The 144,179-nt window shown below is 38.3% G+C and overlaps 1 protein-coding gene and 1 non-coding gene across 2 annotated transcripts; one reads left to right on the top strand and one right to left on the bottom strand.

The window, feature by feature from the left end:
• The first annotated feature begins 127,480 nt into the window (after window positions 1–127,480).
• LOC133799485 (uncharacterized) lies at window positions 127,481–128,650 on the top strand. Its single transcript, XM_062237499.1, has one exon. The coding sequence runs from the start codon at window positions 127,481–127,483 to the stop codon at window positions 128,648–128,650; it is 1,170 nt and encodes a 389-aa protein (XP_062093483.1).
• LOC133802899 (small nucleolar RNA R71) lies at window positions 128,024–128,130 on the bottom strand. Its single transcript, XR_009877644.1, has one exon. It is a non-coding gene; the product is annotated as a small nucleolar RNA R71 (small nucleolar RNA).
• Window positions 128,651–144,179: the final 15,529 nt, after the last annotated feature.

Below are 144,179 nucleotides of genomic sequence, written 5' to 3'. Positions count from 1 at the left end.
ATAAAGAACTAATTCTCAGGCCTATTATCTTGATCTCATGTGTTGAGTACATCAAGTAGAATCACAAATAAACTATCCTTCATTCTCTAAGTGCCCACACACTTCTTGAGGTGTAGAGAACGCTTTGGAAGATCTTGGTGTGAGTACATGGGAGCGGCTTGGATAGAAAGATCGTTCTAAATACGAAAAGATAGCAAGGACACTTGATAGGCTTCAAGAGGTATGAATTCTATCCTTAACTTGCTTATGATTAATGTATGTATATTAATGGATCTGCATATTTAAAGGTAGTTTAAATATGTTACAAAATTTTTGTTGTACACTGGGCCAACCCCACCACCATTCCGCTGTGTATTAGGAAACTCGTTCCTAACAATTGGTACCAGAGCGGTCATTAATCTCTGCATACATTAATTAATGTGTGGGCATAATATGCATTCTTATGTTATTGTAATACATGTGAATGAGTGGATGTATGTATGATTATAGTTAATTCTTAAGGGTCGTTAATTATATGGTGTTTTGGGTTTAGGAAATGTTCTTAAATTTCTAGATGAAAAATGTAAGCCATTTTGGGGCATAGGAATTTTGTAATTTTAATTTTCTGCGTTAAAATTATTTGAAAAATTCTGTAAGGCCTGAGCCCCGAAGCCCGAGCCTCACCCAGCCGAACTGCTGCGTGCCCAGCCCCTGCGTGCTGCCTGCCTAGGCGCGTCGCGCACCTCGCCCAACCGAGTGCCCGTGCCCATGCGCCTGCATCTGCCGCGCGCGCTAGCCTGCCTCTGCGCCTGCATCTGCCGCACGCCCAGCGCGCGCCCCTGCGCCTCGCCCAGCTGCACACCTGCACGTCCCTGCGCCCCTGTGTGCCGCACCCAGCAGTAGCCTGTGCACCCCAGCCGTATGCCCCATGCTGAGCCACCATATGCAATTGCCCGTTTTAAACCCTAGGGCTTGCATCCAAAAATTGTCCATTTAAATTATGGGCTTAATTAAGTTAACCCATAACTAAAATTGTTTTATTTTGAATTAATTGTATGAGCCCAAATTCAAATCTGGGCCTAATAAATTATCGGGCATCAAACCCAAGTTAATTATTCTTAAAATTTGTTTAAGATAATTAAAAGCTATTTTAATTCAAAATTAAATGGATAAGTGGCTTAATGGATCAAGACTACTTGTGAAGGCCCAAAGTTATAGATATAGATCTATTTAGGTCTTATTTAGTTTCTTACATTTTTGTGTATATTTTTGCAAGTGTGGTAATTTTTCTAGAAATACCCAAGACACCCGGCCCGCATTTATTTATTTATTTAAATGTTTGAATGTGATTAAATTGTTTAATACTTTATCATGCATTTTTTGACATGCCATACATATAACCCACACAGTATTTAAAATTGTGCATGCATCTCATATGAGTAGAACCATGCCTTATGATTGTTCTATGTGATTATATGCTGGTCCATATAATAATAAATCTAGTTTTTAACTAGTTCAAGATCGGAAATAGATTTTAAAAGTTGTTTAATTTCTAGTATTTAATAAAATTGTTTTATTAAATTATAAATGATATTCTTAGTAATTATAGCAAAATAAAATTGAACTAATTAGGGCATAGTTCTATGATTTTAATTTTGCTTAATTTGATTAGTAATTATTAAAATATCATTTGGTAAAAATAGATCACTTTATTTTTACAACCAATTAAAAAGCATAGGATGTTTTGAGAAAACACATGTTCTAAAATAGTGAGTGGGAGAGGGAGTTATGACAATAAGTCCAATGGTCTCCATTATTAGTTAGCATCGAGGTAGCATGGAGAGGGCCTCACGGCACCATTGCTTGTGTCCCTTCCTAAGGAAGGCTTTTGACTGTGTTATTCTCAAGGCAAACTTCTTTTTCAAGAATAAGATTTAATGATGTATTTCAAGTTTGACTGACCCTAAGGCACACTCTTGAGTTAAGTCATTGATCTAAAATAATGGGTTGTACTCACAAGGTACATTAGGCTTTCGAGCGGACTAGTGTATTCTTGACCAAACAAGCGATTGTTTATAAGTCAAAAGAGAAATATTGATTTAAGTTTTAACTTATAAATTTGAGAACTTGTCTCAAAATTAATTTGGAATTAGTCTGACCTACCCTAAGGCTGGTCCATTAATGTTCAAATTAATTAATCGTGGAATTAGTAATTATTTTTATGTGTTTTTTGTTGCATTCATGCATCACGTTTACTATTCCGAAAATAACTGATATTTATTATATGCATAAATTCATTTTGTTTATTTATTTATTTTCAGCAATTATGTCTAGCTCAAATCCTGTATCTTCTTTACTTGCTAATGAAAAGTTGACTGGTGAAAACTACATGAAATGGAAATCAAACTTGAACATTGTATTAATATGTGAGAAGCCTAAAAAGTCATCCAAAAGGAAAGAGAACAAGAACACTATAACCTCCAAAAGGAAGACCCCAAAAGGGACTTGCTTTCATTGTGGAGAAAATGGTCACTGGATGAGAAACTGTCCAAAGTATCTCGCTGACCTCAAAGAGAAAAAGACAGGTAAATTTGATTTACTTGTGTTAGAAGCTTGTTTAGTGGAAGATAATTCCTCATCCTGGATAGTAGATTCAGGAGCCACTAACCATGTCTGCTTTTCTCTTCCGATTCTTAGTTCAACGAGGAAGCTTGCTGATGGAGAGGTGACTATGAGGGTAGGCAGTGGTCAGATTGTCTCTGCAGCAGTAGCAGCAATTGGAACAGCCCGTTTGGAATTTGAGAATAATAAATTTCTTGTTTTAGAAAATGTTTATTATATTCCTGGATTTTCTAGAAACTTAATTTCTGTTTCTATGTTGCATGAACAAAATTTTAAAATCTCTTTTAATAATAATTCGATTGTTATTTCAAGATATGGTTTTAAGATATGTTCTGCAAAATCTATCGATGGGCTTTATAAACTGCAAGCTAAAGAGAAATCTGTTAATAATTCTGAATTATTTAAAACAACTAATCCAAGATCTATTAAACGACAAAAGACTGATTCCGATAGTGATACATATCTGTGGCACTTGAGATTGGGCCATATTGGTCTAGACAGAATAAATAGGCTTGTAAAGGATGGTCCTTTAAGAGAACTATCTATTGGATCTCTCCCTATTTGTGAATCCTATCTAGAAGGTAAAATGACTAAGAGACCTTTCTTTACCAAAGGTTCAAGAGCCACAGAACCACTTTAGCTAGTACATACGGATGTTTGTGGTCCACTTAATGTATAAGCAGGAGGAGGTTATGAATACTTCGTCACTTTTATTGACGATTATTCAAGATATGGTTACCTATACTTAATGCAAAGAAATCTGAAACTTTTGGAAAGTTCAAAGAATTTCAAGCAGAAGCTGAAAAGCAATTAGGTAAGTCACTAAAAGCTCTTCGATCTGATCGAGGAGGAGAGTACTTGGATTTTGAATTCAAGGACCATCTGTGTGAGCATGGCATTCAATCCCAACTCACAGCACCTGGAACGCCACAACAAAATGGTGTTTCGGAAAGATGGAACAGAACGTTATTAGATATGGTTAGATCAATGATGAGTTTCTCATCATTACCACTGTCATTCTGGGGCTATGCGATTCAATGTGCTCTATACATATTAAATGTTGTTCCATCTAAGTCTATCCAAAAGACACCCATAGAATTATGGAATGGTTGTAAACCTAGTTTACACCATTTTTGAATTTGGGGTTGTCCTGCACACGTGCCTAAAGGAAAGACTGGGAAGTTAGAATCACGCTCTGAGCATGATATAAGCGCCGCCTTGGTCAAAGGAAAAAAGAAGCATTAGCAGTCCGTATACTATGTCAGCAAGCGGTTGGTAGACGCAAAAACTCAGTACCCAGAAATAGAGAAGTTAGCATATACCTTGATAGTGGCTTCGCGAAAGCTGATGCCCTATTTCCATGCTCATGCTATTGAAGTGCTCACCAACACCCCTTTGCGTCAAGTCTTGCACAAACCGGAGACTTCGGGAAGGTTGTTAAAATGGTCAGTTGAGTTAAGTCAGTTTGACATTATTTATACCCCAAGGACCTTGGTCAACGGGCAGGTACTTGCAGATTTTATAGTTGAGTTTGCATATCGACCCCATGAGGAGGGAGAAATAGAAGAGAATGAACCAATGGGCGGAGGGGAAAAACAACCTGAAGAATGGAGCCTCCATGTGGACGGGGCGTCTAATGAAGGAGGAGCCGGCGCTGGCATAGTTATGACACGACCTAAGGGACATAAGATGTATTGTGCATTAAGATTCAGATTTGAAGCTTCCAACAATGAAGTAGAATACGAAGCACTACTGGCTGGCCCGTGACTAGCCAAAGAGCTGAAGGTAACACATTTGCATGTCTTTACTGACTCACATTTAGTAGTATTTCAGGTGAATGGCGAATATCAGGCTAGAGGCCCAAAAATGGCCGCATATCTTGCCAAAGTGAAGGGTATTCTGATCAGTTCAAAAAATACACCATAGAACAGATCCCAAGGGAGCAAAACATGAATGCCGATGCTCTCGCAAAACTCGCCTCTACTCGAGACAAAGACACGCTCGAGTCCATCCCTGTCGAATACCTCACCAGAACAAGCATAGCAGAAGAAGGGGTTCACATGGTCAATAATCCTGAGGATTCATGGTCTACACCCTTCTCACAGTTCTTAAGTGATGGAACGTTGCCTTTGGACATAAAAGACGCTCGTAAGCTGATTTATAAAGCCACCCAATACACCATAGTAGATGGAGTTTTGTATAAAAGAGGCTTCTCCACCCCACCCTTACGGTGTATAGACAAGGGGGAGGCTTTAAAGGTCCTACAAGAGATACACGAAGGAGAGTGTGTAAATCATGCTGGGGGGAATCCACGGAAAAAAGGCCATACGACAAGGGTATTATTGGCCTACCATGGAAAGGGACGTGGGCGATTTTGCGAGAAGATGTGACAAGTGCCAACGACATGCAAATTACCCCAGACAGTCACCAAATGAGCTAGTGAGCATGACCAGTCCGTGGCCCTTTGCTGTGTAGGGGATTGACTTGGTCGGAGCATTACCAATAGGAAGGGGATGAGCAAAGTATGCGGTTGTAGTAGTCGATTACTTTACTAAATGGGTGGAAGCAGAGCCTATAGTCAACATAATGGCTAAGCAAATCACCACCTTTGTCAACACATTTATCGTTTGCAGGTTTAAAGTACCCTACAAGATAATCTCTGACAATGGGACACAGTTTGAAGGAGGGTTATTTGAAGAATATTGTAGAGAAAAGGGAATCAAGAGGAGTTTCTCCGCTGTAGTGCACCCACAAGCCAATGGACAAGTGGAGGCCATCAACAAGATCCTAAAAAGGAAGCAGAAAACAAAGTTGGAAAAGTTGAAAGGAGCCTTGGTCGAGGAACTGCCCAATGTGCTTTGGGCCTACAGGAGCATGCCCCATTCCACTACTGGAGAAACACCTTTCGCCTTAGCCTATGGGTGTGAGGCTGTTCTTCCAATAGAAATGAAAGTCAACTCCTTCCGCATAAAAGCATACGGTGACCAGGCTAACCACGCAACATTGGCTGAAAATTTGGACCTGTTGGAAGCGAGAAGAGAAAGGGCACAACTGAAGTTGGCAACGTACTAGCAACGACCCGCAAGATACTATAATCAAGGGTGCGAGAGAGGATGTTCAGGGTCGGAGACCTTGTGTTAAGGAAATTTCTGCCAAACACTCGAGACCCGAGTACGGGTGCATTAGGGGAAAATTGGGAAGGGCCCTACCAAGTTGCTCAGGTGGTGCCCCCTAACACCTACAAGCTGGCATGTTTGGATGATACCATGGTACCCAGAGCATGGAGCACAGAGCATCTAAAAAAAATATTATCAGTAAGACCTCCATGTCTGAGGCAAGAATATTATTGCTTTGTCTAAACATGCAAGTTTAAGTGTAATAGCTATGAAGTAGAGGGATAACTTAGACCCCTTGATATGTAGTAAGAACAAAGTCACCATAGGTAGCTATGTACTCCACTCATTTCAATGCATATGTTTCTATTTAACATCCAATGAATATGTAGTACGAACTCTCATGTATAAGAAAAATGATCACACTGTCTAACTCTCATTTCCAATAATTATCAAAGTGCATGAGAAAAATGATCAAAGTGCCCGATGAGATAAATCTCGGAAACCACTTGGGGGGCAGAGTATATAGCCAAAAATGGATCCTAAAAGAGACCCTTATATAAAAAGGAGTCCTAAAAAAGACCCTTATAAATAAGGAAGAAGACCTTGCAAGGCACCTCTTGAGTTCACGAGGATTAGCTACCCTTATGAACATCAAGAAGGTCAAAAGGTCTTGCAGGAAAAGCCTCCTAATAAAGGCTGATACCTCAATGAGAGGAAAGGCCTCAGGAAGAGCATCCACCAATAAGTCTAGAGCGACCACCAAGCCATCTAGCCAAAAAGGGTCCTAAGAGAGACCCTTGCAAAAATAGTACTATGCATAATGACGAGAAGGACGCTTCTCGCAAGAAATAATAAGCGCGCGCAAAAGTATATAAAAGGATGACTAGAACCATAAGGGTCAACATATCCTTATAGATAAAATCAAGGTGCACCAAAGAGAGACCTATCGAACCCCTTCGCGTGGGCTCAAAATGACCTCAAGCATCGAGAAGCAAAAAAAAAAAAAAATGATCACATATATATATAAATGAGAAAGAAAGTTACGATAATGTGGCAGGACTTAGAAAAGTTAAAAAAAAAAAGAGGTTCAAAGGACCTTACAACCAAATCGAATTAAAAGGTAAAAACTATAGAAGCAAAATCTCAAGGCCTCCTGCCGTGAGCATTCCACTCGGCCACCTTGGCGACGACATGCTCACCAAAGGAGGAGCAATCAAAGTTAGGATTCTGCCGCCACATTCCATAGAGGGTGCACTCTATGGACTTGTACTCGACCTCAACCAAATTAACCTCCAGGAAGTGACCCTCTCCGGCAACGTCGCAACCCTGGCTTCTGCTCCCCCCAGATCAGCCTCTAGACGAGTGACCCTCTCCTGCAACATCACAGCCTTGGCTTCCGCAGTTGTAATGCCCCAAAATCCCTAATGAGATTTAATGGTTGGATTAGTAGAACGGAAGGGCCATAATTGATTTATTATGCCATTAAATGATTATGTGCATGTTTATGTGCATTATATTATAATATGATGTTAAATGCATGCATGTGGGTCCACATTTCATCATAGGGGAATTTTTGTAATTTGGCCCGTTGAGGGCGTAATTGTATATTTTCATGCATGTTGGTGAACTATTGTTAAGGCCACATTATAATGTGGATTTGTTCAAGTCATTCGGCATGACACGATCTTTGAGTGCAAGTTAGCAGTTTGGTCATAACGGGGTTGATTTCGAGGCTCGGGGTGAGTCTCAGGGTAATTTGGTGATTAGAACGTTACTGGGAAATAAAGGGCAATGGGATATGGTTTATTGGTATTTGAGAATATTAGGAATAACAAGATTTGGAGAGCGTTAATTAAGATTAACGAGATAGGCGGGAAAGGACGGTTTTACCCTTGGAAGCTTTTAAAGGACTTTAAATGACCTAGGGGCAATATAGTCTTTTCACCCTAAGGATAGATATAGCCATTTGAAGGTTGTAGAAGCTTAAGAAAACATATCATATTTCTTCTTCTCCCGTACACCATTTTCCTTCATTTTCTCTTTGGATTTTTGAGCTTAATTTGAGGAACCAAGCTAAGGAAGTGAGTCTTGAGGGCTTAGGGTTGAGTTCCACCATTGAAGAGGGTTCTATACTGAGCTTAAGGTAAGTTTCTAGCCATTAAAACTCTGGTTCTAGCCTTGTTTTTCATTTGGTTTTCAACTTGGATTTTGAGTTGGATAATTGAGGATTGATGAGAGTTTTTGGCTATGATTGCTTGGGTTATGATGCCTAGGATTTGTATGTAGGGTATTTGGGATCATTTGGGAGTTTGAATGAGGTTTGGAAGCTTTTTTTGAAGGTTAGAAATGGAGGAGTCGAAGGAGGGAAAAACCAGGGTTGAAATCCCTGGTTGTAGCGCTACAGTGCCCAGGTATGGGCGCTACAGTGCTAGCCAGGGGCCTTCAATTCTGCTTGTAGCACTGGGGCACTAGGGGGTAGCGCTACCCTGCTTTTCCAGATTCCTATTTTGGGCACTTTTGAAGGTTTTTGGCATGGGGTTTCAATTCCTAAGACTCGGGATTGAATCTACTCACCGTTTGGGTACAATTCGGGGTCCCGGGAGTGAGGTTTAGGTCAAGAACCTTCTATTGTTGATTTTCATTGATGGAGGTTATATTTGGTTATGACTAGGTGACCGCTAAAGAATCAAAGGGCCGATCATTCTCAAGGGTCGTTCTCTTACTATTTCTCGCTCAAACCAGAGGTAAGAAAACTGCATCCCATATGTGACATGCATGGTTATTATTGAGGCATGTTGAGTGTTTAAATGTGGACATTGATTGCATATCAAATGCTTAGAAAATATTTCTTACTTGTGAATGTCACTGAGTCATTAGTCAGAATCGGCAATGGTATCGGTATTAACTGTGAAGCTGTGACTCATTAGGCAAGTTCGGTAGTAGTACTGAGCACTGGTCGTATGGTATTGACTTAAGAGTCAAGAACAGTTTTAGTGTGTTTAATGCAAGCCGAAAAGATTAGATCTAATCGACATAAGCATTATCATCCCGAGCATGAAATGCTTGACCGACCTTAAGTTCGATGAAAAATAAAAGCGTTTGTCTAGTCTAATAGCTATTTACTTAGAGCCAGGGCCAGAAGGCCCAGATGACTGCATCATCACATGGCTAAGGGTGCAGAGCCCATGTTAGTGACTCACTCATTAGTCACTCATCTGATTCAAGTTAGTGAATTGCTCATCAGTCACTCATCTGATTTAAGTTAGTGACTTACTCATCAGTCACTCATCTGATTAGGGCTACACGCCCCAACATGATTATCAAAATCTCGATATTATCTAATTAGGGCTACAAGCCGTAGCATGGCTACCAAAACCTTGAACTGATATTCACTCATCTTGTTAGGGCTATAAGCTCTGTATGATTATTATGATCATCATTTGATATTATATACATGCAGTAATGAGTTTTCTTGTAGAGCCTTGACTCACAAGTGCTATGTGGTGCAGGTAAAGGGAAATAAAAGCTCACCCATCCTTGAGTGGATAGCTTAGGTGGTGATGTGTACATATGCGGCCGCTTGACCACCACGACCAAGGAGTTTTTCAGAGGAACTAGCGGTTAACCCTATTTTTGCCGCTTAGGTCAGTGGGTTGTAATTTGTACACTGTAATGACCATTTTGGATTGTAAATATATTGTAAATGCTTTTATGGGCCCATGAACAATTTTATGTTTTAAATAAAATATATCCTTTCCTTTTGATCAAGTTTTTCACCTTAGCTTGTTAATAACACCTAGATGCACGTTTATAACCAAATGACTCGATTAACGAGTTTAGCACGGTTCAAAGTTCACAGTAATGGTCTTGGAGTAACCAGGGCATTACAACTTGGTATCAGAGCGTGCTAAGGTTTAGGGTTCCTGTAGACTGGCTGGGCATGTACACTCACCACTGAAGACAAGCTCAACTCATGGTTTGGTAACTATTTATGTGGTTATATATTTAACTGCTTAAATAAAGTATAAATGCTTTACCTGTATACATGAAATACATTGATAAGGCTGTGCCTTGACTACTGCATCATTAGCAAGAACGTGCTTATTAGTACTGATATTCCTAGAACATGCTTATTAGTATTGTTCATTGTGAATGATTAATTGATACGTGTTATATGCTAAATGCTATGATCATGTATCCATCTCTATATTTGTATAATTGTGGAATATAGGTGATTATCTGTTGATCTTGGACCGTGAGGCGGCAATAGGTTTTGTTATTACTGCTTGTTGACGGTGAAAGCTCGTCAACGAAATTATATCGAAAAACTCAAAGGTAAGTATGGAGATCTTTGGATTAGAACTTAGAATAGACTTATGTAAGGACAAACACAGATCATCAATGAAGTAAGCCTCTGTATATTGCTTAACAGTCTGAGTGTACAAAGAATTTTTCAACCCCCCTTGCTGGAGGGGTGAAGGTCTATTTATATTGGGGCTCTAATGGCTCCTGATACATTGTGGTCCCAAGGGATGAGATTGTACATAGATACATTGTCAGGTCAGGGTTGTGGCATAGGTCATAGTGGAGCTAAAGGTTGTGGTGTCGGACTGGTACATAGCCAGAGGTATACAGGTATTGTCTCCACTCTTTGTACAAATCTGTACCACCACTACTTGTATGATGCAAATGTCAGGGTCACGCCTCTATCATTCTCATGGTTGTACATTCTGCATCTGTATACGTACAAGTACCTTGTACCTGCTCACGTCCTTCGTTCTTGAAGGTCCTTCTCCCACCTCCAAAAAACATCTTCTCTCATCACCTTCTAATATTTTTCTAAGTGTCGAACCAAGCTTCTTTTATCCCGGCCCTATTCCTAGGTACGAGGCCTGGAAATAGGCATGTACGAGGCTTGGGGATGGGTCTCACGAGGCGAGACCCTTGGTGCCTAGACGAGTACCTAAACGTGACTTGGGCATTCACGAGGCTCAGGGATGGGTCTCACAAGGCGAGACCCTTAGTGCCTAGACGAGTACCCATAGGTGACTTGGGAATTCATGAGGCTTGGGGATGGGTCTCACAAGGTGAGACCTTTGGTGCCTAGGCAAGTACCCATGTGGTGTATGGGGGTGCACGAACCTTCTCGGCAGCCCTCACCTAGCCAGCCTTCAAGATGGTGCATAGCGCAAGGCAGACGCTAGTGACGCGAGGCTGATGGCGCAAGGCTGGTGGCCCGAGGCGCCTGGGCGTGCGGGGTCGTGATGTCTCGCGAGGTGCCAGGTGCGTGGCAGGTGAGCAAGGCGTGGTGCGCCTCGCTGCGTGAGGCTGGGCGAGGCATGGTGCACCTCACTGCGCGAGGCTGATGGGCGTGGCGCGAGACACATGGCCTCGCTATGCGAAGTTGGGTATGCTTGGGGAGAGGCATGGTGCGAGACACATGGCCTCGCTATGCGAGGCTGGATATGCTTGGGGGTAGAAAGATGGACGTGCCACCCTCGGCACTTGGCTGGCATGAGGCACATGGACGAGGCGAGGTGCGCCTCTCTTGGCGCTAGATAGATGGCCTCGCTATGCAAGGCTCTCCGTGTGCTGTGACACTGAGAGACCTAAACTCTTGCGCGACCCTCATGGGCATGCCACCCTCGGTACTTGACCAGCCGAGCCGTGTGGTGCCTCGCTATGCGAGGCACTAAGCATTGCGAGAGGTGTGCGAGTGCACTTGTCTGGCTACCTACATGAAGCCTCATGGTGCTAGCCTTCCTCCATGCAAGGGACAGAACTCGTAGAGGAATTTACACGTGTTGGCGTAACCCATGCCTCCTTCTTGGGTGCCTTGCACCTTCAGCGATTTTTTTTCTTGGTGGATTTTTGGCATCCACACTGCTTAACTGGCTGCATTGATTGTTTCAGCAAGGTATAAGTGATAGAATGATTCCAAGACAGACAGATTCATCAGCTAGCTAGGAAGATCAAGGCCAAAATAACAAGCAAGGTTAAGAGAATGACCAAAATCAAATTCCACAGCTAGCTCCTAATAACTGGCAACAATTGTTTAATGACTTGCAAGCAAGAGTTTTGAGGCAGGAAGAAGAAATCTACCTCCTGAGACAACAGCAGGTCCCTCTAGGAACCAGTGTACCAGAGGCACCACCTGTATCGATGCCAACAACTGAGCCTTTGCCTGAGGCTGGAAGTAAATGGGAACCTCTTTATGAAAGGTTCAGGAAACAGCAACCTCCAGTATTTGAGGGTAGTGCAGATCCAGCAAAGGTAGAACAATAGATGAGCATGATTACCACCATCCTTGATTTTATGAGGGTGACTGGTAATGAGAGGGTAGCCTGTGCCACGTATATATTTCACGAGGATGCCCGAATTTGGTGGGAAGTTATATCCCAGATCAGAAACATCAATGCACTGAGTTGGGAAGAGTTTCAGACTCTGTTCAACGAAAAGTACTACAATGATGCCATCAGGACTGCTAAAGCTAAAGAGTTTATCAGATTACTTCAGGGAAGTTTATCAATGACTGAGTATGCCCTGAAGTTTGACTGATTGGAAAAGTTTTCCGTGGAGCAGGTGCCCACTGATGGGACCAGAAGGGAGAGGTTTCTCCAGAGGCTACAACCTATATTAGCCCGGGATGTTCGTATATCACCACTATGGCAGGAGTTACTACTTATGCACCGGTGGTTGAGAAGACGCTCACAACTGAGAGCGCAGAGAACAAGATCTGGCAGGACAATGCAGCCAGAAGAAAGTTTAGGAGGACAGGTCCTCCATTTGTGGGTTCTGGTAGGGGTGAAGGCCCCAGAGATCAGAAGAGGAAGGTTCTTGAAACCTTCCCAGCTCCAGGTCCTGACCGGTGACCACGTGGTATTTCAATTGGCCGCCAGGGTGGTAGTGAGGCCTGAAAGACTTATCTTGAGTGCCCTAGGTGCAAGAGGCATCATTTGGGAGAGTGTAGGGAAAAGGCCTGCTTCTTGTGTGGGGCAGTGGGTCATTTCAAGAAAGATTGCCCTAAAACAAGAAAGGAAGAGCCCAGAAAAGAGAACAGCTCGGCCCCAGCTCGAGTGTTCACATTGACACAAGCAAAAGCTGAGGTTTCATCCTCAATAGCTACATGTCATCTTCTTAGTACTGGAACCCCTTATACTGTTTTGATTGATTCTGGTGCTACACAGTCTTTTGTTGCTAGTAGAATTATTGATAGACTGTGTAGACCAAGTGATTATTTTGCTGTGGGGTTTGGAACCTTATTACCTACTGAGGAGTTAGTAGTATCCAGGAGATGGGTCAGATCTTTGCCAGTGACAGTGGAGGGCAGAGAGTTGTCTGTGGATTTGATAGAGTTAGTTATGACTGACTTTGACATGATTCTTGGTATGGAGTGGTTAGTGAAGTATGGGGCAGCCATAGATTGCAAAAGGAAGATGGTCACCTTTGAGTCTGAAGGTGAGGATCCTTTTGTGTTTGTTGGTACTGTGCATGGACCCTGTATACCTATGATATTTGTTTTGAGGGCTAGAGATCTATTGCAAGGAGGTTGCATTGGATTCTTAGCCAGTGTGGTTGATACCACTAAGGTCATGCCAGTGAGACCAGAAGAGACTAGATTAGTCTATGAATTCCTGGATGTGTTTCCAGAAGATTTACCAGGGTTGCCACCGCACAGAGAGATTGAATTTGTGATAGAATTGGCACCAGGGACAGAGCCAGTGTCTAGAGCACCTTACAGAATGGCCCCAGCTGAGTTAAAAGAATTGAAAGTACATTTGCAAGAGCTGTTGGATTTAGGTTTTATCCTACCTAGTTTCTCACCTTGGGGTGCGCTAGTTCAGTTTGTGAAGAAGAAGGATGGTTCTTTGAGGATGTGTATTGATTTCAAAGAACTGAATAAGTTAACAATCAAGAATAAGTATCCTCTGCCAAGGATAGATGATCTGTTTGATCAGTTGCAAGGTAAAAGGGTATTCTCAAAGATAGACATTCGTTCTGGTTACCATCAGTTGAGGGTCAAGGAGGGAGACATACCGAAGACTGCTTTTCGCACTAGATATGGGCATTATGAGTTCTTAGTCATGTCCTTTGGATTAAGTAATGCCCCAGCTGCTTTTATGGATTTAATGAATAGAGTGATCAAGGATTATCTGGACCAGTTTGTGATCGTCTTCATCGATGATATTCTGGTTTATTCTCAGTCAGAGTCAGAACATGAGCAACATTTGAGATTGGTTCTATAGAGACTGAGGGAACACATGCTGTTTGCAAAGTTCAAGAAATGTGAGTTCTGGTTATCTCAGGTATCTTTTCTTGGGCACATTATCAGTAAGGATGGGATTAAGGTAGACCCAGCCAAGATTGAGGTAGTCAGAGATTGGCCAAGGCCAAAGAATGCTTTTGAGGTTAGAAGTTTCCTTGGATTGACAGGTTATTATAGACATTTTGTGGAAGGGTTCTCTAAGATTGCTACTTCATTGACTGAGCTGACACGCAAGAACCAGAAGTTTGTGTGGTCAGAAAAGTGTGAGAACAGCTTCCAGGAACTGAAACTTAGGTTGATTACAACTTTGGTTCTGAGTCTTCCAACAGATCAGGAGAAGTTTGTGATTTACTGTGATGCCTCACATCAAGGTTTGGGTTGTAATCTGAAGCAGGTAGGAAAGGTTATTGCTTATGCCTCACGTCAGCTGAAGGAGTATGAGCAGAGATATCCCACTCATGATTTAGAGTTGGCGGCTGTGGTCTTTGCATTAAAGGTATGGATGCATTACCTTCATTGGGAGAAGTGTGAGACTTACACTGACCACAAGAGCCTAAAGTACTTCTTCACGCAGAAAGACCTGAATATGAGACAAAGGCATTGGCTGGAATTAGTAAAAGATTATGACTGTGAGATTTTGTACCATCCAGAAAAAGCCAACGTGGTAGCTGATGCTTTAAGCCGGAAGGGTCCGGGGCAGGTTTATAGTGTTAGGCTGATAACACGAGAGTTAGCAGATGATATGACCAGAGCTGGTATAGAGTTGCTGGTGGGCCAGTTGGCTAGTATTATGCTACAGTCTACATTGTTGAAAAGAATCAAGGAGGGTCAGTTGGGTGATCCACAACTGATCAAGATCAGAGGGATGTTTTGGCTGGAGCATCCAGAGATTACATAGTGTCTGATTTGGGCTTGTTGAGATACAATGGCCGGATATGTGTTTTGTTAGACATTGCTATGCGACAGGAGATTATGGATGAATGTCATACTACACCTTACTCTTTGCATCCAGGCATCACGAAGATGTATCAGGATGTGAGGTCATTGTAGTGGAGTATGTGGCTAAGTGCTTGACATGTCAATAGGTTAAGGCTGAGCATCAGAGGCCAGCAGGGTTATTGCAGCCTCTGGATATCCTAGAGTGGAAATGGGAGGACATCACGATGGATTTCGTGGTGGGGTTACCCAGAACTGTTGGTCAACATTATTCAATTTGGGTTACAGTGGATCGCTATACCAAGTCAGCTCACTTCTTACCACTGAGGACTACATATACAGTTGATCAGTATGTAGATCTCTATGTGAGAGAGATCATGTGCCTCCATGGAGCACTGAGGTCAATCGTGTCAAATCAGGGCCCCACTTTCACTTCCAAGTTTTGGGGGAGTTTACAGAAGGCCATGGGAACACAATTGAAGTTCAGTACTAATTATCATCCTCAGATAGATGGAAAATCTGTGAGGACGATTAAGATATTAGAAGACATGTTGTGGGCATGTGTGCTGGACTTTGGTGGGTCCTGGAGTAAGTATCTACCTTTGATAGAGTTTTCCTACAACAACAATTATTAGTGACCATTGGGGTAACACCTTATGAGATGTTGTATGGTAGGAAATGCAGACTTCCCATTCATTGGGATGAGACAGGAGAAAGGAGATACTTGGGTCCTGAGGCAGTTCAGAGGACCAGTGAGGCCATTGAGAAGATTTGAGCTTGGATGCTCGCTTCTCAAAGCAGACAGAAAAGTTATGCAGATCCTAAGCGCAGAAACGTGGAGTTCCAAGTGTGAGACTACGTCTTCCTTAGAGTCTTGCCATGGAAAGGGGTGAAGAGATTTGGGAAGAAGGGCAAGCTGAGCCCTAGATTTGTAGGTCCATTTGAGATCCTGGAGAGGATTATTCAGGTGGCTTACAGGTTGGCCTTACAACTGGCATTGTCAGCCGTGCATAACATGTTTCACGTTTCAGCTCTTCGGAGGTATGTATCTGATGTGACTCATGTCTTGAGTTATGAAGATCTGGAGCTTAAGGCAGATCTCTCCTATGAGGAATAGCCAGTCCAGATACTTGACAGAAATGACAAGGTCCTCGGGAACAAGACGATACCTTTGGTTAAGGTATTATGGAGGAACAACAAGGTCGAGGAAGTGACCTGGGAGCTAGAGTTAGTCATGCGGAATCAGTATCCCGAGTTGTTTAGGTAAATTTCGAGGACGAAATTTCTGTAAGGAGGGGATAGTTGTAATGCCCCAAAATCCCTAATGAGGTTTAATGGTTGGATTAGTAGGCCAAGAGGGCCATAATTTATTTATTATGCCATTAAATGATTATGTGCATGTTTATGTGAATTATATTATAATATGATGTTAAATGCATGCATGTGGGTCCACATTTCATCATAGGGGCATTTTTGTAATTTGACCCGTTGAGAGCGTAATTGTATATTTTCATGCATGTTGGTGAACTATTGTTAAGGCCACATTATAATGTCGATTTGTTCGAGCCATTCGGCATGAGACAATCTTTGAGTGCAAGTTAGCAGTTTGGTCATAATGGGGTTGGTTTCGGGGCTCGGGGTGAGTCTCGGGGTAATTTGGTGATTAGAAAGTTATCGGGAATTAAAGGGTAATGGGATATGGTTTATTGGTATTTGAGAATATTGGGAATAACCGAAATTGGAGAACGTTAATTAAGATTAATGAGATAGGCGGGAAAGGACGGTTTTACCCTTGGAAGTTTTTAAAGGACTTTAAATGACCTAGGGGAAATATAGTGTTTTCACCCTAAGGATAGATATAGCCATTTGAAGGCTGTAGAAGCTTAAGAAAACAGAGTATAGTTCTTCTTCTCCCGTACACCATTTTCCTTCCTTTTCTCTTTCGATTTTTGAGCTTAATTTGAGGAACCAAGCTAAGGAAGTGAGACTTGAGGGCTTAGGGTTGTGTTCCACCATTGAAGAGGGTTCTATACTGATCTTGAGGGAAGAGGGTTCTATACTGAGCTTGAGGGAAGTTTCTAGCGATTAAAACTCTGGTTCTTGCCCTGTTTTTCATTTGGTTTTCAGCTTGGTTTCTGAGTTGGATAATTGAGGATTGATGAGAGTTTTTGGCTATGATTGCTTGGGTTATGATGCCTCAGACTTGTATGTAGGGTTTTTGGTTCATTTGGGAGTTTGAATGAGGTTTGAAAGCTCGTTTTGAAGGTTGGAAATGGAGGAGTCGAAGGAGGGAAAAACCAGGGTTGAAAACCCTGGTTGTAGCGCTACAGCACTAGCCAGGGGCCTTCAGTTTTGCTTGTAGCGCTAGGGCGCTAGGGGGGGGGGGGGGGCAGCGCTACAACGCTACCTTGATGTTCTAGATTCCTATTTTGGGCACTTTTGAGGGTTTTTGGCTCGGGGTTTCAATTTCTAAAGCTCAGGATCGAATCTACTCACCGTTTGGGTACAATTCGGGGTCCCGGGAGTGAGGTTTAGGTCAAGAACCTTTCATTGTTGATTTTCATTAATGGAGGTTATATTTGGTTATGACTAGGTGACCGCTAAGGAATCAAAGGGCTGATCATTATCAAGGGTCGTTCTTTTACTATTTCTCGCTCGAACCTGAGGTAAGAAAACTACATCCCATATGTGACATGCATGGTTATTATTGAGGCATGTTGAGTGTTTTAATGTGGACATTGATTGAATATCAAATGCTTAGCAAATCTTGCTTACTTGTGAATGGCACTGACTCATTAGTCAGAATCGGCAATGGTGTCGGTATTAACTGTGAAGCTGTGACTCATTAGTCAAGTTCGGCAATAGTACTGAGCACTGGTCGTATGGTATTGGCTTAAGAGTCAAGAACGGTTTTAGCGTGTATAACACAAGCCGTAAAGATTAGATCTAATGGACATAAGCATTATGGTCCCGAGCATGAAATGCTTGACCGACCTTAAGTTCGATGAAAAACAAAAGCGTTTGTCTAGTCTAATGGCTAGTTACTTAGAGCCAGGGCCAGAAGGCCCAGGTGACTGCATCGTCACATGGCTAAGGGTGCAGAGCCCATGTTAGTGACTCACTCATTAGTCACTCATATGATTCAAGTTAGTGACTTGCTCATCAGTCACTCATCTGATTCAAGTTAGTGACTTGCTCATCAATCACTCATCTGATTTAAGTTAGTGACTTACTCATAAGTCACTCATCTGATTAGGGCTACACGCCCCAGCATGATTATCAAAATCTCGATATTATCTGATTAGGGCTACAAGCCGTAGCATGGTTACCAAAACCTTGAACTGATATTCACTCATCTAGTTAGGGCTATAAGCTCTGTATGATTATTATGATCATCATTTGATATTATTCACATGCAATAATGAGTTTTCTTGCAGAGCCTTGGCTCACAGGTGCTATGTGGTGCAGGTAAAGGGAAAGAAAAGCTCACCCAGCCTTGGGTGGTGAGCTTAGGTGGTGATGTGTACATATGCGGCTGCTTGACCACCACGGCCAAGGAGTTTCTCAGAGGAACTAGGGGTTAACCCTATTTTTGCTGCTTTGGTCGGTGGGTTGTAATTTTTACACTGTAATGAACATTTTGGATTGTAAATATCTTGTAAACGCTTTTCTGGTCCCATGAACAGTTTTATGTTTTAAATAAAATATATCCTTTCCTTTTGATCGAGTTTTTCACCTTAGCCTATTAATTACACCTAGATGCACGTTTATAACCAAATGACTCGATTAGCGAGTTAAGCACGGTTCAAAGTTCACAGTAACGGTCTTGGAGTAACCAGGGCGTTAGAACCCTCCTCCTCTTTTTTGACGACGAAGAGGCCTTCGCCAGGGCCTTCTCCAGCTTAAGCTTGGTGTCAGTAAGCTCCCTCTCAAGCTCCTGAACTTTGATCACTAGACGGTCCCTTTCAACATTCGATGAAGAAAGGTCATGTGCCAAGTCGGCGAAGTGTTGAGCCACCAGAGAAGCCTGCAAGGAAAAAAAATTATGAGCAAATAAAGAACCCAAAACCAAAAAAAAGAAAAATAAAGAGAAATACCAATGTAAGACGCATGAACTCACCCAGGTTGTGGAGTGCATAAGGGTCTCCCCAAGCTCCGCCATGGTAAAATTCCTGAGACCTCTACACTCGGCCTCAGGAATACCCTCGGTGACTCAAATATACCTTTGCCTGTAAGGGACCGCCATGCGACTCACCCAGGATGTCCTCTCCAAATCAGGGGCGCTCGGGCGAGCAGGGACAGATGACCCATTCACCGAAGGAGGAGGAGGCGTAGGAATATCAGAAAAATGGAGCCTCGAAGGACCATGATTATTGGGAGCATGAGGAAGATTATCATAGTCCTCAGAGAAGGGCACAATGAAGCACCCTGGCATGGCCTGCGGATCGTGGGAATGAGACGCCATGTCGCGGTCCACAGGGACAAAAGGAGGGCACCCCCTGGGGGATGGAGATGACCGGGGTGGGCGTCTAGATTCTGGGGAAACCTCCTCAGGCACCCACTCCACATCACCCCCATTCGAGTGAGGCCCGACTAGAGTCGCCTTCTTCTTTCGTTCAGAAATATGCCACAACAAATCGTGCTCCAAAACTGTGGATAAACCACAACAGTTAAGGTTGGCCACAGTGAAGAGACGGGCGACCATTTTTATAGTGGGGTCGGCATCGAGAAAGGTGTCCACTATTGCTGCCTCTGACTCAGGAACGTCGGGGATACTGAAGCTCTCTAAACAATAAACATAGTTATCAATATGAGCATAAGTTCCAAAATAGCAAATTCAATGTAAAAGGAAAAAAAGCTGAAGTATTTACTTGGGGATGAGCGAAAATGTTCATGTAAGGAAAGGGGACCTTCCACGAAGAAAAAGTCCTGCTTCCAAGAACTTGGATTGGACACGGAACCCTCTATCAGAGAGACCTGGGAATTGGATTTTTGCAGGAAATAAAAGCCTTTGGATTTATGGGTGGGCATGGGGTTGTACATAAAGTGCACCTCTTGGGCAATAGGAGCACGATGGTTAAGCTCCATAAACGCCATATATAGGCAGCTTAAAGTAAACCAGCTATTAGGCGCCAGCTGAAGCGGAGCAAGGTCGAAGTGGTTGAGGACCATGACGAAGAACAGGTGTAAGGGAATGGTCCCACCCACCTTTAGGATGTGCTCGCTCATGGCCACATACCCCTAGAGGGGATTATCGGCCTGAAACTTGTTGGAAGGAACGTACAGCTTATACTCCTTGCCAATATATATGTTTGTGATTGAACGACAAGGGCCGGGAACAACAAAGGTCGAGAACAACAAAGGATGAGAACGACATGAAGCCAGGAATGACAAGGGTCTTGGATCGGCATTAAGCATGCTGAGTGCAGGCCGCTAGGGAGAGAACCTACTAGGGTGTTATATCTACCCACTTGGTGAGGACCACTGTAACGCCCTAAACTCCGGGTACTGTTACGGTGTGCCTTGCAAATAGTGCCAAACTCGCTAATCGAGTCATTTGGCCAAAATCGTGTAACTAAGTATGATTAGCGGTTAAGGGATTACAATTTTTGGTTAAGATATAACGTTTCACTAGAACGTTTACTATATACATTGGGATCCCAAAAATATAATTTAAAGGTCTATTACAAGAAAATATTTACAATAGGCCGATCTAAGCGACAAAATAGGGTTTAACCCTAGTTCCTCTTCAAACCCTTGGCCGTGGCGGTCGAGCAGCCGCATATGTACACGTCGTCACCTAAGCTCTCCAACTCAAGGATGGTCCAACTTTCTTTTGCCTTTACCTGCACCACATAGCACCTGTGAGCCGAGGCCCAGCAAGAAAACTCAACATGCTCATGAATAGTAATAACATGTCATCGAAACATAATGTGCATGCTTAGCATTAATAACTTCCATCACGCATGCAAATAAGTTCAAAAAAATGATTATGGGGTCCTGCATCAGAATAGAAGACTAATGAATCATTCTCTGAGGACCTGCTTCTTGAATAGATGACTAGTAAGTCAATCTCGGAGTGGGTGACTAATGAGTCACACCCAGCATTGGTGACTCATGAGTCACACTCTGTATAGATGACTAATAAGTCATACCCTATGTAGATGACTAATGAGTCCATCTCTGTCTAGGTGACTAATGAGTCACACTCTGTATAGGTGACTTATAAGCCACACTCTGTATAGATGACAAATAAGTCTATCTCTATGTGGATGACTAATGAGTCATACCCTGTATAGGTGACTAATGAGTCACACTCTGTATTAGTGACTAATAAGTCACACTCGGTATAGATGACTAATAAGTCAATCTCTGTGTGGATGACTAATGAGTCATACCATGTATAGGTGACTAATGAGTCACACTCTCGAGGTTCCATACCCTCTTAGCCACGTGACATGTAGGTCACCTTAGCCTTTCTGGCTCTGGTTCTAATTAACTAGCCCTTAGACTAGACAAGCGCTTATGAGTTTCTTCGACCTTAGGGTTGGTCTGGCATTAATGCTCATTCGAGTCATTCAATGCAGATGTCAATTAAATCTAATCTTTGTTGCCTTGCGTTGAGCACGCAAAGACGATCCTGACATATAAGTCAGCACTGTGTGACCAGTGCCAAGTACCACTGCCGAACTTGACTAATGAGTCACAACTTCACAGTTGATACTGACACCATTGCCAATCCCTGACTAATAAGTCAGTGCTTCCTCATTTAGGTAATACAAATAGACATATATCATATGTCAAATATTAAGACATAAGGCATTTAGCATGCTCATTCAGTAATCAAAAGCATAATTATAATCATGCATAATTACAGAGACTCAAGCTCTGATCAATCTCATAGTCAACATTCATGACATACCCTAATCTCATTTATTTTATGCATTTTAGATGCAATCAATGTCCACATATTGAGCACTCAACATGCCTCATGAATAACCATGCATGTTGCATATGGGGTGGAGTTTTCTTACCTCTGGTTCGAGTGAGAATTAGGACAAGAATGACTCTTGAGAACGATCGATCCTTTAATCCTTTAGCGATCACCTAGTCATAACCAAATACCAGCTCCGATTAATGAAAATCAACAATAATAGGGTCTTAATCTAAACCCCACTCTCGGGACCCCGAAATGTACCCACACAGTGAGTAGATTCGATCCCGGGCCTTAAGGATTGAAACCCCAAGCCAAAAACCCTTAAAAACACTCAAAACGGGATTATGGAGGAATAGAGTAGCGCTACAGCGCTACTTAATAGCTCCCCAGCGCTATACTTAGAACCCCAAACTGCCTAACCAAATCCTGTGTAGCGCTATAGCGCCCTCTAATGGGCGCTGTAGCGCTACCCCTAGACTGATGCTCCCTTGAAACCTCCTTCTTCGACTCCTTCAATTCTAACTCAATTCCAATGCTTCCAAACCCCAATTTTGATGCCAAATGAACCCAAAAACCATCCTCACATGCCCCAAGCATCACAACCAATAGAACCCTAGACAAAACTCCAATCAATTCCCAACTTTCTTACTCAAAAACCAGCTGAAACTTAACTAAGAAAACATAGGAAAAGCAAGAGTTCTAATGGCTAAAAACTCACCTCAATCTCAGAAACACACCCTCTTCAATGGTGGAGCATAGCCCTAGCTTATCCCAGCTTGGTTCCTCAAGAAGAGCTTGAAAATTCAAAGAGAAAGAGAAGGAAAAAGAGGTATGGGAGAAGAGGAAGTGATGCTCTATTTTTAACAAGCTTCTACGACCTTAATGGCTGATATCTATCCTAGGGGTGAAAAGACCAAAATACCCTAGGTCAATTAAGGGTTTCTAAAGGTTCCAATTGGCAAAATTGGTATTTTCCACCTATCTCGTTAATCATAATTAACGCTCTCCAATTCCCGCTACTCTCGATATTCTCAAACACCAATAGTTCATATCCCGTTACCCTTTTATTCTCAGCAACGCTCTAATCATTAAAAACGCCCCGAGACTCATCCCGAGCCCCGAACTTAAACCTGTTATGACTAAACCGCTAATTAATATTCCATGATCGTCTCATGTCGAATAGCTCGAACAAATCCACATTATAATGTGGTCTCAATAATATGTCACTGACATGCATACAAATATACTATTACGCCCTCAACGGGCCAAATTACCAAAACACCCCTGTAACGAAATGTGGACCCACATGCATGCATTTAACATCATATTATAATATAATTCACATAAACATGCATATGATCACTTAATAACGTAATAAATCAATTATGGCCCTCCCGACCTCCTAATAAATGTCCTAAACCTTATTAGGGATTTTGGGGAATTACAACTATCCCCTCCTTACAGAAATTTCATCCTCGAAATTTATCTGAACAACCCAGAATATAAATTCAACACAACTGATTTCAATTCAATTTTTTTCCCAGGTCATTCTCTTGACCTTACTGTTTCTATAACATTACCTTAACTCAAAGTACACTCTGTTCCTCAGAACCTTATTACTTCTGTTACAATCTGAACTGGCTATTCCTTACTGGAATACTTAACCTTAACCTTCAGATTCTTATGACTCAACTCATGAGTTCCTTTAACCCATGTCCCCTGCATGGAATTACATAACACACTGTATTCAACTGACATTGCTAAAGATAAGGCTGATCCAAAATCAACCTAACCAGTCCTATCCAGGACTCAAACTGCCAAGACAGTCTAGGGCTTAGCTTGCCCTTAACTCCTCACCCCTTCCATGGTAATACTTTAAGGAAGATACATTCTTCTACATTGGAACCCCACGTTCCTGCTTTTCAATTCAGTAAAACTTTTCCATTTGTTCTGAGAAGTGAGCATCCAAGCTCTAACCTCTAACAATTTTCAATGGTCCTCTGAGCCATCTCATGATCCAGAATCAACTCCACATCCATCTCATCCCAATAATCTGGTTACAAGAACTTTCAAACGTACCTCATCTTGTAAGGTACCTTCTCAATACTGAATAACTTTCTTTCTCTCTCTGATTTACCACCAGTCTGAGAAGAATAAACTGTACTAAATCCCATCTATATATATTCATTGCCTTCTTTAACCCTTACATAACTTGGAAGTAACACTAGAGTCTTCATCTGACAAGATAGACCTTGAATTCTCAAGAAGGCACTTTATCTCTTTCACACATAGAGATCTGAATACTAATCAGCTGCATTACTTATCCTTACTGATAGAAATGAGCTCACTTGGAAAAATGATCCATAATGATCCAATCCAAATCACACTGACCCACAACCTGGGCAACCCCACCGCGAAAGCCATCGCGATGCTTCCTTATTTCCATTACAAAACACTCAAAGCCCGCACTCCATGGTGCCCCTCTTCATCTCAGGTCACCACATAGAAACTTTCAACCTTTGACACATTATCACAATGCCTGAATGAAAAGAAAAGGAGAATAACACGAGATTCATCCAGAATCTCCCAATTAATCCCAGTGTCCATCGGATTCCAAATTCGATCTCTATACCATAATAAACCCATGTTTGACACGGTACAATCTTTAGCTAACCCAACAAAGACATTTTCCTCAGTCTTCCTATCTATGGTTCACTTAATCATCTTTCCTCTTTGATCATTCCTGAGATGGTAATCTCGTACATAAATCTGGCCACCTGGCCCACCAGAAACTCTACTCTAGTTCTGGTCAGATACTTTAACCAACATGTTGCATAGGCAATCACTTCTCTCTGCTACTGAGGTGTCATAACCACCTACTAGCTGATTATGATCTACAAGAAGACTTAGAACTAATTCCCAAGGCACCTAAAATATCTTTACCACCCAAGGAACTCATGCCCCTAAGGCGTTCCTTGACCTTGGCAAATCTCCGCAGAGAAAACACCACAATACCATCATCCAAGACGATCAAAATTCCCATTCAAACAAACCTTTGAATGCTCTGTTAATCTGATTCACAGACATCTGGCATTAAACAAATTCCCAAATCATAACTCAGCACTCCCAGTGCCCTTATCTGTTATAACAACTGACTTCTGCATATTCAATTTCCTGATCTCTAGTTGGTATTAACCAGATCCAAGATCCACCACACTAGCTAAGAGTTCCATGCATCTCTTTGCCATAAAACTCTAGCTCTCACTACTGATGTCATAAACATATTAAATCCATGCACGGTGCCAACTGTCACAAGGATTTCCACTCTTAAATCCAAGAGGTACTATTTTTTCTTTGTCATTTAAAATTGCCCCACACTTGGCTAACCAATCCATACCCTGGATCAAACAAAAGCCAGTCATAACTAGCTCATTAAAACCACTGATGAGTCCTTTCCACAATAATTCACCTGATCTCTTAAATTACCAATACAGTGTCACATTTTCATCATAACATAACCACATAGCCTGTACAACAACTTTATGCCTCTCTAAATGCAACAAATAAAGGAGCAACATAGCACCAAAACCAAACAACATAACTCAACAATCAGAACTAAAAACTAACCTGCCACCCACGAGGAACTAGTCTCAGTCTCAGACTCTAACTGCCTCAGAATAAACACTTGAGTTGGAATCGAGCTATCTATCCCCTTTTTCTCATCCTCTGTCTCTCGACTTAGGCAATCCTTTTTTATATGTCCAACCATTCCACATGAGAAACATGTCCTTGGTCGGCACCCTTTAAAATGGCGCCTTTTGCACTGAACACATATTGGATAAGTCCTCCAGTGCTTCTTCTTGCTCGCTTGGAGATACCACTATCTGAGCTCTGTGCTCCCTAGCACTCCTCTTCCCATCTCTTATGCTCTCAGCAGCAAGAGCCTTTTCTACCACCTGAGCATAGGTAGAGACTTCATGCACTGGGGCAACTCTAATGCCTTGAGCTATTCCAGGATTCAATCATTGAACAAACCTTTCCTTCTGAGCCATATCTGTGGGTACCATGTCTAAAGCAAACTTAGCCAACCCATCAAATCTGCTAACATACTCGGCAACTGATGCCTTTCCTTGAACGAGATTCACAAACTCATTCATCTTAGCTATCTTAGCTGCATCACAATAATATCTTTCATTGAACAGCTGCCCAAACTCTTTCCAGTCCATCACAACTGTGTTTCGTGTCTGAGATACTACCTCCCACCATGTCCGGGCATCATTCCGCAGTACACATGTAGCACAGATCACCCTATCATGACCCACCAGCCCTATACTGTCAAGAATGGAACTAATCATGCCCATCCATTGCTCAGCTCCGAATGGATCTAAGCCTCCCTCGATGACTGAAGGGTAATACTCCTGGAACCTTCCACAGAAAAATTCCCATATACTCTCAACCCTAGGTTGAGCCAAAACTGGTGCCACTCTTGGCATAACAAAGGAAGAGGTGCTCCCCAACATATTCTGTTGTTGCTTCAAACACCTAGCCTCTTCCTCCTGCCTCTGCAATCTTAATTGCAAATCTGTAAACATTTGCTGAAGATTCATAGGAGCAGACGAAAAACTAATGCCCTGGCTGTAACCCCCAGCCTCTGTATAACCACCACCAGGCCTCATATCTGCCTTGAATATAAACCGGCTGATTGGATCTGCAGTAAATAACTTGACCCATTAATCATAATGAGCATATCAAGAGCTTTTCTCCACGGGATAAATCTTACCACACCACATTCATTAACCATTTGCAGTTCTAAAATATGCCCACAACATTCATACATTAATCATGATCCCTACTCTTCCAACTCCAGCATGAAAATATTACAATTATATATTCATGGAGCAGGTAATCATATGATCATATTCATATAAATATTCATGGAGCATATAATCATATAATCAAGAGCCAGGATATATCAGAATCTCATGCTCCCTAATACAATGTGCAGGTAAAGCATTTACATTCTATTTAAGCAGTTAAGCACATAACTACAGAAATAGTAACCATTCCCTGAGTGAAGCTATCTTCACTGAAGAGTGTACATGCCCGACTTGTCTTCAGGAAACATAAACCTTGGCTCGCTCTGATACCAAGTTGTAAAGCCCTAAACTCCAGGGACCGTTACGGTGTGCCTTGTAAACAGTGCTAAACTCGCTAATCGAGTCATTTGGCCAAAATCGTGTAACTACGTATGATTAGCGGTTTAGGGATTAAAATTTTTGGTTAAGATACAACGTTTCATTAGAACATTAATTGTATACATTGGGATCCCAAAAATATAATTTAAAGGTCTATTACAAGAAAATATTTACAACAGGCCGATTTAAGCAGCAAAATAGGGTTTAACCCTAGTTCCTCTTCAAACCCTTGGCCGTGGCGGTCGAGCAGCCGCATATGTACACGTCGTCACCTAACCTCTCCAACTCAAGGATGGTCCAGCTTTCTTTTGCCTTTACCTGCACCACATAGCACCCGTGAGCCGAGGCCCAGCATGAAAACTCAACATGCTCATGAACAGTAATAACATGTCATCGAAACATAATGTGCATGCCTAGCATTAATAGCTTCCCTCATGCATGCAAATAAATTTAAATAAATGATTATGGGGTCCTGCATCAGAATAGAAGACTAATGAGTCATTCTTTGAGGACCTGCTTCTTGAATAGATGACTAGTAAGTCAATCTCGGAGTGGGTGACTAATGAGTCACACCCTGCATAGGTGACTCATGAGTCACACTCTATATAGATGACTAATAAGTCATACCCTATGTAGATGACTAATGAGTCCATCTCTGTCTAGGTGACTAATGAGTCACACTCTGTATAGGTGACTTATAAGCCACACTCTGTATAGATGAAAAATAAGTCTACCTCTACGTGGATGACTAATGAGTCATACCCTGTATAGGTGACTAATGAGTCACACTCTGTATTAGTGACTAATAAGTCACACTCGGTATAGATGACTAATAAGTCAATCTCTGTGTGGATGACTAATGAGTCATACCCTGTATAGTTGACTAATGAGCCACACTCTAGAGGTTCCATACCCTCCTAGCCATGTGAAATGTAGGTCACCTTAGCCTTTCTGGCTCTAGCTCTAACTAACTAGCCCTTAGACTAAACAAGCGCTTATGAGTTTCTTCGACCTTAGGGTCGGTCCAGCATTAATGCTCATTCGAGTCATTCAATGCAGATGTCGATTAGATCTAATCTTTGTTGGCTTACGTTGATCACGCAAAGCCGTTCCTGACTTATAAGTCAGCACTGTGTGACCAGTGCCCAGTACCACTGCCGAACTTGACTAATGAGTCACAACTTCACAGTTGATACTGACACCATTGCCAACCCCTGACTAATAAGTCAGTGCTTCCTAATTTAGGTAATACAAACAAACATATATCATATGTCAAATATTCAGACATAAGGCATTTAGCATGCTCATTTAGTAATCAAAAGCATAATTATAATCATGCACAATTACAAAGACTCAAGCTCTGATCAATCTCATAGTCAACATTCATGCCATGCCCTAATCTCATGTATTTTATGCATTTTTAATGCAATCAATGTCCACATATCGAGCACTCAACATGCCTCATGAATAACCATGCATGTCACATATGGGGTGTAGTTTTCTTACCTCTGGTTCGGGCGAGAATTAGGACAAGAACGACTCTTGAGAACGATCGATTCTTAATCTAAACCCCACTCTTGGGACCCCGAAATGTACCCACACAGTGAGTAGATTCGATCGCGGGCCTTAAGGATTGAAACCCTGAGCCAAAAACCCTTAAAAACACTATAAACAGGATTCTGGAGGAACAGAGAAGCGCTACAACGCTGCTCAATAGTGCCCCAGCGCTGCTTAATAGCACCCCAGCGCTATACTTAGAACCCCAAACTGCCCAAACAATTCCTGTGTAGTGGTATAGCGCCCTTTGATGGGCGTTGTAGCACTACCCCCAGACTGATGCTCCCTTGAAACCTCCTTCTTCGACTCCTTCAATTCTAACTCAATTCCAATGCTTCCAAACCCCAATTTTGATGCCAAATGAACCCAAAAAACTTCCTCACATGCCCCAAGCATCACAACCACAAGAACCCTAGCCAAAACTCCAATCAATTCCCAACTTTCTAACTCAAAAACCAGCTGAAACTAAACTAAGAAAATAGAGCAAAAGCAAGAGTTATAAATGCTAAAAACTCACCTCAATCTCAGCAACACACCCTCTTCAACGGTGGAGCATAACCCTCGCTTATCCCAGCTTGGTTCCTTGGCTTGGTTCCTCAAGAAAAGCTTGAAAATTCAAAGAGAAAGAGAAGGAAAAAGAGGTACGGGAGAAGAGGAAGTGATGCTCTATTTTTAACAAGCTTCTACAGCCTTAATGGCTGATATCTATCCTAGGGGTGAAAAGACCAAAATACCCCTAGGTCAATTAAGGGTTTCTAAAGGCTCCCAAGGGAAAAATTGGTATTTTCCACCTATCTCGTTAATCATAATTAACGCTCTCCAATTCCCGCTACTCTCGATATTCTCAAACACCAAAAATTCATATCCCATTACCCTTTTATTCTCGGCAACGCTCTAATCATTAGAAACACCTCGAGACTCATCCCGAGCCTCGAATTTAAACATGTTATGACTAACCACTAATTAATATTCCATGATCGTCTCATGCTGAATAGCTCGAACAAATCCACATTATAATGTGGTCTCAACAATATGTCACTGACATGCACACAAATATACAATTACGCCCTCAACAGGCCAAATTACCAAAACACCCTGTAACGAAATGTGGACCCACATGCATGCATTTAACATCATATTGTAATATAATTCACATAAACATGCATATGATCACTTAATAATGTAATAAATCAATTATGGTCCTCCCGACCTCCTAATTAAGATCCTAAACCTTATTAGGGATTTTGGGGCATTACAACTATCCCCTCCTTATAGAAATTTCATCCTCGAAATTTATCTGAACAGCCCAGAATATAAATTCCACACAATTGATTTCAATTCAATTTTTTTCCCAGGTCATTCTCTTGACCTCACTGTTTCTGTAACATTACCTTAACTCAAAGTACACTCTGTTCCTCAAAACCTTATTATTTCTGTTACAATCTGAACTGGCTATTCCTTACCAGAATATTTAACCTTAACCTTCAGATTCTTATAACTCAACTCATGAGTTCCTTTAACCCATGTCCCCTGCATGGAATTACATAACACACTGTATTCAGCTGACAGTGCTAAAGATAAGGCTTCTCCAAAATCAACCTAACTAGTCCTATCCAGGATTCAAACTGCCAAGACAGTCTAGGGCTTAGCTTGCCCTTAACTCCTCACCCATTCCATGGTGATACTTTAAGATACATTCTTCTACATTGGAACCCCACGTTCCTGCTTTTCAATTCAGTAAAACTTTTCCATTTATTTTGAGAAGTGGGCATCCAAGCTCTAACCTCTAACAATTTTCAATGGTCCCCTGAGCCATCTCATGATCCAGAATCAACTCCACATCCATCTCATCTCAATAATCTGGTTACAAGAACTTTCAAACGTACCTCATCTTGTAAGGTACCTTCTCAATACTGAATAACTTTCTTTCTCTCTCTGATTTACCACCAGTCTGAGAAGAATAAACTGTACTAAATCCCATCTATATATATTCATTGCCTTCTTTAACCCTTACATAACTTGGAAGTAACACTAGAGTCTTCATCTGATAAGATAGACCTTGAATTCTTAAGAAGGCACATTATATCTTTCACACATAGAGATATGAATACTAATCAGCTGCATTACTTATCCTTACTGATATAAATGAGCTAACTTGGAAAACTGATCCATAATGATCCAATCCAAGTCACACTGACCCACAACCTGGGTAACCCAACATCGAAAGCCATCGCGATGCTTCCTTATTTCCATCACAAAACACTCAAAGCCCGCACTCCATGGTGGCACTCTTCATCTTAGGTCACCACATAGAAACTTTCAACCTTTGATACATTATCACAATGCCTGAATGAAAAGAAAAGGAGAATAACATGAGATTCATCCAGAATCTCCCAATTAATCCCAGTGTCCATCGGATTCCAAATCCGATCTCTATACCATAATAAACCCATGTTTGACACGGTACAATCTTTAGCTAACCCAACAAAGACATTTTCCTCAGTCTTCCTATCTATGGTTCACTTAATCATCTTTCCTCTTTGATCATTCCTGAGATGGTAATCTCGTACATAAATCTGGCCACCTGGCCTACCAGAAACTCTACTCTAGTTCTGGTCAGATACTTTAACCAACATGTTGCATAGGCAATCACTTCTCTCTGCTACTGAGGTGTCATAACCACCTACTAACTAATTCTGATCTGCAAGAAGACTCAGAACTAATTCCCAAGGCACCTAAAATATCTTTACCACCCAAGGAACTCATGCCCCTAAGGCGTTCCTTGACCTTGGCAAATCTCCGCAGAGAAAACACCACAATACCATCGTCCAAGACGATCACAATTCCCATTCAAACAAACCTTTGAATGCTCTGTTCATCTGACAAGCTCGACTCAGGGTTGGTTGGTAATTAACGAGTTATATGCTTATTGTTTGTTTAAGTTTCCCTGTTTGCCTGAATGTATATATAGAGCATGATGAAAATGTGGATATACGCATGATGTTAGGGCATGGCCCCCTTGATTGATGTATGCTACGTGTGGCATGTGGACTTGTTGGTTGTGGTTGATTGATGAGATTGGGAGGTGGTTGTAACGCCCTGGGAAACCAAGACCATTGCATTGTGTCTTTAAAATAGTGCAAGACCTGCTAATCATGTCGTTTGAACATAAATGTGTTTCTAAAGTCATTTGATAGGTTAGGGTTAAAAGATTTTTATCATAAAATAATTGACTCAAAAATAAGGTTTACATGGCGAAAGTAATGCTCAAAAGTTAATAAAGTTGTAGCTAGTCTAAATGGAAAAATACATGTTTGAGCTCTAGTTCCTGTAATTCCCTCGACCGTGGCGGTTGAGCAGCTGTCAATGTACACTCCACCCCCAAAGCTCTCCAACTCATGTTTGATCTAGCTTCCCTTTGCCTTTACCTACACCACGTAGCACCTGTGAGCCAATGCTTAGCAAGAAAACTATAATCAACAAGCATAGATAGCAATAAGAGCATATAACATTTTCAATCCAGTTAGTTCGATTAATCAGCAGAATGCAAGTATTAAGCGAGGAAATGATAAAAATATATTTTCAAAATTATAATAACTCAATCAGTAATACAAATATTTAGGTGTCAGCACCCTTAGGCCGAGCTGTCTGGTTATTTGTCTGATCCTAGCTCGCTTAGGCCGAGCTGCGTCCAGTGCGCTTATCATCAACCCCATCACCCTTAGATCGTGCATTCACATCACACATAACAGATATGTAACTCACAAAACACATATGTTCAATTACAGGGAATCTCAGTCCAGTTCACAACCACTTGAGTGCAATTTTCTTACAATGAGTCCCGAGCGATAGATAAAGAACGGTTCCGAGCACGATCCTCAATCCTGAGCCTTAGCAGTAACCCTAGTCACAAGCAACAATGGATAACTATCAAATTCTAATCCAATTAAATGTTTTGGAAATGAACACTAGCCTCAGAGACCTCGAATTCTACTAAACTAGGTTGTAGAATTCGTTCCAAGCGCGTAGGTTTAAATCCTCGAGCCTAAAACACAAAACCAAGCTATGGCTTCTTAGGCGGGCTACGACCTGGCTCTAAGGGTTGGGACGTGCCTCAAGTTAGAGGAAAAACCTCTTGCTTCTGGGGGGAGGTGGGCTGCAACTTGCCCCCTAGGGTTGCAATGCGCCTATAAGTCAGTAGCTCTCCCAATAATACACCCAAACCCATTCCAAGTCCAGAAATGAGTCTAGCACTCTTAATTACATAGTTTATGCACAATAAATCATCCCAAAACCTACTGAAATTACCATCCCAAATCAGCTATAAATCATCACTCAAAAACCCAGTAAAATTCATCCTAACAATCTAAATTCCCACTAGAAACAAAACAGGATCCTTACCTCAATTTGAAAATGTATTCCTCAGAGATTCTTTGAATGATCCTAGCTTTAATCCCCCAGCTTCTCCTAGATCAAATCCAAGCTCAATTCCCTGGCTTTTTCCTTCAAATTTCCCTCAACTTCAAGGCACAAGAGAGGAAGAGAGAGAGTACGTGAGTGGGAGGGAGAGAGAGTGCGCTGAGAGTTTGAGAGTGTTCTGATGGGTTCTGGGTACAACCTAGAATTAATTTTGGCTATATCCCTCAACCAAAAGACCTATTTACCCCTTAAACTAACTCAACATCTCATTTCCCTTAAGGGTAAAATGCTCATTAATCCCGCTTCCTGCTAATTCCTCGAGTCATCCTACCAATTCCCAATTAATCCCATCATGTCCAACTAATCACCAAATACTTGCACGTTGCTTAAAAAATCCCAAATATATGTTAAGTTCCCAAAATACCCCTAGGCTCACCCCGAGCTGGGTATTAAACCCCGCCGTAACTATTCTGCCAATCCACTCACTGGGATCGTCTTGAGCTGTATACCACAAATATATATCCACATAATAATGTGGTCCCAACCATTTAACACATATAATCACATTTATGCCCTTAACGACCAAAATTACCGATATGCCCTTATAAATAATAACGGGCCCACATGAATATTTAATACCTATAAACATGCATATAAATATATTCATATCATCATATAAATCATGCATGCCACATTGTCACACTTGTAATCAATTAATCACACACATATCCAATTATGCCTTCTTGGCACGTTAACTAGGGCACTAAACCCTATTAGCATTTTTGGGTCGTTACAACTATCCCCTCCTACTGAGAATTTCATCCTCGAAATTTACCTGAATTACTCGGGATACTGATCCCGCATACCTGACTTTAGCTCCCAGGTCCCTTCCTGGACCTTCCTGGACCTCCATAAGACTTTGACTAGAGGAATCATCTTCTTCCTCAAAACTTTATCCTTCCTGTCTAAGATCTGCACTAGTCGCTCCTTATATGATAAATTTGTCTCTATCTCCAAATCCTCATACCCTAATACATGGGTCGTATCTGAGATGTACTTCCGAAGCATAGAGATGTAGAATACGTCATGAATTCCTGATAATGATGGTCGCAGAGCTAGTCTATAGGCTACCTGCTTGATCCTCTCCAGGATCTCAAAAGGTCCTATGAATCTAGGGCTCAACTTGCCCTTTTCCCCAAACCTCCTTACTCCTTGCAATGGTGAAACTCATAGAAACACGTGGTCCTCTACCTAGAACTACACATCCCTATGCTTAGGAACAACATAGTTTTTCTGTCTGCTCTACGAAGCAAGCATTCGAGCTCGAATTTTCTCAATAGCTTCATTTGTCTTCAGAACCATCTTCGGTCCTAAATACTTCTTCTCCCCTATCTCATCTCAATGAATGGGCGATCTACATCTCCTTCCATATAACATCTCGTATGGAGCTACTCCAATCGTTGATTGATAACTGCTATTGTATGGAAACTCAATCAATAGGAGGTACTTACTCTAAGACCCCTCAAAGTTTAGCACACACGCCCTAAGCATGTCCTCCAATATCTGAATTGTCCTCTCATACTGTCCATTTGTGTGAGGATGAAAGACTGTAATGAACTTCACCCAAAAACTTGGAGATAAATATGGGATCTTGGTCCGATACTATAGATTTAGGAACCCCATGGAGACGTACGATCTCCCTCACATATAACTTCACATACTGATTTACTGTATAGGTCGTCCTCACTGGCAGAAAGTGAGCTGACTTGGTGTATCTATCTACTATCACCCATACCAAGTCATGCTGCCCCATCGTCTTGGGTAAACCTCCCATGAAATCCTTAGTAATGTCTTCCCACTTCCACTCGGGAATACCCAAAGGCTGTAACAACCCTGCTGGTCGCTAATGTTCAGCCTTTACCTGCAAACAGGTCAAACACTTGGCCACGTATTCAACCATGTCCTTCTTCATCCCAGGCCACCAATATAAAGTTCGTAGATCCTGATACATCTTTGTGGTGCCTGGACGGAGTGAGTATTGTGTAGTATGGGATTCATAAAGTATCTCTCATCTCATACCCATATCCATCGGAACACAGATCCGATCCTTGTACCGTAGTAAACCAGTCCATGAAATAGAATAGTCCTTAGCCACCCCAGCTAGGACATTTCCTCTAACCTCTTACAACTGTGCATCATCCAACTGACCCTTTCTTATCCTCTCTAGGAGGGTAGACCGTAAAGTAATACTGGCCAACTGGCCCACAACCAATTCTATCCTCGTTCTAGTCATCTCCTCTGCCAATTCCTTCGATATCTGCTTCGAACTAAACAACTGTCCAAGGCCCCTTCGACTCAACCCATCTGCCACTACATTGGCTTTTCCTTGGTGGTAAAGGATGTCATAGTCGTAGTCCTTCACCAATTCCAGCCAACGTCTCTGTCTCATGTTTAAGTCCTTCTGGGTGAAGAAATACTTCAAACTCTTATGATCAATGTATATCTCACACTTCTCCCTATACAAGTAATGTCGCCAAACCTTCAGTGTGAATACCACCACTGCCAATTTCAAATCATGGGTAGGAGACAACTGTTCGTAATCCTTCACTACCGCAACGCATAGGCGATAACCTTCTCATTCTACATCAATATGCATCCCAATCCTTGTCTTGATGCGTCATAATACACCACAAACTTCCCTCCCTCCGATGGGTGGCTCAACACCGAAGCAGTAATCAATCGTCGCTTCAACTCCTGAAAGCTACCCTTGCACTTGTCTGACCAAGTGAACCTCATATTCTTCCGTGTCAACTCAGTCAACGATGTGGCAATCTTTGAAAACCCTTCCATGAACCGTCTGTAATATCCTGCTAGTCCAAGGAAGCTCCTAACCTCCGAGGCGTTCCTTGGCCTCGGCCAATCCCTAACTTCTTCTACCTTGGCCGGATCTACCTTAATGTAACGACCCAGATTTTCAAGACTTGATAATGCGGAAATATATGTTTTCATTTAACAAAATGTCTCAAAAACCCATAGAAAAAAAAACTTTTTAAAAAGTCGTATGGCCATACTTAACATTTAGTTACAAACATGTTTTATAAAGATTAGAGTGAGCCTAGTTTAGGAAAATTACACAACATTTCCAAAAATAAAAAGGCTTCCCAAAAGGTCGGTCCACATGTACATTTGCAAGGAAGACTCCAGCGCTCACTGCTCTGCCTTGCCCTTACTCTTACCTACAACATGAAACAACTAGGTAAGCGAAAACGCTTAGTAAGATCAACTTCCAAACAAAGCAGATAGAGAAATAGGGATCCGGACCCATCCGGACCCTACACAATCAATTTCAAGAACGCTAAAGCGTCTTGGCAAACTTATGGTCATGCCTGATAACCAAGGATAAATTAATTCATATCTAGATAAAAAATCATGCACACAGAAAATCTCAGAACAAGCAGATATATTATATCGCAACTAATTCTTATCAACAATTATATCCCTGCACTCAGAAAATCCCAGAGCAAGCAGATATATTATATCACAACTATATCTTTTGAACAATTATATCCCTGCACTCAGAAAATCCCAGAGCAAGCAGATATATTATATCACCATATAATTCGAGACCAACGCTCGATAATTTCCAACAATTCAGGCGTAACGCGCCCTCCAACATAATTGCTAATTTGTAAAAGAGAACCGAGTCTCCACACTAAGATCTAGCCAATAAATATTCTCATCAAGGGTAACTATCGTGTTACCTAGGGCATCGCTACTTATTCAAGAGTGTAATCCAATTTACACGGTTTTACGGAGACTTCTATGTTAATCAGTGGTGCTGGTGAGCAGTTGCCCCTAGGGTGTTCAGCCTCACTCAATCTTGGCAACCCCTAGTATCTCTAGGCACTCTCACTGAATGGCCAATATTCACGGCTGCTATCCGGGAATAACTTATCAGAGCACTTGCTCGGATTCTAACCGTCCAATGATTAAGTAAGCATGAGGGCCCCTAGGTCCCATTTATCTTGGCGCCCCTAGGTTTAACTAGCTTATCCTCATCTCATGGCCACTCGTCGCGGTAATGAACCAGACATAAATAAAATCAAGCAGTGTGACGGGGATCAACCGTCTAGGATATGACGGACTTCTCCCGTTCATATTTTCTAAATCAGCACTCACTAGACTAACGTCTCTAAGCAACTTTCTATGACAGGCTATATATGTGCATGCATCCCTATACTAACATACAAGACAATAATCATTTCATGTTGCAGCCATACAATATAAGTTGACTTACTTGGAGTCCTTAGCGCTCAGCAAGTTTTCACCCTCCAACGTTCAGTCCAATTACGCTTAGCCAATACTGTAGTTATCCATACAGTATACTCGGATTAATTATGGCACTCATAATTCATTATTATTATTTTGGGCAGTTTGGTCATTTTAATAAAAGTCATTTGTAAGGGTTTAAAATCCTTATTTGGTTTTAAACCTATTAAGGAAAGTCATACAAAATATTCGAGACTAAACCCTAAGTCTCGGGGAGACCTATCCTAAGGTCTCGATACCTAGGCTCGGGTATCACAATGGTATTTCCCCACAACCCGCTAAAAATCTTATTCTTTCAAGGTATTGCTATTAACCCGCACCTTCGACTAGTCGGTTAAAATATGTAAGATTTTAGCCGGTATTATATCCTGAAAATACAAATAAATTCCTTAATTATTTTTAAAGAAAATAAACTCTTTAAATTTTCCTTTTAGTTTTCTTAAGGTTTTAATATCTAAAAACCGATTTAAGAAAATTGCCTAATTTGTCTTAATTAGGAAAATCGTTATAAATTTCTCATCTTGACTAATTAATTTTCCAAAAGCAATTAATCAATTTTTACTTACTAGAAAAATAATTCATTTAATTATTTTCTCAAAATATAGGGTTTTAAACCCTCTTTTAATTTATTAACTATTAATAAATTAAATCTCTTTTTTTTAGAAAGAATAAAAACTCTTTAATAAAAATAATTCATTTAAACTCAAAGGAGTAATTTTAGTGAAAATATGATTTCAAGACTTACCAATTTATATCTTGAAATAAGCAAAATTTTACTTTTTACCTTATGTTCCAAAATCTCATTTTTACACTAAGTGTGAAAAGCCTATTTTTCACATTTTTAACTGCATACTTCGTTAGTTCATAACTTGAAATTTACTTACCCACTTGTTACCAAAATTTCCCAATTCCATTTTTGTTATGCCATTTAGGTCTTTGTAAAATCTTAGGTCAAAATGAGCATTTTTTATTGGTGAAATCATTTTCCAACAATGAGGTAAAAATGACCTTATTTTCAAGTCCTTATTTTTTCCAAACTTTGACAGTTAATAAATTTCAAACCGTTCAATATTTTCTTACCAAATTTTCAAGTGGAATAATAGGTTATGCCAGAAATATGTCCACAAAATTTTAGAAAAAAATGGGTTCATTTGCCCTATACAGTGGCTGTCCAAACATGGTTCCGAAAATAAGAATACGAAAAAAAACTGTTTTTTTTTACCTAAACTTTGAAATAGCATAACTTACTCATTTCTAAACATTTTTTAGTGTTTCAAAAGCTCAATTTTATGTACTCAATCTCAAAACAATCACAGTACAATTTAATTTTACAAAACCAATATACAGTGGCTGCTTGACCCCTTGGAAGTCACAGCTCAAAACATGTTTTGTTTTAGGGTATCCTACAAAACCCTTGGGGGTTTTGGTTCCCATTTTCAAAAATCAATACACATGCATCATAAAAATTATTAAACAACTACCATAACCTTATTACATCACCAACAAGAAACTTTAAGCATTAGATATACAAAATAATGCTTAAAACCAAAAACCCTACAACAAAATCATCAAAAGTAAACTTTTTACCTCTTTGGTGTTCTTGCTTAAGGTTTGGACCTTCCTATAAGCTTTGACTCCTCCAAAACCTTTCAAAAACCCTAACCAAGTTCCCCCAACAACATAGTTAATTAGCTATTTGAAACTCTATGCTTAAAGCTTTACAAAAGCCTAGATTAGTGAACTTTACCTTAGGGAAAAATACTTCCTAGACCAAGACTTAGCCTCCAAGTTTCCTTGGTGCTCTTGAGGTTGAATAATGGAGAGAACACTTTGAGAGGTCTTCAAAAATCAGATGAGTGAATGAGAGAGAGTGGTGTGGTCGGTTGGGGAGGGTTGGAAGAGTTTATACTATCTAATTTACCCTAAAAACACTCAAGTGTTTTACTCCCACTTGCCCACTTGACAATATCTCAAACCTTTAAATAAATGGGATTTAAACTAAATTAGTTAATAAATGGGGTTTCAAAACATCACTTGGCCGGCCAACCCTTGCTATATATATGATCATTTCATTTTTTTTTTATAAAGGTTAATAAATGTTTCATAAGAAGAAAAGTCCAAATTGGCTTTTGACACCTTTTTCACTCTTATTAAGTTTTAATCACCAAACTTAACATTAATTAATTAAATTAAATGTCTCTCACATTTAATTTAATTAATCACATAATAAAATTTAACCTAAGGTCCATTCATGGAATAAAATTCCCCATTTCGGCAAAATTAGGCATTTACCACAAAATGCCTTAAAATTTCCATTTTCTTTTAGGTTTATTATTTTTGACCAAACTTTAACTTTTATGAATGTATTTTATGCCCAAAATGTAATTGCCATGACTTTTCATTTTATTTTCTGAGATTTTTACCCGATCAGGGTTTTTGTGTCGGTCCAGGACCGAAAGTCTTATCTTGACTTTTAAAATCACAAAATTCATATTTTGGCTAGCAATAACTCATGGAATACTTACAAACAAAATATAATATTATTTAAAATAATATTCTTAACCCGGGGGAAAAATCCCGACCCGAGTCGTTTAAAGGTACCCAAAAACGCAGGACGTTACACTTAATCCCATATCCACTAACAATGTGTCCAAGGAATGTTACTTCAGGTAAATAGAATTCACACTTCTTAAACTTAACATACATTTGATGTTCTATCAATGTTTGTAGTACCCACCAGAGATGCTGCTCATGCTCTGTCGCTGAATTGGAGTAAACTAAGATGTCGTCAATGAAGACAATCACAAACTGATCCAAGAAATCCTTGAACACCCTATTCATCAGATCCATAAATTCTGCTGGGGCATTGACCAGGAACTCATAATGCCCATACCTCGTACGGAAGGTCATCTTCAGAATATCCTTATCCTTGATCCTCAGCTGGTGATAACTAGATCGAAGATCAATCTTCGAGAATACCGTTTTACCTTGCAGCTGGTCGAACATGTCATCTATCCTTGGTAGAGGGTACTTGTTCCTGATGCTCAACTTGTTCAACTCCCTATAATCTATACACATTCTCAAAGTCCCATCCTTCTTCTTCACAAATAAAACAGAGCACCCCATGGCGAGAAGCTAGGTCTGATAAACCCCAAGTCCAGAAGCTCTTGCAACTGTATCTTCAACTCCTTTAACTCTGCTGGAGCCATCCTATATGGTGCCCTCGACACTGGCTCTGTACCCGGCGCTAACTCAATAACGAACTGAATTTCCCTGTGCGGCGGCAGTCCTGGTAAGTCCTCAGGAAATATGTCTAAGAACTTGCATACTATTCTAGTCTCTCCTGAACCTACTTACATAACTCTAGTGGTATCCACCACACTAGCTAGAAAACCTATACAAACTCCTTATAATAGGTCCCTGGCCTTCAACGTTGATATCATAGGAATGTGGGGTCCATGCATAGCCCCCACAAAAATAAAGGGGTCTTCACCCTCAAGCTCAAAAGTCACCATCTTCTTCCTGTAATCTATAGTGGCCTCATATTTGACTAGCCAATCCATCACCAAAATCATATCAAAATCGTCCATACCCAACATGGTCAAATATACTCATAGTTCCCTACTATCCACCATTACTGGAAGTGCTCTAATCCATCTCCTAGAAACTACCAGCTCCCCTATAGGCAGTATAGTCCCAAACCCCACAGTATAATACTCACTAGGCCTACATAATCTATCAATCACTTTACTAGAAACAAATGAATGTGTAGCACCAGAGTCAATCAATACAGGTATATGAAGAGCCTGTTGGTTTTTATTGATCAAATCAGAGATTATACCTAGCAGAACAACAATCAAATTGTTAGATTAATCCCATAAGATTTCCAGATCTACTTCTTCACATGCATATATATATTGAATCAAGGACATGAATAGAAAAATTAGCTCAGGTCCTTCCTTGCTGCTATCTTTTCGTATGGCTAAATCATCGAGATCTCACACCAAGATCTTCCAAAATGTTCTCAGGTACACAAAGAACGAGTGTGGGCTCGCTATACAAATAATAGACAATAAACTATTTATCAGATGTTCTCAACACATGAGATCTGATAAAGTTTTGGACCTAGGTTTTGTGAAGAACAATGACTTTTGTTTATGTCACTGTTCTCTTTCTCTGAGAGAGATTCCTAGATATTTTTCTATCCCTGAAAAATTACGTTCTGTGAAAAAACTGATATCCTATATTTAATATATCCTACATCTTAAAATATTTGTTATTTTAAACAAATTCAAAATAACTGACCAGTTATCAGATTTTTGTTTAAATAATAATATTTTAATCATATTAAAATATCTCATTATTTATTTAATATTTAAATAACTAAAATTGTAGAATCAAGAGACTGAGTACACTCTCTTATGCGTGTAGCACAGTGCCTGTGCACTGTGCCACACGTGTACCACATGCATGTGATGGCATGTGATTTTTCCCAATTTTTATTATTATTTAAATACCAAAAATCCCAAAAATAAATTAATTCAAAATTAATTATATTTTTTTAAATCAAATAATTAATTAATTAATTACACATAATTAAATAATAATTATGTTTGATACATAGAAAAATACTTTACTTATCACATAAGTCCTTTTCGCCCATTTTTGTATTTACCTTTGTCAGTGATTGTTTGAGCCATTTCGGGGACAATGGACCTATAATATTAAGCCCCAATAAATAAAATAAATAATTAAACTCTTTAATTATAATAGTTAATTTATTAATTATGATATTACTCCACTATAAATTCAGAATTGCACTCTTTATGTTATAGATATACTTTTACAGAAATCTTTTCTTAAGTCGTCCATTGATATAACCATCTTACAATAGTTCAACCCTCTAATTAATTAGTTCATAAATCATAATGGAATAATTACCATTTTACCTTTATAATTTACTTCTTATTCCTTAAGTACCATTAATTCACTAGTGAATAATTAATCTATAATCTAATTATAGATTTGAGCTCAAAATCATTCAGTTCTAGAATTAACCCTTAAGGGAACTAATATACGATCCGTTAGGAAAGATTAGATTCCTTATTGTTGATACATGTTCCTAGCCATCCATGATATTAAATCTCCAAAACAAAAGTCATTAGCCTCATTCTTTGAAGAGACCTTAACGAATGAATCAAAAGATTTAATAAACATGAACAGGAGTTCATGAACACTCAGGATTTAGGTTGATCTATAAATGATCATTAGTTATGATATGAATTACAAGTCTTTATTGTTAAATGGTTTTTGGATAAAGACTTTAATTCATATCGGTCCATGTCATATATAATCATATTATATAAAGCACCTTTACCGAGATATCTTTCCACATCAATAATCCGAATCTAGATTATTTGTATCATTATAATACTCAGTAAACCGTACTTACAACTCCAATTAAAGAATTCCATAACTTTAATTTTTTGTTGTTGACTATTTTTATTCATTCATGTGATCTTAATTCTCTCGTACTAATACAAGATCACATCCTCAATAATGAATATGGAATTTTTCTGATATTTACAAAATTATTCAAACAATAATTTAACAATCTAAATATGACAATAATAATAAACCATTGTATTTATTTATTCACAGAAAAAACAAATGTCTTTACATGCTTTTAGGACACACTCCTAACAGAGCCGGCACTAGAAAGCTGACCTGTCACTACAGAGGGACTAGCGTCAGCCTCTGCCTGTGTCAAGGTGAACACTCGAGCTGGAGTCAAGCTGTCCACCTTCCCTGGTTCCTCCTTCTTCAATGTTAGGCAATCTTTCTTGAGGTATCCTACCACCCACACAAGTAACAAGCCTTGGCCCGGCATTCACCCAGATGGTGCTTCCTGCAACTAGTGCACTCTGGATAGCTCCTCCATGACTCACTGCCTCCCTGGCAGCCACCCTGGGCACCTTGACCCCTCCTATCAGGACCAGCAGTGGTCGAGATCTTAGGGGTCTTCCTTTTCTGATCACTGGGACCTCTGCCCCTACCAGACCCTGTATATGGAGGCATTGCCCTGCGAACATCCCGTCTCACAGCATTCTCCCTCCAGATCTTATTCTCCACCTCCCCAGTAGTGAGGGCCTTCTCAACCACCTGAGCATAAGCCATCTCCTCAGTCACTGATGTGATCCTCACATGGCTATCATAACATTAAGCCCTCGAATAAACCTGTCTTGCATAACTGATCTATATGCACTAGATTTGGTGCAAACTTCGCTAGCCTGTCGAATTTCAGGGCATCGCTATCATGTTGCCCTGTACCAACCCAATGAACTCATTCACCTTTGTCGCCCTGACGACAACATTATAATATTTCTGGTTGAACAGACCTCTAAACCCATCCTAACTCATATCAGAAACATCTCGAGTTTGTGATGCCACATCCCACCAAATACAGACATCCTCTCTAAGCATATAGTTGGCACATACCACCCTATCATTACCTTTCACCCTCATAAAATCCAGGATGGAGGTAATCATACTCATCCACTGTTTAACCTTTAGTGGATCTGGTCCTCCCTCAAAGGTTGGAGGATGCTGTCTCCTGAATCTTTCATAGAGTGGCTCCCACCTGTTTCCATTCTCAGGTGGTGTATAACTGTTGCCACAACAGGTGGCAAGTTAGGTGCAGCACTTCCTGACGGAGCCTGCTGCCTCAGAATGCAGATCTGCTCTTCTTGACTCTAAAGTCTGGCTTGCATATCAGAAAACAACTGCTACCACTTCTCAGGAATTGGCAGAGGGTTCTGGCCCTGCCCATCATCTCTAGCCTCGACCCCGGTTCTGGCTAGTCGTATTGATTTCCTTAGACACATAACTATCCAAGTTTATCTATAATCAATGACTCAACTAGTCAGGCAATGATAGCAGATTCATATTCATTCCATGGTCCAACGCCAATATCCAGGCCACAAAGCACAATCATGATGCAAACATGAATTTAAACAACGATTCACATATAGTAGCTATGCTAATAAGCATGCCTTAACATATCCACATAGCAGTCAAGGGCCAGGCCCTATCAGTATATCTCATGCTCCCTATTAATCATACAGATAAATCATTTATATTTCATTTAAGCATTCAAACACATAATAACATATATGGTTACCGAACCCTGAGTCGAGCATGTCTTTAGTAGCGAGTGTACATACCGAGCCAGTCTTCAAAAACCCTTAAACCTAGACCGCTCTGATACCAAGTTGTAACACCCTGGGTAACCAACACTGTTACATTGTGTTTTTAAAATAGTGCAAGACCTGCTAATGAGGTCATTTGAACATAAATATGTTTCTAAAGTCATTTGATAGGTTAGGGTTAAAAGATTTTGATCATAAAATAATTGATTTTCTTTCAAATAAAAGTTTGATACATGGGATCCCAAAATAAGGTTTACATGGAAGAAATAATTCTCAAAAGTTAATACAATTGTAGCTAGTCTAAATGGAAAAAATACATGTTTGAGCTCTAGTTCCTATAATTCCCTTGGTCGTGGCGGTCGAGCAGCTATTAATGTACACTCCACCCCCAAAGCTCTCCAACTCATGGTTGGTCCAGCTTCTCTTTCCCTTTACTTGCACCATGTAGCACCCGTGAGCCAAGGCTCAGCAAGAAAACCATAATCAACAAGCACAGATAGCAACAAGAGCATATAACAACTTCGATCCAATCAGTTCCATTAATCAACATAATGCAAGTATTAAGCGAGGAACCTATAAACATATACTTTCAAACATATAATAACTCAATCAGTAATACAAATATTTAGGTGTCAGCACCCTTAGGCCGAGCCATATGGTTATTTGGCTGATCCCGACTCGCTTAGGCCGAGCTACATTTAGTACACTTATCATCAGCCCCGACACCCTTAGGTCGTACTTTCACATCACACATAATAGATATATAATTCACAGAACACATATGTTCAATTACAGGGAATCTCAGTCCTGTTCATAACCACTTGGGTGCAGTTCTCTTACCTCGAGTCCCGAGCAATAGATAAAGAACGATTCCGAGCACAATCCTCAATCCTGAGCCTTAACGGTAGCCCTAGTCACAAGCAACAATGGATAACTATCAAATTCTAATCCAATTAAATGTTTTGGAAACGTATACTAGCCTTCAGGACCTCAAGTTCTACTAAACTGGATAGTAGAATTTATTTCGTGCACTTAGGTTTAATTCCCTGAGCCTTCCCGAGACTAAAACCAAACCTAAGCTATGGCTGCCTAGGTGGGTCACGACCTGGCCTTGAGGGTTGTGGTGCGCCTCAAGTCAGAGGCACAACCTCTTGCTTCTAGGGGGAGGCGAGCTGCGAATTGCCCCCTAAGGTCGCGACGCACCTATAAGTCAACAGCCCTCCCAAGGCCTTTTGGGGCACATAGGCCACGGTGCGCCCCCAGTGACCCCAGAAATCCCTGGGTTTTCTCAGCATTTTTCCTAGCTGCAACCTCAAAATCAAACACAATAATACACCCAAACCCACCCAAGTCCAGAAATGAGTCTAGGAGTCTTAATTACATAGTTTAGGCACAATAAAACACCCAAAACCTACTGAAATTACCATCCCAAATCAGCTATAAATCATCACTCAAAAACCCAGTAAAATTCATCCTAACAATCTAAATTCCCACTAGAAACAAAACAGGATCCTTACCTCAATTTCAAAATTTATTCCTCAGAGATTATTTGAATGATCATAGCTTTAATCCCCCAGCTTAAATCCAAGCTCAATTCCCTGGCTTTTTCCTTCAAATTTCCCTCAACTTCAAGGCACAAGAGAGGAAGAGAGAGAGTACGTGAGTGGGAGGGAGAGAGAGTGCGCTGAGAGTTTGAGAGTGTTCTGATGGGTTCTGGGTACTTCATAGAATTAAGTTTGGCTATATCCCTCAACCAAAATACCCATTTACCCCTTAAAATAACTCAGCTTCTCATTGCCCTTAAGGGTAAAATGGTCATTAATCCCAATTCCCACTAATTCCTCGAGTCATCCTACCAATTCCCAATTAATCCCGTCATGTCCAACTAATCAACAAATACTTGTTCGTTGCTCAATAAATCCCACATATATGTTAAGTTCCCAAAACACCCTTAGGCTCACCCCGAGCTGGGTATTATGCCACGTTGTGACTATTCCACTAATCCGCTCACTAGGATCATCTCGAGCCGTATACCACAAATATATATCCACATAATAATGTGGTCCCAACCATTTAACACATATAATCACATTTATGCTCTTAACGACCAAAATTACAGATATGCCCTTATAAATAATAACGAGCCCACATGCATATTTAATACATATAAACATGCATATAAATATATTCATATCATCATATAAATCATGCCTGCCACATAGTCACAAATTCAATCAATTAATCACACACATATCCAATTATGCCCTCTCGGCACATTAACTAGGGCACTAAACCCTATTAGCATTTTTGGGTCATTACAGTGGTTTTGGATGTTGTTATCATGCCTGATGTGCAGCGTCATTGATTACAAGCATATTGTAGTAATGCCTCAGCGATCAATCAGACTCCACGACAATAGGGCCGAGGATGACAACCAGGGTCAGGACCCTCCACCTGCCCCACCGAATTGGCAACAGTTATTAGCCAAGATGGATGCTAGACTTCATCGAACAGAGGAAGAGCTTAGATAGTTGAGGTAGCAAGCCCCTCCTCGGAGCATTGGGTTACAGGTTCCACAGGCTGTGGTACCACTACCAGCCCAGCCTCCTATGGAAAATAGGTGGGAACCTTTGTATGAGAGGTTCAGGAAGCAACATCCTCCCACCTTCGAGGGTGGCTCAGACTCACTGCTGGCAGAGCAGTGGATGAACATGATTTCTTCCATCCTGGATTTCATGAGGGTGGAAGGGAATGGGAGAGTAGCATGTGCTAGCTACATGTTGAAAGATGATGCCTGCATTTGGTGGGATGTTGTGTCTCAGAGAAAGAATGTGGCAGTCATGACTTGGGAAGAATTCAGAAATATTTTTAATGAGAAGTATTACAGTGTTGCAGTCCGAGCTGCAAAGGTTGATGAGTTTACTAACCTAACTCAGAACTAGATGACAGTTACTGAGTATGCCTTGAAGTTTGATTGGTTAGCAAAGTTTGCGCCGAATTTTGTGCCTACTAACATGGCACAGAGGGATAGATTTTTCTAGTGATTGAACGTTATGATCGCCTGTGACGTCAAGATAACTTTGGATCCGGGAACTACCACCTATGCACAGGTAGTGGAGAAGGCCCTTACATCTGAAGGGGTCGAGGATCAGATTTGGAGAGAGAGCGCCACTAGGTGCGATGCTCAGACGATGGTGCCTCCTTTTACTGGATCTAGTCGGGTAGTGGCCCCAGTGAAGAAAAGAGAAAGGCCCCAGATTCTTTTGTTCCTCCTCGGATAGGAGGGCATAGGGTGCTTTCAGTGGATGTCAGGGGGGGGGGGGAGACAACTTGAGGGGTTTCCCAGTGTGTCCTTGAAGCAGACGATGACATCAGGGAGAGTGCAGGATCAAGGCCTGTTTTATTTGTGGGAGCATTAGTCACCCGGGGAAGGATTACCCACAAGCCAGGAAAGAAGAACCGAAACAGAGCGACAACCTCACTCCTGCTGTAACGCCCTACTGCCTTAGAGCCGTTACTAAGTGAATTTAAAATGTGCAATTAGCTCGCTAATCGAGGTTTTAGGACAAAAGTGTAATTAAACCATAATCAGAGTCATAAACTTGAGAATAAACCTTTCATTGAAAATTATAAAACATTTAACATTTGGGATCCCAAAAACATTGTTTAGAAATATTTACAACTCAAAATATAACCAGAGTCGACTAAATGACAAAATTTAAGTTTAGTACAATCATCCCCCAAAAACACCCCTGGCCGTGGCAGCCGGGCAGACCAGACATGTACGCGCCGCTTATCTCACTCACCATACTCAAGGTTTGTCGATTTTCCCCTTGCCTTTACCTGCATGATAGATCACCTGTGAGCCAAAGCCCAGCAAGAAAACCCTCACAAGCAGATAATATAAGCATTTAAAAGACTTAATATATAAACAAGCCATCATCAGGCTATACACGTACGGCCATGCTGTCCCAGGCACTTTACCAGGACCTGCGTTCGCGGTCTATGACGTAGGGATATCCCAGGCATCCCTTGGGGTCTCACCTTGGCAACTCGCACTCCACGTGCTAAACGCTGCTCCCCGCCCCTTGCCATTCTCGGCCTTCGTCGTTCCCGGCCTTCGTCGTTCCCGACCATCGTCGTTCATTCATTAATATGTACACACATTATAACTAAACAAATACTTAAACACATATAAGTTCAATCAAAGGGCTATGCCCTGCAACACAATCATATAGGGCCGAGCCCTACAACTCAATCATTAAGGGTTGAGCCCTGCAACTCAAGCTCTACGAGAACAGAAGTTTTCTTACCCGCGTCTCGAGCTTTCCAAGCACCGATGTCCCGAGCACAGTTCCCTAGTCCAAGCCTCGCCAAAACCCTAGTCACAACGCATTAACAATATCCACCCATCAAGTTCTTATCCATTAAATAGCTTTGGGTCATAATTCTAATCTCCGGAATGTTGAATTCTATCAATCCGGGTGATAAAATCCATGCCGAGCCTAAAACCTCTCTAGAACCCAATAATGCACTAAGCACTGCGGCCCTAGGGACTCAAGCTGCGGCCCCCAGCTCAACCCGAGGCCCTGCCTCAAATTAGCCTACACGCGCCACGACCCTTCCTAAAGGGCACCGCGGCGCGCCTTCAATTCCAGACGCCCCAAGTTCTAAGGGGCCACGACTCAGCAAGAACAGTGCCGCGGACCGACCCCTCAAGCCCAGAAAAACTCACCACTTTTACCCCAAAAACCAATCTAATTTACCCCAAAATCAAGCCAACGATCCAAACTAATCACCACATAGGTTATACTATAGATTCAGCAACAAAACCTAACCAGAATTCTAGTTCAAAGCCTCATCAAACTCAAAGTTGAATCTTCATCTCTCCAACATGCAAAACTCTTAACACACCAGTAGAAATTTCAAGCATAATTCAAATAATTTAAAGGCTTACCCTTACTTAATTGAGTCTCTGAGCTGATCTCCTAAGCTCCAAGCTCCAAGCCTCAAGCTCCCCAAAATCCCAGCTCCAATTCCTTAGTTTTTGACTAGTTTCCTCCAAGATGTCACTAAGCCTCCAAGCTTCCAAGGAAAAAGATGAGAGAGGAAGATAGAGTGAGTGGGTTGGTTCCTAAGTTCTGAGTGTCTCCTGAACTTTGTTTTATTTAACTTAAGTCTACAAGGTTACCTCAAGGCTCGGGGTACCAAAAATGTCCCCGAGGGAAAAATGGTAAATTTCCCCAATATTCCCTCCTAGGCATTCTAACCTCAAATATATCTCCAAATATTTATTGCCATAACCCGATAACCCCATAAAATGTCTGATACCCGAATTTCCCCTCGACTCATCCTGAGTCGGATTTTCAACCCTGTTGTGACTTTCTAGCTAACCGCTCCCTACAACACAGATATATCACGATTATTCGCAATTAACACATTTATGCCCTCAACGGGCTAAAATTACAATCATGCCACTAATAACTAGACGGGGCCCACATGCATATTTAATTCTCCTAAACATGCATCTCTAATCACATATTCACACAAATTCACGTATTATAACAATAAATCACTTATTGCCCTCCAGGCACGCTAGTCAAGGCCGTAAGCCTTATCAGCGAATTTTGGGTCGTTACACCTGCCATAGTATTTACCTTGACCCAGACTAAGGCTGAGGCTAGCCCCTCGGTCGTGATAGGTCATATTTCTAGTGCTGGTTCTTATTTTACTGCATTGATTGACTCAGGGGCTACTCATTCATTTGTATCTGCTAGATTGATAGATTAGTTGTGTAGACCTAGTGATTTGTAGGATATGGGATTCAGGACTTTGTTGCCGACTGGGGAACTGGTAATCTCTAAGAGATGGGTTAGAGCATTGCCAGTAAAGATAGATAGTAGAGAGTTGTTTGTGGACCTGATTGAGTTAGCGTTGGATGACTTTGATATGATCATAGGGATGGATTGGTTATCAAAGTACGAGGTGACGATTGACTGCAAGCGCAAGATGGTGACCTTTGAACCAGAAGGGGAGGTACCCTTTGTATTTGTGGGGACACTGATTGGACCGCGAGTACCTATGATTTCGGCACTGAAGGCTAGAGACCTAATGTAAGAGGGTTACATAGGATTCATAGCGAACATTGTGGATACTTCTGGAGTTGTTTCGATTGGACTGGGTGAGACCAGATTAGTATGTGAATTTCCTGATGTGTTCCCAACAGACTTGCCAGGATTTCCACCACATCGAGAGATCGAGTTCGTCATAGAATTGGCACCAGGGGCGGAGCCAGTATCTTGGACACCTTATAGAATGGCTCCAGCAGAGTTGAAGGAACTGAAGATTTAGTTGCACGAGTTACTGGATTTGGGATTCATCAGACCGAGTTTTTCGCCGTGGGGTGCTCCAGTGTTGTTCAACAATAAGAAGGATGGATCCTTAAGGATGTGTATTGACTACAGAGAGTTAAACAAGTTGACCATTAAGAACAAGTACCTTCTATCTAGGATCGATGACTTGTTTGACCAACAATAGGGGAAGACAATGTTCCCCAATATCGATCTTCGATCAGGCTACCACCAGTTAAGGATTAAAGATGAGGACATACCAAAGACCACTTTTCGCACAAAGTATGGGCACTATGAATTCCTGGCCATGTCCTTTGGATTAACTAATGCCCCAGCATCTTTTATGGATTTGATGAATATGGTCTTCAGGGATTACTTGGACAATTTTGTGATTGTATTCATTGACGACATACTGGTGTACTCTTAGTTAGAGGTAGGCTTGTTGTTACAACGATTGAGAGAGCATAGGTTATATGCTAAGTTCAACAAGTGTGAGTTTTGGCTACCCCAAGTAACATTTTTGGGCCATATTGTCGATAAGGAGGGGATTCTAGTGGACCCAAGTAAGATTGAGGCAGTGATAGATTGACCCAAGCCGAGCAATGTACCAGATGTTAGGAGCTTTTTAGGATTGACAAGGTACTATCGGAGGTTCGTTGAGGGATTTTCCAGAATAGCCACACCATTGATCGAACTGACACGTAAGAAGACTAAGTATGCGTGGAGAAACAGGTGTGAGAATAGTTTCAAGGAATTGAAGAGGCGATTGATCACCGCTCCAGTATTGAGTCTGTCGTCAGATAATGAGAAGTTTGTAGTCTATTGCGATGCTTCGAGGCAGGGTTTGGGGTGTGTGTTGATGCAAGCTGGGAAGGCGATAGCCTACGCATAGAGATAGTTGAAGGAGTATAAGCAAAGATACCCCACACACGATCTAGAACCGGCAACGGTGGTATTTGAACTAAAGGTTTGAAGGCATTATTTGTATGGCAAGAAATGTGAAATATACAATGACCATAAGAGTTTGAAGTACTTCTTTACTCAGAAGGATCTAAATATGCACTAGAGGCGTTGGCTGGAATTGGTATAGGATTACGACTGTGATATTCTATACCATCCTGGGAAGGCCAATGTGGTGGCCGACGCGTTGAGTCGGAAGGGCCCAGGACAGTTATTCAGTTCGAGACAGATATCAGATAAATTAGCTGAAGAGATGACCAGAGCAGGTATTGAGTTGGTGGTTGGTCAGCTAGACAACACCACTCTTTAATCCACGCTTCTTGAGAGGACCAAGGAAGCACAGGGGTAGGATCCCCAGTTGAGGGAACACATAGATGGCGTCTTAGCTGGAATGGCTAATGACTTTTCTATTTCGGAGATGGTTTTATTGAGGTAGAAAGGTCAAATTTGCATTTCAATGAACTTGGGTATCAGGCAAGAGATTTTAGATGAGTCTCATACCACTCCCTATTCCTTACATTTGGGTACGATGAAGATGTACCAGGATTTGAGAACTTTGTATTGGTGGTCGGGAATGAAGAGGGATGTGATGGATTATGTGGCCAAGTGTTTGACTTGTCAGCGGGTAAAGGCTGAACATCAGAGGCCAGTAGGGTTGCTGCAGCCTTTAGGGATTTCAGACTGGAAATGGGAGGATATCACCATGGACTTTGCGGCTGGATTGCCGAAGATAGTTGGATATCATGATTCGGTGTGGGTGATTATGGATAGGTACACCAAATCAACCACTTTTTTCCTATTAGGACAACTTATACAGTGGACCAGTGTGCTGAATTGTATGTGAAGGAAATTGTGCGACTACATGGGGCTTCGAGGTCGATAGTATCCGGAAGGGACCCCACATTCACCTCCAAGTTTTGGGAGAGCATGCAGAAGGCTATGGGCACACAGTTGCGATTTAGTACCGCCTATCATCCTTAGATGGATGGACAGTCTGAGAGGACGATTCAGATACTGGAGGAAATGTTGCGAGCCTGCGTGCTGGATTTTTAGGGATCTTGGAGTAAGTATCTCCCTTTGATTGAGTTTTCGTACAATAACAGTTATCGGGCGACTATCGGAGTGGCTAAGTATGAGATGTTATATGGGAGGAAGTGTAGATCACCCATCCATTGGGATGATATGGGTGAGAGGAGGTATTTAGGTCCTGAGGTTGTTCAGAGGACCAATGAGGCAATTAAGGAAATCAAAGCGCGAATGCTCGCTTCTCACGAGGAGCCTAGGGGTATTTTGTGAACATTGTTGATATTCGGGAATTACCGGGTAATGGGTAGTAATTTAGCAATTATTTGGGCATGTTGGAATTAAAATGGGGATTTATAGGAACACTTGAAAACTTAGCATGATGTGGCAAATGATGGGAATGCCCTTGGTGACATTAAAGGATTGAGGATAGGCTTAAGGGCATTTTAGGCATTTTGGGACTTGGCAGATGGGGTTACACTTAGCCACTACACCATTTGGAAACCAAAAGAAAACAAAACAGTCAGTTCCTCTAGCTCTCTCTCTCTCTCTCTCGGTTCCTTCTCTCCTTCTCTTGGAGTCTTATGTAATTTTTGGGAATTCTAGTGATTAAGGCTTTGAATTTGAGGCTGGATCTTGGGGAAATTTAATGCTTGTGGCAACTGGAGTTAGCTTAGGGAAAGATCATTACAAAGGTAAGGATTAGAACAAGTCTTTCTACAAATTTCTTCATTTTGTTAAAGTTTTGGGGGTTGGAAACTTGGGTGATTGAATTTGGGTTATAATGGGGTTTTGTTCAATTTCTTTGAGATTATGTGTTGCTATTAGCATAGTATAACAGATTTGGGGCTAAATTCTGGTATTAGCATAGGTTTGGATTGATTTGTAGGAGATTTAGAAGTTTAAAAATGGTGGTATTTATGGGTTTAGAGGCTCAAGCTGCAGCCCTGTTCATCAGGCGCCGCGGCCTGCTTTGTAATGACCCACTAATCTAGACTATTTGGACCATTAACGAAACTATACATAAAATCCTTAAAAGAACTTACATTTGTGAAAATACCATAATTTAATTAAGTAACTTAACAAAATAAGAGTTACTTACAAAGTAAATACCAAAAAGGATATGGGATCCCATTGTCTTTAAAACAAAAACATAATTTAAAATAATAAGACATTACATAATTAGTGCGGAAAATACATGTAAAAAGACATAAAACCGAAACTACATCCTCGAAATCGAATAACGCTCGGCCCCTTGACTCCATTCATCATCGATACACATCCTCCAAACGTCACGAATCTTACCGCCTCTAAAGCTTATTTTCCTGCACATAAAACAGAAAGGAATGAGCCTAATGCCCAGCAAGGAAAATCTAACACATAGTCATACACATAATTTCATAAGAAACATAAAGACTTAACATAATACATATAACATACACTTATTATAATGGCCATTATTACTTGGGGTCCCATAGACTAAACAAGCATATGCCCATGGAATTAGTGGGGTCCTACTAGCTAAGTAGGTCATATGCCCATAACCCATTTGGGGTCTTGTTAGCCATATGGGTCATATGCCCAAGCCTACAAACATACATACATATCATAACACTTTTAATAACATAAAACATATAGATAACATAAGCACATAACATATTGATTCTAGCCTATTTTCCTTACCAAAGTTACCGGGATATAATGGACTGAGTTGGGACTTTTGGAACACTCCTAAAACCATAATGAACAAGAGTGAGTTGAAAGAAGAAAAAGAAATGAAAAGGATGGAAAGACTAAACCATAAAAAACATACTTACCGACTTATATGCTTAAGAACTTGGATTCCCTAACCAAAATAAGAATGAGGTTAGGGGACTGAGTAGAAGGTTTTGGGAAAGGAAATAAATGAAATAGAGTTTCGGGTTTACCTCAAAGATTTGTAAGATCAATCTAACTTCCACCGAAATACTATAGAACTCACTTCCCAAAGTGTTTGATAAGCTTATGATGTTTAAGCTTATAGTTTTTCCCAAACCAAGTGTTTACACTCTCACACTCACTTAACACTAGCAGCTTCTGAACTTAGAGCAAATGGTGAATAATGGCTGGGTACTAGGTCCTATTTATAGAGTTTGGGAATGAAAATATCTTGATTTTACTTGAATAAAAATAATGGCTATTTAGGTGAAAATCATTTGAATAATCGTTCAGCAGAGGCTGAAGACTCGTTCAAAAGATGCTGGACTGTTGAAGGAGTTTGAATGGCTGAAAGGAAATGAATTCAAAAACGTTTGAACATATGCTGAAGGAGGCGATATATCGCCCCCTGTAGGCGATATATTGCCTGGGCTAGTATGCCCGAGGCGACCGTGCATCATCTCGTGTTTTCCGTATCTACGTGCTGCGATATATCGCCCCCTATAGCTGCGATATATCGGCATACGCTGATTAATTAAACACGAGATTACACATTTTTAGCTAAGTTTGAATGGAGTAAACAACCTTGACTAAGCCTTTAACGTATTCAAAGCTGCTGACTGACCCTATATCATTCAAACTTTTACCCTTATTTAATTTAATCCTCAAAAAATACTTAATCCTTAATTACCATTCATAACATGTGCTTAAAATCCTATTGGTTGATGTCTAAACCTTATAATATAATAAATATAATCCTTAATATCAGTCACATTAATCAAACCTTAGGTTATACTTAATATTCTTAAACTATAGATTAAACTTAGAAAATCTATAAGTACTACTACGAGTGTCCAAATACTTCCCGGTCTGAACCAAAAATCCATGGTAACAAAGATAACACTAAACATACTATAATGCTACTAAACAAATAGCTAAGTAAAATTCTTGGACTCTACATGCTTGAACGTAGAGGCCTGGGGGCCTTAGAAATTTGCCCAGGCGCCGCGACACATGGTTTAGAGCACCGTGACCCACGTTCTTCAGCAGAGAGGGAGATGCCCTCTGACTTGAGCGCGTCATGGCCCTTAAGGGATTGGGTCACGACTCAAATGTGAAATAATGGCTATTTTAGGGTTTTAAGCTCGGGAACCCAAACATTAAGGCTCAGGAAGGATCTTACTACCCGGATTAGTAGAATACAAGGTCTCGGAGGCTAGATTAATATTACAAAATTATTAATTTGTTTAAGGCTTGATGGATGGTTATTATGAATGTGTTTTGACTAGGATTTCAAAGAAGCTCAGATTAGAAGATTGTGCTCAGGATCACATTGACTTATCAACTCGAGACACAGGTAAGAAAACTATTGTACCCGTAGAGAGGGGCATGACCTTATTGTTTGTGTTTCAGGGTGCGACCCTATTGTTTATGTTTAATATACGTGCAAATATATATGAATGATATATATGTTTGTGATTGAACAACAATGGCCGGGAATAGAGAAGGCCGAGAACGGCATGAAATTGGGCTTGCTAAGGGGTCGGGATCGGTGTTAAGCACGCTGAGTGCAGCCCGCTAGGGTGAGACCCTCTTAGGGTGTTGTATCTACCCGCTCGGTGAGGACCGCAAACCCAGGGTCTGGTAAAGTGCTTGGGTCAGTGTAGGTTGCTACGTGTTTAGCCAGTTGGCTGTTTTGCTGTATGTTGTTGATTGTTATGTTATATGTTATATGTTGAGATTTCTTGCTGGGCTTCAACTCACGGATGCTCTATGGTGTAGGTAAGGGCAAAGGAAAGGTCGATTAACCATGAGTACAAAGAGCAAGGAGCGACGAGTACATGTTCGGCCTACCTGGCTGCCACGGCCAGGGTTATTTTGTTGAAAGTACTGTAGTGAATTGCTTTGTCGCTTAGGTCGACCGTAATTATATTTTGAGTTGTAATATATTTTCTAAACAGTATTGTGGGATCCCAACTGTATAACTTTTTTTTGATTTCAATGAATGTTCAAATTTTTATAATTAATGTCATTAAATGAGTTTTATTTCAATTAAGTCACTCTTTTAACCTAAAACCTCGATTAGCGAGCTAATGGAACATTTTTAACTCACATAGTAAAGACTCTAAGGAAGTAGGGTGTTACAGTGATAAAGTATGTCAGTGAATTTGATGGGTTGGCAAAATTTGATTTTGATTTGGTATCAGTAATTGCGGCCCAGAAGGAGTGATTCATTCGAGGATTGAACTTTGGAGTAGTCCAGAGTGTTAGAATCGCTCCAGTACATGAGATTTTTACCTATGCTCAGGCAGTAGGGAGAGCCCTTGCTATCGAGGATGTAGAGGATGAGATATGGAGTGAGAGTGCCATAGGGCAAGGAGCTCAGACAATGGTACCTCCATTTGCAGAGTCTGATAGGGGCAGAGGCCTTAGTGACCAAAAAAGAAAGGCCCCTGACAGTTCTACTACTCCTGGTCCTAACAAGAGGGGCTGTGGTACTCAAAGTGGCCGCCATGGTGGCAATGAGGCCTGGAGAGGTTATCCAGTATGTGCTAGGTGTAGGAGTACCATTTGGGAGAATGCTGAGCGAAGGCATTATCGAATGACCCACTAATCTAGACTAATTGGACCATTATCGAAACTATACATAAAACTTACATTTTTACAAAAATACCATAATTTATTGCGTAACTTGAAAAATAAGAGTTATTTACAAAGAAACAGAATACTAAGAAGGATTATGGGATCCCATTGTTTTTAAAACAAAACATGATTTAAAATAAAAGACATTACATAATAATGCGGAAAATACACATAAAAACCATAAAAAACATAAAAGGAGACTATATCCTCGAATCGAATAACGCTCGGCCCCTTGACTCCATTCATCATCGATACACATCCTCCAAGCGTCACGAATCTTACCGCCTCTAAACTTATTTTCCTGCACATAAACAGAAAGGAGTGAGCCTAATGCCCAGCAAGGAAAACCTAACACATAGTCATATACATAATTTCATAAGAAAACATAAAGACATATCATAACACATAATTCACTTATTATAATGGCCATTATTACTTGGGGTCCCATAGACTAAACAAGCTTATGCCCATGAGATTAGTGGGGTCCTACCAGCTAAATAGGCTTATGCCCACAATCCTTTTGGGGTCTTGTTAGTCAAATAGGCATATGCCCAAGCCTACAACATACACATCAATAACATATAACATATGAAAACATAACACATAAAATAGCATAATCATAAACATGTAGATTCTAGCCTATTTTCCTTACCAAAGTTACCGAGATTATGGACTGAGTTGGGATTGTTGGAACACTCCTAAAACCATAAAAAAGAGTAAGTCTAAAGAAAGGAGATGAAATGAAAGAGATGGAAAGACTAAACCATAGAAAACATACTTACCAACTTATATGCTTAAAAGCTTGGATTCCCTAACCAAAATAAGAATAAGGTTAGGGGACTGAGTAGAAGGTTTTGAGAAAGGAAATAACATAAAAATACAGAAAAGAACTAGAGTTTTGGGTTTACCTCAAAGATTGCAAGATCAATCTAACATCCACCGAAATACTATAGCACTCACTTACTTCCCAAAGTGTTTGATAAGCTTATGATGTTTAAGCTTATAGTTTTTCCCCAAACCAAGTGTTTACACTCTCACACTCACTTAACACTAGCAGCCTCTGAACTTAGAGCAAATGGTGAATAATGGCTGGGTACTAGGTCCTATTTATAGAGTTTGGGAATGAAAATATCTTGATTTTACTTGAATAAAAATAATGGCTTTTTAGGTGAAAATCATTTGAATAATCGTTCAGCAGAGGCTGAAGACTCGTTCAGAAGATGCTGGACTGTTGAAGGAGTTTGAATGGCTGAAGGGAAAAGAATTCAAATGTATTTGAATTCATGCTGGTGGAGGCGATATATCGCCCCCTATAGGCGATATATCGCCTGGACCTTTGTTCCCGAGGCGACCGTGCATCGATTCGTGTTTTCCGTATCTACGTGCTGCGACATATCGCCCCCTATAGCTGCGATATATCGGCATACGCTGAATATTTAAACACGAATTTACACATTTTTAGCTGAGTTTGAATGGAGTAAACAGCCTTGACTAAGCCCTCAACGTGCTCAAAGCTGCTGACTGACCCTATACATTCAAACTTTTACCCTTATTTAATTTAATCCTCAAAAATACTTAATCCTTAATTACCATTCAAAACATGTGCTTAAAATCCTATTGGTTGATGTCTAAACCTTATAATATAATAATATAACCCTTAATATCAGACACATTAATCAAACCTTAGGTTATACTTAATATTCTTAAACTATAGGTTAAACTTAGAAAATCTATAAGTACTACTATGAGTGTCCAAATAACTCCCAGTCTGAACCAAAAATCCAAAGTAACAATGATAACACTAAACATACTATAATACTACTAAACAATTAGCTAAGTAAAGTTCTTGGACTCTACAATTCTCCCCTACTAAAAAGAATTTCGTCCTCGAAATTTACTTACCAAATAATTCCGGATACCGGCTCTGCATGTCCTCTTCCAACTCCCACGTTGCCTCGCGTTCAGAACTATTGCTCCATAGGACTTTAACTATAGGAAAGCTCTTGGACCGTAACTGCTTCATCCCCCTATCTAGGATGCTAACCGGTCGTTCCTCGTAACTTAAGTCCTTCTGGAGCGCTATGGTGTCGTACTTGAGGACGTGAGATGGGTCTGACACATACTTGCGTAACATCGAGATGTGGAAGACGTTGTGACTATCGGCTAGTGCTGGCGGTAGGGCTAGTTTATACGCAACTGGTCCCACTTTTTCCAATATCTCAAAAGGACCTAAGAATCGGGGACTGAGCTTGCCTTTCTTCCCGAACCGCTTGACACCCGTCATAGGAGATATCTTCAGGAAGACTTGATCTCCAACTTGGAACTCCACATCGCGTCTCTTGGTATCTACATAGCTTTTCTGTCGGCTTTGAGCAGCAAGCATACGCTGTCTAATAAGCGTTACTGCTTCTTGAGCTTGCCTAACAGCTTCGGGCCCTAGAAGCTGCCTTTCTCCTACCTCGTCCCAGTGCAACGGTGATCGGCACCTTCTTCCATATAGCAACTCATAAGGTGCCATCTCGATCGTCGACTGGTAGCTATTGTTGTACGAGAACTCGATCAGCGGTAAGTACTTGTTCCACGATCCTCCAAAGTCAAGTACACATGCGCGTAGCATATCCTCTAAAATCTGAATCGTACGCTCTGACTGCCCATCTGTCTGAGGATGGAAAGCTGTACTAAGACTTAACTTAGTACCCATGGCTTGCTGTAAGCTTCTCCAAAATCTTGACGTAAACACTGATCCTCTATCTGATACTATCATCTTGGGGATTCCATGCAATCGTACAATCTCTTGGATGTAGATGTCTGCATATTGGTCTGCCGTATAAGAAGTCTTAACAGGCAGAAAATGAGCCGACTTGGTTAGTCTATCTATGACTATCCAAGCAGAATCATGCTGCTTATTTGTCTTTGGCAGACCCGTCACGAAGTCCATGGCTATATCGTCCCACTTCCACTCCGGTATGCTAAGCGGTTGCAATAATCCTGCAGGCCGCTGATGCTCCGCCTTCACTTGCTGACATACCAGACACTTAGATACATACTCCGCTATGTTCTTCTTCATCCCTGGCCACCAATAGACTGCCTTGATGTCATGAGTCATCTTGGTAGACCCTGGATGAACCGAGTATGGGGTGTTGTGCGCTTCTTCTAGGATCGTCTTCTTAATACTTTGATCGTCTGGCACGTATACCCGATCCTTATATCTCAATAAACCTTGACTGGATATTGAGAAATCTGTAGTCTTGCCTTCTCTGACTGCATCCATGTGCGTTGCTAGTGAATCATCATGTCTCTGACCATTCCGTATGTCTTCTAGCAGATTCGATTGGATAGACAAGTTAGCCAACTTGCCTACAACCACTTCTATTCCGGCACTGATAAGCTCCTGTTGCAGTGGCTTTTCTATTTCGGATAAGGCTGCTAAGTTCCCATAACTTTTTCGGCTAAGTGCATCGGCAACTACGTTTGCCTTCCCCGGGTGGTATAGGATTTCGCAGTCGTAATCCTTTACTAATTCCAACCACCGGCGCTGCCTCATGTTAAGCTCCTTCTGAGTAAAGAAGTATTTTAAACTTTTGTGGTCCGTATAAATCTCGCACCGTTCTCCGTAAAGATAATGGCGCCAGATTTTTAACGCAAAGACCACCGCTGCCAACTCCATATCGTGAGTTGGATAGCGTTGTTCATACTCCTTTAACTGACGTGACGCGTAGGCTATCACCTTGTCATTTTGCATCAGTACGCATCCCAATCCTAACTTTGATGCATCACAGTAGACAACGAACTTGTCGTTGGGTGTTGGGACACTAAGTACTGGTGTTGAGCAAAGCTTATCCTTAAGCAACTGGAAGCTTTCCTCACACTTATCACTCCAGTTAAACTTTTGTTGCTTCCGGGTCAGGTTGGTGAGTGGAGTGGCTATCTTAGAAAAGCCCTCTACAAACTTTCTATAGTAACATGCTAGCCCTAAGAAGCTTCTTACTTCCGACGCGTTCTTTGGTCTAGGCCAATCTTTCACGGCCTCTACCTTCGATGGATCTACTGCAACTCCGTCTTTCGATATGATGTGCCCGAGGAACGCCACTTGTGAGAGCCAAAACTCGCATTTCTTGAACTTCGCGTAGAGTTGGTGCTCCTTCAATCGCGTCAAAATCATCCTCAAGTGTTCCTCGTGCTCTACTTCATCCTTGGAGTAAATTAGAATGTCGTCGATGAACACAACGACGAATTTATCCAGGTAGTCCTTGAAGACCCTATTCATTAAGTCCATAAACGCGGCTGGTGCGTTAGTAAGACCAAAATACATAACCAAGAACTCGTAATGTCCATAACGAGTCCTAAAGGCTGTCTTGGGGATATCTTCTCCCTTTACCTTGAGCTGATGATACCCGGACCGTAGATCGATCTTAGAAAATACAGTCGCGCCTCGGAGTTGATCAAACAAATCATCAATCCGAGGTAGCGGGTATTTGTTCTTAATTGTTACTTTATTCAGCTCTCGGTAGTCTATGCACATGCGCATACTTCCGTCCTTCTTCTTCACGAATAGTACCGGAGCTCCCCACGGTGAATGGCTTGGCCTAATGAAACCAAAGTCTAGGAGTTCTTGTAGCTGCGTCTTTAACTCCTTGAGTTCCGTAGGTGCCATCCGGTATGGTGCCTTAGAGATAGGCTCGGTGCCCGGTACTAATTCTATCGTGAAGTCTATTTCTCTAGTTGGTGGAAATCCTGGCAAGTCATCGGGAAATACTTATGGAAATTCTTGTATGACTCGAACATCTCCAACTTTGAGTGATGTCTCCTTCTCCACATTCGTGATGTTGGCTAAGAATGCTTGGCATCCTTTCTCCATCATTCTCTGAGCTTTGAGAGATGACACTAACGGTGTGCGTAGTCCTGAAGCTTGTCCCATGAAGCACAGTTTCTGGCCGTCAGGAGTCTCGAACACCACCTTCTTGCGTCTGCAGTCGATCGTTGCGCCATGCCGTGCTAGCCAATCCATGCCTAGTATGACGTCGAAGTCTTTGATCACCAGCTCTATCAGGTCTCCTTCTAGTTCCTTGTCCTCAATCTTGATTGGTACGCCTCGTACAATTCGTGATGATAGAACTACTTTGCCCGAAGGCAACTCGGTTGCAAACCTAGTTCTAAATCTTTCACTAGGTTTGTCTAGTTTATCTATCATTCCTAACGAAATATACGAATGGGTGGCTCCCGAATCAAATAATACATGACATAATTTATTGAGGATGGGAACCTGACCTGTGACCACCTTGTTGCTAGCATCCGCCTCTCCTTGGGTTAAAGCAAAAACCCGAGCAGGAACCATCTTTTCGTCCTTCTTTCCTTCCGGCTTTTGCTGAGGACAATCTTTCTTGCGATGCCCCTCTTGACCACAATTGAAACACTCCTTGGTGTTGGCACGGCATTCTCCGGGGTGCTTCTTCTGACATTTGGCACAGGACGGGTATTCCACATAGCCCGACCTATTTCCCCCATTATTTGGTCGTGCCCTTTTATTGTTGTCGGCTTGCTTATTGTCAGGATGCCTTCTCTTCTGTCCGTTACCGTTGTTGTTGGACTGACTGTTGCTGGACTGATTGTTGTTCCGACTGGCCTGAGGTTGGCTCTGCTGCCTAGGTTCCGGCTTGCTGGCTTCTTCTTTGCTCACGTTGGCTTGCAACCTTTCTACTTCAATTGCCGTCTCAAGAACGTCGGCATATGAAGTGTTTCCCGGGTTTGCTAGTTTAACCCCCATCTCGATCTTCGGGCGAAGTCCTCTAACAAACTTGTTCACCCTTAGATAATCGGTCGGAACTAACTCTGCCGCGAACTTGGCTAAGCGATCAAACTGACGAGCATATTCCGCCACTGTTAAATTCCCTTGCTTCAGATTGGTGAACTCCTCAACTCTCGTAGCAAGTACTGCTGAATTGTAGTACTTCTTGTGGAAGAGCTCCACAAATCGGGTCCACGTCATAGTGGCAGCATCGTGGGATTGCTGGACCAAATCCCACCATATCCTGGCATCTTTCTTGAGTAAAGATGAGACGCAGGATATGCGGTCAGCATTATTGAGGTTCATGTGGGCTAGGATCGGCTCCACATTCCTTAGCCATTCTTCTGCTTCAAAGGGGTCCGTAGTCCCTTCGAAGTTCGGAGCGTGCTGCTTGCGGAACCTCTCGTACACTGGCTCCATGTGCTGAACAGGATAAGGAGCGTAGTTCGTCATAGGCCATCCCCCATACGGACCAACTTGTTGGGGTGCTGGGGCCATTGGCTGTGGCTGCGGCTGCGGCTGCGGCTGTGGCGGAGGCTGAGGCTGAGATTGAGCCTGTTGGCGTTGTTGCTGCAGAAGTTCCTCGACTTGCTGTCGTAGTCTGGAAATCTCTGCAGTGTTGTCAGCTGGCTGTGCCGGTGCGTTGCGGCGAGCAGGAACACGTACTCTCCTTCGGCGAACGGTAGGGACCGCATTGGTCGCTGGAACATCGTTGGAAGCGTTCCCGTTGGTGCGAGCAGATCTTCGGAGAGACATCGTAGCAGAGTTCTAACAGTTAAAAGAAACATGTTAGAACTTTTCCTAATAGGCTCTAAGGCAAAAACTTATTCTAAAACAAACATATCTCGGACCTATTTATTATGACTTTTTGTGAAAAATTATATAGGTCTTTATTTATTATTAGAGTGGTTTCTATACTTAGAAAAACAAGTCATATTTATTTTCTAAGTGTGTTTCTAATCATCCTATATGACTTAATTCTCAGGCTCGAAACTTATCTTTGTTCCAAAGTTAACCATATTGAGGGAGGGCTGGGATCAGTAAAATCGTTCCCACTACTAAGGCCCCCTAACTCTCAACAAGGAAACCAGGTTCATTGATTCGTATCCACCCTCACCGAACTCAGTCATTATTCATTTTATTTAGTATTTATTATGATTGAAAAAAAAAATTCAAACTCACACATGATATTCAAATAGCATGTTTATTCATTTGGAAAACAATTTCACTTATTACAATCATAACATAAAAGTAAATAAAACAAATAAAAACTACTAATCTAAAAATCGGGATCTTCTACATCCGATCCGTCATCTAACATATCATCATCTATAGCCTCATAGTCATCATTATCATGAGCATCAAAATGCCCTCTAGGAAGGTTTGTGAGAATCCTATTCTTTTGCTCCTTGGTGAATTGAAATTCAAATTTTGCGGTGAACCTAACTAAGAGGAAATAGTATCTCATTGCTAATGGTGATTCATCCTCATCATTCATTTCTTCCCATATTTCTTCTAAGGCTGCTATTACAGGATGGAAATCTTTAAACAACCTAATTACTAATACATATTGTTCTGTTGATCTTAGCATTATTTGTTTATCCTCTTGAAGGCCACCTATCGCTTGGTGAAACAAAAGCAACCTTCGAGTAATCCTTTCTAGGGCTCCTACGGTGTTTCTTGGCTCCCTTATTCTTTTCAAGGCCTTAATGGCTCGGATATCTTGGTAGGTTAAAGCTCCATTCATTTTTAACTGAAACATAAACACTAAAGTTGTTAGCTATACACATAGACAAGGTAACTTGTAACTTGTAACTTAAACACTTACTTGGCGGTCCGATTCGGAGCTTTGAGCATGTGTATCGAGGAGAACTTCATGCGAAGGAACCGTTTGCTCTGATACCAACTGTAATGACCCACTAATCTAGACTAATTGGACCATTATCGAAACTATACATAAAACTTACATTTTTACAAAAATACCATAATTTATTGCGTAACTTGAAAAATAAGAGTTATTTACAAAGAAACAGAATACTAAGAAGGATTATGGGATCCCATTGTTTTTAAAACAAAACATGATTTAAAATAAAAGACATTACATAATAATGCGGAAAATACACATAAAAACCATAAAAAACATAAAAGGAGACTATATCCTCGAATCGAATAACGCTCGGCCCCTTGACTCCATTCATCATCGATACACATCCTCCAAGCGTCACGAATCTTACCGCCTCTAAACTTATTTTCCTGCACATAAACAGAAAGGAGTGAGCCTAATGCCCAGCAAGGAAAACCTAACACATAGTCATATACATAATTTCATAAGAAAACATAAAGACATATCATAACACATAATTCACTTATTATAATGGCCATTATTACTTGGGGTCCCATAGACTAAACAAGCTTATGCCCATGAGATTAGTGGGGTCCTACCAGCTAAATAGGCTTATGCCCACAATCCTTTTGGGGTCTTGTTAGTCAAATAGGCATATGCCCAAGCCTACAACATACACATCAATAACATATAACATATGAAAACATAACACATAAAATAGCATAATCATAAACATGTAGATTCTAGCCTATTTTCCTTACCAAAGTTACCGAGATTATGGACTGAGTTGGGATTGTTGGAACACTCCTAAAACCATAAAAAAGAGTAAGTCTAAAGAAAGGAGATGAAATGAAAGAGATGGAAAGACTAAACCATAGAAAACATACTTACCAACTTATATGCTTAAAAGCTTGGATTCCCTAACCAAAATAAGAATAAGGTTAGGGGACTGAGTAGAAGGTTTTGAGAAAGGAAATAACATAAAAATACAGAAAAGAACTAGAGTTTTGGGTTTACCTCAAAGATTGCAAGATCAATCTAACATCCACCGAAATACTATAGCACTCACTTACTTCCCAAAGTGTTTGATAAGCTTATGATGTTTAAGCTTATAGTTTTTCCCCAAACCAAGTGTTTACACTCTCACACTCACTTAACACTAGCAGCCTCTGAACTTAGAGCAAATGGTGAATAATGGCTGGGTACTAGGTCCTATTTATAGAGTTTGGGAATGAAAATATCTTGATTTTACTTGAATAAAAATAATGGCTTTTTAGGTGAAAATCATTTGAATAATCGTTCAGCAGAGGCTGAAGACTCGTTCAGAAGATGCTGGACTGTTGAAGGAGTTTGAATGGCTGAAGGGAAAAGAATTCAAATGTATTTGAATTCATGCTGGTGGAGGCGATATATCGCCCCCTATAGGCGATATATCGCCTGGACCTTTGTTCCCGAGGCGACCGTGCATCGATTCGTGTTTTCCGTATCTACGTGCTGCGACATATCGCCCCCTATAGCTGCGATATATCGGCATACGCTGAATATTTAAACACGAATTTACACATTTTTAGCTGAGTTTGAATGGAGTAAACAGCCTTGACTAAGCCCTCAACGTGCTCAAAGCTGCTGACTGACCCTATACATTCAAACTTTTACCCTTATTTAATTTAATCCTCAAAAATACTTAATCCTTAATTACCATTCAAAACATGTGCTTAAAATCCTATTGGTTGATGTCTAAACCTTATAATATAATAATATAACCCTTAATATCAGACACATTAATCAAACCTTAGGTTATACTTAATATTCTTAAACTATAGGTTAAACTTAGAAAATCTATAAGTACTACTATGAGTGTCCAAATAACTCCCGGTCTGAACCAAAAATCCAAAGTAACAATGATAACACTAAACATACTATAATACTACTAAACAATTAGCTAAGTAAAGTTCTTGGACTCTACATATGGGGCTTGAGATTTTAGTGCATGTCGAGGGAAAGTGGTAATTTCTAGGAGATGGATCAAAGTACTACTAGTAGAGAGTTAGCAGAATATTGGTTGAGCTAGTTATAAGTGACTTTGGTATGAATCTGAGTATAGCCTAGTTTGACAAGTAAGGGACAACCATGGGCTGTAATAAAATATGGTGACTTCTGAGTTTAAAAGGAAATGACCTGTTTGCGTTCACAAGATTCCTAGTTATTGTGGTGGGTACCACCAAGGTTATATCAATTGGACCAGAGGGAAACTAGATTGATTAGTGAGGTTTCAGATGGGTGTCCCGAGTATTTTCCGGGATTGTTGTCGCGTCTAGGGATTGAGTGTGCTACGGGACTAATGCAGGGATAGAATCGGTATTCGAGGCATTATACAGAATGGCACCAACTAAGTGAAAATAATTAAAGGTTCAGTAAAAGGAGTTACTCAACTTGGGGAATTGATTAGATTTAGCTTCTCCCCATGGGATATGTCAACACCATTTGTTAAGAAGAAGGACAAGTTTGTGAGAACGTGTACCGTATATGGATAGCCGAATAAAGTAATTGTCGAGTATAAGTATCCATTGCCAAGGATGAATGAGGTATTTGTCCAATTCCAAGGTAAGAGAGTGCTCTTAAGAATTAAACCTTGATCTGGTTATTAATTACTGAGGATCAAGGAAAGAGACATTTCAAGAATTATCTCTCGCACTAAGTATGATGTGCTGGATTTTCAGTGAAGGATCTTGAACTGAACAATGCTTTAGCGACCCACATAAACTCAACAAGTATAGAGTACAAGGATGATTTGGACAAGTTGTATATGGATCGATCGAGAATGTTTTGGACTACTTCCAGCTAGAAATAGAACACGAGCAACTTTTTTGTTGATATTAGAGAGGCTGAGGAAGCAGGGATTATAGGTAAGGTTCCGGAAGGGATATGTTCTGATTTCTCCAGGTGATGTTAAAGGTCACATTATGGGAAGTGATGAGAGCGTGCATGATGTAGATAGGATAAAAGCAGTAAGGAATTAACCAAAGGAACGTTTTAGAGGTTAGAAGCACTGTGGGACTGGCGAAAGACATCAGAATTTACTTGAAGTATCTTTGACTGCCATACCCTTGATTGAAGTAGCGTAAGGACCTAAAGTTTTTCTAAATGGATAGTAGTGTACTGAATTTTCAAAGTTGAAATAAGGATTGATTATCACGCCATGGTATCAGTATAAGCATGTGGTGAATTGATATATTAGGACAACATGATGGATATTTCCCTCATTGTTTAAAAACCAGGAGTTCATAGTGCAACACGTCAGGGGCTAGGGTGTGCCTGTGTGTAGACTGAAAGGTGACTGTTCATGCTTCACAATGGTTAAAGGAATAAGAACATAGATGTTTTATACAGGACTTTGAGTTGATAGTACTGCCAAATAGTCACGGTTAGGGTGAGGCAACAACACTCATGGCAAAGAAGTGCATACACTAGCATAAAAGTTAAAGCATTTTGTCACCCATTGGGGTTGAACATGAAATAAAGGCATTGGTGGAAACTGGTGAAGGACTGACAGTGAAATCCTTTATTACTCAGGGTAAACTAATAAGGATGATGTTTCCTTGAGTTGGAAAGGTCCATGCCAGTTGTATGATTCACAACAGGTTACAAAGTTAGTATGGATGGATATAATGATGGACCTTATGGATGGATCGCCTTTGATTGTGGGTAAAATGATTTGGTATGAGAAGTTGTGACTCGACATCTTAAGTTGACACATTTTTGTTTGTGTGCACAAGTAATTATAAGAATTTATATATGCGAAAGAAGATTGTACGTCTCCATGGGGCACTAGAGTCGATAGTGTCAGATTGAAACCCTTTATTTAATTCCCAAGTTCTAGAAGGGTCATAGAGAGCGATGAGTATACTTGTGGGATTTTGAATTAATGGTTACCTTCAGACATATTGATAACCTGAGGGAACAACTCAAACTTTAGGCATTATACTTTGAGTATGAAAGTTTTAGGGACGTTGAGGTAAGCACGGTCCCTTGATTGGATTGTCACGATGATGAATACCAGTCGACAGCCGGAGTTACTCTGGATAAGATATTATGAGATAGGAAATTAGAATTACCCATTCTGGGGAACGAAATGAGAAACAAGAAGTATTCTAGTCCTAAAATGGCCTAGAAGACCAATGAAGTTATTAAGGATTGTTAGAGCAGGAGTATCTGCTTTATTGGAAAGATATAAAAGTTTGCAAATCTAAATATGGGAACGTGGAGTTCCAGGATAGGAGACCTTGTGCCTCTCTGAGTATTTTTTATTAAAAGATAAGATAATTTGGAAAGAAAGAGAATATTTGACTCTAGGTTTGTTAGACTTTTGAGATCATAACAAGGATTAGGCCAGAGGCCAACTGATTAGCCTTACCCCAACATGGGTGGAGGTTCAAAGGATGTTGCAGGTGTCGATGCTAAGGAAAGATGTATTGAGCGTTATACCTGTTGGGTTAAGATACCCTGGAATTTTAGTGAGAAATATCATGTGAAGAGAAGCCAATAAAGATTTATAATGGAAAGGATAAAGTCTTAAGGAATAAGACTATCACCTTAGTAAGAACATTATAAAGAAATAACAAGGTAAAGAACTTGACTCCGAAGTTAGAGTCAGATATGGAGGACTAGTATCCCGAGATGTTTGAATAAATTTTGAGGATGAAATTTCGATAAGGAGGGGATAATTGTAACGTCCCAAATTCGCTAATAAGGCTTAGTGCCCTGATTACCGTGCTAGGAGGGCATAATTATATTTTTATGTGTTAATTGTAATTATACATGTGCGATTATGTGAATTATATGAGTTATATTATGATATGACTACTTATGCATGTTTAGGTGTATTAAATGTGCTTATAGGCTTGATTATGTTAAAAGGGAATTTTCATAATTTTTGATGCGTTGATGGTATATTTGTATTATATATGCTTTATGAGTGAGACCACATTATTAGGTGGATATATTTGAGAAGTGTGGCCTGAGGTGATCCTAGTGAGAAATTTAGCGGAATAGTCACAATGGGGTTTAATACCTGACTCGGGGTGAGCCTGGGGGTATTTTGGTAATTTAGTTTATTGTTGGGGGTTTATTGGGTAATGGGAATTTATTTAGTGATTATTTGGGTATGTCGGGGTTAATTGGGAATTTATAGTGTTATTTGAGGTTTAGTGGGATGTGGCAAAGGATGATTTTGCCTTTGAGGACATTATAAAACCAAGGTAAAGGCTAGGAGTATTTTGGTCTTTTCCCTAGGCTTGGATTACCTTAATCCCCTAGAAGCCTTTAGAAAATCAGAAACACAACACTCAGTCACCTCCTCTCTCTCTATCTCATTTCTCTCTCTCCCTTAAGGAACTTAGGGATTTTTGAATTTCTTGGAAAATGATTACTAGGGAAATGAGGGCTTTGGAAGGGACTTGGATTAGGAGGCAACTTAGGGGTAATAAATATCAGCAGAGGTAAGACCTGTACACTATTTTTTTTTTTATTAAATTCTATTATGGTTTAAGTTTTGCTGAGGTTTAAACTTTAGTTTTTGACTTTGAGTTTTGGTAAGGATTTGGTTTAGTTTTTGGGGCGTTTATGATGCTTATGTTGTGTTATTGAGAGTCCTAGACTCAATTGGGACTTAGGTTCAATTTTGGGACCAATTTCAAGAATTTTGGTTCGAAGGAAATATCTAGAAAATGTTGGAAAAATCTGGGTTCGCAGAGTCATGTCGTGGCGCTGTTCTTGGAGCACCGTGGCCCGCATTAACTTAGGGCCTAGGGTAGTTCTCTGAATCGTTTTAGCACTGCGACGCTGGGTGGGTTGCACCACGGCGTGCGTCTAGGGAAACAAGGGTATAGGCTCTCTGACTTGTAGAGGGCCGCAGTGCTTGCAAGGGGTGCCGCAGCTCAAATTTGGGATTTTGGACAAATAAGGTTTTTAAGCACATGAACTCAAACCTAAAATCTCAGGAAGGATTCTACTACCCGGTTTAGTATAATTCGAGGTCCCAGAGGGTAGGAATTAATCTCGAAGCTTTTAAATAGTTTAGTGCTTGATGGTAATCCGTTATTATGTTGTGACTATGTTATACCGTTAGGCTCGGGAGTAAGGATCGTGCTCGGGGTCGCCATACTCTATCTGCTCGGGACTCAAGGTAAGAAAAATCGTATATGCACATAGAGCTATTGGTTGGTATGCTTATTAGCTTTGAATTGGTATGCTTATTAGCCTTGAATTACCTAATAATGAATATGACTATAGTTGTAACGCCCCAAATTCCCTAATATGGCTTAGTGCCTAGATTAGGAGGCCGAGAGGCAATAATTGAGTTAATTAGGTGCTTATGTGCTATGAGCATGTTATTATATGAATTATGTGAATTTTATTATGATATGATTATGGTGCATGTTTAAGTGTATTAAATATGCATGTTGGCTCATTTCTTATTATAAGGGCATTTTTGTAATTTTGACCCACTAAGGGTGTAATTGTAAATATGTGTGATATATATTTGTGACCACATTATTATGTGGACATATTTGAATTACCCAGAACGAGGCGATCCTAGGGAACCAATTAATGGAAAAGTCACAACTCAGTAAAATACCCGGCTCGGGGCGAGCATAGAGGTATTTTGGTAGTATGATAAATTACCAGGAATTATAGAGTAACATGAATTAATTGATGAATATTGGATTGATATAATATTTGGGATTCTGTGAGACTTATTTGAGATTAGTGGGAATTATGACAAATGACAATTTTGCCCTAGAATAACCATTGAAGTAAAAAGGGGCAAGGGGTATGGTGGTCATTTGGCCACATTAGATAGTAATGGGCAGCTGCCCTTAGGGTCACACATTCAGGACACTACTCTTTGGTTTTGGGAGCATCTTTTGAGAGAGCCTACAAAGAACTCTAAAGCTAGGCCAAGGAATTGAATTTTGGTGGAGATTGAAGGGGGACTCTTGTGGATTAGCAGCTGGGTTTGGGACTAGAGGTAACTAAGGTCATCTTCATCCCCATAGAATTTGAATTCAGAGGTGAGGTTTCCCATGTTTTGGCATTCAATGGTGTGTTAAGCTTTTATGGTTTTTGATTCCTAGTTTAAGGTTCTAAGGTTGTTTGTGATGAGTTGAACATTGGGTTTTGTTGCCTAGGCTTAGTATTGTGTTTTTTATGCTGGAATTCTTTTTAAAACATCTGGTTTGGCTGAAATTCGGGTTTGGACTTCGTTGGGAATTGTAGGTGTAGAAATTGGAGAAGAACACCTTGTTCTGGGTTGTTTTTGAGTTTCTGGTTACTTAGCGCTGCGCTAAGTTGTAGTGCGACCACGCTAGTGTCCCGGAAATGGTGGAATTGAGTTTTAGTTGGGGGATCGAGTTGAGAGGCGCGACTGCACCAAGGGCAGGTGTGACCGTGCTAGGGGCCCCGAAATGCTAGTTTGCTGATTTTTAGGGCTAGAGAATCTGATTTGGGAGCCCCCTTGGGGGCTCGGGGGACATTTTTAGCCCCTCGTTGACTGGGAACCATGGTTTGAGAGTTAGAGTTCAGTTTGGAACTCAGGTTCTAGTGTTAGTTCTTGATGTACCTATACTTGTGTTGTGACTAGGGTTTCCACCAGGCTCGGGTCAGGGATAGTGCTCGGGGCCGTTTCATTATTCGTACGGGGATCGAGGTAAGAAAACTGCACCCGAAGTGTGAGATGTGTGATTAGTGCTTGGCCCAGCTATTAAATTCAGTATGATTGGGGCTTGGCCCAGCTGTTAAATGTAATATGATTAGGGCTTGACCCAACAGTTAAACGTAAACATGATTAGAGCTCAGGCCCATGTAATGACCCAACTTATTCTAGACTTTGGACCATTAAAACTACTTATACATAGACACTATTCTTAAGAAAACTTACATACGAAATAGTAAAACTTTATTAAAAATTGTAAAACAAAGGTTAAAATACATAAAATTTGATTAGGATATGGGATCCCATTATTTTGAAAATAAAACACATCTTAAATTGTAAATAAATTCATTACAAGATCAGGTGCGGAAAAAATACATATAAAGCATAGTTGAAATGACTAAAAACAACTTTGTCCTCGAATTGTTCACGCAATCCACTGAATCCAGTCTCCCTTAATACACAATCCCAAGCCGCCAAGAATCTTCCTGCCGCCATAACTATTTTCCTGCACATATAAAACAAAGGAATGAGCCTAATGCCCAGCAAGGAAAATCTACTAAAAGCATGAAACATAAACTATAAACATATAACATATACTATAAACATACATCATAATTCTAACCCATGTACATGGTAAACATTTGGGGTTTGCTAGCTAACAACTATAAGCCTCAAAATACCATGAGGTTTGCTAGCTAAGCAACTATAAGCCCCAAGAACATAAAGGTGTTGGGGTTTGCTATTTAAGCAACTATAAGCCCCAAAACATATATATATATCATAACATATAAAAACATATTATAACATAATCATATAAGCATATAATAACTATCCTATTTTCCTTACTAAATACCAGGATGTGAGAACAAGGACGGGATTTTGGAACACTCCTAAAAACCATTAATGCGAAGGTGAGTATTTCTAAAAGAAGAAGATGAAAAAGAAATGAATCTAATCTACCGAGAAGAAGAGCTTACTGAAATGAAACCTCAAGTTCAAAGAACTTAATTGCCTAACCATGAATGGAAAACAGCAAGTTAGGATTTGAGTAGAGAAAAACTATAAAAACTAATGAAATATACAGAAATGAACTAGGAATATGAATACATTTGAATGCACTATGACCGTACTACACCTTGAAATCGAAATACACACTATTAAACTTACTTTCCACGTGTTTATTAAGCTTAAGATGATAAAGCTTATAACCCCAACCCAAGTGTTTAATACTCTAAAGTAAACCTAGTTGCTTGAAGGCTCTGAACTCAGCTTGAAGAATGAAAGAAATGGCTGGGTACTAGGTCCTATTTATAGAGTTCAAGAATGAAAAGATCTTCTTTTAGCTTGAATAAAAAAATAATGACTTTTTAATTGAAAAACATTTCAATATTCGTTCAGCAGAGGCTAAAGACTCGGTCAAAAGATTCTGAGCTTATCACGAGGTTATGGAATAAAATGAGCCTAGTTTCAAAACCATTAAAAAATAATGCCCTAGAGCCGATATATCGCCCATGGTAGGCGATATATCGCTTGGGCTTATATTCCTGAGGCTCATCGAAGTGTTCGTGCGAAGTTACGTGTTTTTCGTATTCCCCGAGTGGCGATATATCGCCCCCTAGAGATGCGATATATCGGCATACGCTGAAATATTATACACGTAATTGCATTTTTTTTAGCCTAATTTGAATTGAGTAAACAGCTTTGACTAAGTCCTATAACGATTTCAAAGCTGCTGGCAGACTTTGGGATTTTCAAATATTACTCTTAATAAACTATTCCTCCAAAATACTTAATTTCTCAATAAACATGCACATGACAAGTGCCATTATCTTATTAGGTCTATCTAAACCTTATAGTATAATAAATATCATCGTCATAATCAGCTATATTAATCAAACCTTATGTTATAATTAATATTCTTAAACTATAGGTTAAACTTATAAAATCTATAAGTGTTGCTACGAGTGTTCAACTAAGTCCCGGCTTGAACCAAAATCCACAGTAATACTACAACTATTACTATCCATTACTACTACTAATACTATCTAACTAGCTAAGTAAAGTTCTTGGACTCTACAGCCCAGTTAATGAGCGTGATTATAACCATGCTTGTAAATATCTGTTTAAGTACATTGTATGTGTTGTATCTGTGTGTATAATGAATGTATTATATGTATGTTGTTCCTGACTGGGAAGCTCGATGTATAAGTCGAGGATCTTTCTATGTCATCTAATTAAAAGCTTGGCATGTTAGTCGAGGGTGCATGTAGTTAAAAGGGCTTGGCTTATAAGTCGAGGGCTTACAAGACTCGGCTTATAAGTCATGGTCGGCACTATGCGCGCTGAGCACATGCCGTTATGGCTATGCCTGTTGGGGTTTTATGCCCTAATTAAAACCCAAATTCTTTGTAATCTCATTTTATTATCAATAAAAGAATAGAAATCATTTTTTGACTTGGTCAATCACTTTGCTCACATGTTTTATTTTCATGATTATTTGTTTAATATAAATCTCTATTAAATCCCGAGCATATAGCTAATCTTATTTATAGTGACGTAATCACAGTGGAATATAAATATGATTATATGTTCAAAATAAGTTAGTCCTAAGATTAGTCAGTGCACTGGATTTACACTGACTTTCCAATCTACGATATGATCTACTTACACATTACAGTGTTATGTTCTTTCCAGAACATTAGCAAAGTAGATAAGATCGGATGTATTTGTTACATCGGACAGGACCGATATTGACAGTTGATAAGATAAGTAAACATACCGTTATTATCTATTCTATTCATATCATATAGTTGACCATAGGTCAATTCAATCTCAATTCTTAGTGGTTAGTATTCTAACTGATTGTATTATTTTAGTTCTTTGACTTGTTCGTTACCAGCTTACCCTACGGACTAGCCCATACTTACATCTTGGGAACTCGGTAGTATAATTGAGTGGGAGTGTTAATCATAGATATGAACATCTATAGCTTCTTATGAAGAAGTGAAACGATGGTTTCCTTTTAGTTTGGTTCAAGGTGATAAATGATAGAGATCTCATTTCAGTAATTAAATTAGTTTATTGAAATATCATTTACAAGGAACTAAGTGTTTTAAGGATGAAATACAATGAGGGGTAAAACGGTATTTTAGTCCTATCTCATTGTAGACCGTCTATAGAGGATTGAGTGACAATTATGGTTGTAACAATGGATAATTAATAGCGTATCTATATTTGTTATAGAGCGTTCTATGAATTCAAGAGTGCAATTCCGAGTCTATAGTGGAGTCACGAGGAATTAATAAGTTAGTAAATTTATTTGTTAGATTTATGCAAACTTATTGGAGCTTGATTTCATAGGCCCATGGTCCCCATTGTACCTTGGATAAAATCATCTAGATAGTCTCAATTAATTGATTTAATCATCAATTAGAATTATCAAAGTTGACCAGGTCAATTTTGGATAGTTTGTAACGACCCACTACTCTAGACTTTTTGGACCATTAACGAAACTATACATAAAAGTTACATTTTTGCGAAAATACCATAATTTATCAGAAACTTGTAGAAACAAAGTTTACTTTCATAAAATAAGTAGGATATGGGTACCCATTGTCTTTAAAACAAAAATAACTTAAAAACTAAAAAGAGTTACATAGAAAATGCGGAAAATACATTTAAAACCATAAAAACATAAACAAGACTACATCCTCGAATCGAATAACGCTCGGCCCCTTGACTCCATTCACCATCGATACACATCCTCTAAGCGTCACGAATCTTTCCGCCTCTAAAGCTTATTTTCCTGCACAAAAAACAGAAAGGAATGAGCCTAATGCCCAGCAAGGAAAAATCTAACACATAGTCATAAACATAAACATAATTTCATAATAACGTAAAAACATATCATAACACATAATACACTTATTATAATGGCCATTATTACTTGGGGTCCCATAGACTAAACAAGCTTATGCCCATGAGATTAGTGGGGTCCTACCAGCTAAATAGGCATATGCCCACAATCTTTTTGGGGTCTTGTTAGTCAAATAGGGCATAAGCCCAAGCCTACAACATACACATCAATAACATATTCATAACATGTGAAAACATAACACATAAAATAGCATAAACATAAACATATAGATTCTAGCCTATTTTCCTTACCAAAGTTACCGGGATAAAATGGACTGAGTTGGGACTTTTTGGAACACTCCTAAAACCATAATGAACAAGAGTGAGTCTAAAGAAAGGAGATGAAATGAAAGAGATGGAAAGACTAAACCATAAAAACATACTTACCGACTTATAAGCTTAAGAACTTGGATTCCCTAACCAAAATAAGAATGAGGTTAGGAAATTGAGTAGAAGACTAAGAGAAAGGAAACATAATACAGAAAGGAACTAGAGTTTGGTTACCTCAAAGATTTGCAAGATCAATCTAACCTCCACCGAAATACTATAGAACTCACTTCCCAAAGTGTTTGATAAGCTTATGATGTTTAAGCTTATAGTTTTTCCCCAAACCAGGTGTTTACACTCTCACACTCACTTAACACTAGCAGCTTCTGAACTTAGAGCAAATGGTGAATAATGGCTGGGTACTAGGTCCTATTTATAGAGTTTGGAGATGAAAAGATCTTGATTTTACTTGAATAAAAATAATGGCTTTTTAGGTGAAAATCATTTGAATAATCGTTCAGCAGAGGCTGAAGACTCGTTCAAAAGATGCTGGACTTATGAAGAAGTTTGAATGGCTGAAAGGAAAAGAATTCAAAAACAATTGAACATATGCTGAAGGAGGCGATATATCGCCCCCTGTAGGCGATATATCGCCTGGGCCAGTATGCCCGAGGCGACCGTGCATCGTTTCGTGTTTTCCGTATCTACGTGCTGCGACATATCGCCCCCTATAGCTGCGATATATCGGCACTCGCTGAATATTTAAACACGAAATTACACATTTTTAGCTAAGTTTGAATGGAGTAAACAGCCTTGACTAAGCCCTCAACGTATTCAAAGCTGCTGACTGACCCTATAACATTCAAACTTTACCCTTATTTAATTTAATCCTCCAAAATACTTAATCCTTAATTACCATTCATAACATGTGTTTAAAATCCTATTGGTTGATGTCTAAACCTTATAATATAATAAATATAATCCTTAATATCAGTCGCTTTAATCAAACCTTAGGTTATACTTAATATTCTTAAACTATAGATTAAACTTAGAAAATCTATAAGTACTACTATGAGTGTCCAAATAATTCCCGGTCTGAACCAAAAATCCATGGTAACAAAGATAACACTAAACATATTATAATACTACTAACATTTAGCTAAGTAAAGTTCTTGGACTCTACATAGTTTCACAGAGTTGTGTAATTTTGAGAAGAAAAGAGAAATTATGGCTGATTTATTAATTAAGATAAATTGGTATCTAAATTAATAAATAAGTTTAAATCAATGTTCAAATTATAAATAATTAATTTGATAAAGGATTTAAATAATTATTTAATTAATTAAATCAATAGAAAATAATACATGCCTTGATTTTAAGTCCAATGGGCTTATAATCAAATGGGAAATTTCACGGGCCTATAGCCCATGATAATTTCGACCTAGGGCTTCAAAATGTCTATTATTTTATTGATTTTTTAATTAAATTAAATGGCCTAATTGAGTCTATAAAAGGAGTGCTTAGAGAGAAGATTTTAGAGACAACAGATAAGTCACAAGTCAGATTTTCTGATAGTTTTATATTCTCTCTAAACACAAGTCATTTTCTAAACCTCTTTGTTATTTTCTTTTCTTCTCTCTATATCTATCTCATGTGTTGAGAATTTCCCACACTAATCTAGGTGGTTCTAAGGATACATTGGAAGATTGTGAAGAAAATAGAAGATCGGTTCAGTTTCTTGATAATACTCTGCGACAGAAAGGATACAAGAGTTAGAGAAACTGAAGGAAGGACTCTTAATTCCGCTGCGTATACTGTAAGTATTCTATTCTTTGTTTCTCTTGAATTCAATTTTAGAAACATGTTTTAGGCTATCTCGCATTAATTTGTTTAATATTAGATATACATGAAAATAAACAAAGATCCTGTATAAGCTAATCCTGTATTAATTTGTTTAATTTGATTTTTTTAATTAAATTAAATGGCCTCAGAGACTTTGGTAATATTTATTTTCATGCATGAACATGTTTAAAATTGGATTATTTGATGTGTTTGAATAATTGGATGGTTTTCATGTTTTTATGGACATATTGATTTTATGTGAATTTTAGCAATTTTTAGGTTATTTTGTTGTGTTTTCTATGTTATTAATTTTTATATATGCTTTATTTTGTGTAAAACATGTTAAAAATTAATTAGAAAATGGTTTTGGTTTCAAAAATTGCTCAAAAAAAATTTTGGAAAAAATTTGGCCTGGCTGCCATGCGCACGCACACCCGTGCGCACGCACACCCGTGCGCACGCACACCCGTGCGCACGCACACCCGTGCGCACGCACGCCCGCGTGCACCCACGCACACCAGCCACCAGCGATGAACAGTACCCGTGAACAGTACCACGGGTACTATTCATCCTTTTCTTTTTTCAAAAATATTTTTTTAATTAAAATTTGTAGAAATAAATTATTTATAATCAAAACCAAAAATATCTTTTTTGTTTCATCATTTAATTTTTTTTAAATAAATATATTTTTGTTAGTTGGGATTTAAATAATTAGATATTTTCTACAAACATTCAAATTCAAATTTAAAAATAGACTAACAACTTAATTTTAAATCTTTTAATATATTAAAATATTAGAATTATGATATCAGATATTTAAGATATTTTCATTTAAATTCTTTATATTTTTATTAAACTTTTATTTGAAAATATAAATATCTTTTTATTTTATAGTTTTTTTTAATATTTAAATTATTTGAAATTTGAACATTGTTAGTTAGATATTTTTATGGATATTTGAATTTGTTTAACTATTTGAGATATTTTAGGGTTGTTATAACTATTTGTATTTTATTATTTTTAAATAGTTAAAATATTAGATAATAGTTGTAACAACACAATATATTTTTAGAAAATAGTTTAGATATTGATTTTAAAATTTAAAATTGGTTAAATTTTGAAAAATATCAATTTTTTTTTCAGCCAATTAATAAAATATTTTTTTTACTAAATGGGATTTAAATTAACTTTGGTTAATTGTTGATAAATCCTATTTAAATTAAATTAATATTTTTTTTTCAAATTAACCTAAAACCAAATTGATTGTTGATAAATGAAATTTAAATTAACTATTGTTAATTGTTGATAAATTTCATTTAAATTAACTTATTTTTTGTAAAAATTTAATTAATTTGAATTTTTTTGATAAATTCTAGATAATTAATTGTGGTATTTTTGCAAATGAAATAAATTGTGGTATTTTTGCATAAATTCATAGAATTGCTCATATAGTAACATGATTAGGCCCATCCAATTATAACATGTCTGTTTGCACTATATGTGGTATTTTTGCAATTGGGCTTAGATGCATATAATGGCCCATATGTTTGTTAGATATATGGTATTTTGCCAAATAAAATATTCATAAAATGATAGGTTTTATTTGGGCCCATTAGAAAATGTAAAGTTTAAATTCCTCTCTTGTGGGTGATTCCACTTGTGAAGGCCCATTTGCTTTGCATGACTATAGTGGGCCTAATCAATTAATAACAATTAATAAAACGAAGGTTTAAATTCCTGTCTTTTGGACCTTGTATGGAAGATAGGGGGCCTTTGTAGTGGGAACGACATACTGGACTCAGCTCTCCTCCATACAAGCCCAATTGTTAAGGCCCATTTACCTGAGTTGGACTTAATTGTATAGGTTCATTATATTAGTTAAACCTAAATATTGATTAGCAACAAATTAATTCTAAATTAATTGAATTTGCTTCAATGTGACACTTTAGAATTAATAAGAAATTATAGGACTTTGGTTTTAAAAATTTTAATCTATTTAATTTTTTTTTGGGAAAACCATAGTCATTAATTTTCTAAAAATAAATAATAAAAATACTATTTTTAATTTTATAATGAGCTTATTTTAAGAATTTTATTTGATCTCCACCGTTGGTTTAACATAGTCAATAGCTTAATGGGGCCTTAAGGCGCTTTGATTCGTCCCCCTACGGAAGGTGTTCATTAGTTATTTTGACAAGGTTAGATTTCGAAAGATAGATAATTATAGGTCAAATTCTACTAGACTCACCCCTACGGTGACTACTAGGATTAAATCTATGATTATCGAAACCGTGGGTCTAGCTCATAAAATAAGAGATTTTTTTTTCTTATTTTGATCGAATAGTAGGTTGTTAATAATGGTGTCCATTATTAAATGAGTTTACAACTCTATTTAACTAGTGGTATTTTTTACTCTCGCCAACCGGGACAAGGATATCATAGATTAGTTAAAAACCTAAAGAAATAGAGATATGATTGTTTTTGGTATTTTTTCTCATATCTTACATATATTTTGGTATATGTTGTGCTATTTCTTGAAATTTGTGTGAATAGAAGTTTTATTGAGCAAATGTGATTGATTTCTATTTTATTGATAATTTGTAGTTTTAAGTTAAGTAGTGTCTGTGTCTACTCCCATCATTTCTCAACTTTCGATGGAGAAACTCGCTGGAGAAAACTTCCTTAATTGGAAGCAGAATATCAACATAGAGTTGATTGGTGACAACTCTGAATTCGTCATGATTGAGGAATCCCCAGAACGAGCACCGTGTCTGCACGTTAGTGATGACACCGTCAATGCTCGTGATGGTACCGTAAATGCTTGGATAGCACCGTCTCCACACGTACGTGATGGCACTGTGAATTCTCGGATGGCATCATGTCTGCACGTTCGTGCTCAACTCAACTATGGTCTGACGCAGCTCATGAATGAGCTTCAGATTATTGAACCTATCATGGGTGGACCTAGTAAAGGAGATGAAAATAAGACTACTAATGTTGCTGCTCATCTAGCTAAGGCTGAAGCTAACCAAGCTTCGTCTTCGAAAGCTGGAAATAAGAGGAAAGGTGGACAAATAAACAACCCCAAGCCTGCAAAAGCTGCAAAGGCGAGTGCACAACCAAGTGCACAGACGCCTAAGGGGAAGAACAAGAAAAACAAGAAAGGTAAAGATAAGTGCTTTCACTACAAAGAGAAGGGGCATTGGAAACGAGATTGCCCTCAGTTTCTAGCAGCGAAAAACAAAGGTAATGATTATAGTTCATTTATCTTGGAAACATGTGTTTTAGAGAATGATAAATCCGTTTGGATTAATGATTCTGGAACTACTAACCATGTTTGTAACTCTTTACAGCTTCTTGAATAGTGGGAGGAAGTGAACGAAGGCGGCTTGAAGCTTAGAGTTGGGAACGGAGCGTTCGTTAAGGTCCAAGCTAGAGGAATAGCTCGTCTGAAGTTCAGAAATAAATACTTAATTTAAAAAGTTGTATTTTTTATTCTGGATTTTAGTAGGAATTTAATTTCAGTTTCCATGTTGCAATTATAACGATTTGTTATGACTTTCACAAGTTTTAATATATCTATTTCTTTCAATGGATCACAATTGTGTATTGCATGTTTGGAAAATAGGCTTTATATTCTGCGACCTAACGAACCCCTCGCTCTTAACAATGATTTATTCAAAGTTGCTAAACCTAGGACCAATAAACGTCAAAAGACCGATAACAATAATATGACGTATTTATGGCACTTGAGACTAGGTGACATTGGCTATGATAGGATTCAAAGACTTACAAAGGACGGACCTTTAAGGGAACTCACCTTAGGTGAATTACCTGTCTGTGAATCTTGTCTAGAAGGAAAACTGGCCAAGCGTCCATTCTCTACAAAGGGTGATAGGGCCAAAGAACCACTTGGTCTTGTGCATTCAGATGTTTGTGGACCTTTGAATGTACAAGCCAGGGGTGGTTTTGAGTATTTCGTCACTTTCATTGATGATTACTCTAGATACTCATGTCTTTACCTAATGCATAGGAAATCATAAACATTTTCAAAGTTTCAGGAATTCCTAGCAATGGCTCAGAACCAATTAGGCAAAACGTTAAAGATCTTGCGATCTGATAGGGGTGTAGAATTTTTGGATATGCAGTTCCAAGATCATTTAACTGAACTTGGGATTTTATCACAACTTACTGCCCCAGGTACTCCGCAACAAAATGGTGTAGCGGAACGCCGAAACAGAACTTTATTGGAAATGGTTAGATGCATGCTTAGTTACTCAACTCTACCAACTTTGTTCTGGGGACATGCAATTGAAACCGCAAATGACATTCTCAATGTCGTGCCGTCAAAATCAATCCCCAAAACACCTTTAGAACGCTGGGATGGTCGTGAACCTAGTTTACGCCATTATAGAATCTGGGGGTGTCCCGCTCACGTCCTGAGGAAAAATGAGGGAAAGCTAGAACCGCGAACTGAAGTTTGCATGTTTGTTGGCTATCCTAAAGGTACTCGGGGTGGACTTTTCTATAGTCATTCAGAAAAGAAAGTGTTTACTTCTACAAATGCTACTTTTATGGAAAATGACTATGTCGAGAACTTTAAACCTCGCAGCAAAGTAGTTTTAGAGGAGATGGTTAAAGAATTGACTCCAACCAATGTTCCATCGTCATCAACGCGAGTTGATGATGAAATTCCCACTCTTCATGTACAACCGACGCAAGTCGATTAAAATGAAGAAAGTACCACTGTTCCTGAGCAAACAGTCACGGAGCCTCGTCGTAGTGGGAGGGTTTCTAGAAACCCAGTTCTCTATGGTTTGGATGGTGAAACCAATATGGTTGTTGGTGACACTAGTGATGATGATCCATTGTCTTTCAAATAGGCAATGGCTAGCCCTGAAAAGGAACTATGGCTCGAAGCCATGAAACACGAAATGGAGTCCATGTACTCTAATTCTATCTGGGATCTTGTGGAAGCACCTAGTGACTTTAGGGCCATTGGGTGCAAGTGGATCTACAAGAAGAAACAAGGTGTTGATGGAAATATCGAGACTTATAAAGCTCGATTAGTGGCAAAGGATTATACCCAAAGAGAAGGCGTGGACTATGAGGAAACTTTTAGTCCGGTAGCCATGCTCAAATCCATTCGCATCCTCCTATCCACAGTAGCCGCTCTCGACTATGAGATCTGGAAAATGGACGTCAAGACAGCTTTTCTTAATGGAAAGCTTGACGAAGTCATTTATATGGATCAGCAAGAAGGATTTAAAGTATCTGGACAAGAAGGAAAAGTTTGCAAGTTGAATAGGTCCATTTATGGACTTAAGCAAGCTTCTCGTTCCTGGAATCTTAGGTTTGATGAAATAATCAAAACCTATGGCTTTGAACAAAATATTGATGAGCCCTGTGTTTACCAATTGAAGGCAAATCAAATAGTGGTATTCCTGGTTCTTTATGTAGATGATATCTTACTCATTGGAAACAATGTTAAGAAATTATCAGATGTGAAGAATTGGCTGAGCACTCAATTCCAGATGAAGGATTTGGGTGAAGCAAGTTATGTTCTAGGTATCTAGATCATCAGGGATAGAAAGAACAAACTTTTAGCTCTATCTCAAGCAGCTTACATTGATAAAGTGCTTGAACGTTTCTCAATGTCAAATTCCAAGAAAGGGCGTCTACCGTCCCGCCATGGAATTCATCTTTCAAAGAAGCAGTCTCCCCAGACTCCTGAAGAGGAAGATGCAATGAGAAAAGTTCCTTACGCATCTGTAGTTGGAAGTCTGATGTATGCCATGTTGTGTACTAGACCAGATATCTGCTATGCAGTGGGAGTAGTGAGCAGGTATTAGTCAAACCCAGGACCGGAACATTGGATAGTAGTTAAGCATATCCTGAAGTATTTGAGACGGACTAGGGATTATATGTTAGTCTATAAGGGTGGTGTTCTGAACCCTGTAGGCTACACCGATTCAGATTTTCAGACTGATGTCGATGATAGAAAGTCTACTTCTGGAATGGTGCTTACTCTTGGGGGTGGAGCTGTGATTTGGAGAAGCGTAAAGCAGTCTGCAATCTCAGATTCCACCATGGAGGCTGAGTACATAGCCGCGTCAGAAGCAGCTAAGGAAATAGTCTGGTTAAAGAAGTTCTATTCAGATCTTGGTGTTATTCCAGAAATGGATAAACCGCTTGTGTTGTTTTGTGACAATACAGGAGCGATAGCCAACTCAAAAGAACCTCGAAGTCACAAGAGGAGTAAGCATATAGAAAGGAAGTATCACATTATTCGAGAATATGTGGCCAGGGGAGATGTGAAGGTTATTAAGATTGCAACTGAAGACAATCTTGCGGATCCGTTTACAAAGACACTACCAGAAGCTACATTTGATAAGCATATCAAGGAGATGGGATTAGTAGAATTAAGGCATTAGTTTCAATTAGTGCAAGTGGGAGTTTGTTGGGGTTTTATGCCCTAATTAAAACCCAAATTCTTTGTAATCTCATTTTATTATCAATAAAATAATATAAATCATTTTTTGACTTGGTCAATCACTTTGCTCACATGTTTTATTTTCATGATTATTTGTTTAATATAAACCTCTATTAAATCCCGAGCATATAGCTAATCTTATTTATAGTGACGTAATCACAGTGGAATATAAATATGATTATATGTTCAAAATAAGTTAGTCCTAAGATTAGTCAGTGCACTGGATTTACACTGACTTGCCAATCTACGATATGATCTACTTACACATTACAGTGTTATGTTCTTTCCAGAACATTAGCAAAGTAGATAAGATCGGATGTATTTGTTACATCGGACAGGACTGATATCGACAGTTGATAAGATAAGTAAACATACCATTATTATCTATTCTATCCATATCATATAGTTGACCATAAGTCAATTCAATCTCAATTCTGAGTGGTTAGTATTCTAACTGATTGTATTAATTTAGTTCTTTGACTTGTTCGTTACCAGCTTACCCTACGGACTAGCCCATACTTACATCTTGGGAACTCGGTAGTATAATTGAGTGGGAGTGTTAATCATAGATATGAACATCTATAGCTTCTGATGAAGAAGTGAAACGATGGTTTCCTTTTAGTTTGGTTCAAGGTGATAAATGATAGAGATCTCATTTCAGTAATTAAATTAGTTTATTGAAATATCATTTACAAGGAACTAAGTGTTTTAAGGATAAAATACAATGAGGGGTAAAACGGTATTTTAGTCCTATCTCATTGTAGACCGTCTATAGAGGATTGAGTGACAATTATGGTTGTAACAATGGATAATTAATAGCGTATCTATATTTGTTATAGAGCGTTCTATGAATTCAAGAGTGCAATTCCGAGTCTATAGTGGAGTCACGAGGAATTAATAAGTTAGTAAATTTATTTGTTAGATTTATGATAACTTATTGGAGCTTGATTTCATAGGCCCATGGTCCCCATTGTACCTTGGATAAAATCATCTAGATAGTCTCAATTAATTGATTTAATCATCAATTAGAATTATCAAAGTTGACCAGGTCAATTTTGGATAGTTTCACAGAGTTGTGTAATTTTGAGAAGAAAAGAGAAATTATGGCAGATTTATTAATTAAGATAAATTGGTATCTAAATTAATAAATAAATTTAAATCAAGGTTCAAATTATAAATAATTAATTTGATAAAGGATTTAAATAATTATTTAATTAATTAAATCAATAGAAAATAACACAGGCCTTGATTTTAAGTCCAATGGGCTTATAATCAAATGGGAAATTTCACGGGCCTATAGCCCATGATAATTTCGACCTAGGGCTTCAAAATGGCTATTATTTTATTTATTTTTTAATTAAATTAAATGGCCTAATTGAGTCTATAAAAGGAGTGCTTAGAGAGAAGATTTTAGAGACGACAGATAAGTCACAAGTCAGATTTTCTGATAGTTTTATATTCTCTCTAAACACAAGTCCTTTTCTAAACCTCTTTGTTATTTTCTTTTCTTCTCTCTATATCTATCTCATGTGTTGAGAATTGCCCACACTAATCTAGGTGGTTCTAAGGATACATTGGAAGATTGTGAAGAAAATAGAAGATCGGTTCAGTTTCTTGATAATACTCTGCGACAGAAATGATACAAGAGTTAGAGAAACTGAAGGAAGGACTCTTAATTCCGCTGCGTATACTGTAAGTATTCTATTCTTTGTTTCTCTTGAATTCAATTTTAGAAACATGTTTTAGGCTATCTCATATTAATTTGTTTAATATTAGATATACATGAAAATAAATAAAGATCCTGTATAAGCTAATCCAACAATGCCACCATGGGAGTGTATCATGCACTTGACTAGCTCGGATGCCACTTGAATAAATGGGAAGGCGACACACACTTATGTGACCCTACGGTCATTTACTTGTACAATGTGTATGCTTGGTTTTAGTTATTACTGTTAAGCATGCTGTTATATTCTATTGACTATCTAAATTTGTTTAAGTATGTTTTCTTGCTGAGTCTTTTGGCTCACGGGTGATATGTGGTCCAAGTAAGGGTAAGGAAAAGCTTAGCCAACCATGAGTTGGAGAGCATTAGAGGCGATGTGTACATATGCAGCCCGCTTGACCGCGACGACTGAGATATCATAGGGGAACTAGGGTTGGACCCTGTTTTGCCGCTTAGGTCGGCTTATTTTGTAATCCTTGAGCTGTAAATAATTTTAAAACTTGTATTTTGGGATCCCATGTAAAGACAAAAAATTTCAATGGAAATGTTTGTTTCTTGATCAAGATTTTTAATAACTGAACCATTAGTGGCTTAATCACATGTTTTAGTCCAAATGACTCGTTTAGCGAGTCTAGCACTAATTTAAACACACGTAGCAAGAAACCCTAAATTAGAGGGCATTACAATAATTATGCATGTGATTGCTTGATTAGGCATGCTTGTATACTTTGTATCTGATTGTGTGATAGGAAAACTGTATGTTTGATTATAATTGATCTGAAAACTCGACCTAAGAGAGTCGGGTCGGCAATAAGATCTGAAAGCTCGGCCTAAGAGAGCTGGGGTCGGCAATAAGATATGAAAGCTCAGCCTAAGAGAACCAGGGTCATCAATAAGCGTGCGGAACGCATGCCACACTTGTCTTACCCATTGCCTGTTTAAACTAGACTATGTATTTGATTGAGTATGATTATTACTGCTAAGATTGTTGTTTATATTCTGTTGCTTATTTGAATCTATTGATTTAAGTTTTCTTGTTGAGCCTTGGCTCACGTTGTAACGTCCCAAATTTGCTAGTAAGGCTTAGCGCCTTGATTAGCGTGTCGGGAGGACATAAATAGATTATTATGTGAATTTAATTGAATATATGTGAAATTATGTGAAATATATGTGTTGTATGATGATAGGACTTTTTATGCATGTTTAAGTGTATTAAATGTGCTTATAGGCCCGTTTTTGTTAAAAATAGCATTCTCGTAATTTTGACCCGTTGAACGTATAAATGCAAATTATGTGTGTTTTGTGAGTGAGGCACATTATTATGTGGATATATTTTTTATGTGTGGCACGTGACGATCCTAGTGAGCAATTTGGCGGAAAAGTCACATCGGGGGTTAATACTCGGCTTGGGGTGAGCCTAGGGAGTATGTTAGTAATTTGGTGGATTTTCGAGAAAAATATTAGTGTTTGGAAGATTAGTGGGATTAATCGGGAATGGTGAGGTGTTAATTGAGAGTAATGGGAAATGTGGCAAGAGACGTTATTGGCTTGAGGGCGTTAGAGAGCAAGACATAAGCAAGGGGCATTTTAGTCTTTTGTCAGAGGGATAGACTTAGCCTTGACCACTAGACTTTTGTAGAAGCTGGGGGAAATAAATTTAGAACAACACTTCACACACACACACACACACTCTCTCTCTCTCTCTCTCTTGGTTCTCACTTTCTCCCTAAGTTAAGTTGGGATTTTGAGATTTTGGGAGCAGAATTCTTGAGGTTAAGGCTTGGAAGCTTGAAGTTGGTGCTTGGAATTCATTAACAAGCAACCCAGGGTCATTCTTATCAGCTGAGGTAATGTCTTCCCCCTTTTAAATTCAGATTTTTTTGAAGTTTTAGAGTGTGCTTGAGTTCTATAACTCAAGGGATGAATTATGGGCTTTTGTTTGAGTTTTGATGTGTTTTATAGGTTGTATACTGTGTGTCTGAGTTGCTAAATCCATTTCTGGGGTTGGATTGGGTTAAATCTATGTTTAGGGGTGGAACGGGAGGATGACTAACGGGAAATTCATCTACACCTTCCCCAAGCTCACTTGGGAGAAAGGAAGGTGTACTAATGGCAGCATACCCGAGCTGATCCAAGAATGTATTTGGAGACACAAATCCTGAGATGAAGGGCACAAGCGATGGGCTAGGCTACGACAGAGGCTCCTATGATTGAGGAATTCCCTCCTTTGTTAATGGCTCGATTTCCATCGAGATAATGATCTCTAATTCCCTCAGCCTGGCTCCAAAATGCGAACCTTGGGGGCTAAGGGGGCAACACGAGAGTTTCATCTATTAAAGGACACAAAATTTCAATTTGAGACAACCCAACCTGGTTAACTTGTTCTCGGGGCTCAATACTTCCTGCCACGAAGCCCACAAAATTCAAGTCATGAAGAACAATGACAATGGCCTTACTTGTGTTAATCAAGATGGAGGGACCGTCTGTCGTAATTTCATCATCACCAAAGGCGTCATCCAAAATACGCCTCTTATGAGAAGCAAGTCCCTTACCACCAGAACTTGGTGAAATGGCTCGGAGTGTGCTTGCGTGTGATGCAATATTGGAAACATGAGAGCTTGACTAAACAGAACTCAAAGGCATTTCCTCTGATGGCGTGGAACTCAGGGGCACCCCCTTTGATGACCTAACTGTTAGGATTAATGCCCTAAAAGCATGTAAAGACATTTTATTGAATTAAATAAAAGAAATATTTTATTATATTTGAATATTATAATTATTGTTTGAATTAATTATATGATAATATCAAGAAAATTCTTTATTCATTCATGAGAATATGATCTTGTATTAGTACGATATAATTAATATCATATATAATGAATAAAATAACTAGTAACATATTAAAGTATGGAATCTTTAATGAATGGTTACTAGTTTGGTTTACTAAGCATAGAGGATGCAAGTGATCTAGATTCGGATTACTGATGTTGATAGACATCTTTGTAAAGATGTTGTATATAATAGAGATTATATATGACAGGACAGATAAGAATTAATTATCTTTATAAACTTGTCGTTTGACATAAAGATTTGATTCTTATCATAATAGATGATCATTTGTAGATCAGTCTAAATCCTGAGTATTCATGAACTCTTGTTTGTGTTTATTGGATCTTTTGATTCACATGTTAAGGTTTCTTAGTATAATGAGGCCAATGACTTTTGTTTTAGAGATTCATTATCATGAATGGTTGGGAACATGAATTACAATAATGGAATGCATACTTTCCTAATGGATCAAATATTGGTTCCCTTAAGGGTTAATTCTGGAACTGAATAGTCATTGAGCTCAAATCTATAATTTCATTATAGATTAATTATTTGCTAGTGAATTAATGGTACTTAAGGATAAAGAGGTAATTAGAATGGTAAAATGGTAATCTTGACCAGCTCTAATTAACGAACAAATAAATGGAGGACAAAACTACATTTATTGATTATATCAATCGACAACAAGAGAAAACTCTGTAAATATAATTCTATAAATACTTCGAGTGAAATTCCATATTTATAGTGGAGTAATCATGGAATTAATAAATAATATTATTAGATTAAAGAGTTTAATTAATAATCTTATTTATTGGAGCTTCGTATTATAGGTCCATGATCCCGAGATCATCTCTGTCGTACACTGTTAAGGGTATGGATGTCAAAAGAAAGATTTGTAGAGAGGACTTAATTGCAAAGGAATTAATTTTCAGGGCAAGGAAATAATTATAGGCAATTGATTAATTGTGAATTAATTAATTATTTAACTATAAAGATTTTATTTTGAAAAACTATAGATTAAAATAAATATTAATCTTGTTTGGATTAATGCATAAAGAGAGATTAATAATTATCTTATTTAGAATAAGATATTTATTTATTTAATTATAATATTTTAATACAAAGTTAGATTTGAATTAACTTATATTTATTTTGGGATAAATATATTATCTTAAATATTAATTAAATAAAAAAATGAGAAAATTAGGAGTAACCCTAATGGTGTGGTCGACACACTCACTGTACAGTGAGTGTGGTGCCACACACATAGATTTCCTATCCCTGGGATTTGAATTTTGAATTTCAAATAATTTGTTTTATTTAATTATAATTTTTTAAATATGATTTGAATTAAATTGTTAAATAAGGTTGTAACTGATTAGTTTTATTTTAATAAAATAAAGATTAATTAAATTAGTTAATTATCTTTATAAACCTGAAAAAGAAGCGATACTTTTCAAGATTATTGTTTTCATAGACTATCAGACTCTCTCTTAGACAGAAGCGATAGTTTTCCTAAACCTAAAAACTATTCAATTCCTCTTCTCTCTATCAAACCTCTCTAAATCTCATGTGTTGAGTACATCTAGAGTCATAAATCAACATTTTGAATCTTACGTGCCCACACACGTCCTTGTGTGTTTGAGGATTGGTCTGGAAGATCAAGGTGTGAGCTTTTAGAACTTGGATAGGAAGATCGTTGATTTTATACAAAAAGATTCAAGGATACTTGATAGGCTACGAGAGATAATCTCTAATCTAATTGTATGTGATTTAATATATATATATATATATATATGTGTGTGTGTGTGTGTATGATCTTGGCTGGTATTGATAACTATTAAAAAGGGCCCATTCCCCGCTACGCATCTTTGATATGTCTTTTAATACCAACACTAATGCAAAAGGCACCCCTTCTAATATTTCTGTTATCGAGGGCAAAGCCTCTGATGCCTTAGCACTTGAAGGCACAAATTTTGATGTCATCATGTTTAAATCAACAACCTCTGAAGGCTTCGTTGTGTTTGAAACCCCCTTGTGCAAAGAATTCCTAGAAGTCAATGCTAAAGAGGTCTTTAGAAGTGAATTAGGGGGAGATTGGATCGCCACGGTGGCATGGGATGTAACTAATTTACCAAACGATGCTTTAGATATGGATGGAATAGAAGACTTGGGCAATGCCTTTGAAGGTTCAGAAGCAGATGTCTTAGACGTTTTGAATTTAATTACTAATGCTTTCCCATCATGAGAATCACCATCAGAGGAGTCCTCGCAAAGCTTCCTCTTCCTTTGAGCCTCACTTAGCAATGGGACCTACTAAAGTGGTTGTACTGCGAAGGAATAAGAGGATGATGATGAACCCTACTTTGAGCGAGTTGACCTACGCGGCAAGAATAGAGACGACTTGTCTAGAGAGGTGTCAGAAAAGTGAGATGGTTCAGAACTCCCTCTCATTCTTATTTCGGTAGTAGGTTGACGCCTGACACATGCCTTGTAGATCTCAGAGCATGCTCTATCAAATTCTTCCTTAGTTAATTCGATTGCGTAAAAGGCAGTAGGTCGTTTGGTGAAAGCCCTCAAGGACTTTGTGCATAAAGCAAGGAGCTCATCTTCGGGTCTGTCGCCCCAAAGGGATCGAATGCGAACTTCACTTATATCAACCTTGCTCAAAAAAAAAAGTCGCATCATGATTTGCATGCAATAAAATTGAGGTTGGCTCTGATACTGATAGCTGATTCTTTGGAATCATTAATAAGCCCTTTCTCTAGCAGATAGGATTGCCTCTCAAGGCTCATGCCAACATTAGGCCATACACAGTTTGCTATAAGTAGGCTAATCAGTACACCAATGAATAAAGCTTAATAAGTACTAAAAAAATGATGAAGAGATTTCATACCTTTGATGAAAGTCTCGGAAAGAGAAAAAACCTCTCTAGGTAAATACCTCGAATACCATTCACCCCATGTTAACTGCCTTTTTTGCTGCCGACTTAATCTAAGAGATTAAAGGATAAATAAGGAAAGAACACAAGGTTTTACGTGGTTCAGGCTATAAAAGAGCCCTAGTCCACGAGTCTCTATTATTGAGTGAGCTTGAAGCTTGTAGTAGCAAGCTTCAATGGTGATTTTCAAGAAGTGTATATATTGCACTGAGTACATAGTTTCTCTCTCTAAAAAACTGAACCTTTTACAAGGTGATACCACAACCCTATTTATAGAGGCTGGGGTTATTAATGTTCATCATCTCTTGTTAATATCAGGGTATTAATGTTAAGTTAATATAAAAAGGGTTGTGCTAACATAAAGACTATGGACCACATAGATTCTACGGGGTCCATTGCAGAAAGTCATGCACCAACTTTTTGGGGAACATATATGTGATTGTCAGGGTGCGGCACACATTTGCCCATGTCAAGCGGCGTTGTGGGTAATATCAATTGTCAAGTGTATGAGCTCGACACCACTAATCAAGGCTCACGAAAAGTTGTCAGACGATTTCCTGGTGGCCCACAATTGGAGTGACTGACATCTGGTGGCTATCCCAGGTTCGAGGACTGGAATCATAGACCTCGGGGACGAGCGAATGAAGAGAGCTCCTCCGGATGTGGCCTCGCCTAGAGAGGACCCTGCCCAGAGGACAGACCTTGGAATGTGACCTCACTTGGAGACATTCACGACTTATCTGCTGGCCCAAGAGGTGGCATCACTTGGAGGTACCCTCGCCCCAAAGACAGACCTCAGGGCATGGCCTACCTCGGAGACATCCACGACTCGTCTGAACTAGGCTTCCTAGAGGGGTCGCACTCTGAGCATCTCATGACTTACCTCATCACTAATAACTTTTAATTGCCATGTGTCAGGAGGTAAAAATACGGACAACATCTGCCCCCATGTCTTCACTCGCCCTTGGACAGTGGAGAGTTCGATTAGGAGGAGTGATTTGAAACAAGTGGGGTAGGGGGGGGGGGGGGGAACGCTTGGACTCCCCCCTGACGTCACTCTGAAAAGTAACACCACGTGTCGATGACCTATAGTTGGACCCATCAATCCGTGCAATTAATGAGGGGTCAACTCCACGATCCCAAACGCCCACTCCGTACTTGAGGTTTCTTTTCATCCCACACCTGAGGCATCTCTTCCCGTTGATATAATCATTACATAAAATGTTACTCCTCTATTAATGGTTCATAATTAAACGGGAATAAAATTATCGTCTTACCATTTTAACTATACCTAGTTCCTAGTGTACCATTGACTTTACTAATGAAGATTGTGTCACAACATGTTTGCGACGTGAGCACTCATAACCTTTTCAGTTCCAAAAGTCAACCCAATAGGGAACCATTATTCAATCTATAAGAAGGTATAGATTTCATATCTGTTAAACTATGTCTCAAGCCATATATATCATTGATTCCCCAAGACAATTGTTCTTAGCTTGATCATTCTGACAAAACTTAACGCAAGAATCAAATGATCAGATGACATATATAGGAGGTCATAGTAACCTCAGAATTAAGATCATCGTGTATATTATCACTATTTGATGTGTTTGATTAATACTACGTAATGATGTTTAAACAAGTATTAACAAATCACATCTGATCAAGTTCCATATATCACTATATATAAAGTACATTCACTAAAGTGTCCTACTACACTAGTGACCTAGATCTAGGTCACTTGTATTCATAATACTAGTGAACCGAACTAGCAGTAATTAATCTAAAGATTCCATAAATTAATTTTACTACAAACTGTTTTAAGTTCATTATCTCAATCTCAATCCTCTCATACCAATATGAGATTAAGACCACATAGATGAACTTTGGAATTTTATGATATTTATGTAATATTATCAACATAATATCGGACATAGTCTATATATAATTATTCAATTCAGTTATTTATTTCATTTAAAACATTTGTCAACTACAATTGCTTTAAGGGCACTATTCCCAACAATCTCCAACTTGCCCTAAAGCAAATTGAGGCATCTCTCTCAATGTGTCACTCACATTATCCTGAACGAATTTGTCTAACAAAATCTTCATAAACAGTTTAGTAAGAAACTATTTTGAAGCTATCTTCAAGATCATTACATCAATTATGTAAAATTGCCTTGAATTAAATGATACTTCATTTCATGTGCTTTTCCCTCTCATGATTTCTAGTTCTTCTAGAATAGTTATATCTCCATTGCTTTCGCAATGAGATACTAGTAGTTTATTCAAGTCTGAAACCCTTTCCAGGTGGAAAAGAACTCAACTAAATCAAATAGTCTATTTAATTGCTTAGTAGCTGTTACATTTCAGCTTCTATGGTGAAACATACAATTCTAAAATGTTCAACACATTTTCAGATTAATGTAATTCCTCAACAGTTATAGAAACTAATTCTGATATCAATCTTTGAAGATTTCTATCTAGTTCAAAATCAGTTCATCCTTTGGGATTTTAGGTCACTGCCTAAATACACAAACATATAATCTCCATTATATTCAAGATTCTCAAAAAATTAAGTCCTTATTATTATTATTCAATGACTCAATTCACCATTGGATTGACAACTGCTAACTATTCTCATCATTTAACAAATGTTAATTTGAAGATATAACATTCGATACATTAAACAGTCCATCACTGAGTTATAGGAATACTGTCTCATGTCCTTATGTTCTTGTAAAAGAATGAATAGATATTATTATTTAGATAATACATCCTCCTGGCCGAGAAGGAAAAAAAGCTTTCTTGGACTTTTGTAAACTAAAGTATTTAAGCTTCTTATCTTTATAAGTCGCTTGAGACAGTGGCAAAAGATTGTTCTTTCGATCTCTCTAAATTTGAATGTGTAGAACATGTTTGGCTTTTCCAAATCTAATATTTAGAAATGTTCAGCTGACCATTTCTTTTCTATTGATAATTTGTCTACATCATTCCCAATGATCAGAACGTTATCAACATGAAGAATAAGAAATACAACAGAATCTTTATGGCCGAGTTCTTCAAACAGTTTTGTCATGTCACCCATTCATAAAAGACTACTTAGACATCCATTTTAATTAATCTCATAATCTATGCTTAAAGCAATGGATAAGAGTATGTAAATAGATTTAAGTGGTTACAGTAGAAGGTATTGATTCGAGTAATAAATTTTTTCTTTCTGTTTATAGCATTCGGCTATTAACCTTACTTTGAAAAGTTTGTACTTTCATTTGTTCTCCTCTTCATCTTGAATATCCTGCTGCAAATTGAAGTTCAATCAACTTTAGTTGGATGTTCAAGAATCCAGATGTCATAGGAATTCCAAATTCCATTTCTAGATTCGTGGTGTTTCAACCATTATTTTCCGTTAAAACCTTTCATTACATACCAGCATGTGAAGAAATATAGTTAGATTGTGTTACACACAACCAACTAATCTTTATATTTGTAACGGAGTAGTTACTAACTAACGCTTCCACTACAATAAAGCTTTACAAAATTTGTGATATTCTTTAGTTTCATTATTGTTAATTATCAGTAACTTGCTTACTTGACTTATAGTCATTATTTCTAGTATAACTTGGCTAGAAATATAGTGATTATAATAATCATGTTTCATTATAGTAGCATTTAAGAGATACAAACACTTTTGTAATCTTTTATGATTATTAATTTATTTCACTAAATGACTTCATGGAAAACTTTCAATTTATTCACATAACCACTTGTGAATCCAAACTTTTAAGTCTTTGATGATGTACAATCAAACATGTACAGAGTATAACAAGTGTCAAAATTATAGAAATAATAAAAAAGATAATGATCACTCATTATCTATTTAATTTTATATAATATGATTATATTCTATTTCCAAAATACAAATGTTGCTTAACATTCTAGTTGTATGTGTGTTGGGTTTGAATTCCAAGTTCACATGCAAATTACTTGAATTCTAAATTCGAGTTTAGACTTCCTTTTGATCAGATCAAACAAGTCTTTAAGTGACTTTGCTTTGAATGTTGCATGAAAATTTCTAGAAATTTTCTTTGAATTCAACAAAAGTAAACATATCTTAAATAAATGTCAATTAATATTGACTTACTGTTAATTATCTCTTTTAGCTTTAAATATTAAATGGTTCAACATAAATCTCTATGTATTAGCTAAACGATTTTGTGATTTTTGAGCATTTATTAGAGAAAGGTCTTTTGGTTAACTTTAATTAATAGACTATATAAACAGAGAGAGAACCAATGAATGGTTCCAATAAAAAAACTGTATTTTATTTGTTTTATGTGTCTAATTAATTATAAACTAATCTAAAAAATAATTCACATATATGTTTCACTTAATTGTTGTTGGAATAATATATCTTATTTATTAAATCTATGATTTGCACAATAATGAATAATTCATAATTATCATTTATCCTCATTGATGAAATAGGTAGAACAAATATATTTTAAAAAATAACAACTGAATTTATTATTTAAAAGAAATATTAAACTTGTTCATCAAATAAAGGAGCTAAAATATAGTTTCCAGAAATAATTCTAGAACTAATTTAAAGAAAGAACTTATTGGTTTCTTTCATAATGAATATCAACTATTTCAAAATGACAAAAATTTAAATTGTTTTAAAGTAAACAAAATAAATTTATAAACTAATATTTTCTTTATTCAATTGTCTTCATCATTTCTTCTTCGTTTTGGTTTCAATGCAATTACTCTTTTTCTCAAAAGATTTCTGCATCCCTGAATACAAGAACAAATTAAAAATAATATTAGTGGCACAATTTTGAATCAACCATTCAAAATATTAAAGAAGAATTTTTGAGTAAATCTAATTTACCCCGTATCTTAAAAATTGAGCATATGTCAAAGCATCACTCTTTATCAAGGCCCACATCTCGTATGCAGTTTCAATAACCATGTATCTTTCTTTAATGTTGCCATGCATGGTTGATAACATGCATTGACATGCCAGGTGATTCAGTCTCATCCATTCACCATATTTTTCATGTTCATCAAAGCTAGATGAAAAGTTTGGAGCCTTTGGAGGTGGATCAAAGATCACTCCGTACAAGTTCTGTGTCCAAGGACAATGTGAATTTCGTCATACCATCTTCTTATGCGGTTAAGACTAAATAGAATCCTTTCCAAGATTCTATCAATGAGGTGTGTGTCAATTCCCAAGTTTTCAAGTACTTGATCAGGATTAAGATAATTAACCATTGTTGCTGGAAATAAATAAATAAAGTATAATGAATTAAAACATATAATAAATACCAGATATTATTTGGAAAAGTAAACATGATGCATGAATGCAACATATAAAAACACATAAAATATATATACTACTCCACGATAAATTAATTTGAAATTCAATGGACCAGTCTTGGGGTAGGTCAGACTAACTCCAAATTAATTTTGAGACAAATCTCAATTTTATAAGTGAAAACTTGAAAACCCATTCTTCTCTTTTGATTTATGAACTACCGCTAGTTTGGTTAAGATGCACTAGTCGTGCTCGAAAGCCTAGATACACCTTCAGAGTGTAACCTATTATTTTCAATTAATGACTTAACTCAAGAGTGTGCCTTAGGGCCAGCCAAACTTGAAATACGTCATTAATTATATTCTCATAAGAGAAGTTAACATTGAGATAAAAATAAACATATTCGGAAGTCTTTCCTTAGGGAGGCTGCAAACGGAGGCGACACGAGGCCCTTCCTATGCCTCTTGGTGTTCAACCAATAATGGAGACCATGAGACTTATTGTCATAACTCCCTCTCCCACTCACTATTTTGAAAAAGTGTGTTTTTCACAAAATCAATATTTTTTAATTTAGTTGTAAAAATAAATTTAATTATTTTTACCAATTGATATTCTAATAATTACTAATCCAACTAAGCAAAAAATAAAAAATGAAAAAATTGTGCCCTTAACTCTAATTTTAATTTTGCTTTAATTAAGAGAATATTATTTTATTTTAATAAAATATTTTTTATTAAAATAATAAATTAAACAGCTTTAATTTTGATTTACCATCTTAACTAATTAAGACTAAAATTATTATTTTATGAATTATCATATATAAACATATAATAAAATACAGGACGTTCCTAATAGCATGTTTCTACACGAATGTAATGCATGCTAATTGCATACTGTGTGGGTATATGAATGATATGTTATAATGCATGAAAAATATTAAACACTTTAATCATATTCAAATATTTATAATAAGTAAATAAAAGTGGGTTGGTAACTTTTGGGTATTTCTAGAAAAATTATAACACTTGCAAAATATACATGAAAATGCATCCTAGACTAGCTAAGGCCTGATGAAGAACACCTTGATCTCGAGCCTTGAGACGTAGTCTTGTTGAGTCAATGCCACCATTTTCCATATCCATTTTCAATTATACAACTTTTTAATTATTTTAAACATCCTTTTAAAATAATTAAACTTTGGGTTTTAACACCCAAATAGTTTCCAAGGCTCAATTTGACTTTGTGTTATTTAATTCAAAAATAAAATTAAACAATTTTAATTTTAATAAATTGAAATTAAGAGTAATTTTAATTTTGGATATTTTATTTAAAACATTTTTAATTATGGAAGAGAATAATTAAAATATTTTTAATTAAGGAAAATAATAAAAACTATTTCAATTATAGAAATTTTCAAATTAAAACCTTTTTAATTCAATTACAAAATTTTAATTAAATAAATAATTAAAATAATTTTGGTAACAACACATTAGGGTTTGTATGACACAAACCCTAGGTGTGTCATCAAGAGGGGCGGCGACAGGGGTCGGCGGCATGGGCGGCAAGCGGTGGTGACGGGCGACCCTGGGCAGAGTCGTATGGACCTGTATAGTGTACGGACAGAGCACCTCGAGGTGTGTGCCACAACAATCAGTGATGGTGTCTTTTTCTCGATTTTTGTGCCAAACTCCGTTGAATCCAATTACAACAGTTTTATAATTTACATTTCGAAAAATAAAAACAATAAAAATTACAAAATTCCTATGCCCAAAAATGGCCTACATTTTTTATCTAGAAATTTTAAGAATAATTCCTAAACCCAAAAGCACCATTATAAACAACCCTTAAGAATTTATCATCATCAATATAAACATCCATCCATTCAAATATATATCACATATAATATAAAAATGCACATAATCCCACACAACAATTAATAATATGCATAGATTAATGACTTGCTCTATGATACCAATTGTTGGAAAAACAATCAGAGTGTGCAGCGAAATGGCATGGTGGACTGAGTTGATAAACAACAAAATATTTTCCACCTCTCATATAAATAGTTTATATGATCAAGAATACATACATACAGGAACCATTAATATGCAATATCATTAATCATGCAACATATATATATACATACTAATAGATTATATGCACACGTATACAAATATTCAATGACTGAAATATTTACCTCTTGAAGTCTATCAAGTGTCCTTAAGTTTTTCTGTATAACTAACGATCTTCCTATCCAACTGTAACGCCCTGGTTACCCTAGAACAGTTACGGTGAACAGTGAACGGTGAACCGGAAATTTGACTCATTGCCTGAGTCCTTTGGTTAAAAACGTGTTCTAAGTGTTATCAACATGTTAAGGTGAAAACCAATAAAAAGAAAAGGATATGTTTTATTGATACATAAAACTGTTCATGGGCCCACAAGAACATTTACAAGTTATTTACAACTCAAAAAGATCACTATTGTTCCAAAATTATAAACCCGCCGACCTAAGCGGCAAAAATAGGGTAAACCCCCTAGTTCCTCTGAGAACTCCTTGGCCGTGGTGGTCAAGCGGCCGCATATGTACACATCACCACCTAAGCTCTCCACTCAAGGCTGGGTGAGCTTTTCTTTTCCTTTACCTGCACCACATAGCACCCATGAGCCAAAGCCCAGCAAGAAAACATAGCATTATATGTAAACATCATCAAATGATTATCATTATAATCACACTGAGCTCAAAGCTTTCAAACAGGTGAGTGAAAATCACTTGAGATCCTGATAAACCATACTAAGTGACTGACAAGCAGGTCACTAATTCAAGTGGAAGAGTGGCTGCTAGGTAAGCCACTAGCCTTCAACAAGTTCTGGTAAACCATACTGAGTGACTGACAAGCGAGTCACTATTTCAAGTGGAAGAGTGGCTGCTAGGTAAGCCACTAGCCTTCAAGCGCTTGTATTATTCATCGACCTTGAGGTCGGTACGGCATTAATGCTCTTTGAGTCATTCAATGCAGAAAGTTGATTAGATCTAATCTTTATTGGCTTGTGTTGAACATGCTAAGGCCGTCCTGACTAATGAGTCAGCACAATGTGACCAGTGCCCAGTACCACTGCCGAACCTGACTAATAAGTCACAGCTTCACAGTTGATACTAGCACCTTCGCCAAATCTGACTAATGAGTCAGTACCATGCACAAGTGAGCAACATTTGCTAAATATTCCACAATCAATTCATGTCCACATTTATACAACCAACATGCCTCATGAATAACCATGCATGTCACATTTGGGGTGCAGCTTTCTTACCTCTGGTTCGAGCTAGAATGAATAAAAGAACGACCCTTGAGAACGATCAACCTTTTGGTCCTTTAGCAGTTACCTGGTCATAACCAATCATGGGATTCCATCAATAAAATGAATAACAAAAGGTTCCCAAACCAAAACCTAGCCTCCAAGACATCAAACACTACTAAACCTGGTAGTAGGATCAACCCCGAGGCCTAAGGCTTGAATCCCCAAGCTTAAAACACATTTCTGGCCAAAAATGCCCTTATGGGCCGCGGCTCACCAGAGCCATGCCGTGGCTCACCCTCTTGACAGAGCCATTTCCCTCACAAAAACACACGTAGGCCGCGGCTCACCATTGCCATGCCGCGACCCTTTACCAAAACCAGCAAGCACCAGCTTGCTTCCCCTGCGTTTTCCCTCAGAACCAAGCCTTCAAACCAGTTTCAAACATCGACCTAACACCCAATTTAACCCCTAAACTTCATCTACAACTCACCCTCATCAAAACCCAAGTTAAACACCAACCTAACTTCCATTAATTCTAACTATCCACCAAAGAATTACAAGCTGAAATCTCAAACCAAAATAGAGATAAACCAGAAAGTTAATGGTTGAAACTCACCTCAAACTTGGAATTAAACCCCCTTCAATGGCTGAACCAACTCTAAGAACTCAACCCCTTGCTTTCCTAGCTTGATTCCTCAATTTGAGCTCAAAAACTCCAAAGAGAAAAAGAGAGAAAATGATGTACGGGAAGGAGAAAACCTTGCTCTGTTTTTGTTCTATTTTCTACAGCCATCTAAAGTCTCATATACATCCAAACCAAATGACCTAAATGCCCCTAGGTCATTTAAGGCTTCTAAAGTCATTCCAAGGGTAAAATCGATACTTTCCACCTATCTCATTAATCATAATTAACGCTCTCCAATTCCCGCTAATCTCAATAATCTCAAACACCAATAATTCATATCTCGTTACCCTATAATTCCCAGTAACGCTCTAATCATTAAAACACCCCGAGACTCACCCCGAGCCTCGAACTCAAACCTGTTATGACCAGACCGCTAATTAACATACCATGATCGTCTCATGCCGAATGGCTCGAACAAACCCACATTATAATGTGGTCTCAAAATATATCACCAACATGCATACAAATAAACAATTTACCCTCAACGGGCCAAATAACCATCACACCCCTGTAATTAAAAATATGGACACACGTGCATGCATTTAACATCATATTATAATATAATCCACATATACATGCATTTTATCAATTAATGGCATAATTAAACAAGTATGGCCCTCCCGACCTACTATTCCCGCCATTAAACCATAATAGAGAATTCGGGGCATTACACCAACACTTTTGAGTACTCTCACCACGATCTTCCTGAGTGTTCTCTACACCTCAAGATGTGGGTGGGAACATAGAGAACAAGAGTTTGTAATTTAAAAATCACAAGTTTAACTCAACACATGAGTACTTGGATTATGGCTTGAGGAATGTTGGAATAATAAGAGAAGAAGATGAGAATTTCTTGTCTGACAATTTTCTGAAACTCTTCTAAATCATTATTTTGTTCCTCTTACTATCACATAATATATATAAATTATATATTATATTATTATTCATAATAATAATAATACTGTCATTATGATGATAGGAATTGATTTAGGTAATATCTAACTTACCGAATTTCAAAAAAATCTATTTTTAAATTATTAATTAATTAATTAAATAAAAAACAATACTGATACATTATCAGTATCATATACACGCATGGCACAGTCCTTGGAATGTGTCATGCGTGTAACACTATTCCCTTTCAGAGAATATTGAATTTTTCTTAGAATATTAATTTTTTCCTATTTGCTTTTATCTATTTATTTAATTAAATAAATCATTCCCACAAAATATGGTATCATCTTTTTAAGGAAAAGATCACAACCATAATTCAAAATTTAAATTTTAAATTCAAAATTCAAATTAATAATGATCAAATCGTATCCTAATAAATGGGAATATCTTATAATAAATGTAATATATATGCAAATCTGTGATTAACTTACATGTTTACCCAAACCTATCTAAGGAGTTTCTCTATAAATGTTGAGAATACTGGACAGGAAGAGCGACCGTTATTTTGTAATGTCGAGACTTTGTCAAAATAGAGAGAGAAAAACAGTAATAATATAGACTCGTGGACTAGGTGGATTTTAACCATTGAACCACGTAAAAAGGCCAGTGTTCTTGAGAGTAATTTTCTTATTTCGGTTTACCATTAAGCATTAATTCATCCTTGTTATTTTCTTGATTCACTGTTGACGAAAAACCGCACCAACAGTTTGGTGCTCTCGTTGAGAGCTGAGATTAGTGCTTTCATAAAAACCCAAATCAAATATCATCATGGTGGTCACCCGCTCAATGCATGACAATGAGATGGAACAGCCTGGTGGGCAGGAGGCCCATCATATCGCTGTTTCAAATGAGCTTGGCCTTGAAGTTCAGCAACGACTCAGAAAGCAACCGGTGGGCCACGACGATACTGGGAGTTTAGCGTCACTACCACCGAAACCAACCCATGCTACTTAACTACGGTAGAAATGGAAAATATGCATACCCCCTCTTGCAACTGATGTTGATGTCGGAAAGAGGAAAAGTGGGTCTCATAAGTCTCAAAGGAATAACTGATCCAAGCTAAGTCGGTCAGTCAGAACTGCCACCCCAAGTTCTGTGCCCACAATGCAAGATTATCGGACTGCTCAGCCTAGTGGCCCTCCTAGGGGTCATCGACAACTTAGTCGATCGGTCAGAACCAGGACCCCAAGTTCGATACCACCATCGCGCGCTCATGGGAACACCCATGGCAACTCACGAGGAGGAGCCGGAGTCGGCTCATAGGGACAAAATGTTCTGACCAATCCTCTTGCGCCATGATCGGATCACCAGGCGCAAAGATCTAGAAATGGTAGGGCAGAGCGACTGTGAGCTAATTTAGTTCGCCCTGATGGGACAAGAATTTCCTTGCCAATCAGGCATCCCCCATCACCCATAAGACATCTGACACCGCCTCGTTCTGCATGAGACATTCTGGTTTATGGGAACAGCAGGAGAAATCCTCCTCCATCTACTCGGGACATTCCTGCTTATGGGGACAGCAGGAGAAATCCTCCTCCGTCTGCCCCTACTTATGTCCCGCGGACACGTGTCAATAGTCCAGATCCTCAGTCTCAACCGCGAGCAGTGAGCTTCGCTAATGGAAGTTATTGGACTAAGAGCCATCGAGGTACCTGAACCGAAGGCGATCTGAGAAATCACTTGTGTTCGGCTCAGAGTCCCCGGTTCGACCCACAACCTGACCTGGGAGATCATTTAAACTCGCAGAGAAGAAATTCAGCTCAAAATGAAGGATTTAGTTACACTCGTCAAGGGGGAAGTCCTTCCGAAGTCGTGATGACGGGAATGTCCCACCAAACCAAGCCCGAACTTGGAGGGACAACAACCCGCCAAACGTGTATCATAGGACGAGAGCTGTTGAACAGCCCCAGAATAACCTGGGAACTAAGGACCAAACCCTCGAAAGGTTAACCCAGATGGTGGAACTGATGAAAAGGCCCCTATCGGAAAAAGAGAAAAATGAGTGTGATTCAGAAGATGAGCTTGAACTTTTCACCCTGAATATTGCAGCGACTGCATATCCACCGGGTTTCAAGATGCCCCATCTGTCGAAGTATGGCAGAGACGGAGATCCATCTAACCACTTGGGGATGTTCAACACCATGATGATGGCCCACAACATCGGGCCCAAGCTACAATGCCTAATATTCCTCTCAAATTTAATTGGGCCACCTAGACAGTGGTTCAAGCAGTACAAGAAACATTCAATCAGCTCATGAAAAAGCTTCTCAGCTGATTTCAAAAGAGCATTTAGGACTTCTCAAGTAGCTAGAGTTAAAGCTGACTCTCTAGCAAATGTAAAGCAACAGCCTGGTGACCTGCTGAAAGCATACCTAAGTAGGTTCGCCAATGTTACTGCGCGAGCTAGAGATGCCGACGAGAGTTCTAAGCTTATGGAAATGAGGACGGGAATCCTTGTTGGTGGCGATCTGTGGCAAGAGTTGCAGAGGAAAGGAGTTATTACTGTTGATGAGTTCTTGAACTGAGCTCAAAGGTGGGTTAACCTAGAAGGGGCACGTGCTTCCATTGCAGGAACCAACCAATTCCATGTTCAGCCTGTTGGAGCAGCAACGGATGTAGTGGTTACCGCTGAAACCATTGCTCAGAATAACCAAGGGGGGAATAACAAGAGAAAGGGAAATGGTGAGGGCGACCAAAACGGAACAAAGAAAAACAAATCCGTGGAGAAATTTAAACCGGTCTATACAGCATATACCGACCTCATGGATACTAGAGAACACATCTTATTGGAAAATTGTGCTCACCTTCCGTGGAAGAAGCCAGAACCATTAAAGGATCAAAGGGCGAAGAGAGACCCTTCAAAATTCTGTCGATTCCACAATGATATTAGTCATAATACTGATTACTGCAGACACCTGAAGGATGAGATCGAGACTCTCATCAGGGCAGGAACTTTGGCTCAGTACTCCTGGAATCGAACAACTCCCAGTCAGCCCGCTGGACAAAACACTCCGTCAGCTCCAATGAATCAAACTGGAGCTTAAGTGAATCAGGACATTCCTCCTCCGATAACAGGAGGAGATATAGCCACCATTTCGAGAGGACCTCATTTGGAAGGCATGAGCAGAGGTGCCCAGAAGAGGTATATCAACGAGCTAAAATCCTATAACGGAGTCGAGTTTGTTTCGGAGCAACGATTATCAAAGCAGCAACGATTGGAAAAAAAACCAATCAGTTTCACAAAGGAAGATGCCAGCCATGTTCAATTCCGACATAACGATCCTCTGGTGATAATCGTTCAGCTCGCCGACCGGAGAGTTAGGAGGATGATAGAAGATAATGGAAGTTCTGTGAATCTTCTATTTAGGTCCACTTTAGAAAAAATGGGATTATCAGTTACCGACCTGGAGGCAACTTCCATGATTCTATACAGGCTTTCTGGAGAAGGGTCAACAACTATCGGTATGATTGAGTGAGTGGTGACATTGGGTGAAGGTCCAAGAACCATCTCCAAGCTTCTTGAGTTTGTGGTCATTGATTGTCTACCCGCATACAATACGATTTTGGGTCGACCTACGTTAATGGCCTTCGAAGCCATAACCTCTATCCATCACCTAGCAATCAAATTCTTCTTGTCTCCGAGAATATGCACTGTCAGAGGCAATCAACTCGCTACCAGGGAATGCTATAGCATTTCCATGAAGGGAAAGTCACAACCCGAGCAGCACGCGATGGCCATAAGTGACGGAGGGGAGGAGTCCCATGAGGTGGAAGTCGCCTCTAGGACGGAAGAACCTCGAGAAACAACAAATAGAAGGGTCACCCTAAATGATGACGTCAATCCACAAATGGGCGAGGACAGGTCAGAGCTCCAAGCTATTGAGGAGCTCGAGGAAGTAAATATAGATCCCACAGACACTTCAAGAGTCATTAAGATTGGAAAAAAATCTTGACGATGATAGGAAGGAGGAGTTGATTAATTTTCTGCAAGGGAGTCTAGATGTCTTCACCTGGTCTAATGAGGACATGGTGGGAATAAGCCCAAGTGTGATCATGCACACCCTGAGCTTGGATAAAAGTGTGTCTGTGAAATCCCAGAAACAGAGATGTTTGGGAACAGTCCGAGCTGAGGCATTGGAAGAAGTAGCTCAGTTATTAAAGTGCAGATTCATTCAGGAAGCTAAATATCCGATCTGGGTAATGAATCCCGTTCTGGTACCGAATGGAAAGTGGCAGACTTGCATCGATTTCTCCAATCTGAATAAAGCTTGTGCTAAGGATTGCTTTCCATTGCCGAGGATTGATCAGTTGGTAGACGCCACTGTGGGGCACGAGCTCATGTCCTTTATGGATGCGTATTTTGGGTATAACCAGATCGCGATGAATCCTGCAGACCAGGAGCATACTAGCTTTATGACTCTGACAAATGTATACTGTTACAAAGTTATGCCCTTTGGGCTGAAAAATGCTGGGCTACCTACCATCGGTTAGTCAACAAAATGTTCATTGATCAGATCGGGAAAAACATGGAAGTGTATGTCGATGATATGCTAGTCAAGTCAAAGATTGTCGATAACCATGTTTCCAGTCTGAAGGAATGTTTTGAGATCCTAAGGAAATACAATATGAGGCTAAATCCCCAGAAATGTACTTTTGGAGTAGCGTCGGGAAAGTTTCTGGGGTTCATAGTCAATACAAGGGGGATAGAGGCGAACCCAGAGAAAATCAGGTCATTGTTGAAGATGTCTTCGGCCAACTCACGCAAAGAAGTTCAGAGTTTGACTGGAAAAATGGCAGCGCTAAACCAATTTATTTCAAAGTCCACTATCAAGTGTTTGCCCTTTTATAACTTGCTCAGGAGAAATAAGAAATTTGAATGGACTGAAGAGTGCGAGCTACCATTCCTTGCCCTAAAAACGCATTTGGCCGAACCCCCAGTATTGTCTAAGCCTATATCCGGAGATCACTTGTTCTTATATTTGGCCATAACAGAAAATGCAACCAACGTTGTGTTAGTTCGAGAAGAAGATAGTGCTCAGAAACCAATATACTATATAAGTAAAGGACTTCTTGGGGCTGAATCACGGTACCCACTAATCGAGAAGATAACATTATGCCTGATATTTCTTTCTAGGAAGCTTAGACCATACTTCTAGTCCCATTCTATCCACCTCATGACCGACCAGCCTCTAAGGCAGGTATTACAAAAACCTGAAGCGTCGGGACGTCTTTTAAAATGGGCAGTAGAGCTCAGCCAGTTTGAGATACTATACATACGAAGGACCTCGATCAAGAGCCAGGCCCTTACTGACTTTGTGGTTGAACGTACCGGATTTTAGGAAGAGTTGTTGAAGGATCCGGTACAGGAGTTATGGAGAATATTCGTGGATGGCTCATCTAACGAAAAATGGATCCGGAGCTAGAATCATATTGATTTCTCCATAGGGGCATCGATTTCATACAACGCTGAGGTTTGGATTCGAAGCCTCAAACAATGAATCCGAGTACGAGGCTTTGTTAGCCGGCCTTAGAGTGGCAAGAGAATTGAAAGCGAGGGTCGTCCAGTGTTATAGTGATTCCTAGCTCGTGGTTAATCAAGTGTTGGGGTAATATCAAGCGTGTGGTACCAAGATGGCAGCTTACCTAGCTAAGGTGAAGAAAGAGTTGTCAGAATTTGAGTATGGTACTATCGAACAGATCCCCCGTGAGCAGAACACTAATGTTGACGCTTTGGCAAGACTTGCCACCACCAACGAAGCTGAGACTTTGATCGTAGTACTAGTGGAATTCCTGGAGAGTCCAAGCATGGCAGAAAAAATGAAAGAGGTTGAGATGATTGACAAAAGGCTGACCTGGATGACCCCCATAGTGGAGTATCTTACAACATGAAGGCTACCTGAGGAAAGAAAGTATGCGAGAAAGATACGCTATCAATCTCTGAGGTATGTGATAGTAGATGGAATGTTATATCGGCGTGGTCATTCACTGCCGCTTCTACGATGTGTTCTGCCTGAGGAGGCTAAAACCATTATGTAAGAGGTGCATGAAGGCTTTTGCGGAGATCATGCTGGGGGGCAAAACCTAGCTTTGAAAATTTTAAGGCAAGGGTATTTTTGGCCCACTTTAACAAAGGATTCCATCTCCTATGTTCAGAAATGCGACAAATGCCAGTGTTTTGCAACAGTTGCACGAGCTACTCCAGTCGAGCTGACGATGATCTCATCCCCGTGGCCATTTACAGTATGGGGAATTGATTTAATATGATCTTTACCTATGGGAAAAGGAGGAGTTCGTTATGCGGTGGTTGCCATCGATTATTTTACGAAATGGGTAGAGATCGAGCCTTTAGCAACCATCACTTCAAAGAGAGTCCTCGACTTTGTGGTCAAAAACATTGTGTGCCAATTTGGGCTTCCTAAAAAGATCGTGTCAGATAATGGAACCCAGTTTGACAGTGATCTTTTCACTGATTTATGTAAAAAGCACGGAGTTATTAAAAGTTTTTCTTCGGCTGCATATCCACAGGCCAATGGACAGGTCAAGGCTGTGAATAAGACCCTAAAAGCGAGCCTTAAGAAAAGGTTAGATGAGGCCAAAGGTGTATGGCCAGAGTATCTCTTGCAAGTACTCTGGGCATACTGAACTTCCCACAGGACCTCCACAGGACACACTCCTTTCTCCTTGACTTTTGGAAGTGAGGTCATCCTTCCCGTCGAAGAAAAGGTAGCCACGCACAGACTAAGGACATTCAGCCAGGAAACAGAATGATGAATTACTCAACGCGTCTCTCGACCTGATTGATGAAAAATGAGAGGATTCACAATTATAGCTCGTGCATTACCAATAGAAAATCACTCATTATTTTAATTCTAAGGTCAAAATACATAGTTTTGGATTGGGCGACCTAGTTCTCTGAAGGGTCTTTTTGGCAAACAAGGATCCTAAGGATGGTGCTTTAAGCTCGAACTGGGAAGGACCTTACCAGATCGTGGAAGTTTTGCGTGAGGGAAATTTCAAGTTAGCTCGGCTTAATGGAGAGATAGTCCAACGGACCTGGAACGCCATGCACTTAAAGAAGTATTACCAGTAGTATTACCAACCATCTATGTAAGGCTTAGTTATAAAAGTCGTTTAATTAAATAACGGGGGATTAGTATGTAATTTTTCTCCGAAGCATGATTTTAAATAATTTTCCTTTATAAGGTTATTTATAAATTAGCTAGTGTATTGATGTTTGTAAAAGCAACCAAGAAAGTCCTTACATTCTGGTTACTTGGGGGGCATATAACCCGAGGTGGATCAGAACAAGGTTGCCAATTGAGTTTAAAATTTTAAACTACTTACAATCCTGGATACAACCAGGTATAAAACTATCCTGGATACAACCAGGTCAGAAACTTAGACGCTTGGAAAATTGATTATCCGACGGCTTTTTAAGAGCTCGAGGTGTAAATAAACCTAGCACGAACTAAGTTCAAATCACGTAAAACCCTGGATATAACCAGGTCCAAAACTTAGAAGTTAGCAAAATTGAATATTCGATGGCTTCTTTAGAAGCTCGAGATGATAACAAACCTAACACGAACTAAGTTTAAAATATTCAAATCCTGGATATAACCGGGTCCAAAGCCTGATACTTAACATGTATGATATAAATCAACACATTAATTTTGGATATAACCAAACTCAAAATATCTATCACCATCTAAAAATTGATTCCTACAATCTCGAATGTGCAAGTCTAAGAAAGCACATGAGAGACAATCAAGGAAAAGACAAATAGATTATAAGTTAGATATATGAATTAAAATTCAAATTGTCCCGAGGAGAGATACCTCGAACTGGCCAAGAGGCGAATGTTTACCAAAAAAAATAATAAATAAAGAAAGCTTCATCAAGCCCCTCTAGAGCATACTGAGGACGTAACCTCTTCAGTCTCCTGCTCGCCCGCAGTAGAAGCATCCCCTGTCTCAGACTGCTATTGCAGGATCCTAGCTTTGAATTTCTCGAGGTATAGATCCCACAGTTCAAGAGCTAGGAAAGAAAAGTAACCATTCTGGTTAAAGGCCCAGCAGTGGTACAGCATGCCTTCCATGGAGGACAGTGAGGTCGTTTTCTCCACTTTAACAACAACCTCAGCCTCTAGCTGCTTAGCTTTGGGCTCAACAACCTCGACTTGAAGAGCAGCCAAGGCAAACTTTGTGACCTGCTCGCTTTCTCAAGAGGATGCAAGGGAAACCTTGGCATCCTGCTCGCCTTTTGTAAGCAGTTGCAAGGGCAGCTTTTGCAGTTCGCTCACTTTCTTGGGTAGCAGCCAAGGCGGTCTTGGCAACCTAGAGCTCAGCCTGGAGCTCATCATTCTTAGCCCTGGCCCAGGCTATACTACGGTGCTGAGCCAGGACCGACTGCAAAAATAAAGAGACAAGTTAGACGCATACTAGAGCTAAATAAAAAAAATGTTAAATAAGGAAAAATATCTTACTGTGAGGGTCATTCCAAAGGCGGATTCCAGGACGTTCTCCGGGCTTGTCTCTTCTATCCTCCTCAAATCCCTCAAATTGGCCACGACCTACGATTGGTCCCATATTCCTAAAAAATAGCTGACCTAAAGTATGAGGTGTTGTCTACAACAACGGTACCCTTAGGATAACCCATATCATAACGCAACACTAGATGGTCCACGCACTGGAGAAAGGTTATGTTACGGTCTAGATTGTTAGGATGGCGGTGGACGAGCTGGTTTGGGTTAAATATAACTAGCCTAAAATCAGCGAAAACCCTATCTAATTCCCTATAAGGATATGGGTTACCTTCCCTGGAGGGGCCGACTGCTACCCCTGATGCAGCTCGTTCTAGGTTAGGGCCCCAAGCAGCCTCGGGAGCCCGCCTCTTCCTCACAAGAAGGACCTTGTCTTCTTCTTGTCCCCCCCCCCCTCTCAGCAGCCTCAGGGTTTTCTTCTTGGGGAGACGGAAGCACGGGGACTACTGGAAGGGTAGCCTGTGTCCTTCTTAAGGCCAAAGTCTGGCCTTCACCGATCAATTTTCATGCCAGCATCGTGACGTCAGTCACGAGCTGGCGGTATTCCCTCTCGCAGGCTAGAAGCCCAGATAAGGTGTCATACTAACCCCCGAGGGTCGCAAACTTCTCTGTCCTCGCGAATATGGCTGCACAAAAAATGGTAAACTCAATTAGTATAAATACAAGGAGTATGTCTATTAAAAAAAAGAGGATGATTTCGTGAGCTGAGAAAAGAAAGGAGACTTACGAGGACGGTTGAAGTATCGATGCTTGCAGTTGCAGAACCCATTCGACATAAAGAATTGATCCTTATAGTCATTGGGGTGGCTGGGGAGCTCGATAATCGAGGCTGAGTATAAGAATCTGGTGAGGTAGTAGAACCCATCACCTCGACCTCTTTGCTCCGGGTTGGCCTTAAGACAGAAGAAGTAGAGGATGTCTTCCGGACTGGGGACCTCCCACTGGTGTTTTAAAAAGAGGTCTTTCAACCCCGCTAGAAGCCGATATGAGTTGGGGGGAGCTGAAACGGCGCCAACTTCACGTAGTTGAGGAAGTTAGCAAAATATTGGTCAAGGGGAAGGAAGGCTCCTGGCTTTAAGTGCTCATCACTCCATGCCGCAAAGTCATCTTGGAGGGGCGCGTAGCTCCATTCCCTTTCGAACGGAGGATGGGCAATGAGAATGCCGGACCCGACCTCTATGTTGTGGCTCAACATTATTTTATTGACCCTTCCTTAGGTCATGATCTAGGAGACGATTGTCTCTGCCTCAAAGAACGCGTTAGGGTCAATCACGATCTCCTTCTCCACCACAAAGCCAAAATGAGGAAAAGGAGAGTGGGGGGCGATCTCTTTTCCCTTGTTGGGTTGTTGAGACGAGGAGCCAACTGCATTTTTCATGGGTACGCTCTTCTGGGATACGCTCTTCTTGGGTGCCATTAGATCGCCTAACGAATAAGAATGATGAGTCACTTAATAGGCGACCCAAGATTTTGTAAAGGTAAAGGCACGGAAGCACGAAGGAAAATGGTCTTTTGATATACGAGCTGAGTTAGTCTCAACCCAGTGTGTGATGCCACGCGCTACCATACGCTATACACCTCGGTTTTCCTAACAAACCCCTAGTGTTTAGGGATCCGTGTTTCAGAAAATCTAGATACTATTGTCCTTGGGGGCGGTTTAGAGAAAAACAACCTAAGAAGCGTGTTTCCTAAGAAATCTGGTTTTTGAACTCTAACCTTTCATATTTAATACCCCTAATGGGTATTTCCAAAGATTCACCCAGAAAATGCCCAGTTTCGTGAAGGTCAAAGTTGTAAAGGATATTCTAAACCTTCTCAATAAGCCTAAAAAGTAGACCCTATGTGCCAAAAACATCGAGAAAACACCCTAATATCTACTACGGCAAAGCATGGATGAACATGGTAAATAAAAGGCATAAATCAGTAAAGAAAGATTTTATTTGAAACAACAATACTTACAGTATGTTCGTCGGATGAAGAAGTATGTTTCGCAAGGCCTAGGAGACTTACTCTTGAGTAATTGAACAGCCGAATGTCGGAGAGATCTTGCAACAAGGAATTTTTGGGTTCTCTTTTCTCGGAGAAGGAAGAAGGTTTGAAAGACAAAGAAGGGAGAAGCTAGAGAAAGTTTTCGAACAAAAGGTGATGAAATCTGATAATTATCTATCCTATTTATATGTAAACAACATAAATCAGTGTGAGTCATCCGATTGGGTCGGTACAAGATCTGAGGGCTGTGTTTCAAAGGACAAAATGATGACAAAAAGTTGACAAGACCATCATCCCAGTCCTCAAAACCCAAACAGACGCCAATGATAATGCTCCACGTGTCCAATACTCGAGTAGTGGACAAGTATGGGAAATTGTAATGGAAGTCTGAAAGTCCCAACTGTGTAGGTCAGAAGATGACGTCATAATCTTCAAGCAAGGACTTGGGGGGCAAATGTGTATCCTAATTTAAGCACGAGTCTTTTACTCAAATGGTGTATAGCTGGCAGATGACTGCAGGGAAGGAATAACTTATAAATCCAAGTATCTTTACGTTAACGACACGGTTCTCGTGCTGATTGTCCGAGCTAGGGATACCTAAGTTGAAAAGTGCGAGCTTGTAATATTTATCAGGCATGATGTAAGGACCCAAATTTACTAATAAGGGTTAAGGGCCTTGATTAGTGCGCTGGGAGGGCATAATTGGATTATGTGTGATTTAATGATTAAACACATGATATATGATTATTTGAATATCTGTGATGCATGACTATGTGTATTAGTATGCATGTAGGCCCTGATTAGGTTAGAAGGACATAATTGTAATTTTGGCCCGTTGAGGGCATAATTGTATATATATGTGATAAATTGATGAGACCACATTATTATGTGGATATATTTGTAATCTGTGACTCGAGACGATCCTAGAGAGCGGTTTAGCGAAAAAGTCACGGCGGGGATTTATACCCGGCTCGGGGCGAGCCTTGGGGTATTTCTGGGAATTTGGAGAGTATATTGGGGTCAATTTTGACATTGAGGAATATAATTGGTGATTAGTTAGGTGTCGGGAAGTAAGTGGTAAATAATAAAGACACGCGAGGAATTAACGAGAATTGGGTGAAACGACCAAAATGCCCTTAGGTTGATTTAAAGGCTTTGGAATAAAGGGAGGGTATTTTGGTCATTTGGGTTAAAAGTTGGGATAAGTATAACTATTGCTTTATGCCTTAGTGGGAAAAGTCTAGAGTCTGAAGGAAAGAAAAGGAAAGGAAACAGAATTGGAAGTCTATTTTCTCTCTTACGGTTTAGGGATTTCTTCACCATTTCTTGGGGTCTCTTGGAGCTGAGGTTCTGAGGAGAGCTAGGTCAATCTTAGCAATTGGGTTCCTGAGTTAAGCTTGAGGATTAGCAGAGGTTACTCATCCATTTGAGGTAAGATTTCAAGGTTTTCTGCAGCTTCTGGTTTTGCTGTTGAACTAGATTTCTAAGCTGAATTTGATGGGAATTCTAGGGAATTAAAGCTAAGGGTTTGAGGAGGAGGAAGCCAAGGAATTATAGAGGATATCCTAACATCAAACTTTCCAATTAAAGGTAAGGAACTTTGAACTTGGACACTTAAATTCTGAAGTTTTGTTGTTTGGCTGAGTTTTTGAGCTCTAGGTTCAACTATGGTGAATTTTGTGTTTGGGAGTGCATGTGATTGAGTTTTGTGTGGTTGGGATGCTTGGGATGAGTTAGACATGTTGATAAGCTTGTTTTAAGTTTGGTTGAAGTTTGGAAAAGTTTTGGTAAGGTTTGGCTCGGGAAAATCGCAGGAGGGGAAAATGTAGGGGTGTTGTTCTGTGACTAGCGCTACAGCGCTAGCCTTGGGGCGCTGTAGCGCTAGGCCAAGTGTTCTAAGGGTGTTTTTGGTTCTGTTTGTAGCGCTGTAGCGCCCTCCAAAGATCGCTATAGCGCTACCCTGTTTCCAGAAAAGGGTTTTTGGGTTATTTTCAAGGGTTTTTGCCTGGGGGTTCGGGGTTTGATTCCACCACCCCGTTTGGTGGAATTAGAGCTTCCCGAGGGCTCGGGATTGGTCCCGAGGCTAGGTTTTGGACTTGAGGTTTGGTGATGATTTTTATTTATGGTTGTGACTAGGTGTGCGCTAGGGCTCGAGAGGGATCGTGCTTGAGGATTAATCGATCAATGCTAGCAAACCTAAAGGTAAGAAAACGACACCCGGTTATGTGTTTGTGATGGGACTAAGTGCTCCCGATATCTGTATAATTCCATAGATGGTATTACGCCATGGGACATGTGATAAACGACCTAAGGGAGCCGTAAATTATACTTGCGCACAGGGCGCGGCTCGGCCACTGGTAGCCGAGGACAGCTTAATATTCACTGAGCTCGGTTTAAGTGGGCCGGAGTTAGTGGGATAAATAGAGGGTGCGGCCTAAGGGCATTAACCCTAGTTATCATATGTGGATTGATTGTTGATATGATTTGATATACTTGGTATGATGAATACTTGATTATCATGAATGCCCTTAGGCCGCACTGTTGAGTATATGCTTATGCGATATGAGTTATCTGACTGTCTATTGAATGATTGTGCTCTGTTATTATGTTTTCTTGCTGGGCCTTAGCTCACGGGTGCTTCGTGGTGCAGGGAAAGGCAAAGGCAAGTTGGACCAATCCTGAGATGGAGAGCTGCAGGGCTGAATGTACATAGTTAGCTGTTCAGCCGCCATGACCGAGGAGTGGAACAGGACGGGAAATGTTTAACTACCTATTTTGCCCTAGAGGAACTAATCGTTGTATTAAAATCTAAATTCTTTTGTAAACAACCTTTAATCTATTACTTTTGGGATCCCATGTAAACAGAAAATGAATATTTACAAGAAATGCAGTTTTTGAGACCAAAACCTTTTAACCCTAGTTCAACTATAGTTCAGTAACACGTTTTGAGTTAAATGACTTGATTAGCAAGTCTTGCACCTTTATAAACACACAGTGTAACGGTCTTGGCTATCCAGGGTGTTACACATGACCTCCATGATACGAGCTCGATGGTGTATTCAGCTCGTGGTAGATTGAGGATATGGCGTGTCCGCGGATCCCCGAAGACTCGGATGATTTATACAATCGTCTATGACCAACCTGTGATATTTAATGTCCCAGATATTAGGAATCTATTTATTTCATTATCAAATCGTATCCTAATATAAATGGGAATATCTTATAGTAAATGTAATATATATATATATTTATATATATATATATATGCAAATCTGTGATTAACTTACGCTGTTAACCAAACCTATCCAAGGAGTTTCTCTATAAATGTTGAGAATATTGGATAGGAAGAGGGACCGTTATTCTGTAATATCGAGACTCTGTCAAAATAGAGAGAGCAAAACAGTAATAATATAGACTCGTGGACTAGGTAGATTTTAACCACTAAAGCACGTAAAAATGCTAGTGTTCTTGAGAGTAATTTTCTTATTTCGGTTTACCATTAAAGACTAATTCATCCTTGTTATTTTCTTGATTCACTGTTGACAAAAAACCGCGTCAGCATAATACATAATACATAATCTTAATTTTTATTAAAAATTTATCATTTATATTTATAAAGAAAACATGTTTCTTTATTACTTAATGTAACTTAACTAAATATATAGCAACAAACATTATAAAATACATTATATATAAGTGTTGTGTTTGTACAAATAGTATGACTATATAACTATATAAGAAATTAAAATAACATTTATCTTCTATAAAAAAAATAAACACAAGCCTTTTCTCCAATCATAAATGTGTGATTTGAATAATATCATGAATGTTTTATATAATAAATAGTGTAATTTATGATCTAAAATATTATCATATATTTTTTTTTGAAAAAATTATAAAAAAAAATGTTTTGGTTTAATTTTTCTTTTAATATGTTTTTATTATTTTTTTATATATATAATATTATTTATTTATTTAAAATTTATATAAATGTGCATTGCAAATAACTTCGACCTACAATAATAAAAAAATATAAAGGCTAATGCCAACATTATTATTTTTTTGCCATATAACCAAAACTAAAGTTCATCTAGAGTTCTCCGTAGATCATAGTCTAAAAGAAACCCTTTAAACTAGACACATGCAGAATTAAAATGCTTTTGTTAAAACTTTATGTCAAATCATTAAAATTTAAATACACAATTACAGTTGTTAAAAAAAATAAAGTGAAAAAATTATTTAAAAAGTGTTATTTTTTCATTCTTTACTACATTAACACTTTTATAAAAATACAAAATTAAGGCACTTTACAATAGTTTAAAATCTCATAATTGAACATAAAATAGACGAAATCTATTAAAAAAAAAAAAAAGCAACAGGCGGATGTGGGAGAACCAAAGATAAGCTTCATATAACATTCTTTTACTTGATTATGTGATAGAGCCGAAGTAATAGATCCCCTGTTACTAATTTTTTCTTTGAAGGTTTTGATATAAGTTGGCTTATTTGGTTGGGATATAATTTATTTTTGCTAATTTAACTAGGATTTTTTTTTTTTTTTTTGCTCACTTGATGATTTTTATATGCTTAAATAAAATTGAGCAAAAATTTACATCACATTAAATTACTTCAATTGAATTTGTAAATTAAAAAAAAATATATTACAAAATTATGTTCAAAATTTTATTTAAAAAAAATATCAATGGGTTTATTTTTTTTTCTTTAAAAATAACTTTTGGGTCTAGCGATATTTCAAAAATACTATTTTTAGGCACAAGCTCAAGCCCAAAATGGATGTTGCTATAGCCATGGCGGACAACAATGGCTGCCATTTCTCCTGCGAAGGATGTTCAAAAGGCAGAGTTGCAATCCTTGTGGCTATCCGTTGGGGAAATTAATCAAGGTTTAGAGACTAATCTATTGCTTAATCTAAATCAACCTTTTATATTAAATGTAATGGATTTTGGTGTTCCTCATATATATCTGTTTATCTTTATTTATAAACGTAAATTTATAATATATATATATATATATATAAATGATATTTTGTTAGTGAAAGAGATTTTAAAAGGGAGAGGGAGAGAAAAAGATAAGTGGTTGTTCAAGGAAATTAATTTTAATATTTAGAGCAATGTCTACTTTAGGAAATGGAAATGGGTATTCTAATGTCTCTAAGTCAGTGAACATTCATTTGCATTGTTCAATGGTAGTGTTTTTTTTATAAAGCCTGCAAGAATCCACATCTCACATCTCAAAATTTAAACATGGTTCAATGGTAGTGTTACTTCTGCTCTCCCCTATATTAAGTTTTGTATTTTTGTTTTGTTTTTGTGTACTATGGTGTCATTTCACAAATAAGAATTTTTTTCTGAACTATTACTACTTTCAAATCATGCCTCCAAAATTTTCAAGTTGTTAAAAATTTATATTTTTTTTATATACATGAGTTTTTTTTTTTTTTAAAACGTTTTTAAAAAAATCTGGAATATTAATAATTTTTTTTAAAATATGGAAATCTGATTAAAAAGTTTCTCAATATGGAAAATTACAGAAAGTATTAATATAGAATTTCCATAAGCAACTAAAATGAGTGCAAAAAATGCTAAAATTCATGATCAAAAAAATCAGCACGATACCTCTGCGTTCCCTCTTCGCCGATCACCAACCCTATGCATTTCCTTGCCACCAATCAAGAGTTTTCACCAGTTCTCCTTCATTTTGTTGACGTCGAAACTACAATTTTTTACGATTTGAAGATCTTGCCAATGATAAGAACTGCATTATCCAAGATCACCATCTAAATTCCTCTTACTTGATTGGATGTTTGGGAGAAAGGTAATTTTTATTTAAAATTTGTATTATGACATGATCTCAATAAATAATTTTTTCATTTGGTTTAGATTGTGTAACCTGGTACCTGGATGAATTAATTTGAGAAAGTTTAATGAATTTGCTTTGGTTTTGTGAATAGTTGCTTGAAATAGAAAAAAAAAAAGTAACCTGACTTTTGTATCTCTACCCTTTTTTTGAGTTGGATTGTGTAACCTGGTACCTGGCTGAATTAATTTGATAGAGTTTGATGAATTTGCTTTGGTTTTGTGAATAGTTGCCTGAAACGGAAAAAAAATAACCTGGTTTTTGTATCCCTACCTTTTTTTTAGTTAGATTGTGTAACCTGGTACCTGGCTGAATTAATTGGAAAAAGTTTGAAGAATTTGCTTTTGTTTTGTGAATTGTTGCCTGAAACAGGAAAAAAATAACATGGTATTTGTATCCCTTCCTTTTTTTTTATTTGGATTGTGTAACCTGGTACCTGGCTGAATTAATTTGAGAGAGTTTGAAGCATTTTCTTTGGTTTTGTGAATTGTTGCCTGAAACAGGAAAAAAGTAACTTGGTATTTGTATCATTTTTTTAGTTGGATTATGTAACCTGGTACCTGGCAGAATTAATTTGAGAGAGTTTATAGAATTTGCTATGGTTTTGTGAATTGTTGCCTGAAATAGGAAAAAAGTAACCTAGTATTTGTATTCCTTTTTTTTAGTTAGATTGTGTAACTTGGTACCTGGTTGAATTAATTTGAGAGAGTTTGAAGAGTTTTCTTTGGTTTTGTGATTGTTGCCTGAAACAGGAAAATTTAACCTGATATTTGTATCCCTTTTTTTTTTAAGTTAGATTGTGTAACCTAGTACCTAGTTGAATTAATTTGAGAGAGTTTGATGAATTTGCTTTAGTTTTGTGAATAGTAGCCTAAACAAAAAGAAAAAAAAAAGTAACATGGATTTTGTATCCACGCCCTTTTTTGAGTTGGAATGTATAACCTGGTACCTCATTGAATTAATTTGAGAGAGTTTGATGGATTTGTTTTGGTTTTGTGAATAGTTGCCTGAAAAAAAAAAAAAAAGTAACCTCGTTTTGTATCCCTGCCCTTTTTTTGAGTTGGATTGTGTAACCTGGTACCTGGCTGAATTAATTTGAGAGAGTTTGATGAATTTGCTTTGGTTTTGTAAATAATTGCCTGAAACAGAAAAAAAAAAGTAACCTGGATTTTGTATCCCTGCCTTTTTTTTTTAGTTGGATTGTGTTACCTGGTACTAACTGAATTAATTTGAGAGAGTTTGATGAATTTGTTTTGGTTTTGTGAATAGTTGCTTGAAACGGAAAAAAAAATGCAGTGCACCAATTTTTTTATTTATTTATTAAATTTTGTGCTTAATTTTATTTAATTGTTAAGTGGTTGTGAAATATTTTATTTATTTGTTTAAATTAATTGTTAGAATTGTTTGGTAGAATGTTGTGAATTTGATTGTTAATTGTTTATTTAATTATTTATTTTTAATTTGTGAATAATTGAGTTTTGGTTGAATGCACCAAGGTGCATGGTAGGTAGTGATTCACCCTAGCGATTGAGTGTGTGCATGTGCATGGTTGCATGGTGCACTTGTATATAATTTTCTACACACTTTATTGTTTCCGTTATTAGATTTATTTTATTTATTTAGTTAAAAAAATAAAGAAGATGAAAGGAGAAGTGGCGTGTAGGAGAGTGGGTAATGAGGGATTTTCTTTCCTAATTGGTCTTAGAATAATTTGATTGGATGACTGTTAGATAAAATAGGAAAATATGTTGTCATCTTTATGCACTCTTATTTATCTTTAATTAAGAAAAACTCAAATAAAATAAAATAAATGAAAATAGACACAAATAGGAAACTTACCCTTTTTTTTTCATTTAGGCTATTAATTGCCTTAGGTTAGATAAATGGGGAAAGAAGAAAATAGAGGAACCATTTTCATTGGGGCTGTCGAATTCAAGAGAAGGAGAGAGAGAGAGAGAGAGAGAGAGAGAGAGAGAGAGAGAGAGAGAGAGAGAGAGAGAGAGAGAGAGAGAGAAGAGAAAGAAGGAGAAGAGAAGAGGAAGAAGGGTAGGGTTTCGAAAAAAAAAACCCTAGGTATGTGCTTATATTTTGTTTTTCTTTTTTCTTTTAATCTTTAGTCATGAATCCTCTTCTTCTCGAAATTCTAAGAAAATAATTTGCGGTTTTCTTTTCTTGTGATGTTCGAAATCCCTAGGGAAATGATCAAGGGTGGTGCCCAAATGGAGTTTTGAAACTCTATCAAAGGAGGTAGTTGATCATTAGTTTGTTTTGGTTTTGTGTTGATATCTAATAGATTGTTGGTGATTTGGTTCCTATTTGAATTTTTTTGCTATGTGTTGATCTAGGTGGTCTTTGAAATACTTGAATATGATGTATGATGATTTTGGTATTCTATGTTCATGTTCATTATAGGTTTCGGCCTATGCATGTATAGGGATCCTCTTTGTAAATTTTGTTATTTTATTTTTTATGTTAGATCCATGTTATAGGATCCCATGTAAATTTTGGCATGATAATTAATTTGGATTTTTTTTTTTTTTTGTTATTGAATCCATGAAAGTTGATGAATATGTTTATGAGAATTTTGGTTTTATTTTTAAGTTTAATGCATGAGGGTTTCGGCCTAGGTTATTGTTTCATATGTGTGTATGATTGATCTTGAAACATGCCTATGATTTGAATGTCTATGTGATGTTAGGGTTTTTCTTAGATTTACAATATGGTAATAGATGCATGCTAGGGTTGTGTTTATATTTGTGTTAATTAAACATGAATCATTATTGTGTAAATTTTTGTGAAACATGATGTAAAAGATGAATTTCATGACTTATTATGCTTGCTGATTTTTTGTGTATAAATGGTTTAGAATATGATGAAAATAATGATATGCATGCTTAAATGATTTTGCAAGTGCTATGATGTTTTTAAGAAATTAAAAGGGAATTTTAATTTACATTAAAATGACATTTTTACTCAAATAAATGCCTACAGTTTTTTTTTATATATATTTTTAGAGAAAATATGAGTTTTAATTCCAAGATGGTGATTTTTGAGGTTTATTTTGTTATTGGGATTTTTCGTAAAAATTATGAAGAGTCTTTTAAATAAAAGAAAGTTTGTGTGTTTGTTGAAATAATATAATATCATAAACTATATATATATATATTTAAAGGTTATTTTAAATGTAACCTTGAATGTTCACATTTTAATGAGTATGATTTTTTTTTTATTTTAATCAAGAAAAATATAGCGATTAAAGTCACTTGTGATTTTTAAATAAATTAAGTGGTGGCTGAAAGTTTATAATAAATTAAAAATAATTATTTGATTATTACATATGAATTTTTACTACATAAAATTAAGTCTTAAATAATACAAGCAAATTATATTTTTTTTTTCTCACATCAACTTGTAATTTTATTAATTTAAATAAAATTGTTGTTTTCTAAAGGAAGCATGATATTTATAAGTACCTTAGATAGTTCAAGCTTTTGTTGTTTTCTATGAAATTTAAAAATAATAAATGGATTTTTTTTTTTAAAATGACTAAATAAATTATTTTTATGAAATAAAAATAATGTCTTAAGAGATTTAATCAACTTAGGGATTTAAAATAAATAAATAATGGTGAGAAATTATGTTGCTAAATCCTTATTTTAAAAATGATAGAAATAAGTGCATAGAAATTATCGTTTTTAACGTCACTTTTTAATAACGTTCTCACGTATGCATGTCGCATGCAAATGCACTTTTACGTTAAAAAATATGTCTAACATTCAATCATATGATTTTTACTTGAAAATCATGCATGTATAATAGGTAGAAGTTGCATTATTCTTTTTGTGATTTTAAGTATAAAATTTGCCCGCTTGGAAACTATGTGTAGATTTCACCATGTGTGCATGGCCTATGCACACATGGGGTATAATAGTTGGGCACAAGAAAGTCTTATGTGATACTAATGAATGCTATTTGATAATGGTCATAGGCTCGTTGTGAAGTTGTTCAATTTTTGCTTTGCTCGGACCTGAGGTAAGGAAGTTGGATAGAATTTTTATGTTTATGTTATGAAACGGTAAGATTGGTTGTATGAGGATAAAGATATGCTATGTATGATGATGTACCATGTGATATGATGTATGAAATGCTGTTATGATTTGATGCGATGAATTTGAGAAATCATGTATTTTTCCTTTGTATTGATATGACTGGATTACATGTATTTTTCTATATGTTGTATGTTATGTAAATGGTTGTTAGCTTGTTGAACGCGACACAACAAATGGGTTACTAATGATATATAGGCATAACCCGAGTTACTAAGGTATGACGTAACTCATAGGGTGGACGCGCCGAGTTTATTCAAGGACCAGAACCTCCTGTTTACCTCAAGGTGTGACATGGACAAGATAGGGGGCCATGTTCACAAGGATGAAATGATAATGATGATTATATTTGATTTTGCTATTGATGAATAATGTATGGCGTATGATAATGGTTTTTAATGTATGATGATCACGATTACGCATGATGATGATGATGCTTAAGTATGATGTTTAACGATGTATGATTATGAATAGGTTTTGTGGTGTTTACTTGTATATTGTTTGTACTTCCTTACTGGGCTTTTTGCTCACCCCCCTTACTTTTCCTTTCAAGTAGCAAATAGGGTTTCTCATTGGTACGCATGGTGATGTGGGGAGTTCCGACGTCAGGGTGTGTATGATGTGGGGGTATCCTATGAGCGAACAAACGATCTGCTTAAAACGCCAAAATTTAAAGAATGATGTTATGTTTTTATTTTAATTTCCAAGCTTGTGAGTGGGAATTTAAATATATTTATTTTTAAAACATTGCATGAGAAGTTTTATTTTATTTTAAACTATTGGGCCCAACTTGCATGTTTTAGCAAGGCCCCACTGAAATTTTCATATAATAAGTGGTTTTCTTCTATAAGTGTATGAGCATGAAGATGTTTTACAAAGTATTAGTTTAGGGCATTTTACAAATGGTATCAGAGTCGATCGTCCATGTTTCCAAGGACCTTCCCCATACACGCTAAAGACGAGAAAATCTCACCTCACCGCTTAGTAAGTATTTGTTTTATGTGTTATTACTTGTTTCTGCTTTATTTAATTTTATAGTTTTGTTACTACAGTATAGTAAGATGCCTTCCGTTATAAAAACCACTAAGAAAAAGCTACTTACGGAATTTCGCGCAATACCCAAGGTCCAGCTTGAGGAGGACCCCTACGATTGGAGAATTGCGGTGTTGAAAACAACGATAGGTGTTTCCGATCGTATGCAAGGAATCATGAACAAAAGAGGAGCATTGCTATGGCCTAAAGAGCAATATTGGGTGTTAAGGGAAGCACTGTCAATGTACTCCGAGGCCCTTCTCCAGTTACACGTAGCATGGCACAATGTCGTTCAGCTTAACCTGGACTTTAGCACCATAGAGTATGTGATATACGATTTTATGGACAACCACGAATTTAGTTGTCAGGAGTTGTTTACGGTAAAGATGGATAACAGAGAGATGGAGGAGTGTTTGGAGATGGTACACGATTTGGAAGGAGCCTTGGCATGTCATGAAGTAGTTCATGCCATACCACAAGTGACTGCTAGGGTGAGGGTGATGGCAAGTGCTCCTGACTACTTCCACATCTCAGAGGACGTCTTTGATTACAGCTCAGGATACGAGTCCACAGTTAAGGACTAGAGTCAGTCGCGTAGATCGTTCCATGAAACGTTAATGAATAAGATGGGATTTTTTTTAAGACCATAAGGATTTATGTTTTTGGTTATTAAACACTTTATGAGTTGTTTGAATTTAGGAATTATTTAGAACACTTTGAATGCTATGGTTTAATATTTTCCTCTTGCAAACTCTAAATGACAGGGATTTGAATATATGATTTTCAAAAATATCTATCAAACCATTATGCGATCATCCTCCCTTATGATTTTCTTTTGGTGCCTCAGAATCTCATAATGTCGACTAGAGGAAGAGGGGGCAAGGGAAGAGGAGGAGGCTGAGGAAAGGGTGTCTCCACAAGGTCTAAGGCCACAACAACCCCTGGCATAGGAATGTTATTAGTCCAACCTGCAGCTCCAGCAACACCATCTATGGATCTGGTCACATAGGTAGCAAGGTTGAGAGAACAACTAAGACTGAGAGATGAGGAATTGGCACATGCTAGGCAAGTGCCCCAAGTGCCCCAAATGCCCCAAGTACCTCAAGTACTAGTGGTGCAACCTCAGTTGCCAACTCCACCGACTGCACCACTGCCTGTGACTTATGGGTTTGAGCCAGTGTATGAACGTTTCAGAAAACAAGCCCCACCAACCTTTGAAGGGAAAGCTGATCCTATGGTGGCGAAGGATTGGTTAAGGTCGGTCAAGGCCACCTTTGGTAATATGGAGTGATAACTCTATGGTATAGAGTTATTTTTATTAACTTTAAACTTGATTTTTCGTGAAAAGAGTAATGAATGTGATGTTGTTTGTAAGTTTGATTAGTTTTTAACTTTCTTTTCCAGTTAGTGTACTAATTTAGGAGTCTTTTAAGTTGTTAGTGTTAAATGTAATTAATTAATTAATTATGTTTTTTTTTGTTGTTTAGGAAAGGAATTTTTGAATTGCCAAGGGAAAGAAAGGAATTCGAGGCCAAAGTGAACACTAAAGTTGGAAATGCTTCTGATTTGCTGGAGAATAAAATGCTATAGCATTTCTGGGTACTGGGAAATGACGTGGAAAAAATACCAGCAGAAATTTCGTCATCTAATTCAGCGCCTATGTGGCAGACACTTAAAATTATGTCAGCTGGATGATGTGGATTGGACTAGTGGGCCAAAGAGAAGAAAGTGGGCTTTCTAATTAGGGTAAATGAAATTGTACCCTGGAGATATAGAAGGAAAGGAAGTACCAGCAACCAACATCATTCAAGAGAACACATGTGTGCTGCTGCCATGAGAGGAAAAAATAGTTGCAAAAAAGGATAGTACTGAAAAACCAAGTATTCAAAAGAGGAAACCATCGAGAAAAGAAGGAGGAGGACGACGAAAGCATACTTTGATTCTACTTCTTCTTTTTCTTCTATCTTTTCCTTTTTTGTAGTATATACTCTTAATTCTATATTTTGTGAAAATGAATTATTAGTCATGGATGAACAAATTCTATTTTGGATTGTAATTACTGGTTTGAACATGAGCTAAACCTTTTGAGATTTGAATAGCTATGAACCCCTATGCTTTGAATTAATTAATCTTGATGCATGACTTTAGCAATTTTGCCTTTGTTCATTCAAGTGAGCTTATTGTTATTTAATTGTTATTAATTGGCCATGAGTAACAATTTGCTAAGCTAGATTAGGTTGTTCTTAGTAAGTAAGATAGGAATATTTTACTACCTTGCATAACTCGAGAATTGGTGTTTAATTGATGTTCTGCAACCTGATTAAATATAGGAATATATTAAATTAAGTGGTAGAACATAATCAATGAGTTTTGGAAAAATCTCACGAGCAATTCTAGAATTCTGTTAACTCTGTGCAACTTTGCTGAACGAAATGCTGTAACAACTGGGCAGATTAGACATAGGGGTGATTTAGTTATTCAAGTCTATCATTCCATAGATACTTTTCTTGCAATTATTTTTTCCAGTAATTGTAGCCAAATTTTAAGCAGGTTTTATTTACAGTCATTTAAATTTAGATTCATTACTCAATCATTCCCATATTTTCCATTTATTTTAAGTTGTTAATTAGTTGGTTTTACATTGAATTTTGTTTGCAATCCCTGTGGAGACGATCTTACTTATCATTATATTACTTGTGTGACTGCGTATACTTGCGTATATTAATTTTCACAACAAGTTTTTGGCGCCGTTGCCGGGGATTGAAATTAAAATTGTGTATTATCAACTATTTTGCAATTTATTTCTGTTTGTTTGGTTCTAATTCTGCTTGTTTGGGCTGTGTGTTTTTCAGGATTAATCTAGTGCATGAACAAACAAGAAGAATTTGAGCTTGCTCCTATTGACCCCGAAATTGAACGCACTTTTAGACAAAGGAGAAAGGCACAAAAGGCTAAAGGCCACTGCAACATGGCTGAAAATGTTGGAGAAGTAGGGGGTGCGCATAACATGGCTAATCCTATTGCCTTGGCGAATGATAGAGCCAGAGCAATAAGGGAATACGCTGCCCCTATGTTCAACGAGCTCAATCCGGGCATTGTGAGGCCCGAAATTCAAGCACCTCAGTTTGAGCTCAAACCTGTCATGTTCCAAATGCTCCAAATAGTTGGTCAATTTAGTGGGTTGCCAACGGAAGATCCTCATCTCCATCTTCGCTCATTTTTGGAGGTGAGTGATTCTTTCAAGCTACAAGGAGTAAGTGAAGAGGCACTAAGATTGAAGTTGTTCCCGTTCTCTTTAAGGGATCGAGCTAGATCATGGCTCAACACCCTTCCTCCCGATTCGGTGACAAATTGGAACGACTTGGCTGAAAAATTCTTAAGGAAGTACTTCCCTCCCACTAGAAATGCAAAGTTTCGAAGTGAGATTATGTCTTTTCAGCAATTGGAAGATGAGTCCACTAGTGAAGCTTGGGAAAGATTCAAGGAGTTGTTGAGAAAGTGTCCGCACCATGGTATCCCTCATTGCATACAAATGGAGACATTTTACAATGGTCTCAATGCAGCCTCTCGGATGGTATTGGATGCTTCAGCCAATGGAGCCATTCTTTCTAAGTCTTACAATGAAGCATTCGAGATTTTGGAAAGGATTGCAATCAATAACTATCAATGGTCAACCACTAGAGCCCCTACAAGTCGAAAGGTGGCGGAAGTTCTTGAAGTTGATGCGTTAATCGCTCTAACCGCTCAAATGGCCTCAATGACCAACATTCTAAAGAACATGAGTTTGGGAGGGAGCATACAGCCAGCCACTGCCATTCAAAGTGCAGAAATCTCATGTGTTTATTGTGGAGACGGACATACTTTTGAGAATTGCCCTTCGAATCCAGCCTCGATTTGCTATGTGGGTAATCAAAATTTCAACCGCAACAACAACCCATATTCAAACTCTTACAATCCAACATGGAGACATCATCCAAACCTGTCATGGGGGGGTCAAGGAGCAAGTTCAAGTGGAGCACTAGCACAAGGAAAATAGTCATTTCCACCGGGGTTTCCTCAACAACCAAGAGCTCAACAACCTCACCAACCTCAAGGCTCTCAATCAAGTTCTTTGGAGAGTTTAATGAGAGATTATATGGCCAAGAATGATGCTGTAATTCAGAGTCAAGCAGCCTCTCTCCGAAATCTTGAAATTCAATTGGGGCATTTGGCGAATGATTTGAAAAATAGGCCCCAAGGTTCCTTGCCTAGTGATACTGAGAATCCAAGGAGGGATGGCAAAGAACAATGCAAGGAAATCGCTCTACGGAGTGGGAAAAATCTAGAAGTAAATGAGGAGAAAACAAAGGGCAGCAAGGAGCCCACTTCAATCCAAACCGAGGGGGAAATGAGTAAAAAACCAGCAAGTGCAGCTGCTGAATTCTCCCCAGTTGATACGGCATCGGGTCAACATTCTACTGCAAAAAAGACTTCACACAAGCCACCTCTGCCATTTCCTCAACGATTCAAAAAACAGTAGCAAGATGGCCAATTCAGGAAGTTTCTGGATGTTTTAAAGCAGCTCCATATCAACATTCCCTTGGTGGAAGCTTTGGAGCAAATGCCAAATTATGTAAAGCTTTTTAAGGACATTTTGACTAAGAAAAAGAGACTTGGTGAGTTTGAAACAGTGGCCTTGACTGAAGGTTGTAGTGCCATGTTGAGGAGTAAAATTCCTCCTAAGTTGAAGGATCCGGGTAGTTTTACAATTCCATGTTCGATTAGTGGAAGAGATGTGGGTAGAGCTCTATGTGACTTGGGAGCTAGTATTAACTTGATGCCCATGTCTATTTTTAAGAAGTTGGGAATTGGAGAAGCGAGGCCAACTACAGTCACTTTGCAATTGGCAGATCTTTCTATGGCGCACCCGGAAGGAAAAATTGAAGATGTTCTAGTGCAAGTTGATAAGTTCATTTTTCCGACCGATTTCATCATTCTTGATTATGAAGTGGATAGAGATGTTCCTATTATCTTGGGTTGGCCATTTCTAGCTACTGGGAGGACCTTGATTGACGTGGAAAAAGGGGAGCTCGCAATGAGAGCTCAAGAAGAACAGGTAACTTTCAAGGTATTCAATCCTATATGTTCTCCAGATGAAGTAGGAGATTGTTTTGCCATCACTGTCAAGAACTCTAATATGGAGGAAGAGGTACCCACAAGGTATAGCAAGAAAGTGAGGATGAGGATATCTCTTAAAGAATTTGAGAGCAACAATGAGCTAGGGGCAGGTATAAACAAGGCACCATCTCATTTGCAAGAGCCACGTAGAAAGAAGAAAAAGAAGTGTGGTAGGAAAGCTCATTCCCAAAGGTTCGAAGTGGGGCAGCGGGTGTATTTCTCTAATTCTAAAATGAAAGCAAGTTCCAGACATCTAGCATCAAGTTTCTCTGATTCATTCTTGATAATTAAAGTCTTTCTTTGTGGTGCATTGGACTTGCGTGATGAAATTTCAGGAAGAAAGTTGAAGGTGAAGGAAAAAAAATTTAAGTTTGGGGGTGGCGAGGTTAAGCAAAACAAGACCTCGCCCATTTTGATGGATCCTTGAATAATGAAGTGAATAGAGTTGCTGTGATTAAAGATGAATCATGAGGGCAGCTAGTTGCATCTGCCCATATTAATTTTTTTTTTGAAAAGTAAAAAAAAAAACAGAAAAAAAAAGTTATTGAGGCATTTTGCATTTGTAAATATATATTTTGTTATTAATTTTTTTTTTAGTGCTTTTGTTCTTTTTCATTTTTAATATTTTAGGTACAATGGAGGCACGGAAAAATCTGAATGTGGGTGAATTGGTGCAGTTTTGGGGTTACAGTTACTGATTTTCACAGTTTGGGGAAGCAGTTCAGTTTTGGCAAGCAAGTTTATAAAATGTTCTAGGATGCTACAGCATGGAATTTAGCAAACAGGCCTTTTTAATCAAGCACTTAAGAAGAATCTCCCCAAAACTGCACCTTCGTTTCCTGCCTTCCCTGAGCAAATTTTGGAGCCATGGGCTGCTGTTGAAGATAACACGATGGACTCTCCTGCTGAGGAGTCCGATTAGTTGCAAGGGGGTTTCTTCGTTCTTTTACCTTTCGACTTTATGTTAAATAATTATATGTTTTTCTGTTTTCTGTCTTGTTTTATTTGTTTTGTTATTGATGTCTCTGTTCTTGTCAATATGTGTTAGTTGTATCGAGAGGTACTTTTGTTTAGTTTAGTTTAGCGTAGCGCTCGATGATGAAAACTTCCACTTTCCTCCATTTGTGATACGCCTTGTGTCTGTGTGTTGAATATGCTAGTTTAGGTGCTATTGCTGTCCAAATGCCTAATCTAATAGTGATTCTTTCAACCGATGTGTGCTTCAGTTATCCCACTATGCTTTGATTTTCTAGAATAACCAACACCTTGAGAAAGTTTAAGCATCTAGAATTGGTTAGTGTAACCCTTGAGGTGAAATCCTAGCTAGCTTTACAACTTAGAAATGATCTAGGCCATCCTTGGACGATTGAGCCTTTCAAGCTAACCCGATGAATATTAATTGCCCTTAGTCACCCTTATTTGAGCCAACTTGCCTAATCCTTCTTAACACCCATCAATGTTTACCACCCCCATGCCCATAATTTTTATCCTTCAGTGACCGAACCTAGCCTCTAAAATTTATCAAGGACAAATTATTTACTGTTGGTTAGGGGAGTGATTTAATAATTGGCATAATGTATTTGTGTAGCCACATTGGGGACAATGATGGGATTTAAGTTGGGGTGTGTGGGAATGAGCTCACATAAAAATATTCATATTTCTCTTGCTATATATATATATCTTTACTATTACAATGTTATTTTGAAAAGAAAAAAAAAGAGAAAGAGGCAGTTTTGAAGCTAAGTTTGGGGTGTAACACCCAAAACTAAGTTTGGGGTTTAACACCCAAAACTAAGTTTGGGGTGTACAACCCCCTATCCAAGAAAATTTTGGTGGCTTCTTTCTATTGTTCTAGTTTGATTTGGAAATAAAAATAGCAAGAGAATTAGAGCTGAAATTAATTAATTATTGTGGGTTAAGAGTGCATTTTGGGTGAGAGCTTGAGAGAGAAAGAAAGGTCCTTTATAAGTGAGGTGGTTAGGTTATAAGCCATAGAGATACTACCTTTTATCCTACCCTAACCTTAGCCTCACATTACAAGCCTAGTAAAGTCCTTTTGATCTAGGGTGTAAAGCTAGACTACATTAGTGGAGAGGGTTGCAGTAATTCAACTTATGGAAGCAAAATTTTTAAACTTGAGGATCAAGGGTAATTATTATAGGAATTCAAGGTGTTGGTGGGAAGCATTTGCACACTCTAGTGATTGAGTTACTCTTCGTAGGCATTAGTGATATCAATAGCATTCAAAACGTGATTGAGACACATAAGTTCAAGGCATATTCACTACCATCATATCACTCCATTCCACATATTTCTGAGAGCATTTTCTTCGCTAAACTATTTCTGAATGAACAGTACCCTCTCGGTTACAAGTCTGTGTTTTGTTGCTGTCTTGGTTGTTTTTATTATTTATTTTGTTTATGTTTTTCATTACTCGAGGACGAGCAATACTCTAAGTTTGGGGTGAACGAAACTTATGGGTTTGACTTATGACTTATGGGTTTGAGCCAGTGTATGAACGTTTCAGAAAACAAGCCCCACCAACCTTTGAAGGGAGAGCTGATCCTATGGTGGCGAAGGATTGGTTAAGGTCGGTTAAGGCCATCTGGTAATATGGAGTTAAATGATCGCCAGAGAATCTCATGTGCAGTCCATTTACTCAAGTTGGATGCACAGATATGGTGGGATGTAGTTAAACACACCTGTGATCTAAATACCATGACTTGGGCATAATTCGTCCAGGCTTTTAGCAAGAAGTATTATAGTGCAGCCATGTTGTAAACCAAAGTAGATGAGTTCGTGACTTTGGTTCAAGGAAATTTATATGTCATTGATTATGCACAGAAGTTCGATAGGTTGGCAACATTCACTCCTGAAGTTGTACCAACTAAAGCTCTGTGGTCCAAAGGTTCATGAGGGGGCTTAAGCCTGTGATTGCTAAGGACATTGAGATGACCAGTAATGAAGTGGTTAGTTATGCCGAAGTACTAGATAGGGCACTTGAGGCAAAATACTTGGAGGATCGAATACGGAGGGACAATGCTGTCAGAAGAGAGGCCCATCGAAACAAGGGCTCCAATGAGGGCAACAAGGGGAAAGCTAATGAAGGGCAGAATAATGGCACTAATAAGAGACCGAGATCCCCAACCACGAATAACAACAGTCACAACACTCAGAACCACCCTAACAACCGTAAAAGTTGCTATAATGATCGGAACCGTGGGAATCACCAAAGCAATAGAGTAGAACGAAAAGACACTCGATAGAATGTCATGTCGGCACCAACAAATGTTTCAAGTACGGTCATGCATGACATCTGAGAAAAGATTTCCCAATGGAAAGCGGGACAGAACAGTAACAACAATATGGTGCCAGCACGGGTTTTTGTCTTAACTTAGAATGAAGCAGCCAACAACAACACTGTAGTCACAGGTCAGCTCCCTATATCTGGTATGATGTGTAGAGTTCTTATTGATTCTGGAGCGACTCACTCTTATGTTTCCATGAATGTGATTGATAAGTTGGGTATGCCTTGTAAACTGTTTGAGCATAATTTTACTATGATGTTACCATCGGGAGACATGATGTTGTCAACTAGGTGGTTACCATCAACACCTATAACAATAGAGGGCAGGGAGTGCCCAATAGACCTTAGAACTAAGTATACCAAATTATGATGCCATACTTGGCATGGATTGGTTATCCAAACATGGAGCAACAATTGACTGTCGAAAAAAGACTATGGAGTTCAGACCAGAAGAAGGGGAACTCTTTTCTTTTAAAGGAGAATTAGTGGGTTTTCGTAGTCCCATAATATCGGCACTAGAAGCACGGAATATGATGCAACATGGTTGTTCGGCATATCTGGCTAGTGTGGTAGATAAATCCAAGGAGTCAGAATTAAAACCAGAAAATGTGCATATCGTTTGTGAGTTTCCAGAAGTGTTTCCCGAGGAGTTACCAGGATTACCCCCAGGCAGAGAAATCGAATTTGTGATCGAACTTGCACCAGAGACAGAACCAATCTCCAAAGCTCCCTATCGATTGGCACCTGCGGAGTTGAAGGAACTTAAGAACCAATTACAGGAGTTGTTGGACAAGGGGTTCATAAGACCTAGTCACTCGCCATGGGGAACACCAGCCCTATTTGTGAAAAAGAAGGACAAGAGCATGAGAATGTGCATCGATTACGAGAACTCAATAAGGTCACCATCCAGAACAAATATCCTTTGCCTAGGATAGATGAACTTTTTGATCAACTGCAAGGGGAAGCAGTATTCTCAAAGATTGATCTACAATTTTGGTACCATAAGTTAAAAGTGTAAGAGGGAGACATTCCGAAGACGGATTTCAGAACTCGCTACGAGCACTATGAGTTCCTAGTGATGTCTTTTGAACTCACTAACGCCCTTTGGACAAGTTTTTGGTAGTGTTCATAGACGATATCCTTATCTACTTGAAAACCAAGGAGGAGCATGAGGAGCATTTGAGGTTGACTCTAAAAAGACTACGAGAACATTGTTGGAGATGTGCCCTGAAAGCATATGTAGTAGACATTTTTTTTATGAAATAAATAAATAAATTGAATTTGTTATGCATATATTCTATGGACTGTATTATTCTATGATAATATTATGTAAATATCAGGAAAATTCCTAAGTTCATATATGTGATCTCAAACACGTATTGGTACAAGAGGATTGTGTTTGAGATAAATGAACTTGAATAGTTCGCAGTAAAATAAAGTTATGGAATCTTTAGATTAATTACTGCAAGTACGGTCCACTAGTATTATGAATACATGCGATCTAGATCCGGATCACTAGTGTGGTAGGACACTTTAGTGGAGGTGCTTTATATATTGAGAATATATAGAACTGGACCAGATATGTTTATTAATACTTAGTTAAATACCATTTCGTAGTATTTATTAAATATATCAACTGATGATCATATACAAATAGATCTTAATCCTGAAGTTACTATGAACTCCTGTTTATGTTATATGAGTTCTTTGATTCACTTGTTAGGGTCTGTCAGAATGATCAGGCTAAAAACTTTTGTTTTGGGAACTCATTAATATAGATGGCTGGGGACATAGTATACAGATATGGAATCTATACCTTCTCGCAAGAGATTGAATGATGGTTCTCTTAAGGGTTGACTTTTGGGACTGAAAGGTTATTGAGCTCAAATTCATAATTTAGTTATGAATTAATCTTCACTAGTAGAGTCAATGGTACTTAAGGAAACAAGACATAATTAAAAGGGTAAAACGGTAATTTTATTCCTGATTAATTATGAACCATTATTAGAGGGTCAAGTTGTATGCAATGATTAAATCAATGGATGCTTTATGATTATAAAGTACTCAGTAAATGAAATGTCTATAATTACAAGAGTGCAGTCTCATATTTATAGTGGAATAATCATGAGATTAATAAATTAAGATTATTTAATTAAAGAGTTTAATTAATAATCTCAAATTTATTGGAGCTTGGAATTATAGGTCCATAGGTCCCCATAGCGGCTTTATCAACACTGTTCAAGGTAAGAGTTGATATGAAGGGAAAATAGTTTAAAGACATATTCAGGAAGAAATTTGTTCTTCAGGCCAAATATGCAATTATATGGTAATAGTGATTAATTAATTAATTACAAATTAGTTGTAGTTAACCAAATTAATTAATATTTAATTATTATATAATTTTCGAAATTATATTAAATAATTAAATTAATTTTCGAAATTTAATTAAATAATTAATTAATTATAATTTTTTGAAATTATAATAAATTAAATATTTAATATAAAAAATTTGGGTTTAATTAATTAGTAGAATTAATTAAATATCTTTATTTGAGTGGGAGAAAATAATCTGATAAGTTCAAAATGGATTTGAATTTAAAAGATTAATATTTATTCAAATAATTAATTATATTTGATAATTAATTAAAAAGATAATCAATTTGAATTAGTTATCAGGTTGTTAGATCTTATCTGACAAAGTAATTTGAATAAATAATTAAATAAAATTTGAAAAACAAATATCCCTAGAAATTAGGAAGCTACATGTTCACACACAGTCCAGGACTGTGTGTGGCGTGTAGCACCAGTGTTTTTCAGCGATGGGATTTTCAATTTTATTTATTTAATTAATTAATTAATGGATAATTCGAAAATTGGTTTTTGGATTTTTTTCATTAATGGAATAATTAATTAATTAAAAATTAAATTGTAAAATGGTTATAGATTTAATTTTTAAATTTTGAATTTTTTCTGTTAAGTATGACTGATCAGAAAATTATTAAGAGAGGAAAAGAGAGTGAGACTTCTCTGACAATTTCGCTCTGTGAAAATAGAACGATAGTTTTCTCTCCCTGAAAATAAAGAACCCATTCTCAGGCCTATTCTCTTGATCTCATGTGTTGAGTACATCAAGTAGAATCACAAATAAACTATCCTTCATTCTCTAAGTGCCCACACATTTCTTGAGGTGTAGAGAACGCTTTGGAAGATCTTGGTGTGAGTACGTGGAGCGGCTTGGATAGGAAGATCGTTCTAAATACGAGAAGATAGCAAGGACACTTGATAGGCTTCAAGAGGTATGATTTCTATCACTATCTTGCTTATGATTAATGTATGTATATTAATGGATCCGCATATTTAAAGGTAGTTTAAATATGTTACAAAAATTTTGTTGTACACTGGGCCAACCACACCAACTTTCCGCTGCGTATTAGGAAACTCGTTCCTAACAAACATCAACTATATGCTAAGTTCTCTAAGTGTGAGTTTTGGTTGGAACAAGTAACTTTCCAATGGCATATAGTGTCCAAGAATGGGATAGCAGTAAATCCATCCAAGATCGAGGCAATTAGAGACTGGCCCCAGCCGAAGAATGCCTCAGAGGTTCGAAGCTTCTTAGGATTGGTGGGTTATTATCGAAAGTTTGTCGAGGGTTTCTCAAAGATCACCACATCCTTGACCAACTTAACCCGCAAACATCAAAAGTTTGCATGGACCGAGAAATGTAAAGAAAGCTTTCAGACCATGAAGGATAAGTTGATTTCCGCACCTATCCTTTGTGTTCCCACAGAGGGCGGGAAATTTGTGGTGTATTGTGACGCGTCAAAGAATGACTTAGGGTGTGTGTTGATGCAAGATGGGAAGGTGGTAGCTTATGCTTCCAGACAACTCAAGGATTATGAGCAACGATATCCCACTCATGATCTAGAGTTGGCAGCAGTGGTGTTCGCACTAAAGATATGGAGACATCACCCATACGGGGACAAGTGCAAAATCTACACTGACCACAAAAGTCTAAAATACTTATTCACGCAAAAGGAACTGAATATGAGGTAGTGAAGGTGGTTGGAATTAGTGAAGGACTATGAATGTGAAATTCTATACCACCCAGGCAAGGCTAATGTGGTTGCTGATGCATTGAGTAGGCGGGGACATGGGATCGTCTTAGCACTGAACGCAATAGAGATGCCTCTTCAAAAGGAGATTATAAACACCGGCATCGAACTTGTGATAGGAAGCCTAGGGAACCTCACGTTACAATCCTCCCTACTGGAACAAATTAGAGAAGGATAGAAAGTGGATGAAGCCCTAATGAAGCAAGAGGATTTGGTACAAGAAAGTGGTAGCAATGATTTCACCATGTCTAACGGTGGATTGTTGTGATCCAAGGATAGGATCTGTGTGCCTGATAATGGTGAGATTAAGGAAAGTATTATGAAAGAGGCACATACAACACCCTACTCCTTGCACCCAGGGTCGGCGAAGATGTACCAAGACCTTAAGGCGCTATATTGGTTGCCTGGTATGAAGAGGAATATTCATGAGTTTGTTGCTAGATGTTTGACATGCCAGCAAGTTAAGGCTGAACACCAAAGGCCAGTAGGGTTACTTCAACCGCTCTACATTCTGGAATGGAAATGGGAGGATATAGCAATAAATTTTGTGGTAGGGTTACCCAGGACCACAAAGTAGCATGATTTTGTTTGGGTAATAGTGGATGGACTCACTAAGTCTGCCCATTTTATACCAGTTAAGACCACATACTCAGCAGACCAGTATGCAGATTTATATGTGAGTGAGATAGTGAGACTTCATGGGGTTCCAAAGTTGATAATTTCCGATCGAGGGTCAGTGTTCACATCGAACTTTTGGAAGGGACTACAGAAAGCTATGGGATCAAGGCTAAAGTTTAGCACAGTGTTTCATCCTTCGACTGATGGGTAGTTTGAGAGAACTATACAGATTATAGAGACATGTTGAGATGTTGTGCCTTGGACTTTTCAGAGTCTTGGAACCGATACCTACTCCTAATGGAGTTCTCCTATAATAACAATTATCAATCCACTCCCTATGAGATGCTTTATGGGCGCAAGTGTAGATCTCCTTTACACTGGGATGAAGTTGGGGAGAAATAGATTTTAGGCCCTGAGGTAGTTAGGGAAGCCATTGAGGCGACCGAGAAGATTTTCCAAAGGATGCTTACCGCACAGAGTAGGCAAAAGAGTTACGCGGACCTTAAGAGAAGGGACATCGGGTTTTCAGTGGGCGAGTTTGTTTTCTTAAGAGTCTCACCGATGAAGGGTGTTATGCATTTTGGAAAGAAAGGGAAGTTAAGCCCTAGATATATAGGTCCATTTGAGATTTTGGACATAGTATGGCAAGTTGCGTACCGTTTAGCACTACTCCCAGCACTGGCCGGAACACATAATGTCTTTCAAATTTTGATGTTGCAAAAGTACGTGTTAGATCCCTCTCATGTTTTGAGTTACAAGCCATTACAACTAAAGCAGGACCCAAGTTCTGATGAACAGTTAGAGAGTGTTATTGAAAAGGGAATCAAGGAACTGAGATCCAAAAGGATTCCACTAGTTAAGGTCCTGTGGAAAAATTGTACGGAATGAGAAGCAACATGGGAGTTGGAGGAGGACATGAGAGAAAGATACCCTAAATTATTTGGTAAGAAAGAATTTCGGGACGAAATTCCTTTTAAGGAGGGTATATTGTAGCGCACCAAAAAAATTTCACCATTTTTTTATTTATTAAATTTTGTGCTTTATTTTATTTAATTGTTAAGTGTTGTGAATTATTTTATTTATTTGTTTAAATTAATTGTTATAATTTTTTGGTAGAATGTTGTGAATTAAATTGTTAATTGTTTATTTATTTATTTTTAATTTGTGAATAATTGAGTTTTGGTTGAATGCACCAAGGTGCATGGCAGGTAGTGATGCACCCTAGCGATTGAGTGTGTGCATGTGCATGGTTGCATGTTGCACTTGTATATAATTTTATACACACTTTATTGTTTCCTTTTATTAGATTTATTTTATTTAGTTAGTTAAAAAAATAAAGAAGATGAAAGGAGAAGTGGCGTGAAGGAGAGTGGGTAATGAGAGATTTTCTTTCCTAATTGGTTTGGCCTTAGAATAATTTGATTGGATGACCATTAGATAAAATAGAAAAAGATGTTGTCATCTTTATGCACTCTTATTTTTGTTTAATAAAGAAAAAATCAAATAAAAAACAAAATAAATGAAAATAAACACAAATAGGAAACTTACCCTTTTTTTCATTTAGGCTAGTAATTTCCTTAGGTTAGATAAAAGGGGGAAAGAAGAAAATAGAGGAGCCATTTTCATTGGGGCTGTCGAATTCAAGAGAAGGAGAGAGAGAGAGAGAGAGGAGAGCCACGAAATTCTAGAGAGAGAGAGAAGAGGAAGAAGGAGAAGAGAAGAGGAAGAAGGGTAGGGTTTCGAAAGAAAAAAAAACCCTAGGTATGTGCTTATATTTTGTTTTTCTTTTTTCTTTTAATCTTTAGTCATGAATCCTCTTCTTCTTGAAATTCTAAGAAAATAATTTGTGGTTTTCTTTTCTTGTGATGTTCGAAATCCCTAGGGAAGTGATCAAGGGTGGTGGCCAAATTGAGTTTTGAAACTCTATCAAAGGAGGTAGTGGATCATTAGTTTTATTTTGGTTTGGTGTTTATATCTAATATATTGTTGGTGATTTGGTACCTATTTGAATTTTTTTTTCTATGTGTTGATCTAGGTGGTCTTTGAAATACTTGACTATGATGTATGATGATTTTGGTATTCCATGTTCATGTTCATTATAGGTTTTGGCCTATGCATGTATAGGGATCCTCTTTGTAAAAAAATTTATTTTAATTTTATGTTAGAACCATGTTCTAGGATCCCATGTAAATTTTGGCATGATAATTAATTTGGATTTATTTTTGTTATTGAATCCATGGAAGTTGATGAATATGTTTATGAGAATTTTGGTTTTATTTTTTTTATGTTTAATTCATGAGGGTTTCGGCCTAGGTTATTGTTTCCTATGTGTGTATGATTGATCTTGAAGCATGCCTATGATTTGAATGTCTATGTGATGTTAGGGATTTTCTTAGAATTATAATATGATAATAAGTGCATGTTGGGGTTGTGTTTAAATTTGTGTTAATTAAACATGAATGATTATTGTGTAAATTTTTGTGAAATGTGATGTAAAAGATTAATTTCATGATTTGTAATGCTTGTTGAGGACGAATTTCGCCTGTTTTTACATCTAATCTAGGATTTACATATACAACATATATTACTGTCAAGGGTGCTTTTATTATATATTTTGATTAAAAAATAAAGGATACGAGATTAGAAACTTGAAAAAATAAGATAGGGTTGCGCTATATATATGAAAGAGTATACAATAATGATGTATTTGACAAATCAGTTTGTGTATAAATGGTTTAGAATATGATGAAAATAATGATTTGCATGCTTAAATGATTTTGCAAGTGCTATGATGCTTTTAAGAAATTAAAAGAGAATTTTAATTTACATTAAAATGATATTTTTACTCAAATAAATACCTAATTTTTTTTTATATATTTTTGAGTTTTAATTCCAAGATGGTGATTTTTGAAGGTTTATTTTGTTGTTGTAATATTTGGTAAAAATTATGAAGAATCTTTTAAATAAAAGAAAGTTTGTGTGTTTGTTGAAATAATATAATACCATAAACTATATATATATATATATTTAAATGATATTTTAAATGTAACCTTGAATGTTCATATGTTAATTAGTATGACTTTTTTTTATTTTAATCAAGAAAAATATTGAGATTAAATTCACTTGTGATTTTTAAATAAATTAAATGGTGGCTGAAAGTTTAGTTTAATAAATTAAAAATAATTATTTGATTATTACATATGAATTTTTACTACATAAAATTAAGTCTTAAATAATACAAGCAAATTATATAATTTTTCTCACATCAACTAGTAATTTTATTAATTTAAATAAAATTAGTATTTTTTAAAGGAAGCATGATATTTATAAACACTTTAGATAGTTCAAGCTTTTGTTGTTTTCTATGCAATTTAAAAATAATAAATGGATTTATTATTATTTTTAAATGACTAAATAAATTATTTTTATGAAATAAAAATAATGTCTTAAGATGTTCAATCAACTTAGGGATTTAAAAGTAATAAATAATGGTGAGAAATTATGTTGCTAAATCAACTTAGCGCTTAGAGAATATTATTTTTAATGTCACTTTTTAACAACGTTCCCACGTATGCATGTCGCTTGCAAATGAACTTTTACGTTAAAAAATATGTCTAACATTCAACCCTATGCTTTTTACTTGAAAACCATGCATGTATAATAGGTAGAAGTTGCATTATTCTTTTTGTGATTTTAAGTATAAAATTTGCCCGCTCGGAAACTATGTGTAGATTTCACCATGTGTGCATGACCCATGCATACATGGGGTATATGAGTTGTGCACAAGAAAGTCTTATGTGATAATAATGAATGCTATTTGATTATGGTTATAGGCTCGTTGTGAAGTTGTTCAATTTTTGCTTTGCTCGGACCTGAGGTAAGGAAGTTAGATAGAATTTTTATGTTTATGCTATGAAATGGTATTGGTTGTATGAGGATAAAGATATGCTATGAATGATGATGTACCGTGTGATATGATGTATGAAATGTTGATATGATTTGGCGCAATGAATTTGAGAAATCATGTACTTTTCCTTTGTATTGATATGACTGGATTACATGTATTTTTATGTATGTTGTATGTCATGTAAATGGTTGTTAGCGTGTTGAACACGACACAACAAATGGGTTACTAATGATATATAGACGTAACCCGAGTTACTAAGGTATGACGAAACTCATAGGGCAGACGCACTAAGGTTATTCAAGGACCAGTGCCTCCTATTTACCTCAAGGTGTGACATGGACAAGATAGGGGGTCATGTTCACAATGATGAAATGATAATGATGATTATGTTTGATTTTGCTATTGATGAATAATGTATGGCGTATGATATTGATGTTTAATGTATGATGATCATGATTACGCATGATGATGATGCTTAAGTATGATGTTTAACGATGTATGATTATGAATAGGTTTTGTGGTGTTTACTTGTATATTGTTTATACTTTCTTACTGGGCTTTTAGCTCACCCCCTTATTTTTCCTTCCAGGTAGGAAATAGGGTTTCTCATTGGTACGTATGGTGATGTGGGGAGTTCTGATGTCAGGGTGTGTATGACGTGGGGGTATCCTATAGGCGAACAAACGATCAGCTTAAAACGCCAAAATTTAAAGGACGATATTATGTTTTTATTTTGATTTCCAAACTTGTCAGTGGGACTTGAACTATATTTATTTTTAAAACGTTGCATGAGAATTTTTATTTTATTTTAAACTATTGGGCTCAACTTGCATGTTTTAGCAAGACCCCACCGAAATTTTCATATAATAAGTGGTTTTCTATAATAATTTTATGAGCATGAATATGTTTTACAAAGTATTAGTTTATGGCGTTTTAGAACTACTACTCAAATTATGAAGTAGTTAGAGTACATATTCTACCAAAATGTTCACTTCAAAATCTAAAGAACTTGATTTAAAATGAAATAAATAGTGGCTTGGAAGATGTTGAGTTATCCTACCAAATAAATAAAAGTGACCGGCCAATCAAGTTGTTGACCGACAACTCTATGATTTTTTATATGGACATGAAGAGAAGTTACAATTCTGTAACTGAGTTACCATTGTATCCAAGGATGTAGTCATGTTTCGTTACTAGATATAGTAACCATTTTACAATTAATCTTGTCAATTCATTTTTATGTACCAATAAACACACAGCTGAATTATTAATTTTGTACTGGGTTTCTATACAAAAGTTGGTCCAACCACATGCACACCTTTCAAAAAATCCACAAGGCTCAATACAAAACATGGGTGTTGGTTACTTGCTACTCCAACAAACCACAAGATACGAAAATGAGATGATCCCATTTGAAGTGGAAGCTCAAGTAGCCATAATTCTTCTTTGCCATCTATTATTGAATATGCCAATGAAGTTGTTGAATTTATCATCGAGGAAACTAAAAGAAACAAAAGAAAAAGGGAAGAACAAAGGACAATCATTGCAACGCACAAGGTGCAATCAATAGAAGAATGACAACTTTTCAAAGACAAAAGAATCTTTAAATTAGCACTGAGCTACTATGCCATGTTCAACAACTTCCAATTTAAAATGAAGAGATAAGAACCTAGAGAGTATGCCGTAACATGTGTTGATGATAACTATAAGTGGTCCATTAGAGCTTCTACATTAAAAAATACTGAAAACTTCATAGTTAGAAAATATGTGAAAGAGCACACATGCTCATTAGAAGTAATTATGGAGGATCATAGACAAGCAAATTGCAATGTCATTGGGGAACTCGTCAAGACTAAATTCACATCATTCAAGAGAGTACACATCTCAAATGATATAATGAGAGATATTCTAGAAGACTTTGGAGTATCAATGAATTACACAAAGGCATGGAGATCAAGGGGAAAAACTCTACAATTGGTAAGAGGAAAAACAGATGAATCATACCAACAATTACCAATGTATCTTCATATGTTGAAAGTGGCAAATTCAGGAACCATCACTACATTTATCACAGACAACAAATACCAATTTAAATACTTGTATCTAGCATATTCTAAATCCATCAATGGTTGGCCACATTGTAGACAAATTATTGTGGTTGATGGAACCTTCATGAAATCTTCATATGGAGGTACGTTGTTCACAACATCAACAATGGATGCAAGCAACAATATCTTTCAATTAGCATTCGGTGTTGGTGATTAAGAGAATGATGGAGCTTGGGAATGGTTCTTCACAAAGCTCAAAGAAACATATGGAGAAACTAGTTACCTTACCTTTCTGATTTAATGCATTAATAAAGTAATATGTTACAAACAAAAAAATCCTTACAATACAAAGGTTATTGCAGATCTAGTAATCATATCTGAAAAACATCAAAGCATTGAAAATTCTATACAAA

The sequence above is a fragment of the Humulus lupulus genome, chromosome 9 (genome assembly GCF_963169125.1).
Source record: "Humulus lupulus chromosome 9, drHumLupu1.1, whole genome shotgun sequence".
Lineage (NCBI taxonomy): Eukaryota > Viridiplantae > Streptophyta > Magnoliopsida > Rosales > Cannabaceae > Humulus > Humulus lupulus.
Note: the sequence above shows the minus strand (reverse complement) of the source record. Positions and strands in the feature narration are given on the sequence as shown.

What these genes read in the sequence shown, in the direction of transcription:
- LOC133799485 (XM_062237499.1), top strand. Translation starts at nt 127,481, where the DNA reads ATGAACAAACAAGAAGAATTTGAGCTTGCTCCTATTGACCCCGAAATT.